The sequence below is a fragment of the Anabrus simplex genome, chromosome X (genome assembly GCF_040414725.1).
Source record: "Anabrus simplex isolate iqAnaSimp1 chromosome X, ASM4041472v1, whole genome shotgun sequence".
In the NCBI taxonomy this organism is placed as follows: Eukaryota; Metazoa; Arthropoda; class Insecta; order Orthoptera; family Tettigoniidae; genus Anabrus; species Anabrus simplex.
This window is the reverse complement of record NC_090279.1, coordinates 176,580,792-176,724,970: the sequence shown is the minus strand read 5'-3', so window position 1 is coordinate 176,724,970 and position 144,179 is coordinate 176,580,792. Positions and strand designations below refer to the sequence as shown.

General features: G+C 41.0%; 1 protein-coding gene across 1 annotated transcript; it reads right to left on the bottom strand.

Moving 5' to 3' along the window:
- Positions 1-35,546: 35,546 nt before the first annotated feature.
- Positions 35,547-98,901, bottom strand: LOC136886444 (clavesin-1). The gene is made up of 6 exons (XM_067159222.2): positions 98,755-98,901; positions 72,815-72,971; positions 69,689-69,941; positions 61,627-61,737; positions 44,906-45,011; positions 35,547-37,471 (listed from the first exon to the last, which is right to left on the bottom strand). Exons 1-6 carry the CDS (start codon positions 98,897-98,899, stop codon positions 37,320-37,322), a joined length of 924 nt encoding a protein of 307 aa, XP_067015323.2. The 5' UTR covers positions 98,900-98,901; the 3' UTR covers positions 35,547-37,319.
- Positions 98,902-144,179: the final 45,278 nt, after the last annotated feature.

The following is a 144,179-nucleotide window of genomic DNA, read 5'->3' as shown; positions in this document are numbered from 1 at the left end:
GATTACAGGGCTCTCAATCGGAAGGTGGTGTTGCAATCAGTGCCCCTTCCCGACCTTCATTCTTGCTTTTCATGGTTTCGTAAGGCCAAGTTCTTCACCATCTTGGACTTGAATCAGGCCTATAATCAAATTCCCCTTGCCGAGGAGTCTAAACATCTTACAGCGTTTGCCACGGACTGGAACTTATACGAATACAACCGCGTGCCTTTCGGGCTCCCCACCGGGGCAGCTGTGCTCACTAGGCTACTAGATAGGGTCTTCTCCGACATCAAATTTGAGTACTTATATCACTACTTGGATGATGTCGTCGTATTTTCCGAGACTTTTGAAGAACATCTAGATCATCTGCGAGAAGTTCTGAATCGCCTTCGTAAGGCTGGGTTAACTGTCAAGTTGTCCAAGGTTGCCTTTGCTAAGCCCTCTATGTCATTCCTAGGGCATATTGTGTCACCCGATGGGGTAGCTGTCGATCATTCTAGAACACAGGCCATCCGTGATTTTAAACCTCCTAAGGACATCCAAGGTATCGCTAGATTCATTGGTATGGTGAATTTCTTCAGGAAGTTTATTCCTAACTTCGCTAATAGAGCGGCGCCCTTAAACCTTCTTCGTAGGAAAGGCATCAAATTCGAGTGGGGACCTTCTCAACAAGCCGCTTTCGAAGATCTTAAATTAGCTCTCTGTAATGCCCCTGTACTTGCTATGCCTGATTTCTCGAAGAAATTCATCGTCCAAACGGACGCGTCGTCGTCAGCGGTAGCTGCAGTCCTTCTTCAAGAGACTGAACTAGGGAGGCGCCCCATCGCCTATGCATCTAGGACTTTGTCAGCTCAAGAAGCAAAGTACTCCATATATGAGCTTGAAGGTTTGGCAGTCTTATTCGCCTTAGAAAAGTTCCGTCTCTATCTGGAACACGTCAAATTCGATCTGGAGACAGATAATCAAGCCTTAAGCTGGGTCTTAGGTAGGCCGCGTCGTACAGGTCGTATAGCCCGTTGGGCCATCCGTATTTCTGCCTTCCAATTCGATGTACGGCATATCAGAGGTACTGAAAATGTTGTTGCCGATGGACTCAGCCGTATGTTTCATAACGACGTAGAGACCCACGAACCGGTCGACCGTTCATCACCTCCCGAGTCCATACTATTTGATGTTAATGCCATTTTAACTGATGCCCCCATGCTCTTTAGGGATATCGAGAAATACCAACGTGAAGATCCGACGCTGGCTCCGATAATGGAAACCCTTTCTTCTGGGGAGCATGTCGTCCCTTATGTTCTGAGGAATGGTGTTTTATGTTGCCCTTCGAGGCATGACAAGATGATGAAAGTTGTCGTTCCAGCTGTTCTCGTGCCTATGATCTTCAGATACTATCATGAGACCCCATTGGGGGGGCATCTTGGAATCTTTAAAACCCGTGAAAAGATTCGTGAAATGTTCATATGGAAAGGTATGGACGGTGCAATTCGGGAACTTGTAAAAGCTTGTAAATCTTGTTTGATCAGTAAACCCACCATGTCCACTAAAGTAGGCCTTTTGTCTTCTCATCAAGCGTCGCGCCCCATGGAACGCCTGTATATCGATTATGTGGGACCCTTCCCCCAGTCAAAGGGTAATGCCAACAAGTTCATCTTTGTGTGTGTAGATGGTTTTACAAGATTTTCCTGGTTATTTCCGACTAAGCTGGCTACCGCTCAGTCCACCATTACTTGCCTAAATTCTATTTTTGCTTCTTTTGGTCCGTGCCAATACATTGTATCTGATAATGCTAAAGCTTTTACATCAAATCTGTTTCGTAAATTCTGTTTTGACTTGTCCATCTCTCATGTAACTACATCTGCTTATTATCCTCAACCATCTCTGGCTGAACGGGTTAACCGTAATCTCTGGTCCGCTCTCATTGCTTATCATCATGAAGATCCTTCCAGGTGGGACACGTCCCTGCATTGGTTAGCTTTTGCTTTGAATTCGGCGGTTCATGAATCTCACAAGTTTACTCCAGCTTCTTTGATGTTTAAGTTTGTTCCCAACTCGCCGCTCTCTAACCTCTGGTCTCTGAGTGACATTCTGCCCGAGACAATAGATCCGGACAACATCAAAGATCTTTGGAAGAAGGCTAAAGCCAATCTTAAAGTGTCTCATGAAAAGGTTAGGGAAAGGTATGATCGTGGACGGAGACCTACCCCTTTGAAGGTAGGTGACCAGGTTATGGTCAAAAATTTTGTTCCCGCGGGCAAGCTTGCCCCCAGATTTCATGGGCCTTGTATCATTCTCGATTTTCTTACGCCGGTTACCTTATTGTTAAGTAATCCAGCCACCGAGAGGATATTTAGGGTTCACCTGTCCCAGGTGAAACCGGTGTAATTTTGTGTTAACTTGCTTCATATCATTTTGAAAGGATATGAAGGTTATATTTTTTTTTTGAGTTTCACTTTTAAGGCTTTCTGCCCCTTCTGTAATATTTTGGTTTTAGATGTAAGCCTTGTGTAAAACCTGCCCCGACCCGTTAAACTGCCATCCTGTTCTTGCCACGGCCATTACCACGCTCCCGTCTCCTGCTTCACCTTACACTGTGGCTTCATAATAGTAAATGCCATGGATACCTACACGCCGCTGGCCCCTCAACCTCTCCACAAGCCTGTACCCTCAAAGAAGATGATAGTCCAACACAATTCTGCCGCCTAGCTTTAATGTTTCAGCGCCCCCGCAGCCGCGCAGCGCCGTGCAGCGACTGGGGAGGGGGATGGGCCCCCTCCTCTCCAGCGAGGACGACATGTGCACGGCGAGCCGGAGCTCACCTCCCGGCCAAGGCTGATGTGCGGCGCACGACCTGCTACATGCCCGCAGCCTGTATCTGTTCACCGCGGGCGCGGCGTACTTCAACACCTCTGCTCCCCTCATAGTGCGGGCGAGCGGTATCTCAGGGTACTTAAGGGGTCCGAGCGGCCTCCCTTGGACGCAAGCTGCAACGGCCTGTCTGGCCATCCTTCTTAATCTACATCAGCTATATGGACAGTCACCATAAGCAATAACTATACTTGGGAATTCAACTACAATATTTGGTGGACATTGCCAAATTTTTCTTCACCTTTAAGTATTAAAAGTTTATCTTCACAAATTCAAATTCTACAAACATAAAGACTTTCATTCACCTGCAACAACAACATTTTGAAACTGAATTAAGAAATCTTGTAAATGCTTCTGCTATCTACCTTCGTATCAACATCATTTCTTGGACTTTGTTTCAAACTGATTTCATGTGTCACCCCTGGAGGAACTTTTGGGGGGGGAGGTCTGTACCGGGCGGTACACCTCTACACCGTTTATTTAAAAGTTGCGCCAGTTGAAACTCCTCTTCTGGAGGAAGGTTGAACTTTATCTATTCTATTAATTCTCTACTTTCTCAGAAGATGTCACCACATGGAAAATTTTGAGTTTTTGAACTGTGTCACTTTTGATGTGTTTTTGTTTCGCTTGAAGTAAGAAGTGTGAACTTTCTCTTCTAGAGGACACTACTGAAGATCAACAATAGTGCGACCTAGTGCGAAATCAAAGAACTATTTTGTTGGAGAAATTTTTATTTCAAGAGTTTGTTCTTTGTTAAATTTCTTTCTGTCATGGTTTAAGTTGGCTGTATACCCCTCCTTTTCCCCTTATTTTGGATCTAGCCAATCCCGAATTTCTTTAATTAATTTTCCACCAATAATGTGTTTCTTTTCCTCTATGTAGGGGTTTCTTTTCCCGAACCAATAAAAACTTTGAGGGAGGGTGTTTTATTTCCCCTAACGCCTAGAATCTTCCGCGAGAGGTTATAAACTGCTGATTTTGGGGTCTCCGGGCCACTTCTGTTCCATCTTTCAGTGTATTAAGTACATAGCAGGAGGCGGGAAGCGCCTCTTTCTTCTTCAGCCGTTCAACACCAGGTAATGGCCTATTAATTACTTCTTTTCTTGCTAGGTCGGCAGTTTAACACTCGCGGCGGGTTCGAAGCATTTCCATCATGTAACCTTTTCCTAAAATGTAATTACTCTTTTCATTTTTTTTGTAAAGCTACATATTGGGATAGAGAGTGCTAACCCTCTCGAGCTCCCACTCACATTTGTTTTGAGGTGAACTTATTTTCTCAAACTATTCTTCGTTTATGTAATGTAAAGTGTTCTTCTCTAAGTCACCTCTGTAGTATGGGATTAGCCCCTGCGTTAGTGGCCCAGAGCCAGAATAGGTTTTAAAAACAAAGTGTATTAGGAGTGCAAGTTCGCCTCCTCTCAAGTTGTATTTTAGAGGTCATGTATTAATCTTTTCTCACCTAATAGACCTCAGTAGGTTGGGTATTTTACCCCTGTGTATATGTCCTTCGAGGACAACTTGAAAGTTGAGTTTGGTGTGGCCTGGGAGAGGCTTAACTTTAAGAGCGAGTGGCTCTTTTCTAAAACTGAGAGTTGTATGCCTCGAGCAGGCTTTGCTGTGTAATTTGGAGCAAGGGCTCCAGGGTTTGATTGGGGTCTTCTGCCCCTTTTGTTGAAATTGGTATATCGTAAAGTTGAGCTAGTTGCTCAAGAATTGTGTTTTCAGGGCTCGAAGCCCAAATTCTTTAATCCCTGTAATTGTACTTTTCAAGTTGTATTTCGGCTACTAAGTACCTGTTCTATTTGTTGTTACCTAATTTTGAAAAGAAAATATAACCTTGTTAAATTTTAAAATTTATTTTCTCTTTAGTAGCTTGAGACCTATTCACCACCCAGCACCTTCTTTCATGCTTAACTACCACAAAAACCCGGTAACAATAATAATAATAATAATAATAATAATATCACCGAGAGAGTTGGCCGTGCGGTTAGAGGCGCGCAGCTGTTAGCTTGCATTTGGGAGATAGTGGATTGGAACCTCACTGGTTTTCCTCGGTTTCCCAATTCCCACATCAAGCAAATGCTTGGGCTCTGCCTTAATTAAGGCCCCAGCCCCTTCCTTCCCACTTTTAGCCCTTTTCTATCCCATCGGCGACATAAGACTTATCTGTGCCGGTGCTACGTAAAGCAAATTGAAAAAAAAGTCTCATGAATTAATCTTATGGTTTTCAGATACGTGAGGTGTCGGAATTTTGTTCCACATGAGTTCAATTACGTACCGATAAATCTACTGACATTAGGCTGCTTTATTCAAATATCACCGGACAGAACCGGAACCGAACCCGTCTACTAGATATTTAAGGACCAAAGCTCTGTTCTCGGAGTCACTCAGACCGCAAAACCGGAAACGACTGTATACTTGTATACGTGTATAAGTAAAGATGACGTTTTTAGTGTATTGGATGGCCGGGGTAGGAAGAAGGCAGCCAATAAAATTGATGATACTAAAGTTGTTGAACATATATAGCATCTTTCCCATCTTTACAAAGCCATTACACTCGAGAGAAGAATCCGGAAAGGAAATATCTCTATCCAGATTTAACGATACAGAAAATGTATGAGCTGTATGTAAAACAATGTGAAGACAAACATGAAATCCCAGTGAAAAAGAAATAGTATTATAATGTGTTTAGCACTAAATTTAATTTTCACTTTAATCCACCCTTAAGAACACCTGCCGCACATGTGACGAAATGGAACTGCAAATTAAATGTGAACAGAACTTTGAAAGGAGGGTTGCTTTACAGACTGCAAAAAATATTCATCTAGCGAAAGGGGACCTCTCAAAATGTTTTAAAGAAGATAAAGTAAATGTGTCTAATGAAACTTATGTTCTTACATTTGACTTGCAAAAAGCCCTCGCATTCCCAAAGCTAACTATCTCAATAGCTTATTATAAATGAATTTTGGAATATTTTCTGTTAATTTGGGAAAATCATTCATATGCCTGAAAATGAAGGAGGAAGGGGATCTCAAGAGCTAGCTTCATGTTTAGTGCGTCATCTTAAATCACATGCCTCTACACATAAGAAAATATCTTGTATTCAGACTCTTGTACTGGCCAAAACAGGAACATTAAAATGTAATTGTCTCTAATGTTGTGTCAAGATCCGAGCATGAATGTCTCAGCCATTGATCACAAATTCTTGGTATCAGGACATTCTTACTAACCTAATGATAATGATTTGAGTTTATTGGAGAAATCCAGTAGGAAAATCTCGCACATTTACACAGCAAATGATTGGATGGATATCGTGAGACAAGCAAGGAAAACGTCCCCTAGATTTGAGGCCATTGAAATGAAATTCTCAGACTTCTTATCCACCAGAAACTCAGAAACGAACAGAGAAAAAACTGTTGATGATTATGACATCAACTGGCTGACTATGAGATGGTTACGTTAGAAAAGAGAATCTCCTTTTACCCTGATGTTTAAACAGACTCTGAACCCCGATATGCAATTTGACGTAGTTGACGTAAGAAAGAAGTCTCGCGACTATCGCATAACACACCTTTGTACCCCACGTCGACCAGTAACAAAAGCGAAGAAAAAGGACATGGAAGATTTACTGTTATACATTCCGCCTGTGCATCATCATTTTTTTCAAGAGCCTACCATGTGAAACTGCCACAAGAGCTTAATCGGCTTTGCAGGAGCAAGCAGACGAAAGTGAATACGTATTTCTTTGAATCTGAATTGTATAACTTCCTGTTTGGAAGTATTTGTTTAAGCAGACATGGAGAAGAAAATTATAATTATATATTCAAGATAGGTATTTCCTTTAGTGTTTCCTTAATAAAACCACAATCCTACAATAAAGAGGAAGATACAAGTACAATACATTCAGAGCACAACAAAATCAAGTCCAACACTTTACTGTTCTATTGAAGTTAGGATGTAATAGCACTTACATTTACCCTTTTGTAATATGAGAATACATTATACAAAATAACTTCTATTATTGAAACATTTTAAAACGGTGTAAACGTCTTCCTGTAAGTAATTATTCAGCAAGACCTTTTATGTCTATTTTTCTAAAAATATTCTTATTTTGACTTGATTCCTTTGTGCTCTGAACGCCCCTTTGCTTACTAATGATTCATAATTTAATTGAAAATGACTTCTCCAACCGTTCTAACTTATCTTCTGGAAGCTGTGTATAACTGTAGTACCACTATCAAGGAGTGTATATGGAATTTTCATTTTCATTTAAGAAGCATGTTAATTGTATCATTACGTATTAAGTTATTTATAATATTATATATTTTCTTGTACAGTTTTAGCTGAATTTATTGATACTGTAAATGTTTTATAGCTTTTTATGCATGAATAAAACAGATGGACACATCAGTTAATCATATGAGTATGAACGTTGGTTTTTATTTAAGTCAGCAATACAGTGTTGTTCATTTGGTACCCGCTGTGGGTGGAGCACGCAGACGAAGAATACACCCACGTTATCCCTTGCCTGTCGTAAGAGGCGACTAAAAGGGGCGACCAAGGGATGATCAAAATAGAACCATGAGACTACTTGTAATTAGTACCATCACGCAGGGAACACCGTGGGTCGCGTTTACTTGCGTGTAGTACTACTATGTTAGGTACGCAATAGGTTTGTGATAAGTAGCAACAGAGTGTGAATCAGGATGTGGGTCCTACTGTGCCTGTGATTTGTACCCCTATATGAGCGACACTATGGTTCTGCCTTACCTGTGTTCAGTCCCCACTATGTGAAGAATACCATAGGATAGTTCGGATCCCTGTGGTTAGTCCACTTATGTGAGGAGCGCCATAGGTTTGCGTTGCCTATAAATAGCGCCGCAATGTGGGAAACACCATAGCTGTGTGTTACATGTGCGCATTACACTACCTGTGAATAGTACCATAATGTGTGGCATACCGCGAGTCTCTGCTACTTTTGATTAGTACCGCAACATTACAAATAGCATGGTTCTACATTCCTAGAGATAAATACCATTATGAGGGGCCGATGACCTGGATTTTGGACCCGTTTCGACTATAAACATAATATATTCAGTATCGTGCTATAGAAGCAGTCCCTTGGTCAGTAATACTATTGTTTTCTGCCAGCTTCTGTGCATGTGAGGCACTGTGGATCATCTCCACTGATCGTTTTAAATTCATATCCGTCCCTCCATCCATTCATTCTTCGTCCTCGCGCTTTGAATTCTGGTCAGTGGACGATTTTGGATTTTTAATTTGTCATTTCATTTCGTCTCATTTCGTAGAATTAGGGGCCAATGACCTCGATGTTAGGCCCCTTTAAACAACAAAAATCAATCATCAATCATGTTCATTTGGTTTTAAAATCCTGTAAGACACAGAGTTTTAAACTGATCTACAGGCAAAGTTAATAAAGAATAAAAATTCATATCCTACTTCCGTGATAAAAGCAAAGCAAAGTCACCTCCTTACAGGCCATGAAGGCCCTTGGAGGAGTGGAAGGTAAAGGCTTCCACCATTGTTAACCTCGGCACGTGATGGGGTAGAGTTGTTAGCTCTACGCCAGGCCGCCTTTGCCCCCAGGAATTAACCTGGTACTCATTTTTGGTGTAGGCTGAGTGAACCTCAGGGCCATATGCACCTCCGGAAGTGGAAAACTAATTTCTTAAATTTTTACGACTTCCTGACGGGGATTCGAACCCACGTCCTTCCGGGCGAACCGAGCGCGCCTTTACCGCCTTGGCCAGGCAGCCCCTCTACTTCCGTGATGTCTTTCTATAAGTATGAATCCTCAGAGACACATAGTTTCTGGTTTATTTACCAGTTACTTTATCTGTTTTCCCACAAGTTTACATTTCGTGACTTACGGGGTTTCAAATATAGGCTCTACAAACTCGATTAGTAAATTGATTGTAAAATTTAATTTTAAATTTATATAATTTTAAAAATTCTTAATCTTCTTAATCCTTTTACTCTCCAGGGTTGGTTTTTCCCTCGGACTCAGCGAGGGATCCCACCTCTACCACCTCAAGGGCAGTGTCCTGTAGCTTGTGACATTGGGTCGGGGATACAACTGGGGAGAATGACCAGTACCTCACCCAGGCGGCCTCACCTGCTATGCTGAGCAGGAGCCTTGGTGGGTGAGGGAAAGATTCGAAGGGATAGACAAGGAAGAGGGAAGGAAGGGGCCGTGACCTTTAAGTTAGGTACCATCCCGGTATTTGCCTGGAGGAGAAGTGGGAAACCACGGAAAACCACTTCCAGGATGGCTGAGGTGCGAATCGAACTCACCTCTAATCAGTTGACCTCCCGAGGCTGAGTAGACCCCGTTCCAGCCCTCGTACCACTTTACAAATTTTGTTGGCAGAGCCGGAATCCAACCCGGGCCTCCGGGGATGGCAGCTAACCACAATAACCACTACACCACAGACGCGGACCAGTTTTAAAATTTTTGGATCATTTTACTGGATTTTTGCTGTTATTTTTGGATAAGTTTAAAACATTTTTTTAGGTCATCAGAATCCTGGTACCGAGCTCGATAGCTGCAGTCGCTTAAGTGCGGCCAGTATCCAGTATTCGGATGATAGTGGTTATCGGCAGCCCTGAAGAAGGTTTTCCGTGGTTTCCCAATTTCTCAGCGGGCAAATTTACCTTAATTGAGGCAACGGCCGCTTCCTTCCCCACTCCTAGACCTATCCCTCTCATCGTCGCCATACGACCTATCCGTGTCGGTGCGACGTCAAGCAAATTGTAAAAAAATAAAATAAAAAAACAAAAAAATCCTGATACTGGTGATAACCATGTGAAGAGATATGTAACCTTTCTTTAAAACCTCGTCACCGGGTGAGTTTGCCGTATGGTTAGAGGCGCGCAGTTGTGAGCGTGCATCCAGGAGATAGTGGGTTCCAACCCCACTGTCGGCAGCCCTGAAGGTGGTTTTACAGGTAGTTTCCCATTTTGACACTAGGCAAATGCTAACTAACCAAATAACCCCATGGCACTACAGCCCTGAAGGGCCTTGGCCTACCAAGCGACCGCTGCTCATCCCGAAGGTCTGCAGATTACGAGTTGTCGTGTGGTCAGCACGACGAATCCCCTTGGCCATTATTCTTGGCTTTCTAGACAAGGGCCGCCATATCACCGTCATATAGCTCCTCAATTCTAACCACTTAGGTTGTGCCCTCAGATCCAGGTCCAGGCCTGGAATCGAACCCGACGCCTCCGGGTAAGAGGCATGCACACTTCCCCTACACCACGGGGCTGGTATTAGCAAATGCCGGGGCTGTGTCGGTGCGACGTAAAGCAAATAGCAAAGAAAAAACTTGAAAAAACATACGACCTTGTGGGTGTGATTACTCCAATGAAAACCAAACACCTATGTACTTACGGTGTGCCAAGCGGAGATGGAGTTGCGCCACGTGTGGCCGGCCGCAAAGGGAATGGTGAGAAATTTGCACTGTCAGCTGGTAGGGGATGTTGGGGTCTTCTCTTTGGGCCCCACGGGTAGGCCCGGGCGTGTCATCCCTGGGAGGGTGGCTCCTTTCCTCACCAGGGAGGATGACACGGCCGGACAGTAGTTGTAGGAGTGGCGCCTTGCACGCGGACTGGTTTCTCACCCGTCCAAGAAGTTAATTTTAGAATTATAGGATTAATTTAGATGTAGGGGTGCCCTAACATGTGGACTGGTCATCCGCCCATGTTAGTGGCAGCTTAGTAGATATAGTTGGTGTGTTTTAGTTCTGTTTATAATTGTTCAGTTTCGTTAGTTTTAATGGTTCTTGCTGTTTTGTGTAATCGGGCATTGTGAACATGTATCTGGGCGAAAAGCCTGTAATGTTCAATTAATTCCTATACTATCCTTATAGTGTTCCCCTTGAGGTACTACCACCCTATCAACACAAACTGAGGAAACTTATCCTCGTGGTGAAAGTTACAACCTGACCTTTCATCCCGTTCATCAGCATTGTCTAGGTCTTTTTGTAGTCTCTCACAATCCTGTAACTTATTTGACAGTCCTTGCATAGTGGGGACCATATCCGTGAGGCGCAGAATCGGAAGTAAAATACATTCAGTCATGTGAGAATTGTTCGAGAATTACATTGCGAAAGTGAAAGCAGATAAATGTACGTTCCAGTAGACTCGTCATGCATATGGCATGTATAATTTTAGGTTTTGCCGGCTTTCGATACCTGACCAGTTATTGTTCCGCATCGGAATCCACAAACGATTGTGATTACAAAAATTACAAATTTTCTTACGAGACTAATATTAAGTTATTGACAAAAGCTCTCAGCTCTTTCATTCTGTCTTAGTTGGCATTTTTAAAATGATGGTGCTTGTTGATTTAAGTTAGTTAAGACTAACGCGGAATGAGGATGATTTCTTGTTTCTCGATGAATTTCCATGTCAGGTAAAGACAAGGAAAGATCGTGAATTGTAGAGAGAACGAATGATTCTCCAGCTTCCTCGCTGACCAAGTGACATAGTATAGGAAAATAATGGGTCTTAGTGAATGGAGTACATATATCAGAAGTGCAAACTCACTATAAGTATACGTGGGCTCTAAATAAAGTAGTCGGTTAGTGGATGCAGAGTGGGTCTCGGCTCTCAGGTGCCCGCGACTGGTCCCTGTGGTCCGACAGCTCTGCACTCCGACCGGTCAACCGAGCAGAGGAGGGTTGGCCACGGCTCTACCGTGGCTCTACGCCTCTGCATTTTGGAGACGGAACAGGGCTGGACATCATGATTGGCTCCAACCGTTGGCTGTCCCGAGAATGGATTTCCGTGGTTTTCCATTCTCCTGCACTGAGGCGAATGCCGGGAGAGTTCCTAGTATAGGCCACGACCGCGAATTCCCACAACCTTCTCCGTGCATCTCCTTCACCGTAACATTTTAGTAGTATTAGTAGTAAAGTAGTCGCAACAGATCGGGCATGTGCAAATAGGATATGGGAGCGGTCAGGTGGCGCTGTTGTCGATGTGTAGTGTGCATCTGACGGGCATCCAGTTGGGAGTGTTGTTACTGTGTGGCGTTGAAGTGAAGAGTGTCTATTTCACCGCTCTAAAGCATTCAAGCCTATGGCGAGAATGCATTGCCGTATAGGACTGTATCACGATGGGTCAAGGCGTTTCATGTGGGTCGGAATGCGACTGCGGATTTGCACCGCACAGGTCGGGTGTCCATTCCTCAAGATGAGATTGACATCGTGAGTGGTCTCATTTCCACAACCATCGATGGACTGTCCGGGAATTATCCGTAGAGGTTAGTCTCAGTCATCTAATGGTGTGACACATACTGAAGAAATGTCTTAACATGAGGAAAATCGCACCCCGTTGGGTTCCACATCGGTAGTATATGCAGTGTATGTTCAGGATCATTAGTCAGCATTTTTTCTGCTCAGTCAGCACCCGAGGTCATTGACCCCATGACGTCATGACCACGTGACCGTGACGTCACATTGTTTGTGAACAAAGCCACGTGCTTGGCCACGTACTTTTCACATCTGTCATCGTGACGGACCCTAACCTCACTTCTTCGTCGTTAAGATGGCAGCAGTGGGTTAGGTCCTGTTAAGATGATAGCAGTCAGGTTATTCACATTCACTTGTTCAAAATTCCATGCCAACGTGGATAGGACGTGTCAAGATGCCCGCTGTCAAGATGGCAGCTGTCAAAAGCACATGGATTTTAAATTCCGCACCCCGACGTCGTTAAGATGGCAGCAGTGAGGTTAGGCGCTCTTAAGATAGTAGCACTGAGGTTAGCAACGTTCACTTGTTCAAAATCCACGCCCACTTGGGTAGGAGCTGTCAAGGTGGCAGCTGTCAAAAGCACGTGGATTTTAAATTCCGCGCTCAACGTAGTTAAGTTGGCAGCAGTGAGGTTAGTGTCTGTTCAGATGGTAGCAGTGAGGTTAGCGATGTTCTGTCATCTTGACAGCTATCAAAAGCACGTGGCCAAGCACGTGGCTTTGTTTACAAACAATGTGACGTCACATTCACGTGGTCATGACGTCATGGGGTCAATGACCTCGAGTGCTGACTCAGCAGAAAAATGCTGACTAATGATCGGTACATAACAGAGATAATAGGTTTACAAAAACCACCCTTCAGATTCCCCTTCATCGTACCACTAAATTTAACAAATCCTTTGTTTGCACTGCATCACGTATCTTTAACGTCTTTAATCTTCACCGTTTCGCAAGTAACACTAACTGTACCCAACTAAAGCAGTTCTTAACATCTATCTTTCTGGAGGAGTACGCAAGAGGCTGAGATCAGGCATTCTTGTGTCGAACAATCAGGAATATGTATATTTCGAAGAAAATTGTTTCTCTGCTTTAGCTTTATATTCTTTAAACCCATGTAGTCCAGAATAACAGAAGGGCTTAATGATTTACTTTCTTACTTATTATATAATGTATGTCTTAACCTTACTGGATTTGGTATCTGTATTTTCATTTTTTTTTAAGTTTTTTGTTTAGTTTAATACTTTAATATTATAAAAATGTAGTTACTGTTTTCATAAATCTGCATTGTATTATAAGAAGACGCTGCATAAAGGGGCTTTTCAGTCTCAGTGGCATGTAAATCATGATCAATAAATTCAATTCAATTCAACATACATTGCATATACTACTCACATCAACTCACCGACGTACAGAAATGGCACCGGTATGCAGTGGGAGACATCCACCTGGGCAGATACCGCAACGAGCATATGAACCTGAATTAAAGCGTCAGTCAAATGAATGGCGTCACCCAGGTTCGCTACTTTCACAGAAATTTCGACAGTAACCCAGTCGGGTGAAGCTTATGCTGATTGTAGCATACGACATCGAGGGTGTTGATCTTATGTATGCTGTACCTGAGGGACAAACCGTCAACAGTGACCACTAATTGCCTATTTCTGGAGCAACATCTGCGTCCGGCCATGCGGCGCAAACTTCCAGGTATATTACGAGATGATCGCCCTGTCATGTTGCATGGCATCCCACGTTGTCATCTCGCAATCAATGTCAAGCTCTTATTGCAATGGTGGCATTAGGAGGTCTTGGAACACCCTTCGTGCTCACCAGACGTGAGTCTTTGTGACTTCGACCTGTTTCTGAAGTCGACGAAACCCCTCCGAGAACGCCTGACATGGCATGTGTAGTCTGCACAGTAGAGCGCTTCGTCACTGGCTTCAACAGAGAACCTCTTGCCAACAGTCTCCAGCGACTTCCTGACATTTGGAAAAAGGTAATAGACTTTGCGGATGACTACATTCAAGGAAAACAATGCAGTTGTACTTGTTAGTTCATTAAATATTACGTTCTATCAATATTCCCACTACTTTATTTAGATATATATCAGAGCCTCTCAAACACCCATAATCTAACGCGTGCAAACCGAGGCGCAGAGGTTCTGTGCACCGTGCATCGGTCCGACTCGGTTCTTTTCGGACCAGCGTTTTGTCTCGGAGAGACTCAGCTTATCTCGCCTAAGCTCGGCTTACCTCTGCTCGGGTGGTGGAGCGCTACAGAGCAACTAAGAAAGGGGGAGGCAGGCGAAGCGAGCGAGCCGGGCGTGGAGAAGGAGAGAGAAAAAGCTATTTCTCAAAATCGAGGAGTTGGGGTCTGCACTCTGTTCAGTCTGGCCAGGTCGTCTTTTGCATCGTGCACCATGCACCCTGAGAGGCCCTGATATAGATTAATATGGAAAATAAATGGTATGACATTTCGTGCACCTCTGTGTGTTTAGAATAAGATGTGAAGAATTGCCAATAGAAGGAAGTAGGGCCAAGGACATGAAGAGAATAGAGATAGTAAAATACAAGCTTGATAAATTAGAAATATTATAAAGAAGGATTATAAGGAAAATATTAGCTCCTCTAAGAATTGCAGAGTTTTGGAAATTAAGAAGTAACAATGAAATTTACCAGAACATAGAAAACATATCAGAAACAATAAGAAAAAAGGAGATTGCTATTTCTTGGACGCATTTATAGAATGAATGTCAATGGACTAACTAAACGAATCTTCGAGTACCTTTGGGAAAAGAAATCAGCCACCACGTGGATTCAAGAAGTCAAGAAAGACCTGGAAAGGAGAAGGAGAATTATTGGAAAGAAATATTTTTAGGAAGCAAGTCTTACAAATGGAAGGATTCCAAGGAAGGAAAGAAAAGAAAACAGGCACAAAGTGGACTGAAGACAGGAAAAAGGAGCACAGTGAAACAATGAAAGAATACTGGAAGAAAAGGAAAGAACTACTAAGGAGGGAGAATTGAAATTGTAACGTGGTCCTTAGAAGGTTGGGACGCAAGAAGAAGAAGAAGAAGAAGGTTTGCTCCTACTGGGTTCCTTCTCGTTGCGATTGAGTGAGATGAGACGTTGAATTGCGAGATGAGCTAGCTGAATACCAATGCAACTTGCTTGCAGTTTATTATTTCTTATGCAGGGACGTATCACGTGTAGGAGTGTATCTTGTTAATATGACCTATTCCGCGCCGGTAGTTGTTTACCTTGGCTGCGAAACGTGAGGAGTCATTCTTGATTCCCGCTCTCTCTCTCTCTCTCTATGGAAGATTTTGCCTGTGTATGAATGCATCTCCCTGTAGTGTGCCTTCTCTAGCCAATGTTTGGTCAAATTTTATTTTAAAAGTTCTGTCATTGATTTTTTGATGTGGAACGTGATAGAGGAGTGACATTCGCATTGGTAACTCAACAAGGTGCTTGTTCGAACTATCTTGCCTTTCATTACTGACTGGTTATCAATAGAGCCCGGATTTTTTGCATTAATAGCTTAGAATGCAAACTTACTGAAGCGAGTAGCAAGTATAGTCTACCTTCACAACGATTATGCTATGGGGTTTGCATAAATATTAGGGGTACGGCCCATCAAAACCCCTATAATTTATGTTATTCTTGCTACATTATGGAAGAGCGGGTAGCCGACACTTCCTACTGACCAAATTAGTTTGCAATCTAACCTGTTATTGCATAAAAATCCGGGCTTTAGTTATCAATAAAAAAATAGTCGGCCTGAGTGCCGTAACATCTTAGTTTTGAGATATAAGTATCCTCATAAAGATAATTCAACTCCTTCTTCACTTATTTTCGATCTCCAGCTTAAGTTGATTTTCCGAAAATAAAAAGTCGGCCTGACCCCAACATGGCAGGTTCCATACTCGCTCCTTCCAGTGGTATTTGAATTTGCTCAGTTACGTCAGCCTCGTGTCGGGCAAAATTCTGACATGTCGGCGTCTACAAAAACCGTCAAAAGTAGTTAGTGGGACATAAAAGAGTAATATTAATTACTAAGTTTTACCCACGGCTTCACTCGCGAGGATTTTGTAAGTTGATAAAAAATAATTGTTCCTCTTACTGCACTAAGACATTATCTGAAAATCCCTAAAGTATAAAAGCTCACCGAAAAATTGCTATTTGTAAACCACGTTTGTAGCATTGCCTTTCGGGGCTAAGATGACCAGGCTACTGGCAGAGCTAAATCTGGAACATGCGACATTGATCTCTATATGTGAGAAAAAGTCCTCTATTAAGTCGAACAACAAAAAAGGGTTCCTTTATTTCTAAAGGAGGTTCCAAATACCGAATTTTACGTCTGTAACATCTCAGTTTTTGAGATATAAGTATCCTAATAAAGAGAATTCAAATCCTTCTTCACTTATTTTCGATCTCCAGCTTAAGTTCATTTTCCGAAAACAAAAAGTACGTGTTTCTTTATTTTTAAAGGGGATTACAAATACCAATTTTCACGTCTGTAATATGCTAAGTTTATGAGATATACTGTAGATATACTCATTTTAAAAACTGCCCCACTCCTTGGCTGAGTGGTCAGCGTTGAGGCCTTCGGTTCACAGGGTTTCTGGTTCGATTCCGGTCTGGGTCGGGGATTTTAATCGCGTGTGATTAATTCATCTGGCTCGGGGACAGGTTGTTTGTGTTTGTCCCAACACTCTCCTCCTCATATTCACTCAACACACCACTTTACCAACCACAACAGGAACACGCAATAGTAATTACATCCCTGCACACGGGGTTGGCGTCAGGAAGTCGTAAAACAGGGTCAAATCCACATGTGCGACACAGTTCGCACCCGCAACCCCACACTGGTGGGAAAAGCGGTAGAAGACGAAGAAGATACTCATTTTTAAAATTCACCCTTTTTTATTATGTAACCTCATTAAGTGGATTTTCCAAAAAAAGTGTGTTCATTTATTTTTAAAGGAGATTGCAAGTACCAGTTTTAACGTCTGTAACATCTTCATTTCCTGAGATATATGTATCCTCATGTAAAGAATTCAACTCCTTTCTCACTTCCTTTCAGCCTCCGTCCCCTCGCCCCTTAAGCGGATTTTCTGATTTTTTTTAAAGGGGATTATAAATACCAATTTTCATGTCTGCAACATGTCAGGTTTTTGTGATATATTGTAGATAATTTCGCTGCTGTAGATGGATTTATGGCATCAAGGAAGCCACGACTCTCAATTTAGAAAGACTTCGGAAAATAGTACACGGCAGGAAGAAATGGCGCACTTTGGTCTATGGGGTCACGGAGAGTCGAAAGCGACTAAGCGATTAACAACAACAGAATCCTGGAGCTGACGTTGCTATGGTTACGGCAGTGCATTTCTTTATCCGATTCCTAGAGCAGGGGTAGTGTGGTGCTAATATCTCAATAACGGTTGGTTTAGGGCCTTAAAACATGGTTTTCGGGTCCGAAGGGCTTACCGAGTTTTGTACTTTGCGTCATGGGGCTTAAATTGAACTTTATCTCGTCCTTGTGCAACAAATTCAATATTTCGCCTTTATTAGCCTATTATTTTTATATCTCTCCCCGTGCCCCCCTCCTGGAATTGTTTTGAAAATAAAATACACCCCATGTCCCTCAGGGACAATGAATATTTACATTAGTAAATTAATTTTTAGAATCTGTCCAGTAGTTCCTTAGATTAGCCATTACATACAAACAAACTTTACCTTTTTATATATTAGTTTATATTATTAAGAAGAAAATGAATTAAAGATAATAGATCACTAATATCAACAACGCACCTGCAGAAATCGGAACGTCCAAAAATAAAAATAATGAACAAATTCAAATATTTAGGTAATGTAATAACAGAAGGAGTGGTTGAGAAGGAGAGCATGATGCCTCCTCAAGGCTTAACTTCTCCATCCGACGGACGAACACTGCGTAGAGGTTTGGAATTTAATCCAGGCTTTGGCACGCAAGCTAGTGATTAGAAACGCTGCCGGCCAACATTCTGTTGATGAAATTTATTTCCACCAGTGGCAATCGAACTGGCTAAGCACAGTGTCAGATATTCGATAACCGAGCTCGATAGCTGCAGTCGCTTAAGTGCGGCCAGTATCCAGTAATCGGGAGATAGTGGGTTTGAGCCCCACTGTCGGCAGCCCTGAAGATGGTTTTCAGTAGTTTCCCATTTTCACACCAGGTAAATGCCGGGGCTGTACGTTACTTACGGCCACGGCTGCTTCCTTCCAATTCTTTTCCTATCCCATCGTAGCCATAAGACATATCTGTGTCGGTGCGACGTAAAACCACTAGCAAATAAAAGTTCTGCATTGATTGATTGATTGATTGATTGATTGATTGATTGATTGATTGATTGATTGATTGATTGATTGATTGATTGATTAACGTGGTAGAAACCATACGGATGTCACTTGAACACTTTCAAACGCCACCGACCTCAGCTAGGGTCGAACCTGTTATCATGGGAACAGAAGGACGGCAAGTAACGGACTGTGCTATTAAAGTCGTCGATTATATAATACAGCCGGGCTGAGTGGCTCAGACGGTTGAAGCGCTGGCCTTCTGTCCCCAACTTGGCAGGTTCGATCCTGGCTCACTCCGGTGGTATTTGAGGCTGCTGAAATACGTCATCCTCGGGTTGGTAGATTTACTGGCACGTAAAAGAACTTCTGAGGGACTAAATTCCGACACGTCGGTGTCTTCGACAACCGTTAAAAGTGGTTAATGGGACATAAAAACCAATAACACGTTTTTGATTATTATTATTATTATTATTATTATTATTATTATTATTATTATTATTATTATTGTACCGGGCGGTACACCTCCACGCCGCTAATTTAAAATGTGCGCCAGTTGAAACTCCTCTGCTGGAGGAAGTCTGAACTTTATCGACGGTATTAATTTTCAAGTTTCTCAGAAGATGTCACTACTTGGAAAGTTTGGAGTTTTTGAACTGTGCCACTTTTGATGTATTTTTGTTTTACCGGTAGTAAGAAGTGTGAACTTTCTCTTCTAGAGGACACTACTGAAGAACTACAATAGTGCACCCTAGTGCGAAGAAAAAGAACTGTTCTTTTGGAGAAAATTTAATTTCAAAAGTTTGTTCTTCGTTAAATTTCCTTCTGTCATTGTTTAAGTTGGCAATATTAACCCTTTCTTTCCCCTTGTTTTAAATCCAGCCAATCCCGAATTTCTTTAATTAATTTTCCACCAATAATATGTTTCTTCTTCGTATTGTGTAGGGGTTTTCTCGGTGAACCAATAAAATGATTGTGGGCGGGTGTTTTCCTTCCTGAAACGCCTCGAACTTTCCGCGAGAGTATATAAACTGCTGATTTTAGGGTCACTGTGCCACTTCAGTACCATCTTTCAGTGTGTAAAGTGCATAGCAGGGGGCGGGGAGCGCCTCTTTCTTTGGGGAGCAGTTCTACACCAAGGTAATGGCCTTTTAATATCTTCTTTTCTTGCTAGCTCAGCAGTTTAACTCTCGGGGCGGGTCCGAAGCGTTCCTACCATGTAACCTTTTCCTAAAATGTAACGTCTCTTAACTCTGTTCTCTTTAAAGTCACATATTGGGATAGAGAGTGCTTAGCCCTCTCGAGCTCCCACTCATATTATTTATTTTGAGGTGAACTTATTTTTCACAACCGATTTTTCCTTAATATAATGTAAATTGTTCTTTTCTGAAGTCACCTCTGTAGTATGGGATTAGCCCTTGCATTAACGGCCTAGTGCCAAGTAGGTTTTAAATAAAGTGTATTAGGAGTGCGGAGAGCTTCCTTTCAAGTTGGTATTTTAGAGGCCATATAATTAACCTTTTCTCACTTAATAGGCCTCAGTAGATTGGGTATTTTACCCCTGTGTTTATGTTCGTTGAGGACAGCTTGAAGGTGGAGTTTGGTGTGGCCTGGGAGAGGCCTAAATTTGAGAGCGGGTCGCTCTTTAGTGTAAATTGTTGTTGTTGTACGCCTCGAGGAGGCTTTACTGTGTAATTTGGAGCAAGTGCTCCGGGGCTTGATTGGGGTCTTCTGCCCCTCTGTTAAATCTTGTTTTGAGGTAAAGTTGGGCTAGTTGCCCAAGAATTGCGAGGTCGGGGCTCGAAGCCCAAATCCTGTAAATACTGTAATTGTACTTTTGTTGCCTTGCTACTCTGTACCTGCCATTCGTGTTATTTCTGAATTTTGGAAACAAAATATAACCTTGTTAAATTTTACATTAACTTTAATGTCGTAATTTGAGACCTATTCACACCCGCACCTTCTTTCACCTCTACCTACCACGGAAATCTCCGTAACAATTATTATTATTATTATTATTATTATTATTATTATTATTATTATTATTATTATTATTATTATTATTATTATTATTATTATTATTGTTATTAGCCTCCGTGGCTCAGGCGGCAGAGTGCCGCCCTCTCACTGCTGGATACCGTCCGTGGTTCAAATTCCGATCACTCCATGTGAGTTTTGTGCTGGGCAAAGCAGAGGCGGGACAGGTTTTTCTCCGGGCACTCCGGTTTTCCCTGTCATCTTTCATTCCAGTAACACTCTCCATTAACATTTCATCTGTCAGTAATTTATCATTGCCCCAGAGGAGTGCGACAGGCCTCGGCAGTCGGCACGTTTCCTATTCTCACCGCTAGATGAGGCTTCACTATAGTACTATAGTACAGACCCGATCGAATGACTGGAAACAGGCTGTGGATTTTCAATTTTTCATTATTATTATTATTATACAGTGCTTGGAGTACGGAATACGATGCAATGATCCCCTCCCTCCCCCCACTGTACTCGCAAATCTTGCATCCGGGTGAGAGTGGGTTCGAACTCCACTGTCGGCAGCCCTGAAGATGGTTTTACGTGGTTTCTCCGTTTCCACACCAGACAAATACTGAGGCTGTACTATAGTGAAGGCCACGGCCGCTCTCTTCCCATTCCTAAGCCTTTCCTATCCCATCGTTGCCATAAGACCTATCTGTGGCGGTGCGACGTAAAGCAAAAAAGAAAAAAAGTGATACTTGCACTGCAGCACTCCGTCCCTTGCTGTCCAGTTTTCAAGGCCGACGCTGTAAGCGCACAGTTGAATGACCTTCACCGCGAACTTTGACGTGACAGTGAAAGTGTTCGTTCCCTTGTAGAAAGTGAAGCCACGACATTACTCACTCTTCCGTATTCTCCACGCCACCGTGACCGCCATGATACACTCTCACCAACAGACCGTGTCATCTGGGTGAAGCGTTGGCGCGCTAGGAAGTAAATCTTTCCATTCCTTCCGTGAAGGGGTGAGGCGGGCCTCCTAGACGATGACGCCGTCTCTCAGACCAGGAGATTTGTATCGGAGAAGATGAGGGGGTTGGCGGCCGTGGCCCTATACTAGGAACTGTTCCGGCATTCGCCTTAGTGCAGGAGAGTGGAGAACCACGGAGAAACATTCCCGGGACAGCCGACAGTGCGGACCAGCCCCCCTCCGCAGGGGCGAGGTGCCCTATAAGTAGAGGCATGATTTTTTTCGCATTAACGATAAACGCGACAAAAAATATTTTGAAGCGATTCTGCGATATCTTTACGAATCATATGTTTCTGGTTAAGAAAGAAAATTAAAGCGAATTAAAACGATAAGGCCAATTTAAAGCGAAATGCAATTATTTCGCGATAAGCGCGATATTACAGCGAAATCTGTAGTGAATAACGAACTTGACATTTTATTCCAAGATTATGTATGAAAAGAAAAGGAAGAGCGAACAAGGATTCATCAACAGGAAAGAAATATATTATCAATAATGTTCTGGAATATCTTTGTAAGACATGGCATCAAAGAAAAGGGGTTGGCTCCAGGCTTCTTGCCAAACTAAATGTTTGGAATGTTGTTCTTGTGGTGGCTGGTAATCCCACCCCAGCCTGCCTCCTCACGGCATTGTGCAATCCTGGTATCCCTAATGACTTCTACAAGCAGCACAATTGACTGGTGTATTTCGGCTTCGTGGTCGGGTAAAATTAAGAAAGTGATCACAGACAGTAGCGAACATGGATCGCTCGACAAGTGTTACGGTGCACAGCACAGCTAAACAGTTTGCGAGTGAAGGTTTATACGTTTCGGAAAGCAATATTTTAATGTGTAGATTTTGTAATGTTCGTATCGAGTGGGAGAAAAGAGAGTGTCTCAAAACATTATTTTAAAAATAAGGAACATTCAGAACGTAAATTTAGCACTCCAACAGTGAAACGGCAGGCAACAATAGAACTCTCATTCGATATGCAAAAGAAAGCTAAGAGTTAAAAAATAGAATTTATTCACGAAACAACAGCGATGCTACTCGAAGCCAACATCCCGCTGGAGAAGGTAAGACGACCCTGCAGTCCAGAAATGGCTTCACAAGTATGTACCAGGTATGAACAGTGTATCAATTACACCTCCACAATCAACGATCAGTGATAGTAATGAAACTTTTAATGATTTATTTTAGAATTTCATTAAAGCGAAATTAAAGCGATACGGCAATATCTATTTCGCGAAATAACGTGAAAATTAGTATCCTTCTCGCGAATTCGTTCAAAAATTAATGCGAAAAAATCATGCTTCTACCTATAAGCCTCTAAGGCTGAGCCTACAATTACATCCCCAGATTAGTTCTCTTGCGTTCTTATCGGTATAGTATTTCGATTGATATTTCAAATATTAAAAATTTGAACTCGCGCTGCCTAACGCATGTCTCCGCTGACAACCAACAGCTAGAGCCTTGCACGGATGCACATAACCGCGAAGTTAGTGTCTTGGTGGATTCAAACTGTATGGCATTGCGGATAATTTGCTGATAATTTCTAAATAATGACTTTTATTGATTTTCACTTAGGTATACTCTTGTTTTTGCTTGTGGTCAGGCGACCCTTTACATTGGTATGGGAGAATGGTGATATATAAAGAGCCTTGAAACCATAAAGCCGTAAATCTTACCTGAGCCTAAATGGCTTCTGCCCGCAACTAATGGAAGGAGGGAACAAAGGTCAATACGTCGGTAATTTTTGCAAGAGAAAGTCCCTCATAAACCTGTGACTCTAGTGGTTCTGGTGCCAGGTGTAAAGCCTATTGCATTATGTTAACAGATCTATCTGTTTCCATTCTTTGTGTGTAATATAAAACCCCAAACCCCATGGCACTACAGCCCTTGAAGGGCCTTGGCCTACCAAGCGACCGCTGCTCAGCCCAAAGGCCCGCAGATTAAGAGACCGCGGCCGCTATCTCACCGTCACACAGCTTCTCAATTCTAATCACATAGGCTGAGTGGACCTCGAACCAGCCCTCAGGTCCAGGTAAAAATCCCTGACCTGGCCGGGAATCGAACCCGGGGCCTCCGGGTAAGAGGCGGGCACGCTACCCCTACACCACGGGGTCGGCTCGGTTGTATTATACTGTTGTTAAATATTTAAATTAGCCGCGGATAACTATTCGTTGATTCGGGTGTGGATGAAGGAAATGCAGATGCAGGGCTCTACCAATAGCTCTTACCGGGCGAGTTAGCCGTGCGGTTAGGAGGGCGCACAGCTGTGTGCTTGCATCTGGGAGATAGTGGGATCAAATCCCACTGTCGGCAGGCCTGAAGATGGTTTTCCGTGCTTTCCCATTTTCACAAATGCTGGGGCTGTACTTTAATTGAGGCCACGGCCGGTTCTTTCCCATTCCTAAGCCTTTCCTATCCCATCGTCGTCATAAGACCTCTCTGTGTCGGTGTGACGTAAAGCAAAAAAGTTGTGCATTGTACCAATAGCTGTTCAGCTCAACTCAGCCCGCTGCGCGCACAACCACAAGAAGCGGGGTGAAGAAAGTGTGCATCTCATAAACATGTGCGTTTAGGCTTGTCCAAGCAACTACTGCTTGTTGTGGTGGGAGAAGCCCACAACGCTTGTAGTCTATACCTCTAATATCTAAAAATGAATTCTGACAGTTCTGAAAGGGGCCCATACACGTGCAATATTATTGCGCAAAAATGGATTGTACAATATATCGTTAGCTGCCCACAGACGTATAATATTATTGCACAACAATCGGGTTTGTGCAATAAATAGAAACGTGTGGAGATAATATTGATTGTTGTGCAATATATTGTGCAAAGCGGTCATAGACGTACAATATGCGTGGCAATACATATTCAGTCCATGCCGGTACTTTGTTTGGTGAACACTCTTTTCTGTATCACGAAGCCACTCCACTTCCTTCTGGAAGTTTGTGCGCAGAGAACTGATTTTTTTTTTTAAACTTCTTGCTTGTCGGCGTTCGAGTATTTTTCGCGATATTTCTCAATAAGTAATTCGTTCTGTTCATCTTTTTTAACGCGACTGCTGTAATCTTTGCTCTTTACGTCCCATAGAGCCGTAAGGCGATGGTATACTTCGATAAACTCCAAAATAAACTTTTTCACCACCTGTTTGTCTGCCATCACGATACGTTCTCCCCCACTTGTTGATACCAGCTGGCGGGAGGACGGGATATTACACAATATTGCCAATACACGGCACAGTTTTTTGCGATTTGCGCAATATATTTCAAACTTAGATTTCATACAATATATTGCACAACCCTTCAATATTAGACACACACTATCAATTATATTGCACAAACCCCGATATTGGGCAATAATATTGCACGTCTATGGGCCCCTTTATAGGGAGGTCCGTTTACTACCTGCCGGGGGGGGGGATGGGATAAAGAGAGTGGGGAGTGTAGTTGCCAAGGGAACGAGGGTAGGGCGACTGCGGTTGCCATGGAGATAAATCTTCTGGCCAACTCGTCTTGCTCGGAGTTGCCAAACCTCTCACTTAGATCTTGTCGCAACCAGTTCAGTGTGAGTGACATTCTATTTCTGTTTCTGTTTTGTGGCCGTTATCAAGTATCTAACGGTATTTTAAATACTAATTACGTACAATTATTGTATTTCATTATATATTTCGAGTACGATGAATACTCCTCGAGGGAGAGAGAGGCCCAGGACTCGTCCACCTTGTGAAAAAAAATACCGCCGGCTGTGATATGGAAAGGAAATGATATGTGCAGCAAGGGAAATCTTCGAAGAGGAGGCTACGCGTTTTAGTCCCGTAGGTGCTCTTCTACGTGCCAGTAAATCTATTGACACGATCCTGAGGTATATGAGCACTTTCAGATATCACCGGACTGAGCCAGGATCGAACCTGCTAAGTTGGGATCAGAAAGCCAGCGCTCTACTGTCTGTTAAAGATAACAGAACATGAGACCAAGTGAGTCACAGTCTGGCCAGGTAGTCTACAACAGAACACAGCGGTCAGAATGAATCGGGGAGCAAGTGAGCCGGAAGCAGGGGGTAAGAGAAAGGAATGCTGGAATGTAGCAACAACGTGTAATGCTCCTCTCTCCAGCCCTAGCTGTCAGAAATCAACTTTAGATATTAGAGGTATAAGGGGCAGATTGTTAGTAACTACTACAATCTATGGGTGTTTGTGAGAACTTGAACGGTACAGTACACAATGAAACGTAAGGGATACAGAGTTGTCAATAATGTTTAATACAAGATAGTATTGTTTTCTGACATGTAAAATTAATGAACATGTGACATAAAACTGAACAAGTCCCAGACACCCGCAAAAAGTGCATTTAAGATAATAGTCTCATAGGGTGTTTACTTTAAAGTGCGCAACTTCATTTGTAGAATGAATCTACCCATTCCGCAAAATCTAGATTCTGAAAAGGACTTTTCAAGAATTGAGTACCTTTCCTTCGATATTCATTAAACATCAGGCTACCCTAGAAATAAATCACGCTTCACCACTGCCTCTCCCTCTCCCGAATACAGAGGCGTAGAGCCACGGTAGAGCTGTGATCACCCATTCTCTGCTCGGTTGGCCGGTAGGAGTGCAGAGTTGTCGGACCGACCATGGAACAGCCATGGCCAATTGTGGACCGAGACCCACTGAGCATACGCCGACCTAGGATGTAAAAATACATAGGTTCGAGTCCTGATGTCAGCAGCACTCTTCGGCAGATAATTGACAAGCTCATCAGTTTCTTTTTCTTCTTTCATTTATTATATTCCTCTACTGTTTTCTCCCACCTTTTCTTATCTTTTTTTTCAGCCTATCATCACTACTTCAAATGTACTTCTAAATCCACAGCCTGTTTTCAGTCATTCGACCGGGTCGGAATGGCATGAATGAAACCCCCATCTAGTGGCGAGGATAGAAATTGTGCCGGTTGCCTAAGCCTGTCGGATTCTTCTGGGGCAGTGATTAATTACTGGCAGATGAAATAAAATGATAATGGAGAGCGTTGCTGGAATGAAGGATGAAAGGGAAAACCGGAGAACCCGGAGAAAAATTTGCCCTGCCTCTGCTTTGTCTAGGACAAATCTTACATGAAATGACCGGGATTTGAACTACGCAACCCAGCGGTGAGAGGCTGGCGCGCTGCCGCCTGAGCCAGGGAGGCTCTCTTTCTTCTCCTACTAATTATTTTTCTTCTTAATTTTCTTTCTCTTGCTTCTCTCGTTCTTTTTACCTTTCTATTTTCTTTGTCTTCTTGTAAACGTCCACATATTTTTTCTGCTTCCTATGCTCCTTTTCTGCTTGTTCTTCCTGCGTTTTATCTCTACCTCTTTCTTTGCATTCTTCTAACTTGTGCTGTCCCTCATCTTGTTCCTTTTCTTGTCTTATTTTTTCTATCTGCTAATTCCTATTCTTCTCTTTCCTTTTTGTCGGGCAGAGTAGCTCGGGTGGAAGAGCGCTGGCCTTCTGAGCCCACCATGCCAGGTTCGATCCTGGCTCAGTCCGGTGGTATTTGAAGGTGCTTAAGTACGTCAGCCTCATGTGCTGGATTCATTGGCACGTTAAGGAACTCATGCGGGACTAAATTCTGCCCCCTCGGCGTCTCCGAAGACCGTAAAAGTATTTAATGGGATATGGAGGCAATAACATTATTATTATTATAAACATGTATTGTTACGTGCCATTCCTGTCGTACCACTTTTCGATATCCAGAAGGAACTCATGATTCAACAGGGAGCTCACATCCTCAGGGCTCGGCCGGTCTCTCCATATGTTGTTCTCTTCGGTCTGGTTCCTCCGTTCTCTTTCTGGAACGGGAAACGGGAAAATTCCCTCTCTAGCTACATCACGAATATTCTGGTACTCATGACTCGAGCTGTAGAAAGGATTCTTCCCGCGAACAGTCAGTCAATGGTGGAGTTCGGCAGTGGGATTGGGGTGGTAGTAGTGTTCGCTCTCGCCACCGTCCCGCTGCGTATTGCGGCGTACGGAGTGGACTACTGTGTGTGTACTGCCTTGGAGTACCGACTGGAGTACTGTATGTGTACCAACGTGGAGTGAGTGACTGGATCGTGATGGGATTAGTGCTGGTTGTCTCTGTGCGCCGCCGGAGTTAGAGTATCGTGGCGTGTGGAGGGGAGTACTGCATGTGAACTGCTTTCCAGTACTGTGTGTACTGCCGTGGACCGTCGTGGAGTGGGTGTATGGAGCAGTGTTAATGGTCGTTGTGGTGAAGGGTATTATCTTGCTGGTTAACACAATTGAATTGTTGCTCTGTAGTTGGCAGGGTTATGAAGTTCACTGTGTGTGACTGTGTGAATTATTGGACATTCTCTGTAGTCGAACCAAGGAACAGTCATCGTGTGTTGTGGGGGTCAACAGTCCTGGTTTGTATCCGCCCATCTAGAGCTAGTGTGTGGCGTGACTGGATTTGCGAGTGAAATGAATGTAAGGCGAGCTTGTCAGTCAAGATTAGTAATACCAACAAGCAGGGTTTTGGAAGATGTGGCTGGAGGGAAGAGCATTGCACGTGCCATTGCACGGTGTTGCCAAATTCCTGCATTTCTTTCTCCTTCCCTTTGCTTCCCGCTCACTTGTTCGTTCGTTCCGACCTCTGTGTTCTGTTGTACGTAACTCAGAAGTGAGAGGTTTGGCAACCCCAAGCAACATGAGCCGGCCAGCAGGCTTATCTCCATGGGAACCACAGTGGGATCGCCCACGTTTCCATGGCAACCATACGTCATTCTCCCTTTCCTTCACCCAAGCAGGCAGTAAACGGACCTCCCTCTAAGAACTGTCAGAACTCATCTTTCAATATTGAGACTATAGGATGTGTTCAGGTCAGTAGAGTCGTTACGAATGCCGTTTGCTTTGCAGTTTTTATGTATTTATTCTTTTTTTATGTTTTGTACAACTGGCAGGGTTTCTTGCAATTTCCTCATTGACGACCGGCACGCTTTTGAAGTACCCCTCGTGGACTGTCACTGACAAAGTAAGCATGCTATTGGTCAAGAGCCATGTGTTATTGGTCACAAGAGAGATGAGTGTAGACAGTCATACATCTGGTTACTATCAGGATTGGTACTGCTTAACGTTTGAGTCACCGGTCGTTAACGAGGTAGTAGTTGTGATTGTGCTAATGTTATGTGTTACATCAGGATCGGGTGGCCCCGCCAAACAATACCTCACAGGCAGGTATGGCATTCGCAAACAATTTGTTTCAGTTATCCGTGCTCCCTCCCAACGTTCGTCGATTCTTTCAAAAATCTAGTCAGTTTCTGGTGTGACCCATAAAGTACAAGCTGGGTATGGTCAAGTGCATTCATAGCAGCCCACGTCTTGTTTGGCACATGTTTCCAAATATATCAAACTGTAGAAATGAACTGAGACGTTGACATAGGAAAGGTCGTAAGTCATAAAATGTTAATTTTACAGGAGAAGAAAATGTTTTTTCCAACATTCTGAATCAGATGTTTCTGAAAATAAATCTTGCAAAATCAAGTATTAATCCATTAATCAGTTTAACACACAAATTTATGCTAATTATGATTCGGGCATAAATTGCACGAAAAAATACGTAGTGTAAAATCACTGTGTAGTCAGCTTGTAAGCTGAAATTTCACGATAAAACAAATTATGCTTTTCATCCAAGAAATCTATCTTATCCATTGAGTCCTTTTTTTCGGTTCGCTGATGGTTAGTCTCCTTCCAAGTGGTTGAAAGGTCTGTATGTTGCTGATCGCATGATGGGACCGTCCTCTTTTGAGGATAGTGTGCTCCTTCGAAGGTTCTAACTTATTGAATGAGTGATTGCCTTGTCTTGACTGAGGGAAGTTAATCTCTTGAAATACTTATCTACCTCACAGTGCTAATATCAAGGCGTTGACTATTTAAATATCTCTTGCTTTCCTTGGCGAAGTCACGAAAATCCCCAGGCGTCATCATGATTACATAAAATAGTCGAATATGTTTAGACTCTCTGATCATTTCCGCATCTTCCTTTGGAACCATTGTTGGCCGCACGTTGTACCTATTTTTGGAAGCAAATACTAGTATGAACATCATGTCAAGTTGCTGGCATTAACGACTTATCATTTTGAATGGAATAGATATCGGATGCATTCTGGCAACTAAAGTATCACTATGACGAACTATAATATCGTAGCTATAAACAAGGTTTACACGCAGTTGACTTTCAACAAATGGCAAAGGTTATACCTAGAACCCGGATTTTTATGCATTCTACACTTCCTACTAACCAAATTAGTTTGCGTTATAACCTGTTACTGCATAAAAATCCGGGCTTTAGTTATACCTAATTCCACCAGGGGCACGGGATGAATTGCCACCTTCACCATGCCAAACCTTGTACACTTGACACATCTTCCGTCTTGCGCCAATCGTAGAAACTAATCTACTGTATTAATGGACTTGATACCTTTTCCATGTCAATTGTTTAACACACTAGACCAAGAAGCAGAGAATTCAAATTCGTATCCCGAGGACCATGATGTTGTCAGTTCATTGGTCCTTGAATAGGCTATGTTTCTAAACAGTTATTCTGTTTACTTTATGCTAATGGCAGACACTACAATATCGTAATGTATATTGTTGGTGAACTTTAATGTGCCGGTAAATGACGTAGAGTTGTATCATTTAACCTTTAAAGTAGCATTAAACCTGTACAATACACTCTTCATCGGATTCCATCAGGCGATCTGATTCTTGTTCTCAACAACTGAGAAGAGAATGGGGGTACTGAGCCCATAGCATTCTCTTGAATTCCATAGCTGAAATATTTTACTTCTTCCCCTACTTCTCCTTCCTTCAGTTTTACTTTCGTAAATAAGCTGAAGGTGTCTATATTTATTATTTTGAATGATATGGTCAAAGTACTCAAATTTCTTATTTTTGTTATCGTTCAGGCGACGGAGTACTTGAGTGTTACGTGTTCAGTCAACCTATGATATTTTAAGCAACTTCGGTAGCACCACATCTCAAAGTTTTTGGTGGTGTTCTCTGTTAGGATCCAAGAAAAGTAAGACAGAAAACACATAACACCGAAGTAAACGAAGGTGGAGATTAATCTAAGTCCTTGTTACAAAGAAGTTTGCTCATTCTCTTGAATGCAGTCCTTGTCTGTTCTTTCCGGGACTTCATTTCCACAGCATTGTTCCAGCTGTGATCAAGTACGCTGCCGAGATACTTAAAGCATTGGACTTGTTCCAATGATGTGCCAACTACTGTCAAGCTAACAGGTTGAATGACATGTTTCTTTATGACCTTTACTTTGAAATGTTTCGTGTTGAAACGCAGACCTGCTACAACACTGTGTTCGACCACACAGTGTAGATCTTCAGCACGTGTTGCAGGCTGAGAAGTGTCATCTGCAAACCCCGTTACATAGTTGTTGTGCAGGTAGACTATATTTCAGTAAGTTTGCATTCTAACCTATCATAGGGTAGCATGAATTCGACTGCACATTGTTCATCCAGGCTTGGTTGTTCCAAAATTAATATCTCGCAAGTTATAATAATCAATAACTTGCGTTTTGTTGACGACACCACACTCATTGCCAGTAGTGAAGATGAGATTGCAGACTTACTTGCAAATGTAAAGGATGAAAGTCTCATTTACGGTTTAGATCTCTAGTTGAAGGAGGCCAAACCCATGATCATTGATCGTGGAAATCAAGTGCACCTCACAGGTCGATTAAAGGGACTGGAGTTGGTTAATGACTTTATATACCTTGGGTCGTGTATAAGTGACACAGGAAATTGCGAGAAAAATAAAAAGAGGCGTATTGTTCTGGAACGTGCAGCCATGAGTAAACTAAGATCTGGCAGTACAGGGCAATATCCAAAATCACGAAGATTCGATTGTTTGAAGCACGGGTATTTTCCATGTTCTTTTACGGCTGTAAGACATGGGCCGTCAAGGCTAAGGACAAAGACCACGTCGATACCTTTGAGATGTGGTGTTGGCGTAGAATGCTATGTGTAGCTTGCACCGAAAGGAGAACAAATGAGTCCACCATTAAAGAGCAGAAGATAGTGAAATGTAACTCTACACGTTTCAGTGAAAGAATACTTCAGTTCCTTGGACATATCTTGAGGAGTGATGGAGACAACCTGGAGAAGTCTATCATAGAAGGCAACATATCACGTAGAAGGACAGAAAGCAGGTAGCTAGTTAAGGTTACGAAGATAACTTCCCTTCCTCTTCAGAACGTCCTAAGAAAGGCTGAAGATCGTATTGGATGGTGACACGTTCTGAAGCATGTTACTCTCTCCAGACAAAACAATGGGGTCGTGACAATCAGTAATGAATAATACGGCTGATCATGATGATTAGAGCCCGGATTTTTATGCATTAATAGGTTAGAATGCAAACTTACTGAAGCGAGTAGCAAGTATAGTCTACCTTCACAACGATTATGCTATGGGGTTTGCATAAACGTGAGGGGTACGGCCTATCAGAACCCCTATAATTTATGTTACTCTTGCTACATTATGGAAAAGCGGGTGGCCGACACTTCTTATTGACCAAATTAGTTTGCAATCTAACCTGTTACTGCATAAAAATCCGGGCTTTAATGATGATGATGATGATGATAAACGATAGGATACTAATGGAATCATGTGTAGTAGGGATACTGACTGGAAAGTGATTGGGAATTTAAGAGATAATGGAGTGGGTATGTGGGCACGAGATTTCTAGCTCTTAATGAGTGGGTAGGAGATAGAGATCTGCACTCAGATGGCATTCTCTTAAACCTCAGTGGTACGTATAATTTAGGAAATTTAGAAAGGTTGTAGGAAGGCACATTCAGTGAAACGTGGTGGTCTAGGAAGGGTGATAAGGGTACAAGGAACTGGAAGTCAAGTAGGTGTGACATAAAAATGTTAGTGCTGAACTATAGAGGTATTGTAAAGAAAGGAATAGACTTAAAGTAATTTAATAGATATATACTTACCAGATATTGTAATAGGAGTTGAATCATGGCTGAGAAATGATATAATGGATGCAGAAATATTCTCACGGAACTGGAGTGTGTATCCGGAGAGATAGGATAGGAATGGTAGGAGGGGGAGTATTCATTCTGGTGAAAGAAGAATTCGTAAGCTACGAAAAAATTTAAATTGACAAACATGAAATTCTAGGTCTAGGCTCATCTCTAAAGATAAAGGGCAACCAGATGCCTTTGAAGTGTACAGACCGGAAAAGGGTAGCGCTGACGCTGATTCAGAATTATTTGGTAAGATAATCATCTGTGTGGGAAATGACATGGAAAGGGACGTGATTTTAGCGGGTGATCTCAATTTACCAAATGTCAATTGGGAAGGTAATGCGAACGACAGGAAGCATGACCAACAAATGGCAAATAATATGGGGAGGGCAGCTGATTAAGTAATGGAACTAACTAGAGGGAAGAATATTCTGAAAGTGGTGCTGGTAAAACCGGATAAGCTGTATAGAGAAACTGAAGTAATAGATGGTATTAGTGATCATGAAGCTGTTTTCTTCGTAATTACAAAAAAAATATGATACAAAGGAAGGTATTAAAATTAGGACTACTAGGCAGTACCACATGGCTGATAAAACAGGCATGAGGGAGTTTTTAAAATGGAGGAAAAACGGTAAATAGCAATGTAAACGAAATGTGAAAACAGTTTTGTACATTTAAAGGTGGTAAGGAATGGTAAAGGTAAGGGTAAGGGTGTGTTCTGCCCGAAGGCAGGTCCGAACCTCCACAGAGGTGTACCTGAGCCGAAGTTTACGTACGGTAGGGTGGCCAGTTCCTTTCCGCTCCTCCATTCCCTTACCCCCACCAACAGCGCGTGGCAACGCATCCACTTCTCGACCACGCCCAATGTTGCTTAACGTCGGAGATCTCACGGGATCCGGTGTTTCAACACGGCTACGGCCGTTGGCGAATGGTAAAGACCCACTATATTTTAACAGAAAAGTAAAGAGACTAAGTAGGAGGTGCAGGTTGGAAAGAAATAGAGTTATAAATGGCTTTGGAAGTCAGGAAAAATTGAAAGAACTTACTAAGAAATAGAATCCAGCAAGTAAGACAGCTAAGGATAACATTATGGTAAGCATAATATTGTCTGTAATACAAATTTTTGTGAGAAATGGAAGGGTGTGTATAGGTACTTTAAGTCAAAAACAGGTTCCAAGAAGGACATTCCAGGAATCATTAATGAACAAGGGGAGTGTGTATGCGAGGATCTTGAGAAGGCAGAAGTAATCTGTCAGCAGTATGTAAAGATTGTTACAAGAATAATGTCCAGATAGAGGAGATGACTAATACTAAAGAAGTATTAAAATTTACCTATGATAACGACATTTACAATAAGATACAAAAGTTGCAAACTAGAAAAAAGCAGCAGGAATTGATAAGATTTCTCGGGATATACTACATACATTTATATTTGAAGTACCGTTATTTATTTGTTTATTGTTTGTTTGAAGGAGCTATACCAAATGAATGGAGAGTTGCTATATTAGCTCCTGTTTATAAAGGAAAGGGTGACAGACATAAAGCTGGAAATTACAGGCCAGTCTGTTTGACGTGCATAGCATGTAAGCTTTGGGAAAGCATTCTTTCTTATTAAATGAGACATGTTTAAGAAATGAATAACTCTCTCGATAGAAGGATAACATGGCGGTAAGCATAATTGTCAGTAATACAAATTTTAGTGAAAAATGGAAGGGTATGTATAGGTACTTTAAGGCAGAAACAGGTTCCAAGAAGGACATTCCAGGTATCATTAATGAACAAGGGGAGTGTGTAGGGAAAAAATGAGTGCAATTGTACTAGACAAAAGAGTGACTGAAAGGGTGGCTATATTTCTAGAAAAAAGAACTCAGACACTTAGAGTAGGCGAAGCTTTATCTGACCCTGAAATAATTAAGAGAAGAATTCCTCAAGGCAGTATTTTTGGAGCTTTATGTTTCCTTATAAATATAAATGATATGAATAAAGAAATAGCATCAGAGATAAGGTTTTTTACGGATGATGTTATTCTGTATAGAGTAAAAATAAGTTAAAAGATTGTGAGCAACTGCAAAATGACCTCGATAATGTTGTGGGATGGACAGTAGGCAATGGTATTATGATAAACGAGGTTAAAAGCCAGGTTGTGAGTTTTACAAGTTGGAAAAGTCCTCTCAGTTTTAATTACGGCGTTGATGGGGGTGAAGGTTCCTTTTGGGGATCATTGTAAATACCTAGGTGTTAATATAAGGAAAGATCTTCATTGGGGTAATCACATAAATGGGATTGTAAATAAACGATACAGATCTCGGGACATGGTTATGAGGAACTTTTGGGGTTGTTGTAAGGATGTAAAGGAGAGGTCATATAAGTCTCTGGTAAGACCCCAACTAGAGCATGGTTCCAGTTTATGGAACTCTCACCAGGATTACTTGATTCCAGAATTGGAAAAAAATCCAAAGAAAAGCGGTTCGATTTGTTCTGGGTGATTTCCGACAAAAGAGTCGTGTTACAAAAATGTTGTAAAGTTTGGGCTAGGAAGACTTGGGGGAAAGGAAACGAGCTGGTATGTTCCGAGCTGTGAGTGGAGATATGGCGTGGAAAGACGTTAGTAGACGAATACGTTTGAGTGACGTCTTTAAAAGTAGGAAAGATCACAGTATGAATATAAAGTTGGAATTCAAGAGGACATATTATATTCGTTTATAGGAAGGGGAGTTAGGAATTGGGATAATTTTCCAAGGGAGATGTTCAATAAATTTCCAATTTCTTTGAAATCACTTAAGAAAAGGCTAGGAAAACAACAGATATTTAATCTGTCACCTGGGCGACTGCCCTAAATGCAGGTCAGTAGTGACTGATTGACTCAATTCATATTACGCTTAGGAACAACAATGCAACTAGAAATAAACATGGATCAGAACACTTCCTTGTTATGACTGCCTGATCTTAAGATCCTGACAATTCAAGAACAGTCATTTCGTGTTATCTTGTATCTGGAACAGCTGTTAATACCTACTTTATATTACATCAAGAGGAAGAAGCTGTATAGGATATTTTATCTTCAAGAGAATTTCCAAATTGAGGTTCACATGTATATTAAGACGCAGTGCTTTCACTTCAACAAAACATTCTTTATTCAATAATGTGAAGAGTCATTTATCGTAGTCTGTGTAGGAGAATTGTAAAGCAGAAAATATTTAGCAATACAGACTTTCAGTTTTTAAAATCGTAAATGATATATATACAGAAGTATTGTCTTTACATCTCCACGTAGTTATGTTGAATATTTGGACGCTTGTCGAACCTCGTAACCATGTTCAGTTTCACTCGTAGATATAAGCCACATTTTTCTTCAGTCAATCCATGACAGTATTCTTTTCATCCATGAGTTTTTCAAACCACATTCCACCAGGTGTCCCTTTACTTTTTGAAACAGGTGAGGATTCGATGGTCTGATCTCCAGACCTTGCGGAAGGTGCGAAAAAGTTCCCCAGTAAAATTCGCGCTGGAAGTCTCACGTCACGTCCTTTCTTTAGTATCGTGCTCTTATTTGGAAACATCAGATATGACCTGTTTCCGAAGATGAATGATCGTCTTGCTGGAAACAGATTTGAAAATGATGTGGACAAATATTGCCATGGACTGCGAAGAAGAAATACAAAACAATAGTCTTGAGGCATGACAACCGTCACCTGCAATGTCCAAAGTGAATATGATTAGGAGAATGGATAATATTTGTATATTCAATTTCATTACGATTATAATAATACGTATTTGATAGCTAAACTTTCTCTAATCTCTCTCAAAAAATTGTAGTGTATCGTCCAACCTTTAACAGTGGAACGTCATTTCCTCTGTATGGCAGCTTTTCCTGAGGTGAATATAACTTACAAGGGATCTCGTTTCCAGAATTACAAAGTCGTAGGTGCCATCTCAGAATTATGTTGTTCGTGGGAAACATATTCTCAACGTAAAGTGTTTGAATACGCCCACATTTGTCGATTTTATTACCATGATCACGCTCTGCATTAAATACAAATGTTATTCTTATTGACCTACTCAGTTTTATGGCCATGAAAACATTTAGAAATGTTACCCTTGTAGAATTATTTTGAGAATAAGGGGGAAATGTATTTCTTAACTGTCCTTTGTGGTTTATAAGAGACAGTCAATTGAAAACCGAACATCCGCCATAACACACATTCCGTGCTAAAGGTAGCACCACTGTTGTTACGTATCGATACTGCCATTGCTGTATTAGGAGAACTGCACAGTGACAACTCACAGGTGCACGGAGTTGTTGGGTAATGTGCAAATGGAGGCAAGCAATGAAGAGCAGAGTCGTGTAGTTCATTTTCTGGTGGATGAGGGAGCTGGAGTACGCGAAACTCATCGTCCCAAGTCTGCTGTGTATGGAGAAGACTGCATGTCCATGACGAGAGTGCACGAGTGACATAGGAGACTCCGAAAAGGACGGATATCACTGCCCCCATTCTTCCAATCTGGTGAAGGCTATGCTTCAGCGATTTGTTTGGAAAAACTTCAACATCCTACGTAGAGCGCGGACATTTCAGCTTATGATTTTCAGATTTTCGACGACCTGAAGAAAGACATTCGTGGTCGTCGGTTTCATTCGAACGAGAATGTGCAAGAGTGGGTGGGGTTGTGTGTCCCTCAGCGACCTACCTCTTTCTACAAAACGGGGATTGATAGTCTCCCGCTGGGATAAATGACTTTTGTAATTAATTTTGAATAAAACCATTCCGTGGTCACGTTGTAGCGGGTGTTAGGTTTTCATTTGACTCCCCCTTATGGAAGAAACTCAAGTCCCTTATCGTAGAATAAGTTCTAACACACTATGAAATCAGTCTATATCGAGCTTCTTGAACGATCCTTCCAGACCGAACACTTCTCCGGCACTCTTCGCCTTGCCTGGCCTCTTCGTCTCGTCCACCAGCAACTTGTCTTGCTCCAAGAACCAGCTCCTGTTCGCCACGAGCTTCTTCATGGTGTCAGCTGAAACAAAGTAACAGTCAAAATTAACACAAGGGACTGAAGCATGTCCGTGCATGAGAACAATGACGTTCACCTTTTCTTAAGAGGCTGTGTTGTTTGAGTCATCAGTCGATGGACTGTTGTGATGCGGCACTCCACGTTCCTCTATCGTGTTCTGACCTTTTCATTCCCCCTTAACTACTACATCCTACATCTGCTCTAATGTTGTCATATTCATACCTCGGTCTACCCCTCCCCTTTTCACCGCGTACACTTCCCTCAAAAACCAACTTAACAAGTCCTGGGTGTCTTAAGATATGTCCTGTCATTCCATATCTTATTCTAGTCAAATTTAGCCGAATACTTCTGCTCTCACCAATTCGATTCGGCCTCTCTTCATTCGTGATTCGATCTACCCATCTCACATTCAGCATTCCTCTGTAACACCACATCTGTTCCTTTCGGAGCTATTTATCCTCCATGTTTCACTTCCATACAATGGCACGCTCCTGACGAAAGTCTTCAAAAACATCTTTCTAATTCCTCTATCAATATTCGAAGTAAACAAATTTATTTTCTTAAGAAAGACTTTCCTTGCTTGTGTTAGTCCGCATTTTATGTCCTGCCTACTTCTTCCATCGTTAATTATTTAACTACTCATGTAACAATAACCATGTACTTCCTTCAAGACTTCATTTCCTAATCTATTATGTCCTGCATCACCTGACTTCGTTCCACTGCACTCCATTACATTTGTTTTGGACTTATTGAAGTTCATTTCATACTGTACTACTTCCCTAAGACTCTCTCCAAACCATTAAGCAATTTCTCCAGATCTTTTGCAGAATCAGATAAAATAACAACTTCGGCCAATCTCACAGTTCTGATTTGCTCTTCTTGGATTGTGATTTCCTTTCCAAAATCCTCTTTGATTTCCTTTACCGCCCGTTCTATACAAACAATGAAAAGGAAGGGTTATGGACTTGGATTACAAGACAAAATCATACAAACTTCCTCAGTGGACTGTAACACAGAAATTCAGTAGAGCAGCACGTAACTTACTAAACGTCTCTATGATCTTGTATTTTAGCATACACATTTGCTCAGGATTAATAACAGTGAGGCTCTTCACCAAGTCGAAACTAATTCAGTATTAAAAAATTTAGAAAATTAATTGAAAAAGGAAACATTTTTAACAGATTGTACCTGTTTTGTTTAAGACCAAACACTCAGTTACATACAGGCACTTCGATGTCCTAATGATAGAGCTTTGCTTTTATTGACTTTGATTTTTGTTGTAAATATCTTTAGTTAATTTATAAGCTCGTTTTCAATTTTTGTGGTCTTGTTTTATTTGCTTATTTATCAACATTATTAGGCTGAAGTCGTGGATGGCAGTGATTCTGAGTTATTATTGTTATATCTCCGAGGTACTTACATTTGTTTACTTTCTTAATGTTGCCGTATTTTGTGTTAAGATATTTAACCCATATATAATGTTTATCATAAATGCCGTGTTTTCAAAAGATTTTTGTAGCCCTGCTTTTTCTGTTGTCTTTCTCAAAAAGGTTGACTTGTTCAGTGTCGGTATAATTATGTAGTCTCTGACAGAACAGTAAAATCATATGCCAAAGCTATACAGTTCAGTTTGATGCAGGAGTTTTTGCATCTAATTCTGTTTTCCTGAATGTATTTTCTTTGAGTTTGATTTCCCATTTTTTGACTACATTCTCTACAACGAAGCTGAAAGTATTGGACAAAAACGTCAACTTGCCTATTATTGTTGTTATTATTATTATTTTTATTTTTATTATTATTATTTTATTTCCGAATTTGGCCGCATATGGACCGCATTGAACATAAGACCTCTCCTTCTTCTTCTTCTTCTTCTTCTTCTTCTTCTTCTTCTTCTCCTCTTCCCAGAACCACTTCATCCTTTCACTTCTAATCTTCCTTTCTTTCTCAGATATGACCAATTTGGGTCTACAATTTGGTGGTTTCTCCTGCAATGTTTCGATGCTGTCCACTCTGCTTCTAAATTATTTTCTGTTGTGAATCATATCCATTGTAAGTCTATTTTCTATCGCATTTGTTTTTACCTCTTCGACCCACTTCGTCGAATCTCTCAGTCCAGTGATGTACTTGAATATTTTCTTAGCCGTTTGTCATGAATTCTTTCTAGAAGCCCATAGAATTTTAGCCTTCGCTTTCGCATGGTGACAGTGATTTTTTCGGTGTATTTGTAGAGATCATCAGTTTTTCTATTCCTCCACTCACCATCAGCATTTTTATGTGGTCCTAAAATTTCCTTAAGATTCTCCTCTCCTTTTTTTAGATTTCTTGAAGCTCACCCTTTTTATTCATTGTCAGGCTCTCTGAAGCGTAGAAACCCTCTGGCTTTACCACTGTGCTGTAGTGTCTAAGTTTCGCCTTGTAAATATACACTCATGCTCAGAAATTAAGGATAATGCTGATACATGGTGAAACAACGCTATGTTGGGCGGTTTGCGGTTTTAAATCACTTCGGGGTATGACCATGTGGTGCATTTGACCTGCGGTCGTCGCACGGTGGCGCTGGCAGCAGTCCAAATACGCAAAGGTGTGTTGGTGCATGTCAGAGTACGGTGCAGCGAGTAAGTATGCGATGTTTTCGAACGTACTAATGATGACTTTGTGGTGAAAATGGCTCAACGAACACATATTGATGACGTTATGAGGGGTAGAATAATAGGGCGACTGGAGGCTGGTCAACACAGCAGGTCGTAGCACGGGCCCTCTGTGTTCCACAAAGTGTGATCTTAAGATTATGGCAACGATTCGAGCAGACAGAAAACGTGTCCAGGCGCTACAGTACGAGACGTCCGCAGTGTACAACACCACAAGAAGACCGATATTTCACCATCAGTGCCCGCAGACGGCCACGGAGTACTGCAGGTAGCCTTGCTCGGGACCTTGCCACAGCCACTGGAACACTTGTCTCCAGACACACAGTCTACAGAAGACTGAACAGACATGGTTTATTCGCCCGGAGACCTGCAAGGTGCATTCCACTGACCCCTGTTCACAGGAAAGCCCGTAAAGCCTGGTGTGAAGAACACAGTACAAGGTCATTGGAACAGTGGTCCCAGGTTATGTTCACGGACGAGTCCAGGTATAATCTGAACAGTGATTCTCGCCGGGTTCTCATCTGGCGTGAACCAGGAACCAGATACCAACCCCGTAATGTCCTTGAAAGGGAGGTAGTGGTTTGATGGTGTGGGGTGGGATTATGATTGGTGCACGTACACCCCTGCATGTCTTTGACAGAGGAACTGTAACAGGTCAGGTGTATCGGGACGTCATTTTGCACCAGTATGTCCGCCTTTTCAGGGGTGCAGTCGGTCCCTCCTTCCTCCTGGTGGATGATAACGCACGGCCCCACCGAGCTGCCATCGTGGAGGAGTACCGTGAAAGAGAAGATATCCTGCGAATGGAGTGGCCTGCCTGTTCTTCAGACCTAAATCTCATCGAGGACGTCTGGGATGCTCTCGGTCAACGTATCGCTGCACGTCTTCAAACCCCTAGGACACTTCAGGAGCTCCGACAGGCACTGGTGCAAGAATGGGAGGCTATACCCCAGCAGCTGCTCGACCACCAGATCCAGAGTATGCCAACCCGTTGTGCGGCCTTTGTATGTGTGCATGGTGATCATATCCCATATTGATGTCGGGGTACATGCGCAGGAAGCAGTGGCGTTTTTTAGCACATGTGTATTGGGACGGTTTTCTCAACTTATCACCAATACCGTGGACTTACAGATATGTTTCGTTTGTGTTCACCATGTGCCTATGCTATTGGCGCCAGTTTTGTGTAGTGCCACGTTGTGTGGCACCTCAATATGCAATTATCCTTAATTTATGAGCATGAGTGTATTTGGTTGTATCTGTTCTGGGTTAACCTTTAAGCTAATACTAACTTCTAATTATTTCCCTATTCGTCTCTTTATTTAATCCATTAGGTTCTGTCTATTCCCCTAGATATTTAAGTTTTTCAATTCTTTTTACAGTCCCATGCTTCACTTCTAAGTGTCTCTCCCCTTGATGTCCATATTCCATGAATTCCGTCTCCTCATATGAGACTTTGAGACCCGTTTTCTCAGCGATCTCATGTAGAGTATTCAGCATAATTTGCACATTTCTTGATTGCAAGCCAAGAGGGCAGGATCATCTGCGAAAGCCAAACACTTCATTTCTAAGTGCTGTCCTTTCCCCCCTAAATGTATTCCCCTTATTCCTTTCACTTCCAAAACTTTTCCCCAGGTTCTAATGATTTTTCTTAGAACAATGTTAAAGAGAATGGGTGGATTGGCAGTCCCCTTGTCTGACTGCCGTTTTTATTTCAAATGGTTCAGAAATTATTATTATTATTATTATTATTATTATTATTATTATTATTATTATTATTATTATTATTATTATTATTATTATTATTATTATCGATTGGAGTGGCCACATGGCTATGGAGCCAAGCTCTGTATTCGGGAGACGCGTGGGTTCGAACCCTGTGGTTGGCTGTCCTGAGAATTGTTTTCTCTGTCCCCCCAGGCAAATGCTGGGACGGTTCATGTTGATAGACCACAGCCGATTCCTTCCACCTTTTTACCCGATGTCATTCAACATCATTCTTTTCATCTTCATAAGCTCCTCAACTAAGATTGGCGTTAGGAAGGGCATCCAAGCATAAAAACATGCCACATAATTTCATTTCACCTCATCTCCGACCCTGAAATGAGACCAAGGGGTACATTTACATTATTATCGGTGGAGATGGGAGTTATAGGCACTAATAAGGTAGAATGCAAAGCATTTAACCAAGGCCCAAGTGTTTGCTACCCGCATGACGGTTCTGTAGTGAGATTTGCATAAATCTGAACTATCAGAACCCCTGAAAGTAATGCAACTCACCCGACATAACTGTAGAGCGGCTAGATTACACTTGCGCCTTGTTCAAATACGTTTGCATTCTAACCTATTCGTACCAATAATTCCCACCTCTAATTATCGGGATTAAGGGGATCATAGCTGAAATGTTGCAAACCTTGAGGAAGAAAAGAGAGAATTTTCAATTTCTTGTTGTAAATACCTTTATTATTATTATTATTATTATTATTATTATTGTTGTTGTTGTTGTTGTTTCTCCGAGGACTCACAATTGTTTACTTTCTTTAAAGCTCTAAATGCCAGATTTAAAGGGTAGCTGCACTGCGTGTATAGAGCAAGCATACTCCTCTTTCTCTCACGTTACCAGACAATATCTGTTTCAAAGTTCTTTCGGACTACAATTTGAATAATCCCGATGGAATATATTTACCTTGTAGCAGGTCTAGGTTGTGCATGGGAGGAGACAGAACTCTGAGGGAGAAACTTACAGTCCAGAGCAATTTCAATACAAAAATGTTTCTTAAAATTTTTAGTTCCATTTTTCTGACTTCAAATATTATTAGCGCATTGCTATGTATACCTGGCTTAATGGCTAAATGGTTAGCGTGCTGGCCTTTGGTGCAGAGAGTCCCGGGATCGATTCCCGGCCGGGTCGGGGATTTTAATCTTCATTGGCTTATTCCAATGGCTTGGGGGCTGGGTGCTTTTGCTGTCCCCAACATCCCTGCAATTCACACAGCACACACGACACTATCCTCCACCACAATAACACGCAGTTACCTACACATGGCGGAAGCCGCCCACCATCAAGGGCTGCACTCGGCTAGAAATAGCCACACGAAATTAAATTGCCATGTATTAAATGCTCCTTGCGACAGAGTTCTTTTCAGACTCACCTGAAATTTTTTGATGAATGGTTCAATATGTACAATATATATTTGCATGTTGCTTTACGTCGCACTGACGCAAATAGGTCTTCTGGCAACGAAGGGACAGGAAAGGGCTAGGAATGGGGAGAAAGTGGCCGTGGCCTTAATTAAGGTACTGCCCCAGCATTTACCTGGTGTGAAAATGGGAAACCACGGAAAACCATCTTCCGGGCTGCCGACAGTGGGGTTCAAACCCACTATCTCCCGAATACTGGATACTGGCCGCACTTAAGCGACTTCAGCTATCGAGCTCGGTGTACAAGAATTAAAAGTAGTTCAGCTGAAGATGTTTGTTTCTAAAAATAGCCCCAAACTAGAATTTTGCCAAATTAATGAATAATGAAAAAATGAAGAACTTATATCTACAGTAGTTTATACTTGACTGGAAAACCCTTTATTATTATTATTATTATTATTATTATTATTATTATTATTATTATTATTATTATTATTATTATTATTATTATTATTATATGAGTATTTTTGACAAGTCTGGCAAATTAAAACCCAAAAAATAATGAAATCCTTGCCGCAAGGAATATTTCTTCATGCAATACACAAAAAATTAAAAAAATTAAAAAATACCAAATAAAAAATAAAATAAGCACTATTTGTTAATAACTTTGCAACAAATCAACTAATTAATTCCAATTTTGGGTGGTGCTCTCTTGAAAAATGGAAATTCGTTTGACCAGGTCAGGAATGGAATGAATGAAGCTCCTATCTAGCGGCGAGGATATGAATTGTGCCGGTTGTGGAAGCCTGTCGCACACCTCTGGGGCAATGATTAATAAATGACAGATTAAATGAAATGATATTGACAGCGAAAACCGGAGTACCCGGAGGAAAACCTGCCCCGCCTCCGCTTTGTCCAGCACAAATGTCACTTGGAGTGGCCGGGATTTGAACCACGGGAACCAGCGGTGAGAGGCAAGCGCGCTTCCGCCTGAGCCACGGAGGTTCTCGTGCTCTATCTTATTAGTGTAATTTAAATGTGGTTATGGTAAGTGGTAAATTCCAGAAGTTGCAAATTTCAGTCATGAGTCCCCTTAAGTTGAAACAAAATGTGATCCAACTATAAGCGAGATAATCGTGAACTCTCGGATAGAATGCTTGCGCTCTGGATCCAAGTCCTTTTCATGGAAAAAATATGTTAGCTCGCGTTATGGTAGAGATAAATATCGCTGTTCAAGATGTGATGTGATAAAAAATAGTTTCGTGATAAGTAAAGCCCGGATTTTTATGCAGTGACAGGTTAGACTGCAAACTAATTTGGTTAGTAGGAAGTGTAGGCCACCCACTCTTCAGTAATGTAGCAAGAGTAACATAAATTGTAGGGGTTCTGATGGGCAGTACCATTCGTCTTTATGCAATCCCCATAGCATAATCGTTGGTAGGCCACCCACTCTTCAGTAATGTAGCAAGAGTAACATAAATTCTAGGGGTTCTGATGGACCGTACCCCTCGTCTTTATGCAAACCCCATAGCATAATCGTTGTGAAGGTAGATTATACCTGTTACTCGTTTCAGTAAGTTTGCATTCTAACCTATTAATGCATAATAATCCGAGCTCTACTGATAGCAATCAGGTGGACGCGATACTTAACTGTGCATAGCTTTCAGGAAACCCAAGGATCCTCCAAATTCCTGGGGTAAAATATCCTTTGGATACTCCTTGTAGAAATCTTCCATTTCACCAGCATGTAGATGGAGCTGAAACATTTAAAAAAGACTATTAGGTGAATTTTAATTTGATTTCCAATGTAATGTGTGTTTGTTTGTTTGTGTGTGTTTAAAAAATATTTATTAACGGAAAGTAATACTACATGACAGTACTAATTAATACCCTATATACAATTATTTACATACTACTTTTATCAATATTACTATCGGCTACCTCGTTGTAAGATGTCAACATTATTTTGTTTACAGATTTATAAAAATCCTTTAAGTGTTTGACCACGAGTTCGTATTTCTACACCGACCAGTTGCCCACTGACTTTATAACGCTTCTACAAATTTCATCTCTCTCAGAGTTGACTAATTTACGCTACCAAAGAATATGGTCAACTGTCTGATAATTTGTTTCATCGCACATACATATTGGGTCATTTTTTATTTTGAACCTAAAGAAGTATTCACCAAACTTTCCGTGGCCTGTTGCCATAACTGTCTTATTATGACTTGGGTTTAATTTAATTCTCAGTCTATTCCGTACCTCAGGAAAGTATGATTTTGTTATGCTTCCGTTTGTAGTGTTTTCCCACTCGCTCTCTCACAATAAAATGGTTTCCTCCCTCAGGTTTTGTTTCATTGTACAGAAAGGTGGCCGATTGTAAAGCACTTCTAAGTCCAGGTTGTTTGCAGCTTGTTTGGCCAGATGGTCTGAAATATCGTTTCCTTCATTGCAACATAAACCATGATCCATATAAAATATATGCTCCAGTTTTATCGCTGAAGCTCTCGTAAAATACTTCGTATTTCTTCTGCCAATGTATTGTGCTTGCGGTTATTTAGTAAAAGATCCAAGTTTATTCTACTGCCAATGTGTATTATGTAAATTATATGAGAGATGCTCAAACAATCAGGCTGACCAAGATGCGGTACTGAAGGCCCTTGAGAAGTTACAAAACATAGACAGCAGTATACATGACAAATCTCTCTCTCTCTCTCTCTCTCTCTGTGTGTGTGTGTGTGTGTGTGTGTGTGTGTAGGAGTAACTGTTACTTATCCAATTGAGAAGAATTAAACACGTATTACAATTAAATATCATTTAGTATTTGACTATTCACTAACAAACTAACAGACACTAAAGAGACTGCTAGACTGACGCGGCGGGTGGGTGAATCATACCTCAAGTGACCTTGGTAAAAATATACCCCATCGGGCGAGTTGGCCGTGCGCGTAGAGGCGCTCGACTGTGAGCTCGCATCCGGGAGATAGGGGGTTCGAATCCCACTGTCGGCAGTCCTGAAGATGGTTTTCCGTGGTTTCCCATTTTCACACCAGGCAAATGCTGGGACTGTACCTTAATTAAGGCCACGGCCACTTCCTTCCAACTCCCAGGCCTTTCCTTTCCCATCGTCGCCATAAGACCTATCTGTGTCGGTGCGACGTAAAGCCCCTAGCAAAAAAAATGTATATATATATATATATATACCCCTGCTACCCTTCTTCAAGCACATGCTACACATAACTGCGCGGTTCTCCACTTCTTGCTCTGGCATTTTACGATTCGGTTGGCCGCGACGAGGTATATTTTGTTCGTATTTCCTCCAGGCATTTTTGTTAAAGAAAGAAAAGGAAAGAATTAGCTGTGAAAATAATAGGGTTTGTACAAATGGCCTTTTTTTTTCAATAATTACTAACTACAGGCGGCTAAAATGGAATAAAATATAATTTTTCTCCACAAAGTTGAGGGGGTGATAGCCCCCCCCCCATCTTCTGATCACCGACACTGTGCAGAGCTGTCGAACCACGGACGAACGTTGGCGACTTATAGGCCGAAAGTTACTCCGCATCGCCGGCCGCGTGGTGTAGGGGTAGCGTACCTGCCTCTTACCCCGAGGTCCCGAGTTCGATTCCCAGCCAGATCAGGGATTTTTACCTGGATCTGAGGCCTGGTTCGAGGTCCACTCAGCCTTCGTGATTACAATTGAGCAGCTATCTGACGGTGAGATAGCGACACGGTCTAGAAATAAAGGTTAGGTTAGGTACTCTGCATCCGCAGACCTTACAGTAAGTTATTTATATAATACTAGCAATTACCCTCGGCTTCGCTCGCGTGGATTTCGTAATTTGATCAAAGTAATCGTTCCTCGGCATTGTACTAAGACATTATCTGAAAATTCCTAAAGTATAAATCTCACCCAAAAATTGAGTTTAATTTACCCCAGAAATTCTTTGCAAAGCATGTTTGTTATACTACCTTTTGGGGCTAAGACGACCATGCGACATAGAACTGTACATGTGAGAAAAAAGTCTCTCAAGTCGAAAAAATAAATATATGTTTCTTTCTTTTTAAAGGAGATTCCGAATACCTATTTCCACATCTGTAACATCTTCAGTGTTCGAGATACATAATATCCCCGTGAAAAGAATTCAACCCCTTGATCAGCCCTTCCCCCACTCTCACCCCCATCTAAGTGTATTTTCCGAAAACAAAAATACATGTTTCCTTATTTTTAGCATCTTCAGTTTTTAAGATATTAGTATCCTAATAAAAAATAATTCAACTACCTTTCACTTCTTTTCACCCCCTGTTAAAACCCTTCTCCGAAAACAAAAAGGAACAGGTTCCTGTATTTTTAAAGGAATATCCAAATACCAAGTTCCTTGTCTCTAACAAGTTAAGTTTTTGACCGGTACTCATTTCAAAAATTCACCCGCTTTTCCAATTTTTTCAGCCCCTTAACTGGATTTTCCGAAAAATATACGTGTTTCATTATTTTTAAAGGAGATTCCAAATACCAGTTTTCATATCTATACATCTGTAACACCTTCAGTTTTTGAGATAAATGTATACTCATAAGAATAATCAATTTTCTTCTTCACTTCTTTCCACCCCTTTCCCGCCGAAAGTGGACTTTCCGAAACCAAACAATTCGTGTTTCTTTATTTTGAAAGAAAATTCAAAATACCAACCATCACGTCTGTAACAGCTTCAGTTTTTAAGATAAAGTATCCTCATAAACATATTTCAACTCTTTATTTATTTATTTATTTTCAACCCCACACCACTTACGTCGATTTTCTGAAAAAAACAAATGCGTGTTTCTTCATTTTTAAAGGAGATTCCAAATACTAATTTTCACGTCTGAAGCATCCTCAGTTTTTGAGATATAAGTATACTCATAAAAGTAATTTAACTCCTTTTTCACCCCTTTCCCACCCGTCAAGTTGATTGGCCCCTCCCCAAAAGTGCGTGTTTCTTTATTTTTAAAGATGATTTCAAATAGCAATTTACATGTCTTTAACATCTTTAGTTTTTGAGATATAAGTATCCTCATGCAAAGAATTCAACAAATTTTTAAATTCATTCACTCCCCTTAAGTGGATTTTCCAAAGAAGAAAAGCACGTGTTCCTTTACTTTGAAAGAAGATTCCAAATACTAATGTTCATGCCTCTAACATCTTCAGTTTTTGAGATATAAGTATCCCCATAAAAAGAATTCAACTCCTTTTTCACCCCAGCCCGTTAAGTTGATTCCCCTCCCCTCCAAAAATGCGTGTTTCTTTATTTTTTAAGTTGATTCCAAATACAAATTTTCACGTGTGCAACTTTAAATTTTTGAGATATAAGTTTCTCCATAAAAAGAATTAAAATTTTCACTTCTTTTCACCCTCCCCACTTAAGTCAATTTTCCGAAAAACAAAAATATTTTTTCTTTATTTATAAAGGAGCTTCTAAATGCCAATTATCACGACTGTAACATCTTCAGTTTTGAGATATATGTATCCTCATAAAAAGGAATTAAACTCCTTTCTCACCGCCCTCACCCCCAAGTTGATTTCCCCCACAAAACGCGTGTTTCATTATTTTTAAAGAAGATTGCCAATACTAATTTTCACGTCTGTAACATATTCCGTTTTTGAGATATAAGTATCCTCATGAAAATAAATCAACGCCTTTTGCAATCCCCCCCGCCTGTTAAGTTGGTTCCCCCACCCCACCCCAAAATGCGTGTTTCTTTATTTTTAAAGGAGATTCCAAATACCAATTTCTACGTCTGTAACCTTCAGCTCCGTGATATAAGATTCTCCAGAAAAAGAATTATTTTTTTTACTTATTTTCACACTCCCCACTCAAGTGAATTTTCCAAAAAAACAAACGGTACCCGTTTCTTTAAGAGCTTCCAAATAACAATAATCACGATTGTAACATCTTCAGTTTTTGAGATATATGTATCCTCGTAAAAGGAACTCATCTTCGTTTTCATCCCCCCCCCCACTACCAAGTTGATTCCCCACCAAATGCGTGTTTATTTTTAAAGGAGATTCCAAATACCAGGTTTCACGTTTGTAATATCTTTAGATTTTTGGTATATAATTATATATAAACATTTTCATACAAATAATTCAACTCATTTTTCAATTCTTTCATCCTCTCCCCCCCCCCCCGTTTAGGGTTTCTTCCGAAAACCAAAGAATACATGTTTCCTTATTTTTTTAAGGAGATTCCAAATACCAGTTTTCACGTCTGCAACATGTTAAGTTTTCGAGATATACTTTAGATACGCTAATTTTAAAAATTCACCCACTTTTTGAGTTCGTCTTAAGTGGATCTTCCGAAAAAAATATTTATGTTTCTTTACTTTTACAGGAAATTCCAAATACCAGTTTTCAAATCTGTGATATGTTACGTGTCTGAGATAATTTGCAGATATAGTCTTTTTTTTTTATTCACCCCGTTTGTCATTCCCGTTCTCCCCCTATTCATCGGATTATCCAAAAACACAAACATACGTATTTCTTTATTTTCAAAAGAGATTCGAAATATCAATTTTCGTATCTTTAACATCTTCAGTTTTTGAGATATACAGTAAGTGTCCTCATGAAAGGTGTTCAAATCCTTTTCTCCCTTTTTCACCTCTTTAATGGGATTTTCCGAAAAACAAAAAATACATGTTTTTTTATTTTTAAAGGAAATTCCAAATACCAATTTTTACATCTGTAAACTTTTAAGTTTTTGAGATATAGATATCCTCATTTTAAAAATTCACCCCCCTTTTCACCCCCTTAGCGACGGAATATCCAAAAATCCTCTCTTAGCGAGCACCTGCATCTTAATATGAATGTATTCCCAAAATTTCATTTCTTTATGTCTAGTAGTTTTGGCGCGGCGATGTTAAATCACTCAGTCAGTCAGGACAAGTTATTTTGTATACATAGATTAAATGGCTATAGATTGCATTAAATTATCTAACTAACCCCATGGCACTACAGCCCTGAAGGGCCTTGGCCTACCAAGCGACCGCTGCTCAGCCCGAAGGTGGTCAGCACGAGGAATCCTCTCGGCCGTTATTCTGGACTTCCTGGACCGGGCCGCTAAGTCACCGTCAGATAGCTCCTGAATAGGTCCTCGAGTGGACCTCCAGCCAGCCCTCACATGCAGGTAAAAATCCCTGACCTGGCAGGGAATCGAGGCTATTGCCTCCGGGTAAGAGGCAGGCACGCTACCACTACATCACGGGGCCGGCATTAAATTATCTGCTGTAGTTACATTTATAAATAGGTTTTGTATTCTTTAAAGGGGCATAATTGTGTTTCCTGCAGGCGAGTCCATAACATATTCATTACGGCTCTGTGTCAAACGCAGTACTACATCACCTTCGCTGCGCTTCGTATGCAAACGTTCTTCCACTGATGTTAGTTTCTCTGTAAGCCGCTAGATAGCGAAAGGATGCGTAACGACAAACTTACGAGGCTGAGTCGTGCGAATGATCACTGATCACTAGAGTCAGGATTTTTAGGTACTGATAGGTTAGAATGCAAATTTACTTAAGCGAACAACACGTATAGCCCCGTACAGCAGATATGCTATGAGATTTGCATAGACATTAGGGGTACGGTTTATATAACTACTTGAATTTATGGTACAACGGGTTGCATGACACTGCCTACAAACCAAATTACTTTGCATTCTAACCTATTACCACCTAAAAATCCGAGGTCTACTGATCACTGATTACGAATGATTCATTGTTGTTTGAAGGTGTAAAGTAAAGAGATTAGTGCGCTCTGTTTACTGAACTGATGGACTCTACAAGCTTCCAATATGTAAACAACACTCATATTAACTGGTAGTGAAAGCATAAGAGATACTCGCTAGCTAAACACACATTTGCGAAAGTAATTCCGACTCTTGTTCAATGATAGGCCTATATATAAAACAGGGGTGTCAACGTTTTCATGTCCTGCGGCGCACCTGTCTCCTGGAATAATAATAATAATAATAATAATAATAATAATAATAATAATAATAATAATAATAATAATAATAATAATAATAATAATAAGCCTCCGTGGCTCAGGCGGCAACGTGCTGGCTTCTCACCGATGGGTTACGTGGTACAAATCCCGGTCACTACACGTGAGATTTGTGCTGGACAAAACGGAGGCGAGACAGCTTTTTCTCCGGATACTCCGGTTTTCCCTGTCATATTTTATTCCAGCAACATTCTCCATTATAATTTCATTTCATCTATCATTCATTAATCATTGCCCCAGAGGAGTGTGACAGGCTTGGCAGCCGGCACAATGCCTATCCTCGCCGGTAGAGGGGGGCTTCATTCATTCAGTTCCTGACCCGGTCGAATGACTAGTAACATGCTGTGGATTTTTAAAATAGCAATAATAATAATAATAATAATAATAATAATAATAATAATAATAATAATAATAATAATAATATAGATCGTAAGTAGTGTAAAATCTGGTATTCAAGTTGAAGAACAGTATTGCTCCTTCCATTCACTACACGTATTAAAACTGTGGATTCGTTCTTAACAAAATGTGCTAAATACACTGACTGACAGAGCAAATGCAACAGCAAGAAGGAGTGGTCAGAACTTTATGCCAATTGCAGGGTAGACTGACTCACTGAGGTATGCTCATGATGTGAAATGCGCCGCTGTGCTGCGCACGTAGCGAACGATAAATGGGACACGGCGTTGGCGAATGGCCCACTTCATACCGTGATTTCTCAGCCGACAGTCATTGTAGAACGTGTTGTCGTGTGCCACAGGACACGTGTATAGCTAAGAATGCCAGGCCGCCGTCAACGGAGGCATTTCCAGCAGACAGACGACTTTACGAGGGGTATGGTGATCGGGCTGAGAAGGGCAGGTTGGTCGCTTCGTCAAATCGCAGCCGATACCCATAGGGATGTGTCCACGGTGCAGCGCCTGTGGCGAACATGGTTGGCGCAGGGACATGTGGCACGTGCGAGGGGTCCAGGCGCAGCCCGAGTGACGTCAGCACGCGAAGATCGGCGCATCCTCCGCCAAGCGGTGGCAGCCCCGCACGCCACGTCAACCGCCATTCTTCAGCATGTGCAAGACGCCCTGGCTGTTCCAATATCGACCAGAACAATTTCCCGTCGATTGGTTGAAGGAGGCCTGCACTCCCAGCGTCCGCTCAGAAGACTACCATTGACTCCACAGCATAGACGTGCACGCCTGGCATGGTGCCGGGCTAGAGCGACTTGGATGAGGGAATGGCGGAACGTCGTCTTCTCCGATGAGTCACGCTTCTGTTCTGTCAGTGATAGTCACCGCAGACGAGTGTGGCGTCGGCGTGGAGAAAGGTCAAATCCGGCAGTAACTGTGGAGCGCCCTACCGCTAGACAACGCGGCATCATGGTTTGGGGCGCTATTGCGTATGATTCCACGTCACCTCTAGTGCGTATTCAAGGCACGTTAAATCCCCACCGCTACGTGCAGCATGTGCTGCGGCCGGTGGCACTCCCGTACCTTCAGCGGCTGCCCAATGCTCTGTTTCAGCAGGATAATGCCCGCCCACACACTGCTCGCATCTCCCAACAGGCTCTACGAGGTGTACAGATGCTTCCGTGGCCAGCGTACTCTCCGGATCTCTCACCAATCGAACACGTGTGGGATCTCATTGGACGCCGTTTGCAAACTCTGCCCCAGCCTCGTACGGACGACCAACTGTGCAAATGGTTGACAGAGAATGGAGAACCATCCCTCAGGACACCATCCGCACTCTTATTGACTCTGTACCTCGACGTGTTTCTGCGTGCATCGCCGCTCGCGGTGGTCCTACATCCTACTGAGTCGATGCCGTGCGCATTGTGTAACCTGCATATCGGTTTGAAATAAACATCAATTATTCGTCCGTGCCGTCTCTGTTTTTTTTTCCAACTTTCATCCCTTTCGAAACACTTCTCCTTGGTGTTGCATTTGCTCTGTCAGTCAGTGTATTACCACCAATTGCTAAAATACTCAAATTTACGTTTACAAACGGACTCAAAAACTAACGCCAAACAAGAGGCATGCAAAACAAAGGAGTACATACAATGTATATAAACTATGTAAAATATGTAAATACTATTTATATAAATATTTCAAGAAACGGGGGGGGGGGGTTGCGGTGCTAATCTCTCTTTGAGGTGCCCCCCCCCCGGGTGTCTGGCGACCTCTGCGCCAAAAGCCAAATAATATACAAACAACGTATGTACAAACCCACCTAACTATCAAATCAAAATAAATTCAGAGGAAAGACCTAAGAGCTACCAGTTTAGCCGTAAAACGGGTAGGTATGAAATAACTTCTTTTAGTTCAGTTCAACGATTTAGTCATGATTAGAATCGCTGTATAAAATAATAATGATTACATTTTGCAGTCAATATAAATAAACATGAGGCCGTGAAAATGTAATTCTTCACTGAATACAAATATAAATCTAAGTTAAATAGAGGGGCAAACAAAAGCTTCTCGTCACGATACAATCCAAATTCTACTGAGGATTTCGTGAAACTGTTCCACGACCGTGAACAAGTGATGTTTTATAAAAAAAAATGTTGGGAAGAAAGGATTTATGAAACATTCAAATTGCGATCGTGTTCTAACTGGGAAATACCAAATGTGAACCTATTCACATCAACCCCCAGCCTGGCGCTGAACAGAAAGCAAGGATTATGGTTCACGGAGTTGTAACAATAGACGGTGTACTTCAAATGCTCACAGCACATGAGAGAATATTGTGAAATATCAGAAGGTGTGGTCTGTGGAGTGAGTACAGCTAAAACTAAGACTAGGAAGAGGTGAATCAGAACTGTGGGAATGTCAGGGAAAATGGAACCGTTACTTATATGTTCAAAAATATTCTTAAACTTTTAGCTGTGGTTACTTTTGGTACAATTAAATCCCCGGTTGGAGGGTGCTAAAACGTATACTGCGGGCCCCGCATTGGACAAGCCTGATCTAAAGTATCCCTAGTGTATGTGTAGAATACTAATATAATTTCCAACCTGGTGAGTTATATAAAAATATTAATGTTTTAGCATTCAGTGTTGGTCAAAATAATGACGCCGCTCATAAAGTAACCTCTTCCACCTGTCCGTAAATTATTGGTAATGCACGAAATGCTACTAAATATTTTCATTCCTCCCCTGAAGGGGGAGGCGGGCCTCCTAGACGGAGACGCCGTCTTTCAGGTCAGGAGATTTGTGTCGGAGAAGGTGAGAGGGTTGCCGGCCGCGGCTTATACTAGGAACTATCCCGACATTCGCCTTAGTGCAGGTGATTGGAAAACGACAGAAAACCATTCTCAGGACAGGCGACGGTGGAGACCAGGCCCTCTCCGTCTCCCGAATACAGCGGCGTAGAGCCACGGTAGAGCCGTGACCACACCTCGTCTGTTCGGTTGGCTGGTCGAAGTGCAGAGCTGTCGGATCACGGAACAGCCGTGACCACTTGTGGGCCGAGACCCACTCTGCATTCCCGGACCTTCATTTTTTTTTGCTAGTTGCTTTATGTAGCGCCGACACAGATAAGTCTTATGGCGACGATGGGACAGAAAGGACTAGGCCTTGCTTGCCTGGTGTGAAAATGGGAAACCACGGAAAACCATTCTCAGAGCTACCGACAGTGGGGCTCGAACCGACTATCTCCCGAATACTGGATACTGGCCGCACTTAAGCGACTGCAACTATCGAGCTCGGTTCCGGACCTTCAGTTATTAGTGGAAGCTATACTTTTATTTGTTCTAGCACATTCGTCCCAGATTCGTCTGATAACCTTGTAGTTTACTGCGCAACGCACATACGATTGAATAGGAAGCATCTTAATTGGAGCTATGATAGTCTCGTCACTTCGCACTCGGAGGGCTAGTGCACGGTGAGCCATCTGGTGACGAAACAGAGTACCACTTGCAGTAGACTACGAGAAAGCATTCTCAAATTCAAACCTTCGCTATTGGAGTAGTCTTCCTCGTGAGCAGACGAGTTCTCTATGAAATGTAAAGTACATCACCTTGTTTTCTTAACACGGCAAAACCCCAAAAACTTATTATCCTGTCTTGAAATAATCTGGCGTATCAATAAACCTCATAAAAATATATCAAACGTGTAGGCTAATAAAATATTGGGGGGAAACGTCAAGATGAGTTTTTTTATTTCATGTGGCTATTTCTAGCCGAGTGCAGCCCTTGTAAGACAGACCCTCCAATGAGGGTGGGCGGCATCTGCCATGTGTAGGTAACTGCGTGTTATTGTGGTGGAAGATAGTGTTATGTGTGGTGTGTGAATTGCAGGGAAGTTGGAGACAGCACATATACCCAACCCCCGGGCCATTGGAATTAACCAATGAAGTTTCAAATCCCCGACCCGGCCGGGAATGGAACACGGGACCCTCTGAACTGAAGGCCAGTACGCTGACCTTTCAGCCAACGAGTTGGACATCACAGTGAGTGAAAGCAACATATTTTTGTTCTAAATTTTCCATAAAATCACTGAAATTTTATTGTCCGTCAGTGATGTCACATTAGTCGTTACCTTAGTCCTTGGTCGGCAAAGATGCTGCGGCTATGGATTTGTATAAATATTGTGTGCTGGAAGAGAAAGTGTACCGTCAGTGACGTCACATTAGTCGGCTATGGATTTGTATAAATAGAATGTGTTGGAAGAGAAAGTGTATCGTCAGTGACGTCACATTATTCGTCTATGGATTTGTATAAATATTGTGTGTTGAAAGAGAAAGTGTACCGTCAGTGACGTCACATTTATTTTTTTATTTATTTTTTTTTGCTAGGGGCTTTACGTCGCACCGACACAGATAGGTCTTATGGCGACGATGGGATAGGAACGGCCTAGGAGTTGGAAGGAAGCGGCCGTGGCCTTAATTAAGGTACAGCCCCAGCATTTGCCTGGTGTGAAAATGGGAAACCACGGAAAACCATTTTCAGGGCTGCCGATAGTGGGATTCGAACCTACTATCTCCCGGATGCAAGCTCACAGCCGCGCGCCTCTACGCGCACGGCCAACTCGCCCGGTGACGTCACATTAGTCGGCTATGGATTTGTATAAATATTGTGTGCTGGAAGAGAAAGTGTACCGTCAGTGACGTCACATTAGTCGGCTATGGATTTGTATAAATATTGTGTGTTGAAAGAGAAAGTGTACCGTCAGTGACGTCACATTAGTCGGCTATGGATTTGTATAAATATTGTGTGCTGGAAGAGAAAGTGTACCGTCAGTGACGTCACATTAGTCGGCTATGGATTTGTATAAATATTGTGTGTTGAAAGAGAAAGTGTACCGTCAGTGACGTCACATTAGTCGGCTATGGATTTGTATAAATATTGTGTGTTGAAAGAGAAAGTGTACCGTCAGTGACGTCACATTAGTCGGCTATGGATTTGTATAAATATTGTGTGCTGGAAGAGAAAGTGTACCGTCAGTGACGTCACATTAGTCGGCTATGGATTTGTATAAATATTGTGTGTTGAAAGAGAAAGTGTACCGTCAGTGACGTCACATTAGTCGGCTATGGATTTGTATAAATATTGTGTGTTGAAAGAGAAAGTGTACCGTCAGTGACGTCACATTAGTCGGCTATGGATTTATATAAATATTGTGTGCTGGAAGAGAAAGTGTACCGTCAGTGACGTCACATTAGTCGGCTATGGATTTGTATAAATATTGTGTGCTGGAAGAGAAAGTGTACCGTCAGTGACGTCACATTAGTCGGCTATGGATTTGTATAAATATTGTGTGTTGAAAGAGAAAGTGTACCGTCAGTGACGTCACATTAGTCGGCTATGGATTTGTATAAATATTGTGTGTTGAAAGAGAAAGTGTATCGTCAGTGACGTCACATTAGTCGGCTATGGATTTGTATAAATATTGTGTGTTGAAAGAGAAAGTGTACCGTCAGTGACGTCACATTAGTCGGCTATCGATTTGTATAAATATTGTGTGTTGAAAGAGAAAGTGTACCGTCAGTGACGTCACATTAGTCGGCTATGGATTTGTATAAATAGAGTGTATTGAAAGGGAAAGTGTATCGTTAGTGTCGTCATATTAGTTGTTACCTTAGGCCTTCGTGGCCAAAGATGCTGCGGCTACAAGTTAATAATAATTTAACAGAGCACACAGTTTGTGTATATAAAGCGATTAGATGTCAATTTAAGCATAAATCTATTATAGGCCCATTTCGCTTAGAGCATTCCACAACATGGTAACGAGGACAAGTCAGATCACACAGTGCACACACACAACTACCGTCAGGTTCATGAAAGATCTTAGTTGTGCAGAGTTTATAGCGGTATCCATGGATTGCTATAGAATTGAAAAAATGTTGGAGATCCTGGTTTGTGTTGGTCCAAATTCTATTCGTCATTGCTTCAGTCGAATAGAATTCAGTACAAATATCATTCCTTTTGGCTAATCTTTCATCCAAGAGTTTCTTCCAATGAGGTAGAGCGAGCTTGAATCTCAAATCTTCATTTAAGAAAGGCTCCTTTGCAAGTTCGTAAACCAGTCTTGATCTAGTAAATCTGGACACACAGAGGGTTGTCTTTAAGAATCGGGCTTTGTTTTTTTCTAGAATGTGTAGGTCATTCTTTGTTAGCTTATCCCAAATGATTTCCAGTCCATATGTTAAAATAGGAATTATTTTTTGCTTAAAATAAGACCATGGCCGTCTTAAGAGATAATATATTTAAATTCTTTATGTCAAGTATTCCTTTCATAGCTTTCTAATATGAAGCCTAAAGGAGTTTACTGTCGTTTTCATCGTCAAGCCCAAATATATAAAACTGTTTACGTTGTTTAATGTATCCGCTTTATAAGTCACTTTGTCACTTGATGGTATTCGTCCTCCCTTCTTGAAAATCAGTAGTCAGTCTTTTGAATGTTCACTTGCAATTCATTTGTATCTGTCCACTTCTCCAGTGCATCCAGTGCTTTTCGTAGCTCTTTAGCATCGTATGATCCTAGAACCATATCATCAGCATACAAATACATGGTTACTTCGTTTGACACCTCTTTTATCGTTTGAATCACATCATAGATAGCTACATTAAACAATAAAGGGCTGAGAGGGTCGCCCTAGAACACCATTTGTCTGCGTGATCTCTCTCGATGAAGTTATATTTTCTGAAACGATGACAGTATTATTTCCTAACAGGTTATGGATCAGAATAGTGAGGCTGTGTGAAATTTACCCCTTGGTAGTCGTAAGATGTTATATACATCATCCAATAGATTTCTTATTTCGTGCAGAGTACTTCTTCTTCTCCTTTTAAATACAAATTGCTCTTCAGGAAGTTTGGTTTCAATTTATTCCGTCAGACGAGTGGTTATTAGCTTGGTGAGTATCTTTAACAAATTATTCTCCAGAGCGATCCCTCTATAGGAGTTTGGATCAAGTAAGTTACCCTTTCCTTTGTATAAAACCTTCAATGTGGAGGTTTTCCACGCTTTCGGGATGTCTCCTAGTAACAAGCATAGGTTCATAAGATTCGTTATGGATGGAAGTAATATATTTGCTGAAGCTTTAAACTGTTCACTGAAAATGCCGTCAGGACCCGGTGCTTTTTCCATCTTTTAGTTTAAATATAGTGTCAGAGATTTCTTTCTTGAGAATAGAGTGATGCCTCCCCTGTCTGATTCAACGTACTTTCTTAAGTAGACTGTTAAGGATCTTTGTTGATTTTGGATGAGTGAGAAATGTTTCTCCCAGATGTTCATATCTATTTTACCAGTTGTTGGAACTTTACGTGGTTTTAATGCTAAGAATGGGTCCTTATTGGCATCGTCTGCCATCTTCATTGCTTCAAGTTCAATATATTTGTTTCTGGAAGTCTTCAGTAGTTCTTTGTATTTATTTCTGAGCAAACTGTAGTTAGTTAAATCTTCTGTATTCAGTGTTGTTTTCTCTACCTGAGGAGACTTTAGAACTCGTTTTCTTTCCAGATAGCAGGTCTGATTGAACCACTTTTTGGATTTTCGCGGAGTTATTGTGATGAAGGCAGATTTGAAGTCTTCTAAAACTGAAGCTGCAGTATCCAATACATTATTCATTATTTTGTGGTTTAAGTCAATGATTTTCTCTTTACTTTGCAGGAGAACACTCTCATTAAGTTTTCGAGCTATAGGCTTTATAACGATTGGTGCATTCCATGCGTGAGAAAGAACATCTAAATAAAAATCACGGAGACTGGACAGTGCTTCTTTAATATTGACTCTGGGGATGACTAGCATACTTTATAATCAATTAGATTAAGTCCAGCTCCTTTGAAAAGTATAACATAAATTGTACTGCTTGCATTGTGGGCAAAGTACGTCTTGTCAGATTTGCTGTTGACAAGAGTGAATCCATCTTCCTCCAACGTTTGAAGCAATTCATGACCTCGATATTCATTGCTTTCTATCCTGCAATTTAAGTCTCCAGCAATGAGTGTATTATTTTCTTGATTCACCTTCGATAGAGCAGTCATGAGAATATTTAATACGTCTTCCATTGCTGAGGAAGAATTGACGTATAATCCTGTTAGCGGTAATCTGTTAGATTCCATTATGATAATGTTCTTATCTCTATACGTACGTGACAACTTTCCAACAATGGGTTTAAGGAAGCAGGCAATACCAGCCATGGGTCTGCCTCGTTGCCCTTGTATGGCGATTACTTGCTCTGAGTAGAATCCGGGAGGTCGCGAATGTTTCAGTCATGATAATAATATCTTGTTTGTCGATGAGATTTCCCGAAGCTAAAGTCAAAGTGTGTTTAAGGCCTTCCACATTCTAAAGGTGGAAATTGAGTATTATATTTTTCTTCTTTTCTCTGATGTCGAAAAAGACGATATCTCCTCACTATGACATATTCTGACCAGTGTGTCGGATGAATAACCTTTTAAAGATCATTGAGAGGTACAAGCACTTTGTATGATTTAAGTATTCCTTTTGTTTGGAGTTGTTCACATTCTATGACCTCCTCTGCTTCAAGTGATTCTTTATCATCTCTACTGAAGTATTTTGATCCAATCGGCCTATGTAGGGCCATGCTATTCGGAGAGCCGCACGAAGTTCCAAGTTCCTTTTCTAAATCGTTCCGCTTTGTTCCAATGAAAGTTGGAGTTTTCATTGATGTTATATAAGATCTCCGTATGTTTTTGACGGCTTAGACCCATTCTGCGTTATCAGAAGACTGTTGTTCAGATCTTAGTAACGGTGTAGTATCTTTACTGCAATGACGAATTTCTTCTCTACCACCTACAGTTCGTTGGATTCTTTGGGAGGAATTATTTGTTAATTCCAAGACCCTCTTGGGCTTAAGGTTATGATCGGTCGAGCGCTTTGTTTTATGTCGCTTCACTTCTTCATATTCTTCACATGACGTCATCTCTCTTGAGTCTGTGTAAGGTAGCATATAAATATCTACCGGGTTAGCCTTATTGGGCACGTTCAGGGCTGAGCCTTTATATTTTATAACTGAGGATCTGGTAAATGTTTCAAATTCTTTTCCGATCGCATTGTGAATTTCCTTCCATATTTCATTTGTTATATTAATATGCAAATCATTTAGCAACTTTTGCAGATGTTCTGATATCTTATTCAACACACTCCTTTCAATGTCGAAAAAGTTGATCTTTGATTTACATTCTATGCATAGCCATTTTAGTTTGCAATTCTTCCGTTTCACAATATCATATTCTTCTTTAGTTAGTTGTGAACAATGAAAGTGCTGCAATTGATGGCAACTCAGTTGCTTCGACCTTACTAGTTCCTATTTTGGAGCAAATATTACATTTGTCCTCTACGGTAATAAACTCTGTGGTGAGCGGCATCTTGAGATCTCTGTGCACAATCAAATGCACAATCTGTTTCTTAGTACCACTGTTCTACTTAACCTCGCTTTAGCCTGTGAGTAATTTCAAATACACAGCACTTCTTACCTATTCTGTTGCTATGCAATTTTGTTTCACTACGCACTGAATTACCGAATAATGGACTTCAGAGGACAATTCTAGTTAATGTATGTGATCAGAGGTAGATTCACTTGTAACTTATAATACACAGTTTCACGGTCACGTCATTCACAGCCTTCTTATTCTTATTTATTTCTACGGCTACAAGTTAAGCTCATTTGACGTAGAGCTGCAGTTCAAAAAGAATGTCTGTACCCATCCCTGTAAAATGATGTAAATAAATCGTTTGTAGTCAAGATTTAACTTTAGTTGAAAGATATATTCATGATCATTAGCTTTACGCAAAGGAAAAGTTTCTTTTTATTTCCCAAGAAACATGCAGAATAAGCCTATTAGTACTAAAATCAACTTAATGATCACGCAAGGGATTACTTACCAAGCTCATGAGTTCTCCATGCAGGAAAGGTTTCACAATTCTCATTATTGTTTCCATGAGTGGCGTGCAGTGCGTCACGTGAATCCCTTTTATCCGTACTGGTGCAGCTTCCTGTAAGAGAAACGGCCCATCTTCAATGAGTTACACGTAAAATAAACCAATACAATAGATTAATGAATAAGATTACAGCTTAGGCTTTCAATCCCGTCGTTTCGATTAATATAGGTCTGTAGGTCATGCTCGAATTCTAACCAACGACTCACTAAGAACGTAGACTTTGAACATGCCCGACCCAGTTTCTGGCGAGACTTTGGGAGTTATAAACACTATATTAAACCACGACATACAAGCGTGAATAACCTTATATAATTGTTAAATAAACAAGTAAAAAAATAAAAAAATAAACCAAAACATAGAGAATGTAACAGGAACAATAAGAGCAAAGGAATTCGCAATTTTTGGACATACCTATAGCCTGCATCGTCAATCGAGAGCGAAATGCCTTCGGAGCCAGTTTGCTTCCCGCTCTCGAGGAACGAGAGCAACTTAGCGAGCAAGTAGGGGAAGTGCATGACGTAGTATGTACTGAAAGTCAGTGGCGCAAGTACAGTACGGCCACGGTATGCAACCCGCCTGACTGCTGCTCTCTTGTCACGTGACCAACGCCCGTCCCGAGCGGAGCAAGTAACACCGGCTCCCTGGAGCAACTACATGATGACGTCTCATCAACAGAAAGGATGATAACGGATTAATAAAACAGATATTCACGTACCGATGGGAGGAAAAGTCAAGAACGCGCGTGATAAGAAAGGTCAAGAAAAATTTAGAGAGAAATAATTAGAGAAGAGGAAATTATAGAAAGAAAGATTTAAAAAAAGATAGTTTTGAGAATGGAAGGATTCCAAGGAGAAATAAGTAGGATACCGGTCGAGGTCTCAGGAGAGACGAATCATGGATTCATTGAAGAAGCATAATGCAACGATGAAGGAATACTGGAAAGAACGGAAAAGGAAACAGCAAGAAAGGATGAATTGAAATTGACATGTGGTCCCTAGCAGGCGTCATCGTAAAGAAGAATGAATAAATAAATAAATAGCAAACCTGGAACATCGTCTATATTCATCAAACAAATTAAATAAATTAAAATAATGTACAAGATCCTCTCGAAGGCTCTTCAAACTAGAGTAGAGCAAAAACTCGATCCACTATTGTTTATACAGAAGAGGCGTTAAAGGAAATCAATAAGAAATTTGTAAAAGGTATCACAATCCAAAGAGAGAGAAACTTTGAGATTTACCGATGATATTGTTATTTCACTGAGTTTGCACAAGATCTGGAGGAACTGCTGAATGGTACGGGCTTGTTTATTGTCGAACGAAGTCAGGTGATGCAGGAAATATTACGTTGGGAAATAATGTCTTAAAGGTCTCAAAGCTCGTTGAAAGCTGTCTTTGTGGATCAGTGGTAGAGTGTCGGCCTACGGATCTCAAGATATCAGCTTCAAACCCGGCAGAGATAGTCGGATTTTTGAAGGGTGGAAAGAAGTCAGTTCGACACCCCATGTCTTACGATGTCGGCATCTAAAAGTTCTCGGGTAACACATTTGGTGTTTACCCGACACAATGAATTAAAATCCCAGCCATAGACGCCCAAGAAAGTTTCGGTTTACTCGGTCTGCCATCTAGTGGGCCTAGAGTAAAACGGAACATCGAAATTGATGAGCAGACTGCCAGGTGGTGTCAAATTTAAATGACTGCACACTGTAGCTTAGGCCATATTATTATTATTATTATTATTATTATTATTATTATTATTATTATTATTATTATTATTATTATTATTATTATTATTAATGGCTCATGGTGTGGGTTACTGTAGTCACGTCCTAGTTCATGAACCATGGGTAACGGCTGAGTGGCCTAGTAAGTGGTCCTGGGAGTCAGTATACCAGTTGCTATGGAATGGGAGTGAGCATCTCGGACATATTCTGAGTCGTGGCCCTCCTTGTGCTCAGGGGGCTAGGACTATACAATCCACCGGTGGTCCATAACCGGTTAGAGGAGAGATCCTCACTTGGACTATGTGCAAGTAGGGCAGCATCCTGCTTCATGAATTTACCGAGCTCAGAACATTTTAAGCAAGCCTCGGACCTATGGGAGTAACGGAGTCCCACTCCCATTTGACAAGCGAGAGTCTTCTTGGAAACAACTTGGTGAACGAAATGGAATTTATGGAGAGCTATCAATATTAATGGGGCTTATGGAAGAAAGAAAGTAGAACTGGCTGAGTCAGCAAAGAGGATGCATCTGGATGTGCTAGGTGTAAGTGATATTCGGGTAAGGGGAGATAACGAGGAAGAGATAGGAGATTATAAAGTGTACTTGACGGGTGTTAAAAGCGGAAGGGCGGATTATCGGGTAGGGCTGTTTATCAGGAATACCATTGCACGCAACATAGTTCCTGTCAGGCAAGTACATGAGCGAATTATATGGGTAGATTTGTCAGTTGGATGAATTAGGACGAGAATTGTCTCAGTGTATTCACTATATGAGGGTGCAGATGAGGATGAAGTTGATACGTTTTTTGAAGCATTGAGTGGCATCGTGGTCAGGGTCAACAGCCAGGATAGAATTATGCTAATGGGCGATTTCAATGCGAGAGTTGGAAATAGAACTGAAGGATACGAAAGGGTGATTGGTAAAGGTGGGGATGATATGGAAGCTAATGGGAATGGGAAGCGTTTGCTGAAATTCTGTGCTAGTATGGGTTTAGCAGTTATGAATACATTCTTCAAGAATAAGGCTATTCACCGCTGCACATGGGAGGCTGAGGGTTCCAGATCCATAATAGACTATATCTTAACCGACTTCGAATTCAGGAAATCTGTTAGGAATGTACGGGATTCTTCGATGATACAGACCACCATCTGATCTGTAATGAACTAAGTATATCTAGGCCTAGGGTAGAGAAGGTGAAATCTATCTGCAAATGAATAAGGGTAGAAAATCTCCACGACGAGGAAATTAGACAGAAGTACATGGATATGAATAGTGAGAAGTTTCGAACAGTAGACAGTAAGCAGGTTCAGGATATAGAAAGTGAATGGGTGGCATACAGGGATGCTGTAGTAGAAACAGCAAGAGAATGCCTAGGAATAACTGTGTGTAAAGATGGGAAAAGGCGAACATCTTGGTGGAATGATGAAGTGAGAGCAGCTTGTAAACGTAAAAAGAAGGCTTATCAGAAATGGCTCCAAACAAAGGCCGAGGCAGACAGGGATTTGTACGTAGATGAAATAAACAGAGCGAAACAAATAGCTGTTGAATCCTAAAAGAAGTCGTGGGAAGATTTTGGTAATAACTTGGAAAGGCTAGGTCAAGCATCAGGGAAACCTTTCTGGACAGTAAGAAAGAATCTTAGGAAGGGAGGGAAAAGGAAATGAACAGTGTTTTGAGTAATTCAGCTGAACTCATAATAGATCCCAGGGAATCACTGGAGAGGTGGAGGGAATATTTTGAACATCTTCTCAATGTAAAAGGAAATCATCATGGTGGTGTTGCAGACAGCCAAGCTCATGGGGAGGAGGAAAATGATGTAGGTGAAATTACGCTTGAGGAAGTGGAAAGGATGGTAAATAAACTCCATTGTCATAAGGCAGCAGGAATAGATGAAATTAGACCTGAAATGGCGAAGTATAGTGGGAAGGCAGGGATGAAATGGCTTCATAGAGTAGTAAGATCAACATGGAGTGTTGGTAACGTACCTTCAGATTGGACAAAAGCAGTAATTGCACCTATCTATAAGCAAGGGAACAGGAAGGATTGCGACAACTATTGAGGTATCTCATTGATTAGTATACCAGGCAAGGTATTCACTGGCATCTTGGAAGGGAGGGTGAGATCAGTCGTTGAGAGGAAGTTGGATGAAAACCAGTGTGGTTTCAGACCACAGAGAGGCTATTAGGATCAAATTTTTGGTATGTGCCAGGTAATTGAAAAATGCTACGAGAGGAATAGGCAGTTGTGTTTATGTTGCGTAGATCTAGAGAAGCATATGACAGGGAATCGGAGGAAAAGATGTTCGCTATACTGGAAGACTATGGAATTAAAGGTCCATTATTAAAATCAATCAAAGGCATTCCTGTTGACAATTTGACAATTGGGCTTCAGTGAGAATTGATGATAGAATGAGTTCTTGGTTCAGGGTACTTACAGGGGTTAGACAAGGCTGTAATCTTTCACCTTTGCTGTTCGTAGTTTACATGGATCATCTGCTGAAAAGTATAAAATGGCAGGGAGGGATTCAGTTAGGTGGAAATATAATAAGCAGTCTGGTCTATGCTGTCGACTTGGTCTTAATGGCAGATTGTGCCGAAAGCCTGCAGTCTAATATCTTACAACTTAAAAATAGGTGCAATGAGTATGGTTTGAATATTAGCCTTTCGAAGACTAAACTGATGTCAATAGGTAAGAAATTCAACAAAATTGAATGTCAGATTGGTGATACAAAGCTAGAACAGGTCGATAATTTCAAGTATTTAAGTTGTGTATTCTCCCAGGATGGTAATATAGTAAGTGAGATTGAATCAAGGTGTCGTAAAGCTAATGCAGTGAGCTCGCAGTTGCGATCAACAGTATTCTGTAAGAGAAGTCAGCTCCCAGACGAAACTATCTTTACATGGGTCTGTTTTCAGACCAACTTTGCTTTACGGGGACCAAAATCTGGGTGGACTCAGGATATCTTATTCATAAGTTAGAAGTAACAGACATGAAAGTAGCGAGAATGATTGGCGGTACAAACAGGTGGGAACAATGGCAGGAGGCTCTGGGAATGGGGAGAAAAGGCTAATTTAGGATATAAGGCGAATGGAGGAGAATAGGTTACCTGGGAGAATAATGGTCTCTGTTATGGAGCGATAAGAGAAGTAGAGGTAGACCAAGACGACAATGGTTAGACTCAGTTTCTAACGATTTAAGTATAAGAGGTGTAGTATTAAATGAGGCCACAGCACTAGTTGCAAATAGAGGATTGTGGCGACGTTTAGTACATTCACAGAGGCTTGCAGACTGAACGCTGAAAGGCATAATCGTCTATAATGATAATGTATGTATATTATTATTCTTCTTGCGTTCCGGCCTTCTAAGAACCACGTTACAATTTCAATTCTTCCTCCTTAGTTCTTTCCTTTTCTTCCAGTATTATTTCATTGTTTCACTGTGCTTCTTTTTCCTGTCTTCAGTTCACTTTGTGCCTGTTTTCTTTTCCTTCCTCCGTTGGAATCCTTCCAATTGTAAGACTTTCTTCCTAAAAATCTTTCTTTCCAATAATTCTTCTTCTCGTATGTTGTTCCTTTCCAGGTCTTTCTTGACTTCTTGAAACCAGGTGGTAGTTGATTTCCTTTCCCAAAGGTACTCGAAGTTTCGTTTAGTTAGTCTATTGTCATCCATTCTGTAAATGTGTCCAAGAAATAGCTATCTCCTCCTTCTTATTGTTTCTGATATGTTTACTATGTTATGGTAAATTTCATTGTTACTTCTTAATTTCCAAAACTGCAATTCTTAGAGGACCTAATATTTTCCTTGTAATTCTTCTATCTAATATTTCTAATTTATCGAGCTTGTAGTTCAGTGCTAGACATTCGCTGGCATAAAGGCTTTCTGTGTTGTAGTGCTTTATTTTGAGTTTTCTTGATAAGCACTTTTTGTTATAAGTATTCTTAGTTATACCGTACGCTCTTTCCATCTTTTGTATCCCCTCCTCTATAGCAGATTTTTCTAAACCATTTTCTTGAATTGTCTCACACAAATATTTGAATTTCTTTACCTTTTCTATTTGTCCAATATCCGTTACTAAAAACTTTGGGGCACTTTTTATATTCGTCAAAAATTATTATTATTATTATTATGATTATTATTATTATTATTATTATTATTATTAGCTCATTGAAATCTGTTGGCCGCAGGGTCTGGCCACTCCGTGTAAGTGAAAAGCAGTACAGTTAACGAATATTAATGAAGGAAATATTACAAGACTTTCAAACAGCGAACATAAGTCTATTGGCAATAGAGCTGTGAGATTTTATATTACGGAATTATAATTTCTGTTTCAAAGTCATTAAGCAAGGGACCAGGATATCAAAAGTATGCCATTTTCTTTGCTTATGGCTGAACACTGGTTGCTCCTACCAACTATGCTGATCCTATTAGAAGGTAACGTCTTCTATCCAGCCAGGGAGAGAAGACGTTGTGAATGTTAAGTCGATAGTAGTGTTGCCAAAGGTCGTTGGAGATGTAACTTCGCGTTTATCACCGAACCAATCAGCCATGAACCAGGCATTCTGTAGGTCATCAAAGGTCGGAATTTACACTCACAATTCAGTATGAAGCAAATTAAGATAATCTCACTTTCCCCTGTTGTTAATGGATTACAATAAATAATCTGCAATATGCGGATGACACTGTTCTGCTTGCAATAAGAGGTGAAACTCTGAAGACATTACGAAACTGTGTGGTAGAACATAGTGTTGTAGCAGGTCTGCGTTTAAACACGAAAAAGACCAAATTAATGGACATAAGCAAACATATCATTCAATCTGTTAACTTGACAGTAGTTTTCACGTCACTGGAGCAAGTCTAACGCTTTAAGTACTTGATCACAGCTGCTGGAACAATGCTGTTGAAATTAGGTTCCAGACTGAACAGGCAAGGACTGCATTCAAGAGAATGCTGTCTATAACAGGGACTTAAAAATCAATCTCTGTCTACGTTTACTTCGGTGTTATGTATTTTCTGTCTTACTTTATGGTGCCGAGACTTGGACCCTAACGGAGAACATCACCAAAAATGTTTCGATACTTTGAGATGTGGTGTTAGCGATGTCTACTCAGAATATCATTGGTTGACAAAATACGTAACACTGAAGTAAGACAACGCCTGAACAAAGAGCTGAACATCATTAAAATGAATAAACTTGATTACTTTGGCCATATTATTCGAAATGATAAATATAGACTCCTTCAGCTTATCTTATAAGCAGAGCCCGGATTTTTATGCATTAATAGGTTAGAATACAAATTTACTCAAACGAGTAGCAAGTATAGCCTGCCTTCACAACGATAGTGCTATGGGGCTTGCTCCATCAGAGCCCCTACGATTTATGTTACTCTTGCTACACAATCGAAGAGCGGGTGGCCGACACTCCGTGCTAACCAAGTTAGTTTGCAATCTAACGTATCACTGCATAAAAATCCAGGCCCTACTTATAAGGTCAAATTGAAGGAAGGAGAATTTCTTGGCTACGGAATCTACGGGGATGGTATGGGCTCAGTACTCCACACATTTCCGCGTTGTTGAGAACAAGAACCAAATCGCCCTGATGACATCCGACATCCACTGAGGATATGGTACAAGAAGAAGAAGGCCCCCCGTCCCCAGTGGCATAAATTTGTTCCTAAGCAGTGGTGGCTATTAAAGAGGTAAGAGGGGGTTAGTCGTCCCTCCCCCACTTTGTGGGGAATAAATGTTTAACTCCATTTTAACCGCCTGAAAGCAGGGAATGATTTTTTAAAAATAAATCTGAACACACCCTATTGTTTTTCAGATAATTTTGTCCTTTAATTTCTCTAAATATTAAGTTTATCAATCAGTCAATCACTACTGATCTGCATTTAGGGCAGTCGCCCAAGTGGCGGATACCACGGCAAGGGTTTTACCACGGTTTCGTAACGCCTCATGTTTACCGAGAATGGTGAACTCGGGCACCTCGCCTCACACTACTACTCTATTGTGGCAGCAAAGTGTTTATCTACTGTAGCCGGAGTTGCCAAATCGTCTACGGCACGGAGAATGGTAAAGACTGAAGTGAGTGCGGAAGAAAGTGGTTTGGCAACCTCTCCAAAGCAAACAAGAATCACTTAGAACTCGTTAACTCAGCAGGGTGTGGGGTGTGATTGACACCTGGCTTCTAGCTCGCTTCCAGGAACTGAGACTGTCATAATTTGTTCCAAGCACACAACCCACCACATTCCTTTTTTTTTCTTTTAAGTTGTGAGGATCGTACTAACCTGGACGAACGTGAGGTAGATCTTAATCGCTGAGACACTGGCTTTCGTGACGTGCCCCATTGAGGTCCCTGTGGTGTTGAGCAAAAAGACGTATCCTGGACACGTAGGATCGTCTCTGATCTCCTGATCTATCGTCATGATGTAAGACCTCATCAACACTTCGAAGTCCATGTCGGTCGGGTCCGGGTTAGACCAGGCGGCGGCCAGGATTTTGTATCCGTGAGAGTCCCTCTTACTTAAGGTGGAGATGGAACTGCAATAGAGAAAGTATAGATATTAGAAAAGAGGTCATAATATTTGAAAACAACAGCAACTACTGTAACTTGACCGACAAATGAGAAGCTATTCCTAACGGTACCAAATCCAAATGCAGGGCCAGCGTGTTCAGAATACAGTAGGTTTCCGCCAACAAGTGGCCACGTCCGTACCGTGTTCCGTACTTTTAGGTTAGTTAGTTATGAATTACTTACCAGTATTTTCTTATTTCATATTAGTTATTGTTTTACACTTGGCACAATCGTTTTAAATTGTTCAGCAAATAAAACTAAATATTCATATATATCTATACAACCTGTAACAGTGAAGTTCGGTGAATGAAATCAGAACGGTCGATCTAGCAACACTGGCGACACACAACGCTGCACCTGCGTAGCAGCAGGTTTTGACCACTTGCTCCCAATCCTGTTCAGTTGAGCATCGTGTGTGTGCCATGTAAGACCTGTTTGACACAGTGCGTGTTTATTGCGTTGGTTCTGAACTGTGAACAGGAACATGAACGACCAAAAGATCAATGTACAGTTTTGTTTTAAGCTTGGCAAGACACTAAAAGAAACGCATGCGATGCTGGTACGTGTTTATGAAGATCTAGTACTGTCCTTGAAGAGTGTGTACGAGTGGTTCGCCCGTTTTCGAGGAGGCCGGGAAAGTGTTCCTGACAACCTCTGTAGCGGAAGATCGGCGACCGCCGTCAGTGACGAAAACATTGAGAAGGTGAGGACATTAATCACGAACGATCGGCGACAACTGTGCGCATGATAGCGGATTAACTGCAGATTAACACTGAATCCATGCGACAAATCGTTACCCAGAAGTTAGGGAAGAGGAAAACGTGTTCTCGTCTTGTGCCATTTCAATTGTCTGACGATCAGAAGCAGGCACGTTTAGAGGCTTCACAGCATTTTGTCGAAACGACTGATGCCACACCAAATTTATTGAACTGTATTGTCACAGAGGATGAAACCTGGTGTCTCAGGTACAACCCTGAAACGAAACGGCAAAGCATGGGATGGCGTTCTCTGGGATCGGCTCGTCGGAAAAGGGTCAGAGCCGAAAAGTCACGCATCAAACTCGCTTTGAAAGAAAGAGATTTGACGATATTCCTGACATCCAATGAAAGGTGACGAGGCTTTTGAACACTATCCCAAAGGAAGCCTTCTTGCAAAGTTTCCAGGACATGTATCGCCGATCTCAGCAGTACATAGTTATGGGAGGGGACTATTTCGAAGGAAAGTAAGGTCACTGCCGTGCATTGTTCATCTATGTTGATAGTATAGGACTACTCACCGAACTTTATTGTCACAGGTTGTATATAAATGCTATTTTAATAATTTCAGATAACATGTAATTTTGATATAGGTATGTACAACCACGATCACAAGAATACCGGGTGAAAAAGGAAACACGTAACTTTTGGGCGAAGATTTTGGCCAACCCTGAGGATGAAGGAGTAGTAACCAAGGCAACGTCACATGTGTTCATAAGGGTGACGCCCTCTCTCTGGCCAAGAGATGCGGGTGGGTTGGGGAGGTTTGGTGGATGAGGGAAGTGGGTAGGAGGATGTGAAAATTAGAGAAGATACAGAGATGTAATACATAGATGGAGTGAATAGGGATTTGCACAAAGGGGCGAAGTAGGAGTTGCTGGGCGTGGAAGTGGTAAAAGGAAGAGAAGTTGCGAGGGAAGAAGTGAAATATAAGGGAGGAAGTGACGTTTTATTACCTTTCCTTTTTCCACATAGTTTTAAAATACGAACAAATTTTGCCATTCTTCCCGATGTAATCCACTCTTTAGTTCAACAATTGTATGGAATTCTCTCTCACTCTTTCTATTTTTGTTTTATATTCACTTCCCGAGTATTTAACTCTCAGTGATTCCGTTGCCCTACAATCTCTTAATAGATGCGCTTCTACCATTCTTCTCCTACTTCTTTGTTAGGAAGCCTTTCTCTCTTTATTGCTATATTTTGAATAATTTTACAAAATTCCAGCAGTGGCCTTTTAGTTCTATATTTTGCCATGATTATCTGTTTCTCAATATCGCTCACTCTAGTCGTTACTTTCTTAGGGAATTCTTTATCTTTATACTGAATCTCTTTACCCCAATAACTTCCCATTCCTTTTCTGTTGATCATCCTTTTCACATTCGTTAGCCATTAATCATTTTTTTAAAGGAACATAACTATTAAAATGTTACATCCAGATATAGTCATAACACATTTGCTGATTCAGCTCAAACTTTGGAGTAAAAATGGCAGGTTCGTTTCTTTGTATTAAATGTGGCTGGGGAAGATTCTTTGCCACCCAGAAATAATCGTTAATATACCTGATGCAATACACAATTTGGAGTGGAAATGAATAGATCTTTAGGAGGTTTAAATCAGATTGAGATAACATCAACTAATAACTTTGCTATCATACAAAAACAGTTGATATTATAATATCCCACAATTTGGAGTAAAAAGGGTATATTCCTTCCTCTACAAGAAATGCGGGCTTGAGGCCCGATGTATCTCACAGTTTTGGACAAAATACCCATTTTTTCTTTGCGAAAATATCTCCCGGTTATGGCCATCTAGTATCAACGCTGCTAATTTCAGATTGCCACCAACCTTGAGACATAGTCTGCACGGTTGCTAGGTAACATTGTCTGGCCACCCATCCATAGCTTAGTCTGCATCACAGCCTGTACCGTTGCTATGGTTACACTTCCGTCACACATTTTGTCGCGTCACGTTAAACAAGTTTTCGGAGGACCCCCACCCAGAAGACATATTTCTACGTCAAAATGCTACATATTTTTTATGGAAAAGAGCTGTTAAAATTATCCCGCAGGAGTATTTTTACTTACTTTAAAGCTAGCTGCTTCTTCACCTCTGGATCAAGTGGATCTCTGTTCTGGAACATATTTGGAGCATGCGTCCGGATTGTGAAGTAATTCTCAATAGTCCTCTTCGCTTTCTCCAAAGAGTAATAATTACTATGAAGAAATGGCACCAACTCTTCATCTGTAAACACAAACATACATTCTAACCTCAAGGAAGTCGAAAACCATAGGTTCAAAACTTCCAAGGAATATTATACAGTAAAACCTGTCAAAACAGGAATTGCTAGAGACAAGAAAAATATTTCCGTTTTAAGTAGGATTCCGTTTTACACAGTGTTAACCAAAATTTTGAGCTTTCCATGTTCCTATTTCTGTCCATGTTTCGAAAAATAGAAATTGGAGAATTTTCTTTGAAACGAACAAATCTTACAAGTACTGTACTACTGTAGAAGTTTTTTTTAACTACACGTTGGGCACCAATTTTTTTCTTGAAATTTTTCTCTATGGACCGAAACTTCATCTTACTCTCTGCAAGCGGAAATCTCAAAACAGTCGCCGGTGTCCACGGTGGCACTCAACGTGTTAAAATCTCTCTTCACCTTCTTCCTTTAAAGTGTATCGTAGACCTGTGTTTTTTCCACAATGAAATAACATTTGGAAGAGATTTCATTGACTGCTTCTGATTTTTATTTGCTTCCAATAGCTGAACTTCTTTGTAAGGGATAGAGTTTTATGTTTTTTCTGTGCCATATTCACTAACAAGCTAAAGAATAATAAGTACAACTCAGCAACACAGAGGCACAGAACAAGCATGTTTACACAGACAGAAAAGCAGGGCAACTGTGTCGAAAGTGCACTAGTATGTTGAGAGACGCGCTGAAGCCTGGGCAGGTGGTAACAAGTTCAACAAGATGAACGCGATTACATTGTTCGCTGCAACAAATCTTCTAAATAAATTACAGTAGAAGAGCAAGAACAACAACATAAACAACAGAAATCGGTTGCATCGTACAATTCCTTGCTTGCTCTTTCTATTGTACGTATTAGATGCAACACTGCAATGACAGAAGTTCCGTTTATTTAAGGGATTATTCCCTCGTGAGATTAGAAATATTATTCCCTTTCCGCTTTGGACAGGTTCTATTTTAGTCTGCATAAAGTGCCATATAGCTTCATGGGACCACAGATAAGTCTGCTTAAGGCAGGTTTCCAATTTATTCATGTTCCGTTTTATACAGGTTTTACTGTATTTTCTTTTTTAAATGTATACGATAGTATAAGATAGGTATTTGTAGACGCATGATATTTTCGCATTTGCGACAAAACACATTTTGAAGCAATTTTGAGATATCATCCATCACGAATCATATGATTCTGGTTCAAAAAACTGTGACATTATATTATCGTGAATGAAAGTGATCAGGTCAATTTCAAGCGAAATGTATTCGTTTTGTGATAAGTGCAGTGAGCTAGCTCGCAGTTGCGATCAGCAGTAAGAAGTCAGTTCCCGAACGAAACTATTTTTACACGAGTCTGTTTCGAGACCATCTTTGTTTACGGGAGTGAAAGCTAGATGGCCCCAGGATATCTTAAGTTAGAAGTAACAGACATGAAAGTAGCGAGAATGATCGGTGGTATGAACAGGTGGGTAGAACGGTACTACAAATGAGGAGATAATGGCTAAGGAATGAACTCGATTGATGAGGCTGTACGCATGTACCAGCTTCGGTGGTGGGGGTCATGTGAGGCGAATGGAGGAGGATAGGAGAACGAGAGGAAGACCAAGACGACTGGTTAGACTCATTTCCTAATGATTTAAAGATGACAGGAATAGAAGTAAACGAGACCACAGGGTTAGTAAACAATAAAGGATTGTAGTGGAGGTTAGTAATTTCACAGAGGCTTGCAGACTGAACGCTGAGAGACATTACAGTCTATAATGAAGATGCATGTATAATAATAATCTCCGCTCCTAAATATTAGCTTTGTTTGTCTACGATAATAATGGATACATCTATAAATGCGTGCAGTCTAATGGTTTAGCTGCCATGCAGAATTAAATTAGCCACGTAAGTAGATCTATATTAGGCTGTATTTACAACGGTGTTTCAATAAGTCGGTATTACTGTATCTGATCGACAGGTTATTAAAAAAAGAACGATTTCACTCAACTCAATTCTTTGCTTCACCAAACTTCGTGCGCCCTTAGGCATCAGTCAGTCACCACAGAACTGCATTTAGGACTATCGCCCAGGTGGTAGAATCCCTATAAATTGTCCACCTCGTCTAATCGTATGACCCCTATTTTCTACATACTCATTAGGATCTACAAATCTCACTTCCATTTTCCCACATACCTACTCCATAGTCTCATTTAAATGCCAAATCACCCTCCAGTCAGTATCCCGGTGAAAACGATATCTGCTTCGTTAAACTTGTTCCGTGCCGCCTTAACTAGATCCCACACATCCCCAACTACGTTAGTACCTATTCCTGTTTGCATTACGTTCTTGGTACCAACGTGCAAAATTGCCACCTTCTCCTTACCATCTTCCTACCCTTCTAATTTCCTCAATATATGCCTTAACCCAATCCCTGGATAACACTGTGCGTTGGTGCCCTTTCCTCCACACACTTTCCCCTCATGTGTAACAATTGAGGGAGAAATAATTCAACAGAGGTAAATCTGGTGTTGTTTGATTCATGATCCCTCTAGCTATCCGTGTTCACATTACCGTGAAGCGGAGTTCAACCAATTCAGAAGCAAGGAAACGCACTAAATAGATAAGTTACAGCTGTATTAGAAACAGTCACGCTGTACGGAAGCTTTTCGCACACTATACTCGTAATATATTGAACCCGAGTGACTTAGGCCCATAATCAATCATGATTTTATCGGTAAAATAATATGAGACATTTATTGAAATACAGAGGAGTGTATTTGAAAATATTTCGTTTATGTAATGTTGAAATCAGAGCGAAGGAAGGACGACAGACTGGAGCCTGACGGATTAGCTCAACCCGACAACTTTTAGCTACTTCACAGCAGGGAATATCATTAGTTGGCGTACAAGGAAATACAGAGTCCACAAATAAGTCTTGGTCAGAAAGAGGAAGGGGGAGAATCATACAAAGAAAACCCACCACATGAGTAAGACCTTGGGATATTTTTGGTAGGACGGAAATTCCATGACCTCATGGAAAATTACAGCGGCTGAGTGTACGTTCGCTAGCCTAAGTTCGAGCAGGTGGAGATTTAAATCACGTGACCGCTTGCCGGCCAATAGTAAAAATTTGATGGGAGACTCAGTGATACCATCTTAAGGAATGATGGATGAGATATTTTCGTAACTACAAAAGTATTCAGTAATAAATTAGTATGAGTACGCGGATGAATGTAATGAATTTATTAGAGGTCATGCATGGAAAAATAATCAATACTTATTGGCAAATTAATTAAATTGAAGGCTGGATTTCTTGGAAACCGGACAGCTTGAATCTCATTGGCTGAAAGAAGACCACGTTGTCAGGGACGCTTACAAAGGCGCGAAATGTGAGGAGCTAAATCCACCCATATCTCCTAAATCTGTGATCACCAGGAGTTCATATTTTATCCAGCAGATATGCTAGCGGAGTGGATTAATTTGATGTAAATTTTAACTTCCAATTCGGAGTGCAAGTACCGATGTTAAAAATCCACCCCCTCCCTAAGGGGCATGACGTCAACGAATCCGCGGGAAAAAGGCTTCATCCATATATACGGAGCTGAATTGACGGTCGCCAACACTTGTCTTGAATCGTTGGAGCTGAATTGACGGTCGCCAGCACACGTGAATTGAATATCGGGAGCTGAACTGTTGGTCGCCGGTAACTTAGAATTCTACGGACGTACAGTCATTTAATGGCGCGAGCATCCGCCAGTGTTTGTAAAGTGTGATCGCGCTCAAGCAACATGTTAAATCTGGAAATAGTTAACGTAGGATAGTGTTTTTTTATTTATGAATAATCAGTGACGTAAAGTAATTACCCTGCAAGAGAGTAGTATAAAATATATCACCATAAGTACGTACATAATAGACTGTGTGACGAACAGTACTTTAAGGAAGTAGTAGCCTGTACTTAGCTATACCGAACCGATGTAATGAACACGTCAAGAATGCCGTATAAATCGGGCGTATCGCGACGGGCGAAATAGTTGACACCACGTCGTACGTGTCCAGGTCCATTGTGCGGTAGGTGGACGAAGATTAAATAGTGTAAATATATTAAATTCTTGGGTCTAGGATAGAAATTTGTTGTGTTAACGTTGTAAATGGTGAAGGTTTGTGGCAGTCAAGATATGAGTGTAAAATGATAATGTGCCAGGAAATCTTTTGTGAAACTACGCCATCAAGGATGGAGGAGTAAAACGCAGAGAGGGGCTGGATGGAGCCTCTCGTCTGCAAAGCTGCAATGGAATACCGATAACTAAGATGAGTACTAAACTGTAAAATATATTTGGGAAATGTTATCGTGATGGGAAAAATGGGAATAATTTGATTATACTTGGTTACCTTCTGTAACAAGATGGGTCGCTTAACGACCCCATCCTAAATTTGTAGCACGGACAGTAGTAAATCATAATAATGTAAATAATCGGGTCTTTTATGTATTCAGTTTGTTGGAGATGTAAATTTGTATATATAGTGTAGTACGTTAAGTCATGCATGCATTCATATTTTCTTTGTAGTCAATAATTTTCTTTACATTTGATTTTGATTATGCTAGTTAAATAAGACCCGATATGTGCTTTTATGTTTTTGTCATTTTAACGAGCCATTTAATGACATGGAAGGAAAATCCAGCTTCGCCATACCAAGAGTGTTTTGTTGAAATTAATATGGTCATATTTTCAAAGTGAAGTTGTTAAATTTGTGAGATGCGATTAATATAATATTTCCAAGTAAATCATATCTGGAGTGATTAGTGCCAGAATAAATTGACTTTGTACAAGGGGTTATGCGTTAAACATATTACGAGTGGACTACCGTATTACAGGCGAAATTATTATTTTTTTAAATATTGATAATAATAATAAATAAATAATATAACTATTTTTTTTAAAGAAGATATTTCTTTTTTAAATATGATTTGGAGATAATAATAATTTATGTGATCAAGTGTTGAGTTTATTGGGAATCATTTAATGACGGGAGGTCGTTTTAATTTGGTATTAAAGTGCGTGATAATTTAATTTGATCGATTAATAATATTGAAATGTAGATCGGTGTTAATAATCCGTACATGTTAATGAACGTGTGGTTTAAATTACGGTCCAATATTTTTTTACGTATAAATGTCGCGTTTTGAAGTTGCGATTCATTAGCCGGAACATGTAGTGCTAATATTACGAAACCATGATTGTCAAATTTTGGTAAATATAATTTCAAGATGTTACGATTATTTGTGGAGAATGAACTAAGGCATAGATCCAAATGAGATAGGAAATGTGAAAGAATTTGCAGTCAGATAATAAAAGGTCGTACGATGTCCGAAATGAATAAATAAGTCAGTTGATAATTCTGTGAGGAATAAATAAATGAATCGAGGAATATTGAGATAGAGAGGAAAATAAATTCCGTACGAGAGACACTTAGGATATTGATATGAGTGTAAAATGTACGGGCAGTGTCACAGAGAAATACTGAGTTACGCAGCGGGTAGAATTCGAACCCGTGACAGCATGTACGAAATAAATAGACTGCACAGTTATTCGTTGAGATACAAGGGATCTAAGGATAATGAGAGTTCAGATTCCACAGAAATGGTCGTATATTGTATTCATTGTAATAACGAGTGAGGACAATCATGATGTCGTGATAATAATAATAATAAATATTGCAGATAAAGGATTGGACCGCCTTAATTAATTGAGCGTTGATAACGATGTTAAACGGGAATCTAATTGAGAATATGCAACCGATAATAATAACAATGTAAGGACGATGTTAAATCACCGCGGTCGGATTAATAATAATTGTCATAATAATAACTGTAATGATGTCGTTGGTTGATCAGTGAATTAATTTGTAATTGCGACCGATATCTTAATATATAATTTGGCGGAAGTGACCGGTTCATTAATGATAATAACCTTTTTAAGTGACGTGAATAATAATAATATCTTGAGTCACTTATTCATTAATAATAATAATAATCACGAGAGGGATATAATAATAATAACAGTAATAACCATTTGTGTTTGCATCCCGCATAATATGATGATATTAATCAAACGTGACAGTGCCAGGAACCGTTGAATAATAATAATAATAATAATAATAATAATAATAATAATAATAATAATAATAATAATAATAATAATAATAATAATAATAATTTCGAGGATGATAATATCGTGAATTAAATTATTTGGTGACAATATCCCTCTATTCGTATGTTTGAATAATGAGAATGATAATATTAGAGTCTTTTGGTATCTTTTTATTGTACGGTTTCCGTACGGGACGATGTTACAGTCATACTTGCGTGTTTGTTTACTTCGCTCGCGATGCGAGGGGGGGCCATGGCCACGGTATTTCCCACCGCTTCTCGTTATCTCATCTGTGTCAGTAGTCTACTGAGGCTAACTGGTGACAATTCAGATCACATGTAAATAGAATGTAAATGCTAATTCATTGGTATGGTACCAGCTGGATATCGTAAGATAGGAACTGTCCGTGGAATCCAGTTTTCGCATTTCACGAGAAACATTACCCAGTCCGAGTACCGGTCTCGGAAAAATGTATATAGCCGGAGTACATCATCTTAGTTAAATCGGGAAGCCGACCGTAACATGGGTTATGCTCGGGCTCCCGATAGAAGGAAGCTATATCCTTGAGTAACGGTTCGATTCAAATGGAATCGATCCGTAAATTATACCTCCAAAATGTCATTTTATTTCAGAAGCAACGCAGCAAGATATTGATACCACTTGCGGTATGGCAAGTGATTTATATATGTAACATGTGTGTAAATTCAAATATTGTTGCCACGTGTATCAAAGTTTTATACGTCAAATGGCGTAATAAACCGCTCCTTCTGGCAAATTATTTCAAAGGAAACCACTCTCATAATCTTTTTATTGTAGTTAGATAATGCCTTTTTTTTAAAGTAACAGTCACTTCCTAGTCCTATCATGGAGTCCTTAAATTCAAGTTACAATCGAGCCTTCCCCCTTTTAATTTTAAGTTGCTCCGTTCATCCCCGTGTTCTATTATGCCGTTATATTTATATTTGATGATTTAAATAATGAACCGACACCCCTGAGATAAATGCTAGTCTGGGACTCGGGAGGTGGACGGGTGCAAAATGGCTGGCCCAAAGTGGGGCTTTAAGAACGGCAAAGTGTTGCTTTAAGAACGGCAGAGAGGCCAATTTTATTGCTAATCAATTTTTATATTTTTATATTTTTTTCCAAATTTTATATTTTTAAATTTTTGATTTTTATTAATTGATGACCGCATCACGGTCAAGTGTGTGTTCACTTGTAACGTAATATCATGCTAGAGTAAGGTTAGTTTCGAACGGAGCTAGATTTGGCTAGTTATTAATATAATCCACTGCTAATCTCTTCAAGTTTGGCAATGATTCAAAATTCAATAAGCTCGAAGATTTGATGTTTCTCTTTTTCCCATATGAAATTTAATATTATTTTGGTAATTCAGGACTCCATTTAAATGTCATTGGACATGAGATGAATATTATAAACAGGTGTTTAGGAAGGCTTGAGATGGTAAAAATTTTACTGAGCACCAGTTCAAGTTGTTATTTAAAAAGAGGTTGAGATGGTATAAATTAAAATTAACGTATTTCAGGGCAGGAGATTTCCAACTTCATCGTTGTTTTTAATGTTGTTGTTGTTGTTATATTGGAGCGGTTTATTGTGAAATCTTAGGCGCAAGCCAGCATTCAAGTTGAATGACCTGCAAATGTAAACAAGTTTTATAGTCAAAATTTTTTTTTTGTTAAATGAAAGTTAGTGTAGGGGTATAATGTCATAGGATAGGGCCTAGACCCAATAGCGTATTCCTTCGTGTGCAGCAAGGCGAGAGGCCGATCGGCCCTTTTGCTTTCTCAAGAAAAGTTATAATGTCTGACGACGGTGGGGAGCGATCCCAGGACATAGTGGTAGAAGGACAGGGAGAGATGAAAACTCTCACGTTAGAGGACTTGATGCAAGCATTGGCTGCAAGTATTGGTCCAATGGAACGAAGGTTAGATCAATTACAGACTAATAGTGTTTCGGTAGAGAATAAAATAGATCAAGTACAGGCTAATAGTGTTTCATTAGAAAATAAAGTTGATCAAATGCAGGCTGATAATGTTTCAGTTAAACATGAACTTGCAGAACAAATGAAGGTTAATAATGTTTCATTAGAGGACAAATTAGACAAAGTACAGGCCGCGAGTGTTTCACTAGAGAATAAAATAGACCAGGTACAGGCTGCGTGCGAAGTTAATAAAACAGAACTCAAGGCACAAATAGATGCCGTTCAGGCCGCGAGCGTAGCGATGGGACAGGAACTTAGGGACAAATTAACTCAAGTCCAGGAAGCATGTCACTTCGCGAAGGATGAATTAAAGGTGCACATGGATGCGTACATTACCATCGTTAACGAAAAGGTTGACCGCGTTAGAGATGAGGCTCAAATGGAACGCGCAGAAATTAAGGAAAAATTGAACGCTAGTGTCAAGGAACTCGCCGCTCTGCGATTAACTGATAAAAAAGACATAGAATCACACATAGAGGAAATTCGGGATGAGTGTAGGAAGGAGAATGACATCGTCCGGGGACAAGTAGAAGAAAAATGCGCGCAGATAGCTGGCACCTTGGACAAGCATGACAAGGGCATGAACGAGTTACGTGGGGAAGCCGCACGTACACTTGTCATCGTAGCAGGACTGAAAAACAAAGTCGAAGAACTAACTATAAATTTAGAAGACCGTAGCCAGAGAATAACCAAGTGCGAAGACGCAAACTTAGCGTTATTCCAGCGGACGGAAGACTTAATTGAACAGGGCCAATCATTTGCCGACACGGAAGTTCGCCTATTAGAACAATGCAAGGCGTATAATGGGCAAAATTCCGGCACAAAAGAAATGTCAAGTGGTAATCCCGACGGAATGGATGACATGCGAAAAGACTTGGAGATGTTGAAGGCTAGGTTGGAACCATCAGCGTCTAGCCAAGATTTTAACCTCCAATATCGCGAATACGAACCCCATGATAACCAGGGGATTCATAAGAAAGGAGGCCTATCCCATGCTGATACACACGGTTTCAAGTTTGAAAACAGAGATGGGTCATCTACGTCATCAAATGCTATCCCGACATCGGTGGTACACGTCATTAAGATGTCTGATGACAAGCCACCAAAGTTCGATGCCCGTGGGCATATCACCCCGAAAGGTTTCATCCGGGAAATCGCCGGTTATATAAGTGAGAATAAAATACCAGTAGAGCGACAACTGCGAACAGTCGAGAAATTCCTAGACGGAGCACCAGCTGTATGGTTCAGGGCTTTCTTGTATACTTTTGAAGATTTTGAAGGATTTCGGCGGGCTTTTCTCCAAAAGTTCTGGAGTATTCAGGAACAGCAGGAGTTAAGGCTGGAAGTATACTCCAGACGATATTCGACATCTTCACCCACGAAATTCTCTGATTACTTTGTGGCACAATTTCACAAGCTACGGGAGCTTGATAATCCAATGAGCGAAACAGAATTGATTAGCGCCATTGGAAAACAATTGCCATTCGAGGTCCAACGAATGATGATAGCGTCAAATGTCCAGACAGCTGTCGATGCGGAGGCTTTATTACGTCAATTAGACCTCACAACGCATCATTCGAACCCAAGACAAATTAGGAGCAGGGACCAACAGGTGAATAATATCGAACGGACAATCGAACCGAAGACCACTAGTACGAAGAACCAGGGAACTAGTACGGATCCGGAACCTCGTCGAGCATATAATACGGAGTGGAAGCCGCGACAATGGACGAGACCAAGGAATTTTGCGGAAGGCAACCGGCAAACCAACCAAGGGAACTTTCGAGCTGACAGGGGATACCGTGGATTCCAGAGAAGTAATTATAGGCCGTATCCAGCTAGGAATCAAGGGAACCCGAGATATTACCAGGGAGGATCTCGTCAGGAGAAGGATGACAGATATCAAGAGTCTAGGCGGTATATAGAAGAGCTGAATAAAAGAAAATGGAAGGAGGCGATCCATGATCGGGGCCGTGATGAGGAAGCGACAGGAGCGGAGAGCTTGCAGTTCCAAAGAGCAAGGAAAGGGGGCAGCGACTTGAACCCGAATGCACCGACGTTCGATTCGGGACAAGGAAACAAAGAGATGTGACTAGAAGCAGAGGATGAACGAGAGGAAGCAGATGACGAGCGGGAAGAAGATGATGTCGAAGAAGAGGATGAAGAAGATGACGGAAGGGAAGAAGAAGTCCAAGTAATCCATACACCAATTGAAGCAAGGCCATGTCCAGAGTGTGGAGAGATAGACAGCGACGTGCAGGAATTTGTCAATACGATCCATCAAATCGAAAGACAGAACGAGGAGTTAAGGTTCAGGAACCAGATGTTGAGAGACGAAATCAACAGCCGTCGCAGAACAGAGGATCCGATGTCAAATCATGATAGTGATGATATGGACACATCATAAAAAAAAATCTCATGATGCTCACTAGATTTTTTTTTACCTGGGCAAGAGGAAGATGAACCCGAGTGACTTAGGCCCATAATCAATCATGATTTGATCGGTAAAATAATATGAGACATTTATTGAAATACAGAGGAGTGTATTTGAAAATATTTCGTTTATGTAATGTTGAAATCAGAGCGAAGGAAGGACGACAGACTGGAGCCTGACGGATTAGCTCAACCCGACAACTTTTAGCTACTTCACAGCAGGGAATATCATTAGTTGGCGTACAAGGAAATACAGAGTCCACAAATAAGTCTTGGTCAGAAAGAGGAAGGGGGAGAATCATACAAAGAAAACCCACCACATGAGTAAGACCTTGGGATATTTTTGGTAGGACGGAAATTCCATGACCTCATGGAAAATTACAGCGGCTGAGTGTACGTTCGCTAGCCTAAGTTCGAGCAGGTGGAGATTTAAATCACGTGACCGCTTGCCGGCCAATAGTAAAAATTTGATGGGAGACTCAGTGATACCATCTTAAGGAATGATGGATGAGATATTTTCGTAACTACAAAAGTATTCAGTAATAAATTAGTATGAGTACGCGGATGAATGTAATGAATTTATTAGAGGTCATGCATGGAAAAATAATCAATACTTATTGGCAAATTAATTAAATTGAAGGCTGGATTTCTTGGAAACCGGACAGCTTGAATCTCATTGGCTGAAAGAAGACCACGTTGTCAGGGACGCTTACAAAGGCGCGAAATGTGAGGAGCTAAATCCACCCATATCTCCTAAATCTGTGATCACCAGGAGTTCATATTTTATCCAGCAGATATGCTAGCGGAGTGGATTAATTTGATGTAAATTTTAACTTCCAATTCGGAGTGCAAGTACCGATGTTAAAAATCCACCCCCTCCCTAAGGGGCATGACGTCAACGAATCCGCGGGAAAAAGGCTTCATCCATATATACGGAGCTGAATTGACGGTCGCCAACACTTGTCTTGAATCGTTGGAGCTGAATTGACGGTCGCCAGCACACGTGAATTGAATATCGGGAGCTGAACTGTTGGTCGCCGGTAACTTAGAATTCTACGGACGTACAGTCATTTAATGGCGCGAGCATCCGCCAGTGTTTGTAAAGTGTGATCGCGCTCAAGCAACATGTTAAATCTGGAAATAGTTAACGTAGGATAGTGTTTTTTTATTTATGAATAATCAGTGACGTAAAGTAATTACCCTGCAAGAGAGTAGTATAAAATATATCACCATAAGTACGTACATAATAGACTGTGTGACGAACAGTACTTTAAGGAAGTAGTAGCCTGTACTTAGCTATACCGAACCGATGTAATGAACACGTCAAGAATGCCGTATAAATCGGGCGTATCGCGACGGGCGAAATAGTTGACACCACGTCGTACGTGTCCAGGTCCATTGTGCGGTAGGTGGACGAAGATTAAATAGTGTAAATATATTAAATTCTTGGGTCTAGGATAGAAATTTGTTGTGTTAACGTTGTAAATGGTGAAGGTTTGTTGCAGTCAAGATATGAGTGTAAAATGATAATGTGCCAGGAAATCTTTTGTGAAACTACGCCATCAAGGATGGAGGAGTAAAACGCAGAGAGGGGCTGGATGGAGCCTCTCGTCTGCAAAGCTGCAATGGAATACCGATAACTAAGATGAGTACTAAACTGTAAAATATATTTGGGAAATGTTATCGTGATGGGAAAAATGGGAATAATTTGATTATACTTGGTTACCTTCTGTAACAAGATGGGTCGCTTAACGACCCCATCCTAAATTTGTAGCACGGACAGTAGTAAATCATAATAATGTAAATAATCGGGTCTTTTATGTATTCAGTTTGTTGGAGATGTAAATTTGTATATATAGTGTAGTACGTTAAGTCATGCATGCATTCATATTTTCTTTGTAGTCAATAATTTTCTTTACATTTGATTTTGATTATGCTAGTTAAATAAGACCCGATATGTGCTTTTATGTTTTTGTCATTTTAACGAGCCATTTAATGACATGGAAGGAAAATCCAGCTTCGCCATACCAAGAGTGTTTTGTTGAAATTAATATGGTCATATTTTCAAAGTGAAGTTGTTAAATTTGTGAGATGCGATTAATATAATATTTCCAAGTAAATCATATCTGGAGTGATTAGTGCCAGAATAAATTGACTTTGTACAAGGGGTTATGCGTTAAACATATTACGAGTGGACTACCGTATTACAGGCGAAATTATTATTTTTTTTAAATATTGATAATAATAATAAATAAATAATATAACTATTTTTTTTAAAGAAGATATTTCTTTTTTAAATATGATTTGGAGATAATAATAATTTATGTGATCAAGTGTTGAGTTTATTGGGAATCATTTAATGACGGGAGGTCGTTTTAATTTGGTATTAAAGTGCGTGATAATTTAATTTGATCGATTAATAATATTGAAATGTAGATCGGTGTTAATAATCCGTACATGTTAATGAACGTGTGGTTTAAATTACGGTCCAATATTTTTTTACGTATAAATGTCGCGTTTTGAAGTTGCGATTCATTAGCCGGAACATGTAGTGCTAATATTACGAAACCATGATTGTCAAATTTTGGTAAATATAATTTCAAGATGTTACGATTATTTGTGGAGAATGAACTAAGGCATAGATCCAAATGAGATAGGAAATGTGAAAGAATTTGCAGTCAGATAATAAAAGGTCGTACGATGTCCGAAATGAATAAATAAGTCAGTTGATAATTCTGTGAGGAATAAATAAATGAATCGAGGAATATTGAGATAGAGAGGAAAATAAATTCCGTACGAGAGACACTTAGGATATTGATATGAGTGTAAAATGTACGGGCAGTGTCACAGAGAAATACTGAGTTACGCAGCGGGTAGAATTCGAACCCGTGACAGCATGTACGAAATAAATAGACTGCACAGTTATTCGTTGAGATACAAGGGATCTAAGGATAATGAGAGTTCAGATTCCACAGAAATGGTCGTATATTGTATTCATTGTAATAACGAGTGAGGACAATCATGATGTCGTGATAATAATAATAATAAATATTGCAGATAAAGGATTGGACCGCCTTAATTAATTGAGCGTTGATAACGATGTTAAACGGGAATCTAATTGAGAATATGCAACCGATAATAATAACAATGTAAGGACGATGTTAAATCACCGCGGTCGGATTAATAATAATTGTCATAATAATAACTGTAATGATGTCGTTGGTTGATCAGTGAATTAATTTGTAATTGCGACCGATATCTTAATATATAATTTGGCGGAAGTGACCGGTTCATTAATGATAATAACCTTTTTAAGTGACGTGAATAATAATAATATCTTGAGTCACTTATTCATTAATAATAATAATAATCACGAGAGGGATATAATAATAATAACAGTAATAACCATTTGTGTTTGCATCCCGCATAATATGATGATATTAATCAAACGTGACAGTGCCAGGAACCGTTGAATAATAATAATAATAATAATAATAATAATAATAATAATAATAATAATAATAATAATAATAATAATAATAATAATAATAATAATAATAATTTCGAGGATGATAATATCGTGAATTAAATTATTTGGTGACAATATCCCTCTATTCGTATGTTTGAATAATGAGAATGATAATATTAGAGTCTTTTGGTATCTTTTTATTGTACGGTTTCCGTACGGGACGATGTTACAGTCATACTTGCGTGTTTGTTTACTTCGCTCGCGATGCGAGGGGGGGCCATGGCCACGGTATTTCCCACCGCTTCTCGTTATCTCATCTGTGTCAGTAGTCTACTGAGGCTAACTGGTGACAATTCAGATCACATGTAAATAGAATGTAAATGCTAATTCATTGGTATGGTACCAGCTGGATATCGTAAGATAGGAACTGTCCGTGGAATCCAGTTTTCGCATTTCACGAGAAACATTACCCAGTCCGAGTACCGGTCTCGGAAAAATGTATATAGCCGGAGTACATCATCTTAGTTAAATCGGGAAGCCGACCGTAACATGGGTTATGCTCGGGCTCCCGATAGAAGGAAGCTATATCCTTGAGTAACGGTTCGATTCAAATGGAATCGATCCGTAAATTATACCTCCAAAATGTCATTTTATTTCAGAAGCAACGCAGCAAGATATTGATACCACTTGCGGTATGGCAAGTGATTTATATATGTAACATGTGTGTAAATTCAAATATTGTTGCCACGTGTATCAAAGTTTTATACGTCAAATGGCGTAATAAACCGCTCCTTCTGGCAAATTATTTCAAAGGAAACCACTCTCATAATCTTTTTATTGTAGTTAGATAATGCCTTTTTTTTAAAGTAACAGTCACTTCCTAGTCCTATCATGGAGTCCTTAAATTCAAGTTACAATCGAGCCTTCCCCCTTTTAATTTTAAGTTGCTCCGTTCATCCCCGTGTTCTATTATGCCGTTATATTTATATTTGATGATTTAAATAATGAACCGACACCCCTGAGATAAATGCTAGTCTGGGACTCGGGAGGTGGACGGGTGCAATATAAAGAAGCATTCTGACAGCTTGGGTTGGAGGGAGGAGCATTGCACGTGTCATTTCACGGTGTTGTCACATTCCTGCATTCCTTTCTCCTACCCCTCGCTTGCGGCTCACTTGTTCTTTCGTTTAGACTGCTGTATTCTATTGTAGACTACCTGGCCAGATTATGACCGACTTGGTCTCTTGTTCGGTTATCTTCAACAGGGCCCGGGCCGATAAGCTGAGACAGTAGAGCATTGCCATTGCACATAATTAGTATTTCAAATATCGTTAGATATTTACCAATGGCCACAAAACAGAAACAAAAATAGAATATAATTCATACCCAATTGTTTGCGACAAGATCTAACTCACAGGTGAGAGGTTGGGTAACTCCCAGCAACATGAGACGGCCAGCGGGCTTATCTCCATAGCAACCGCAGTTGGCCCACCCTCGTTCTCATGGCAACAATATCCCCCACTCCCTTTATCCCGTTCCGGCAGGCAGTAAACGGATCTCCCTCTAAGAACTGTCAGAACTCATCTTTCAGTATTACGACCTTAGCTCAGACCATGATATCACTGTGATATCTATATGACTCAGGTGGCTATTGCATCATCCACTCAACCAGACAAGGCACAAGGCCTTTACCCTGGTTTTCTTGGGAACAATTCATTGGACTTTTCAGTGAACCGATCTCCGTCGGCAGAGTAATCGGTGAGATAGATTCCGCGCCGTTCGAACATTCGACGCATCTGGCCAAACCAGCGCACCAGTAGTAGTATTAGTAGTATTCCTCAGAAGAATCTTGGAATCATTTGTCTCTTTAAGGAGGAAAATCATTATTTTTTAGGATACTGCAATTCCTTCCCGAGTTTGGTGGAAGAGTATCAATCTGTCTACTATTCATGCCAATTTTTTTAAACACATTCACATGGGTAATGTAATGACTTCTGAGAGTGTATATGTACATTATTACGAGTATTTTCATGTTGGTGCCAGTCTTGGCCGCACCTCACTATTCACGTCAATAATATTTCACCCCACCATTTGAGGCTTAAGTGTAATAATACAGACATTTGTGCTTAATTTTATTAGGTTAAATGAAATACCTATCTATGTGTTTACCTACCAGTCAGCCTTTTTAACGAAACGTTGAAATGTAGTTTTACAGAGGAATACTGAGGGTGAGATGGAGAGATCGAATCACGAATGAAGAAATATGAATCGAACTGAGAACGATTTGACTAGAAGAAGAGATAGAATGATAGGACTATCTTAAGACACCCAGAACTTGTTCAGTTACAGTAATTCTTGAGGGAGGTGTAGGTGGTAATAATGGTAGGGTGGACCGAGGCATGAATATGAGAAGCAGATTAGAGTAGATGTAGTAGTTACGCAGAAATTAAAAGTTTAGCACGGGATAGGGTGGCATGGAGAGCTGCGGCAAACTAGGCTGTGGACCGGTGACCCAAATAACAAGAACAATAACACCACATATTTTTTCCCATGGCACTACAGCCCTCGAAAGGTCTTGGCCTACCAAGCGACCGCTGCTCAGCCCGAAGGCCTGCTGATTTCGAGGAGTCGTGTGGTCAGCACGACGAAACCTCTCGGCCTTTTATTCTTGGCTTTCTAGACCGTCAGATAGATCCTCAATTCTAATCACGCAGGCTGTTTGGACCGCGAACCAGCCCTCAGGTTCAGGTAAAAATCCCTGACCTGGCCGGGAATCCAACCCGGGATCTCCGGGTAAGAGGCAGGCACGCTTCCTCTACACCACGGAGCCGGCAATCACATAATATATTGCCCGAAAATACCTACTGGCTGTGAAAGCCTTAGGCAGGAAGTTATGTAACTCATTCGTTTCAAGAACGAACGTAATTAACCAATGTTTTCAACCAGCAGCAAGGTTTAACCATCAAGGTTACCTCCGATAATACCCATGGATTTTCGATTCCCCACTCTTGCATTTCTAGAGTTGGCATTGAGAACATTTCCACGCCTATTAACGAAAATTACACTTCTTAACAGCTTTACAAGTATGACGCATTTGATGCACAAGGCTATGAAATTCGATATCATCATGATACTCTAAAGGTAGGACTTTGATAGCAACTTACCTTTCACCTACTTATTATTATTATTATTATTATTATTATTATTATTATTATTATTATTATTATTATTATTATTATTATTATTATTACGGATTCGTTATGCCCAACTAAGGAAAGTTTGAACTTATTACCATTAACTTATTCTTCTTCTCTTCCCCAATATCTTTTCATCCTCTCGCTGTGTTCCTTTTTATGTTGTTCTGTCCATCCTTTATTTAGTCGAGTGAGCTTTGCAGAAAACTTGTGTTTTTGAATTAAGCTTCTGAATTTTAATCTATCTTGAATGGTTTCTTCATCCATGCCAATTTCATTTAGGTCGTCACTGATATTTCTTTTAGGCAATTATTGTGAGCTTTCATTAATAAGGCTAAGTTTAAATTTTTTTTGTGAGTCTCTTATTATCCACTCTACATAAGTGACCATAAAATTATTGTAATCGCCGTTTCCTGATTGTACCTGTAATTTTTTTCTGTAACTTGATAGATTTCATGTGATTTCTTTTCCGTCCAAACTCCATTTTCACACTTTGGTCCTAACATTTTCCTCAGGATTATTCTTTCTTGTTTTTCAATCATCTTTTATTCCAGATTTTCCTCCTTCTTCTTTACCTGTTTACCCTCCAGTGTCGGTTTTTCCCTCGGATTCAGCGAGGGATCCCACCTTTACCGCCTCAAGGTCAGTGTCCTGAAGCTTCAGACTCTAGATAGGGGGATACAACTGGGGAGGATGACCAGTACCTGGCCCAGGAGGCCTCACCTGCTATGCTGAACAGGGGCCTTGCGGGGGGGGGGATGAGAATATTGAAGGGATAGACAGGCAAGAGGAAAGGAAGCGGCCGTGGTCTTAAGTTAGGTACCACGGAGTACCACTTCCAGGATGGCTGAGGTGGGAATCGAACCCACCCCTACTCAGTTGATCTCCCGAGGCTGAGTGGACTACTTTCCAGCCCTCGTACCACTTCTTAAATTTCGTGGCAGAGCCGGGAATCGAACCAGGGCCTCCACGGGTGGCAGCTTACTTCACAAACTACTACACCACAGAGGTGGATATCAGACCTTCCACCAATTATAATGGTCTCAGATGCATAAAGTGCTTCTGTTTTAACAACTGTGTTATAATGTCGTGATTTTGCCTCTTTGATATAGTTCCTTTACTGTATCTGTTCCGAATAATTTTGTACGCTCTTCAAAGTTTTGCAATTCTTTGTTAATTTGCTGATTTAACCCTGTTAATTATTATTATTATTATTATTATTATTATTATTATTATTATTATTATTATTATTATTATTATTATTATTATTACAGCCCGGATTTTTATGCATTAATAGGTTAGAATGCAAACTTCCTGAAGCGAGTAGCAAGTATACTCTACCTTCGCAACGATTATGCTGTGAGGTTTGCATAAACATTAGGGGTACGGCCCATGAGAACCCCAATAATTTATGTTACTCTTGCTACATTATGGAAGAGCGGGTGGCTGACACTTGCTACTAACCAAATTAGTTTGTAGCCTAATCTGTTAGTTTTGTACAGGCCCCGCGGCCTTGAGGTAGCGAGCTTGCCTCCTTCCGGGAGGTCCCGTGCTCGATTCCTGCCGAGGTCAGTGATATATTTTTTTACCCTTATCCGAGGATTGGTTCGAACACCACTCAGCCTGACGGTGAGATAGCGGTCGCGGTCCAGAAAGCCGAGACCACGCTTCAACTCGTAATCTGATGATTTTCGGTTTGAAGAGTGGTCGCTTCGCAGCCCAAGGCCCATCATCAGGGCTGTAGCAACATTAGTTCATTATTATTATTATTATTATTAGAAGATGAAGACAACCCGCTTCACTTGTTTTTTGTACATCTGTACGGTTTCTCTATATAATACAGAAGATGTGCATTAAGAGTCAACACTTTTTCTATTTCTTCTTTTATTTTATTTTTATTCTTTTTTCTAGGATAAATCAAAATCTTACATTCTATTCATTTCATAAAAATACATTCCTATACGCTGCATTTGATGTCTTGTTACCTGGCTGAGGCAAAAACAGATTTTCTGCTTGTCCGACACGGGAGAAGGCAACGTTGAGCTGAGGACGTCTAGAACAATCCCATTTTCACACCAGGCAAATGCTGGGGCTGTACCTTAATTAAGGCCACGGCCGCTTCCTTCCAACTCCTAGGCCTTTCCCATCCCATCGTCGCCAAAAGACCTATCTGTGTCGGTGCGATGTAAAGCCCCTAGCAAAAAAAAATGCTTTATACGCGTATTCAAGAATTACAGAAAATACTCTGAGATGTACTCAATCAGAAAACTGTTATGATTCTGAGATCGCCATACTCCTGCGAGATGAATCAAAGATGATAGATAAAACCAAGGTATGCACAGCACTCCGATCCTTCCAGTACATTCTCATTCATTTTAATACATTCAGTGACGAAGTCAGCCATTTTCAAGCCCCACATCTTCCACACCACCACAACTAAAGACACGTAACCACCATAGTGCACGATAGGAAGACTCGACGTTATTACCACATAGAAGCATCAGTGGGTACTTGTGGGTGCATTGTGAAATATACGCAATCGCCATAGTGCTACCACCACACACAGTCACTAGTGATCTCAATCGGGTAGTTGTGGCTAAAAGGTGAAATATACCCACGCACACATCTAATTTTATAGCCTATTTAGTCGACCAATTTCAAGTCCAATATCTCCCAAACCACAACGGCTACACACACACAGCCACTATAGTGCACCACCCCAACTGCCACTTTTCTTCTTTTCCGACATTTTTTTTTTACTTTTTCCTTCTACCACATGTCCTTAATATTCTAAATTTATAAACGCGCAAAACGTCTACCGAAAATCCAAACTTATTTGCGATTACAGACCATTTGTCGTTTTTCCTTTTTTTAATGTCGTTCTCTGTACTTGTCGGATGATATGTCGTAACAGTTCAGTATGTAACTTGGTAGTATTGGCAAAGTCGATTAATTTCTCTTTACTCCAAGACATTTTTACTTGAAAACCAGGGGCGATGCGTGGTATTGTTGCAATGTTGTACAACTTCCAATAATATGTTTGTCGTCCTTTCTTCTAAATCTTTGGTTTAATTAACCTAGCATACATTCTAAAATATGCGAAAATCAACCATCTTTGATCGTTCGATGTGCTAATGCTTCGTAACTGACCAATAAACGCTGCATTAAACTCATGGGGTTTGCTTTCCTACGGCAACTCCCAAGCGGTAAGCCTATGCATGTACGTAACATCAGGTACCACGCTCGCCAGTATCGGTCCTTGGGTGTTGCACGAGACCAGCAAACATCTTATCGAGAAACAACTCCAAGTGTCCTCGTCAGATTGCACCACTCTGTGTCTGCTTTCTTTCCTCTCAATGGTAACTTTATTTCCACGCCACTGTGGTACGCCATACCAGTCCACCCACAATATTACCAACATTTTGCATCAATGAAAAATAGGAGGGCAAATTTTCTATTGACGTGGGGCAAGAATAACAAATTGTACAGTATAATTAGCCTCTTATTTCTTGTGTTTTAATTGCCGGGTATATTTCAGTTTTAATAGGAATGCTGTTCGTTACTTAAAGGTAATAGGATTTATTTTTATTTCTATAAGTTTCTCATATAACAATGTGACATTAAACATTTTGATGCAACACTCAGCTTCTGATACAACCAGCCCCTACTGTCGAAAACGACAAAACGGAATATCACACTCACGTATATAGTGTCTGCAGTCTCACAGTAATCTGGCATTATTGCCGTATTTCCCACCTCCGTTGGAACGCTCGGCAACCCTCGGCAATTCTCAAGGCAACACGGTGATTGCCGGAAACAGTGTCTGCAGTATACATCTACACTCGAAACATATTGCTCAATATTGTCCTACATTTCTTGGCCACGCGCGGCAAGTATATTGCAACAATATTGCCCGTCTAAATGTGCCTTAAAGAATGACTTGCTGTGTTCTCATTCTCAAGCTTGCAACTCGCTGGCAATGGTGTTCGGAACTAGATGGGGGTGAATGTTGTCATCATCATACCCACACCCATTACATAGATGAGTCTCAACTTTAGTATCTGTGGAAGAAATATTTTCTAAGCGGTATCTGGAGACTCGTTTTACATTATTCATGGTACATTCTAAAGGCCATGACAGCTGATGAGTCCTCACGAAGAAGAAGGCGTTAATGTTGTAACCAAATCCATTATCATCGGTAATACGATATGGATACGTGTAAATTGCTACCGCCGACAGCTAGTCTCTTTCTAACTTCATGCACAAGGAACACAGTTTTAAACAAACATGACTGTATATAATTCCAATCGGATTTAAATATCCTGGAAAAATGGAGCAAAATTTACAACTTCCCTTCAATATCAATAAATGCAGGAAGATCACTTGTTTATCGAGAAAATAATTTTCACGTACTTAATCAATGTTGCCCAAGTGGAACAAGTAAATGAAATGAATGATTTAGGAATAATATCAATTAGTGATTAAACTGTTGAGAAGGTACTAGTATTAGGGCCGAGGAAAAAGGAACATACCCAGTGTGAGGTGAACCGAGGTTAGAGAGTTTTCCATCCGCAAACTCATCTGTCCTTTATTCTAAGGTAGTAAAATATTCAAAAAAATCATGACTGAAGTACCTTACATCAAGAAACTAGTAAACATCTATTGGCCTCGTACATTCATTACAAGAGAAAAGAACGTCTGTTACCAAAAGAAATGTTCGGATCCATGGCTAAATGGTTAGCGTGCTGGCCTTTGGTCACAGGGGTCCCGGATTCGATTCCTGGCAGGGTCGGGAATTTTAACCATCATTGGTTAATTTCGCTGGCACGGGGGTGGGTGTATGTGTCGTCTTCATCATCATTTCATCCTCATCATGACGCGCAGGTCTCCCACGGGTGTCAAATCAATAGACCTGCACCTGGCGAGCCGAACTTGTCCCCGGACACTCCCGGCACTAAGAGCCATATGCCATTCCATTTACCAAAAGTAATATAAAAGTATTACAAATGATGTAAAAGGAACGGCCTTCAACTGGGCCCTAGGCTACGAGCCCGGCACATGCACACAGCACAGAACGCACAGAAGCGTAACCCTTACCCAATTACACGCCCATTCGCTGCCACAAACATTAACCTTTCACTCAACATACACATGCAATATACACTCACAACTTACACCCCGATGTTCGCAACCCAGCAGCCTCGGGTTCGAAAGGAACCCAAAAGTAGATGCTCAGATCGAGCGACAAATAACAATGATACTCAACCGCTGGACCCAACCAGCCACCAAGACTACACTTAGAAGGGAAGGGGAAGGAACAGGAGGGGGATCAACCAATGTTGAAACAGAAAATCACATACCAAAAAGATACACTCAAATCGTAGCGCAGGCGCACTTCAAGTGTCTGTAAGGGGCTTTTGCGTCTAAGAGAATAATTCGTTCTTTTTATACAATTTTTTAACCTTTTCAGACCGAGTACGCACAATTGTGCGGGTTCGTATTTTAGTTATCCCTGACCGTATTTGATGCTTTTCGGCGCTACACCGGACTGCAGTCATTGTGCAGGACACGTGGCATGTATTTCAATTGATTTTAGTATGCGCTTGACCGCCAGGGCGAAGGAAGAAGAGTTTAAAAAGCACAATTGATCGGCGAGATGGCAGGAAGCAGTAGTGCCGAAAGTAAGTATTTATTTACTGCGTTTATATTAATCTAGAAGCTTTACTGAATACCGGAATGTATTCAATGAAGTGTGTACATTGGTTAGTGAACGTAAATTTTGAAGGTACACCATCGTACGTGATACAACGAGGTTTTGAATTTTGATACGCACAATTGTGTGTGTCCTGTTTTTAGGATGTTAGTTTTTATTTTGTAAAATAAACTATTAATATGTGTATTGAGCAGCATTTTAGTCAGTTCTTGACGTACAAAAAAAAAATTCACACCTCCAGTTTTCTTTCAGGTCTGAAAGGGTTAAATTAACAAATGAAAAACATCTGTGACACGTTCACTTCTCACTGTGATTAAAGCATGTGGAAACCTTGTGTTTTAATTAGAAATTCGTATGGCCTAAGTCTTTATTTCATTTGAATTTTGCATTAGTTAGGATGCATGGGAAGATCAGGTGGAACAATATGGAATGCAATTTCATGCAATAAAAGAGCAATACAGTGGTCAAGAGTAGAAAAAAAAGGAGAGACCTACGAGAGGGTGAATGCCTGGATGGGAACAGCATAGGAAGGTAGAGAGTTTCAAGTACCTGGGAAGAATCATAGAGGAAAGTGGAAGAAATGATAAGGAAATTACCGAACGTGGAAGACAACCCGGAGCGTTCCTGAAAAGTGTCAGAAGCCTGGTTTGGAGCAAGGTTGTCCCTCAGAGAAGCAAAAGAGTGATATACCTACAGGATGTAGTATGTACCTATTCTGACGTATGCAGCTGAAACTTGGGTAATGAGGCAGAGAGCCGTGACTAGGATACAGGCAAGTGAAATGAAATTTCTGAGAAGCAGGAGAGGAGTGACAAGAATGGATAAGATGAGGAAGGAAAAGGTTAGAGATATACTAAAAGAAGAGCAACCACAGAAGAGGATAGAGGCATCTACAATTAGATGATGTGGACAGAGAAGAAGAGAGGAGATCGAGAAGCTTATGTACCAAGCAGACCTGGCCAACAGCTGGAAACTGCATATGATGATGATTAGTTAGATCAAATTTAGAATACGCCTCTATTATTTTGAATCCAGCAAGAAAATAATATAGAGATTTGATTGAAAGGATCCAAAAAATGTTTTTGAAACACATATATTTCAGAAAAAAACCGAAGAATATCCAAAATAGTTTTTATCTTATTACAAAATGTTTGAAAAAAATCCTATTGAAAGAAGAAAATGGCATATGATGAAGTTTCTCCATAAGCTTGTTAATAATGACACTGATGATATGGAACTAACTTGTCAACTTCTACTATACGCACCTAGAAAACCGGTATATAAACTTAAGAATTTTCTTTTTGCCAAGAGTTGATACAAACAAACATTTAAATTCACTCTCTACATAGAATTTCATATATAAATGCATAAATAAATGAATAAATAGATAATAAGTCCCTGAATCTCGTAAAGGCTACATTGACAAACACCAAGTCAAACGTAAAATGTCAGAATTGACCACAAGAGACTGATCTCAAGAATCTTCAGCACCATTTCTAGAGGGAAAGGGATAATAATGTTAAGTGGACGGAACTGGTTCGAAAAGACCTAATTTTTTTTTAAATTGATCCCAAAGAATATATTCAACAGGAATAAATTTAGAATGCTGATCAGAACATCCGATACTCTCCAGCCAAAACATTGTGTCCTGGAGTGAGAGTGAAGTGGATTCGGGAGAGGAAGGCAAATATGAAGGAATACTGGGCTAAGAGAAAACTCACGTGGTCCAAGGAGCCTCAAAAAAACTCGAAGAAAGAAAGAAATATTTTATTGTTACTAGAGCAATTTCTTTTAGAAATAAAGGACCTTTCTGGTACATTTTTTAACATTAAATCCTTTTAAGATGGGAGGTATGCCTTTATATACACAAAACTTAATTTTCCAATCCATTACTTTAATTTATTAAGGATATTCATATTGGATTTTTTCACACCTTCTCACCCCCCCCCCCCCTTTCCCATGATGGCTGAACGTGGACTCAGAAGTCATCCGGAGTGTCACTATAACATCTCAGCGGCTCCGAGAACTATGCATTCAGCGCTAATAGAGGTCGTTTTCGATTATTTTTACATGTGACTCCCTCTCAAATCCGCCTCTAGGGGTATTTCTCTACATATAATATTTAAGTCAAGTGTGTACCAAGTTTGATTGAATTGTGGGTTTGCCTGTAGTCGCCGTCATTTTTAACCGTTAAGCTTCGCCGATATCTTTTATGAAAAAATATTACTCCTTTACTGTATGCAACCCGCCATGTACAGAATGTATTGCGGGCTAGGGTAAGCCTTCGCCTGCAATTATTGGAGTGATAATTTAATGATTTGATTTTAGGATTACTCAAAGTTGATTCAACTTAGAAACCTATCAATGCCTGATGATTCACAGGCAGGTAATTTCGGAGAGAATAAAACAGAATTGAAGCAAACGAACGGACGAATTGGACAAAACTGGTTTTAATTAACTAGATGCTTCGCGCTTGCTCTATTCTGATTTATTTTCTGCCTTCTCACTGCTCATTCAGGTACCATCCAAGATATTTGTAATGAGAGTTAAGTTCCTTAAATTGTGCGGCCAGTATCCAGTAATCGGGAGATAGTGGGTTCGAGTCCCACTGTCGGCAGCCTTGAAGATGGTTTTCCATGGTTTCCCATTTTCACACCAGGCAAATGCCGGGGCTGTACCATAATTAAGGCCACGGCCGCTTCCTTCCAACTCCTAGGCATTTCCTATCCCATCGTCGCCATAAGACCTATCTGTGTCAGTGCGACGTAAAGCAAATAGCAAAAAAAAAAAAAAAAAAAAAAAATCCTTAAATTAAGAAAAGAAAAACAATCGCCAGCACTTACCTGTTAGTTTTGGTAAATGAGGTTGTTTACTCATCCAGTCCTGTAGATATTCCAGATCTGTTCTTGACAGCTCAGGATTCCTTCGAATTAGCTCCTCTAAGGTTGGCGGTGTTGTTATCATTCCCGAGTCTGGATTAGGTGCCATGTTTTGTTTACTGAAAGAATGAAAATGCAAATAATAAAATGGCTGTCTTGAACATTGGATGTGTTAGTTTTTGTTTGCAAGTATAACATACTTAAGATAAATTTCATACGTTCGAAAGTATTCTTCTCTATGTTCTTACCATAGGAAATAAGAACACGAAATTTAATAGCTGCATGATGTGTTAATGGGCCGTTAATACGGACAAGACAAGAATACAAAGGGCACTAGGAAAGTTTCGCAATGTGAGTGAACGCTTTAGACCTTTTCAGAATAATTTCCAACACACTCAGTACACTACTCCATACGTCGAAACCAGTCACTGAACCTACTCTGCCACATTTCTTCGATTACATTTTCACACTCTTGATCCCATTCTACCAGAACGCAGCCCTTTCAGCTTCATCTTCACTTCCCGGAGGAATGCGAAGTCACATGGGGCACGATCAGGACTGTATGGAGGGTGATCAAGCACGGTCAACCCTGATCTGGCAAAAAGTCCATTGTTACATTGGCACGATGTGCTGGAGCATTGTCGTGATGCAAGAGCCAAGTGTTGAGCCGTGACCTTGGATGGAGCTGTCTTTAGTATATCCGCAGAAATCTTATGAATTTCAGCCGCTTTTCTAGTTTTCAACTTTTGTTTCTTATTGTGAATGTCATTGGTATCATATGTAAATTTTAATACTTCTTTAGCATTAGTCACCTCCTCTATCTGGACAGTATCCTTGTAACTAACAATCTTTACATACTGCTGACTGAATACTTCTGCCTTTTGAATAACCTCACATACACAGTCCCCTTGTTGATTAATGATTTCTGGAATGTCCTTCTTGGAACCTGATTCTTTCTTGAAGCACCTGTACATACCCTTCCATTTTGCATTCAAATCTGTATGACTGCCACTTATGCTTGCCATCATATTATCCTTAGCTGACTTCTTTGCTACATTCAGTTACCTAGTAAGTTCCTTCAAAACACTAAAAGCGTCTTAAAATGTTTTTCATGCATGCGTCGTCGAGGGACGTAAGTCTACGTTAAAAAATAAACCACTTTTCCTTTTGCGAAAATCAAATCACAATAAATATATCTCATGATCATGGCCATCCATCAACGGCTGCTCAATTCTTTTTTTGCTTTCTGGACAGTAATAAGGAATCATAGAAAGGGAGGGAAAAAGGAAATGAACAGTGTTTTGAGTAATTCAGGTGAACTCATAATAGATCCCAGGGAATCACTGGAGAGGTGGAGGGAATATTTTGAACATCTTCTCAACTTAAAAGGAAATCATCCTGGTGGTGTTGCGAGCAGCCAAGCTCATGGGGAGGAGGAAAATGATGTTGGTGAAATTACGATTGAGGAAGTGGAAAGGATTGTAAATAAACTCCATTGTCATAAAGCAGCAGGAATAGGTGAAATTAGACCTGAAATGGTGAAGTATAGTGGAAAGGCAGGGATGAAATGGCTTCATAGAGTGGTAAAATTAGCATGGAGTGTTGGTAAGGTACCTTCAGATTGGTCAAAAGCAGTAATTGCACCTATCTATAAGCAAGGGAACAGGAAGGATTGCAACAACTATCGAGGTATCTCATTGATTAGTATACCAGGCGAAGTATTCACTGGCATCTTGGAAGGGAGGGTGCGATCAGTCGTTGAGAGGAAGTTGGATGAAAACCAGTGTGGTTTCAGACCACAGAGGGGCTGACAGGATCAGATTTTCAGTATGCGCCAGGTAATTGAAAAATGCTACGAGAGGAATAGGCAGTTGTGTTTATGTTTCGTAGATCTAGAGAAAGCATATGACAGGGTACCAAGTAAAAAGATGTTCGCCATACTGGGGGACTATGGAATTAAAGGTAGATTATTAAAATCAATCAAAGGCATTTATGTTGACAATTGGGCTTCAGTGGGAATTGATGGTAGAATGAGTTCTTGGTTCAGGGTACTTACAGGGATATAATCCAAGGCTATAATCTTTCACCTTTGCTGTTCGTAGCTTACATGGATCATCTGCTGAAAAGCTGCCTCTGTGGATCCGTGGTAGAGTGTCGGCCTCCGGATCCCAAGATAGCGGGTTCAAACCCGGCAGAGGTAGTCGGATTTTTGAAGGGCGGAAAAAGGTCCATTCGATACTCCATATCGTACGATGTCGCCATGTAAAAGATCTCTGGTGATACATTTGGTATTTACCCGACAAAATTCATTAAATCTCAGCCATAGACGTCCAAGAGAGATCCGGTTTACTCTGCCATCTAGTGGGCCTAGAGTAAAACGGAACGTCGAAATTGACGAGCAGACAGCCAGATGGCGTCAAATCGAAATGTCTGCACACGGTGATACAAAGCTAGAACAGGTCGATAATTTCAAGTATTTAGGTTGTGTGTTCTCCCAGGATGCTAGTATACTAAGTGAGATTGAATCAAGGTCTAGTAAAGCTAATGCAGTGAGCTCGCAGTTGCGAGAAGGAAGTCAGCTCCCAGACGATTATCTTTACATCGGTCTGTTTTCAGACCAACTTTGCGTTACGGGCGGAAAGATGGGTAGACTCAGGATATCTTTTTCATAAATTACAAGTAACAGACATGAAAGTAGCAAGAATGATTGCTGGTACAAACAGGTGGGAACAGTGGCAGGAGGGTACTCGGAATGAGGAGATAAAGGCTAAGTTAGGAATGAACTCGATTGATAAAGCTGTACGTAAAAACCGGCTACGGTGGTGGGATCATGTGAGGCGAGTGGAGAAGGATAGGTTATCTAGGGTAATAATGTACTCCGTTATGGAAGGTAAGTAGATGGCGACCAGGACAATGATGGTTAGATCAGTTTCTAACGATTTAAATATAAGAGGTATAGAACTAAATGTGGCCATAGCACTAGTTGCAAATAGAAGAATGTGGCGACGTTTAGTAAATTCACAGAGGCTTGCAGACTGAACGCTGAAAGGCATAACAGCCTTTAATGATAATGTATGTATGTATGTATGTATGTATGTATGTAGTTGCTTTACGTCGCACCGACACAAATGTCTTATGGCGACGATGGGTCAGGAGAGGGCTAGAAGTGGGAAGGAAGCGGCCGTGGCCTTAATTAAGGTACAGACACGACATTTGCCTGGTGTGAAAATGGAAAACCGCAGAAAACGTTTCTCAGGGCTGCCGACAGTGGGGTTCGAACCCACTATCTCCCGAATACTGGATACTGGCCGCACTTAAGCGACTGCAGCTATCGAGCTCGGTGCTGCTCATTTCAAACGATCGCCAGCCATACGACATATTTATGTCAAAAATACATTAACAATGGATCATACAGTAGTGAAATATTAACTTCAATTAGAAGTCCATGAATCGATACGTCAGCGCAGCGTTATGCAACTTATGCTCAGAGGGCCATGGCCATTTAGAGGCAATGTAGTTGCGTATAACCTTTTTAAAAAGGCCGTGAACCTTTTCGTCAGTTCTGTGGCATGCCACTTTAAACAGAAGGCCGTGGACCAACGTGGAAATCAGTACACCGCTATATAATTCAACTCAGAAGGCCATGCATGTGGACGTCAGCATTATAACATATGACTTTACACGCCAGTGCTTGGAGGTCTGAACACCTTCATATAGAGTGGCGGAAAAGCTCCCAGCGCCGTCAACAATTTTAGTACATTTTATTTCATTATAATAAATAGTGTCAAGTTTCCCTTTGAGAAAATCATACGATCATAAATATGTCTTTCAGTAAATGAAAATCAAGTTAACCGAGCTCGATAGCTGCGTCGCTTAAGTGCGGCCAGTATCCAGTATTCGGGAGATAGTAGTTTCGAACCCCACTGTCGGCAGCCCTGAAATTGGTTTTCCGTGGTTTCTCATTTTCACACCAGACAAATGCTGGGGCTGTACCTTAATTAAGGCCACGACCGCTTCCTTCCCACTCCTAGCCCTTCCCTGTCCCATCGTCGCCATAAGACCTATCTGTGTCGGTGCGACGTAAAACAACTAGCAAAAAGAAATCAAGTTGATAACAATTAATTTATTTGTATCTAACAAATCGTTTTCGAGAGACATCTATATGGAATGGGGAATGGACAAGTGTAGCATTCAGTGCATGGAAACGAAGAAACTGACTCAGGTCCTGTGAAACTACCACGAATGAACTAACCAGTTCTCTAGACTATGATGAGATAAGGCCTCTTTGGTAAAAGAGCCTCCTATATGTCTCTCATTCATGGCCATCCATCGATACTCCACATCACATCCGGCGAGATCACACCGACCTTCTGTACTCTAACGCTCCTCTCTGATAATATGTCTCTCATTTATGGTCATCCATTAATACTTCACATCACAACCTGCAAGATCACATCGACCATCTGTACTCTAACGCCCCTCTTTGATAATATGTCTCTCAGTCATGGTCATCCATCAATACTTCACATAAAAGCCTGCAAGATCACATCGACCATCTGTACACTAATACCCCTCTCTGATAATATGTCTCTCAGTCATGGTCATCCATTAATACTTCACATAAAAGCCTGCAAGATCACATCGACCATCTGTACACTAATACCCCTCTCTGATAATATGTCTCTCAGTCATGGTCATCCATTAATACTTCACATTACAGCCTGCACGGTTGCTACGCAACATCGCTTTACACATTTTGTATCGCTAATTTCAGATTAACCCCAGCCATAAGACGAAGGCTATTTATGTCAAAAATGTATTTTTTTCCTCTTGATGGTTTTCTTTCCTAGTGGTTTAACGTCGCACCAGCACATCGAAGGATTCTGGTGGCACAAGATTGGGAAGGTAACGGACGTGGCCTTAATTGAGTTAAAGCCCTGGCATTTGCCTGGTGTGAAAGCAGGAAACCACAGAAAGCGAAATTGAAATCCTTTGGGTTGTAGGAGAAAATGAAGCCAGGTATGAAAGTTGATTGTGAGGAGCTAATTAGAATGAATGCCGTCTTCAGTTGGGATCCTGTGATCACCACTCCACGCTCACAAGTTCTGTCTCCAGTGGAGGCACACAGTCAGTATATTAATGAGAGTGTACGTGACCTAACTCCACGTTTTAGATGCACGGCTTGCTCGTTCCATTCCTTTGTCTCATTCTTATTCTGTAGTTCTTGGAGAAGACACGAATATCAACAAAGAGATTTCCATTAGTGAAGGTCATACATTTCAGTTTACCTTCGATTGTTAGCGGCCGTCAACTTGTTACTAATATGTAGAGCCCGGATCTTGATGCATTAAGAGTTAGAATGCAAACTTTCTGAAGGGAGTAGCACGCATAGTCCACCTCCACAACGATCATGCTATGGGGTTTGCATAAACATTAGGGGTACGACCAATCAGAAACCCTGTAGTTTATGTTATTCTTGCTATATTATGGAAGAGCGGGTGGCTGACACTTCCCACTAACCAAATTAGTTTGCAATCGAACCTTCCCCTAAATTACCATTTCTATCAGCGCGAATAAAATTATTTATGGCCTAGGTTGTAGCGACCTATTCGTCGACTTTGAATACCAATTTTCATTGAATTATCTGTAGCCGTTTTCTGGTGATGCGTGTACATACATACATACAGACAGACAGAAATTACGTAAAAATAACAAGTGCATTTCCTTGTTATTGTGGATACGACCGATACAGAAATAGCATCCTTTTTAAATTCTGAGCAATCTACAGACAAAACTTTTATTTTATATATATAGATCGTCTACCTAATTATGGATACTACCTACAGTCGAACCTCAATATCTCGAACCTCCGTTGTTCGAATTTTCGGTATATGAAGTAAATTAAATTTCCCGGCCCTTTGTCCTATTCTTCACGTGTATTAATTTCTCTATCACTCGAAATTCGGTTACACGAATATCTCGATTTCTCGAAGCAAACATTCCCTTCCTTGAAGCAAAACAAACCGGGCGAGTTGGCCCTGCGGTTAGGGGCGCGCGGCCTAGAGCTTGCATCCGGGAGATAGTGGGTTCGAATCCCACTGTCGGCAGCCCTCAAGATGGTTTTCCGTGTTTTCCCATTTTCGCACGAGGCAAATGCTTGGACTGTACCTTAAATAAGGCCACGGCCGCTTCTTTACAACTCCTAGGCCTTTCCTATCCAATCGTTGCCATAAGACTTATCTGTGTCGGTGCGACGTAAAGCCAGTAACAAAAAAATGAAAGCAAAACATACTCTGTAAGTCGAATTTTGTGCAACATTAACTGTGCAATACTGTTTGTGAGGAACAGTTAGCAAGTAAAGACCGGGCGAGTTGGCCGTGCGTGTAGAGGCGCGCGGCTGTGAGCTTGTATCCGGGAGATAGTAGGTTCGAATCCCACTATCTGCAGCCCTGAAATAGGTTTTCCGTGGTTTCCCATTTTCACACCAGGCAAATGCTGGGGCTGTACCTTAATTAAGGCCACGGCCACTTCCTTCCAACTCCTAGGCCTTTCCTATCCCATCGTCGCCATAAGACCTATCTGTGTCGGTGCGACGTAAAGCTCCTAGCAAAAAAAAACAAGTAAAGAAAGGGTTACAATGATACTGGGAGCTAATATGACGGTAAACCGGAAAACTGAAACTTCTAGTGATCGGAAAATCAGCGAAGCCTCGCTGTATCGCGGGTCTGAATTCATTACGGGTCACATACGAAAGCAACCCCCGAAGTCGCCGAGGACAAGCTCCAGTTCCGTATCTCGGCTGCGTGCTACTGACGAGAAGTTTCAACGTGAAGAGAGGAAAGGTTAACAGTAACAAACAGAAGAGACTAACGGATTATTTTCCAAAGGTGTTAACCGAGGTATGTTTATTGTTACACTACTGTATCCTGTCTTCTAAAAAGTTACTATAATAAGGGTTATAATTAAAGTGATGCCGTAAAGTAGAGTTTGTAGGCCTATCTTTTTTAAGTAGGCTACTCTTGAAAATAATGTGTTCAGTATAAGCCCGTAGATACATATAATTCAATTATGTGCTTTACATGCTCAAAAACGATATTCTCTATATCTCGACATTTCTATAACTCCAAATTAAAATTTAGCTCCCGAGGTGATCCGAGATATGGAGGTTGCACTGTAATTCATTGAGACTGTTATTCTGATGACTTTTGAAGTGTGTCAAGACCTCAAGATACCAATCTCAGAATTCTCATGGTACTTTTCCAAATGTAAATATTATTGTTTGTCTCATTAGTAAGCAATTTAGGTGACATGATAAGATATACAACTATGTCTCAACTATCTCCCGACGCCTAATGTCATATTTCCGCTGTCTTGTCTGTTAAGTGGAGATTTGGAAGAAAAATATTGGCTAGTCCATCATCGATCAGGTTATCATGCTACTGCCATTATTATTATTATTATTATTATTATTATTATTATTATTATTATTATTATTAATTCTTCTAATGTTTTCGAGAAACACAGCATGGAGTGGCTATTTGCTTTACGTCGCACCGACACAGATAGGTCTTATGGCGACGATGGGACAGGAATGGCCTAGGAGTTGGAAGGAAGCGGCCGTGGTCTTAATTAAGGTACAGCCCCGGCATTTGCCTGTCACCGTCTATAAATATCTTTGAACGTAATATAGCACTATTGTCGCGGCCCCCAAATTAGGTGGGTCACAGAAATCACGTTGTTGCCAAGATTATGTAGCTACTGGCTAACAAATTTCTAATACTGTATGCATCATTTCAGAGCGCAAAGCTGTTTGTTCTCTCCCAAGCTCCTGATGTAACCTCCTACAAGGTTACAAAACAAATTATACTATTAGTAGCAAATGTACCCGTGTTTCGTTATGGTATTCTACACTGTATACGGATTTCTCGGTAAATTACTATAAAGGCCCTAAGTAAGATTATATATTACTAGTGGACCCGTGCGCTGCTCCACTCATCTTTATTTGCCTGTCGCACTCATATTGTTTCTCCTGCCCATTTCAATAATTTTAAGAACTTTTAATACCGATAATATAGTTTATGGATTTTCCAAAAATTAAAAAAATGTGTTTATTTTTAAAGAAGATTCCAAATACCAATTTTAACGTCTGTAACATCTTCAGTTGTACGATCCCGCCCGTACGTGTGTCTTACCCTACAGTTTTCTTTCCCAAACAGTAAGTCATAATACAGTATGTTTACCATACCGATTCGGTACGAACTTTGACTTAAACGGCATTCAGAGTGTCACAGTTCATCTCAGCTACCCCCAAAGACTATGAATTCGTCACTAATATCGTCATTTTCGGATTTTTACGTTTCACCCCCTTCCTTTAGCGGTGCTAGGGATTTCTTGCCCCTACAGTATTTTTTCCAGATAAAAGCAGAAATAAGTTTTAAGGAACAAATCATAATATTCACATACTGTTGGGTAGGCAACCCGCTGATCGGACTTGTCTTGCGGTTTGCTTATCTTCCCCTATTTTATTTTTCACCCCTTAGTGCCGAACTACCAATCAGATTTCGTTCAAACCATTTCATAATCCCTCTCAGATGTAATAAGACCAAACTGTGAAACTTTCAGCGAAATCGGTCCAGTAGTTTTTGAGTCTATTAGCTTCAAACATACTAACATCCAATTTTATGGGTATGTCTCCTAGAGCTGTTTGAAAAACAAAACATGGAGGACGCCATACGTTGTTTCCGATGTAGGCATTGGGGAAGTTTTTCTGATAATGGCAGGCCACATTTCCTACTGCCAATCACAATCGAGTACCGGCGTTTCCACTATAACGGCAAGCCCACTTGGCAACTGCCATTCACAGTAGAGATGGAGAGTTTTCATTATAAAGACAGGCCCCTCCTCCTAATGCCAGTCACAATCGAGCTGGAGAGATTTTATTATAATTGAGAAATGCAGCTTATCTAACGTATCAACAATCGACATATGACAATAAGTCATGGGACAAAAGTTGCAGATCTCTCCAAATTGAACGGCGATTGTGCTATCTGTTTTGAAATACGACTTACCGTTTAGCCACCAACTACCCCCAAACGAAAGTCTGCACCATTATTAACATAGCATCCATATTTCGATATTTTCCGGGGCCAAAAGTTATACATTTTAACAGGTTGGAATGTTTCCTCAAAGGAAAGAATGTCTAGGTTTCCGTATTAGCACTCGCATACATACGGAGTAATTACGGAAGAAAGTAATACAGTTAAGAAAGTTGAAATTAATAGAAAAGAGGATTATAACTGAGCACAGCACAGCACACACACCAAGTGGATGCATCGTAAAATAAAATGTTCTTCAATAAATTATGATAGTAAGAGTTACGAATATAAGAAGGCGGTAACAGAGGAGAAATTTAGGCGCAGGGATTCTTAGGTAAGAAGATAAGGTAACCTGTGGTGTTATTATTTAAGCCTAAAGAGGCAAGGCAGAAGCAAGAAATTAAAGCGGAAAACAGAAGTAGAATGTACATACAGTAAAAAAAATAGCAAATGCCAGAAAACACCTTATGGCGTGAAATAATGGGCTAAGCTCCGCGGTATTCAAATATTAAGAGCGCCCCTTAGTGTTATTTGAGGACGATTGCAACTTCCAGCGCTATTCAGCCAATATCCCGCGGAATGGCCGATTGACGTCTCTCTTGCTTTCTACCCAAGTAACTACCACGAGTTTACAGGAATGATGACGAAAATGGCAATACGTTACTTCCATCCTGGCAAGCAGTCAGAGACGTTGCCATGGTAACCTGTAGGTTCGATGTCGGTATATCGGTCACTCAATGCAGAGCATGAGACCCGCAAGAAAAGTAATTTTCTTTGTCATTTTAAGAATAAGCGAAATTATGTATATAACAATATTTGTTTATAATGAAGGGACGTTTCGCATGCAGTCCACGGGGTTTACAGAAAATCAGTAGTATAAGAGAAAATGGAAGAAAACTTTTCTGGTTTTCCTATAAACACACACACTATTCATAGAGTTTTAAGCCATATACATATCAGAACCTTCTCAGGGATGAGTGTACTCTAAATATGAAGTTTGGTCGAGATCTATCAAGCTGTTTCGTTGTGATGGTGGAACAAACAGACACGAAAAATAAAAACCATTGATACGGCCTTGAGTTGAACTAAAACGGATAAATATATTATATTATATTATATGATATTATATGATATTATATGATATTATATTATATTATATTATATTATATTATATTATATTATATTATATTATATTATATTATATTATATTACATTATATTATATTATATTATATTATATTATATTATATTACACTAGAGTCCCGTTAGTCCGAAAGTCTGGTTAATCCGAACTGATATATTCAATTTTTTAAAAATCCTTATTGAAATGAAAGAACATATTATAGAATGAAGATTTTCTTGCATTTTATAAGTCATATTTTACTAGAATAACTTAATGTAAACATAATTACACATCATAAACCATCAGTGTATCTTTACAAAGTCTGTTAGTTTCTTTTGCCGTAGTGATTGGAACCTACTCGAAGATGAGTGTTAAACCAGCGTCTCATAAACATCACATCAGTGGGCGTAGCAGTGGAGTGTTGCGCGGCGTAGCGTACGGCAAGTTCTAAGACGGCCGCGGCATCTGAATGTGACACTACTTGTTCATTGTGGTCTTCTTCATCTTCACTCTGTTCCTCATCAACTACAGATTCTTTCTCCACCATAGCTACAATTTCTTGGTCTGTTTGTAATTGATGACAGTCGGCTTCCATCCACTCGCTAATGTCACTTTCATTGTCGTTTTCTCCTCTAAGGGTTCTTAATTACCCTACTGTAATTTTAAACAGTATTTTATTAATGTAACTGCTAAAAAAGGACCTTTCAAATTACAGTATGCACTGTACTGTATTGTAGAAAGTATTTTCCTCAGACGGTTGAGGCGCTGGCCTTTTGACCCCAACTTGGCAGGTTCGATCCTGGCTCAGCCCGGTGGTATTTGAAGGTGCTCAAATACGTCAGCCTCGTGTAAGTAGATTTACTGCCATGTAAAACAACTCCTGCGGGAGAAAATTCCGACACCTAGGCGTCTCCGGAAACCGTAAAAGTAGTTAGCGGGGCGTAAAAACAATAACATTATTATTAGAAAATATTTTCCGGTTAATCCGAACAGACTCCGGTCCCAATTAGTTCGGATTAACGAGACTCTACTGTATATTATGTTATATTACTATTGTTTTTCCGTTCCACTAACTAATTCCAACAGTTTTCTGATACGCCGAGGTGCCGGGATTATGTCCCACACGATTTCTTTTACGTGCCAGTAAATCTACCGACACGAGGCTGACTTATTTAAGCACCTTCAAATACCACTGGACTGGGCCAGAATCGAACCTGACAAGTTGGGGTCAAAAGGCCAGCGCCTCAACCGTCTGAGGCACTCAGCACGGCAATTGAGATTGACATATGGTCTGTAGCAGGCCTCATCGAAATAAGAAAGAAGAGAACTGGTGCAGGTCTTCTGATCTGACACCGTACAGGCCCTACCTATGATAAATTCTGATGATGAAGACGGCGTACAAACCCCACCCCGTCGCCCTAAGACATGTCTGCGTCGGTGACACGTAAAGCAAATTATTTAAAAAAATAATCCATCCAACCCTTCAAGTCATTGGAATTAACCATTGCAGGTTAAAATCTCCTGCCCAGCCGATAATCGAACTCTGGGAACCCCTGGACCAAAGGCCAGCAAGCCAGTCATTTAGCCATGGAGCCGGACAATGAACTCGTGTCCTCATTCCGAGATGGCGCAACTCTTTTCAGGCACACCTTCAATGGAGTTTAGCTGCACGTACCATTTAAAACACACACCAGAGCTCCTGCCATTCGTAAATATCTGGCAGTACCGGCAATCAAACCCGCGCCATCGAGGAAGACAGCTAATAGTGCATACAATATTTTGGCGGACAGTTTTCGAGTTATTTTAGATGTACGATTCAGCCGACTCATCCTGTGTATGTTCACTTTGAATTCAACACCTCACTGAAACCGGTTTATTAACAACTCATTATGAATAGCAAGCTCTAGTTGTTTGTAGTAGAAGAAATTTAATCTTGCTTGAATGTTGGCAAGTGCATCCAGTTATGTTAAATAACTACGTCATAGCCTACTGCACGTCAGTGACTAACTTAGGTGTTGCAATGAACAATCTGTTTACGTCGCACCGACACAGATAGGTCTTATGGCGACAATGGAATAGAAGAGGGCTAGGAGTGAGAAGGACGCACCCATGGCCTTAAGAAAGGTAGAGCCCCAGCATCTGCTTGGTCTGAAAGTGGGAAACCACAGAAATCCATCTTCAGGGCTGTCGACAGAGGGATTCGCACCCACTATCTCCCAAACGACACAGTCACTTGCTCGGTAATAAGATGTTAATATTGGACTGAAACACGTAACAAGTAAAAGCCATCTCCGTGAAGGCTTTTGAATGGGTGGGAGATAAAGTTTTACAATATGCGTAATCTCAGCAGTAATTGGAATCGAGTGATTAACTCTCTACCTAGCTGCCTTTGCTCGGATATTCCTTTTCAGTACAGGCTGATGGAGTTCTCGAATTGGTTCTGAAGTCCAACTTGCGAAGCATGAGTTGGTTCCTCTTAATTATGAGTCTTCGTTTTAACATTACTCGACTTGCTTCCCATACGTTTTAGGTCTTGAATTAGACCAAATAGCTTAATATGAGAGGTGGAAACTCCTGTCATAAACTGGGGCCACTGATTGGGCGTGCCATCTAGCAGTTCGAGGAGATAACTACACTTGCTACTGCAGTCAGATATATATGTTAAAAGTGACGTTTGTAATTCAGATAGTTTTGTGCTTGTTATGCATCACTATTTTGGAAATGGAAGGAAGCGGAGTTATTTGTGCTATGTACAGGTGTCCTATTTACGAAAGATAAACTGATCGCAAGCCATTTGACGGATTATAAAAACAAAGTGCTGTGGGAATACCTGTTAATGTTTGTGTGTCTGTATTTTTTTCTATTTACGTGAATTGTTTTGATTTAAACCTATGCATTTAATCGATTTTGAAGGTGTACCAGTGGGGCAGATTTAGATGAAATTTTTAGGAACAAAGGACCAAAACATTTAAATAAATAAATAAATAAATAAATAAATAAATAAATAAATAAATAAATAAATAAATAAATAAATAAATAAATAAATAAATAAATAAATAAATAAATAAGTAAATAAATAAATAAATAACTACTGATCTGCATTTAGGACAGTCGCCCAGGTGACAGATACCCTATCTGTTCTTTTCCTAGCATATTCTTAAATGATTTCAAAGAAACTGGATATTTATTGAACATCTCCCTTGGTTAGTTATTCCAATCACTAACTCCCCTTCCTATAAACGAATATTTGCCCCAATTTGTCCTCTTGAATTTAAACTTTATCTTCATATTGTGATCTTTCCTACTTTTAAAGACAGCACTCAAACTTATTTGTCTACTAGTGTCATTCCACGCCATCTCTGCACTGACAGCTCGGAACATACCACTTAGTCGAGCAGCTAGTCTCCTTTCTCCCAAGTCTTCCCAGCCGAAAAGCAACATTATTGTAACGCTACTCTTTTGTCGGAAATCACCCAAAACAAATCGAGCTGCTTTTATTTGGATTTTTTCCAGTTCTTGAATCAAGTAATCCTGGTGAGGGAACCAGACACTGGAACCATACTCTAGTTGGGGTCTTATCAGAGACACAATGATGATGCTTTTCATTATTTGTTAACGAGGAGGTTCACATATGGCCGCACTGATTATTTTTTTAATCATTAGAGCAAAAGGAGGTAACCATGTAACCGCAGATGCAACAAAATTTCGCAGTTCCATGAGAGGTGTAACGGTAGATCAATTCATCTGTGCTTCTGATGACAGTAATTGTGAATCTGATGTTGCAAACTTTCTTTTCACTCATAATGATGTGATGAAGTGCAATTTTGAAGCTAATGTCACTAAGCAGCGTGAGTTAAGTGATCGGTAAATGCTTATTACTATGATGTAATACAGGAAAATACAGACCATTATGTCATGAGCTGGGCATGTAACAAATTTCCCCATGCTGAGTGTAGGAATATGTTGCCATCTTATGATCATGATTATAACATGGGAAATTTGCAGATAGAAATGAAGAAGTACGATCATTCTAAAATGATGTTTCCAAATATCTGCCAATATATGAGGAACATTTGAAAATAGTTTTTGTTCGAAAGCACACATGGGATTAGAAGCAAGTTGACAGACAGTTTTTAAAATCAAAGAATGAATGTAGTGAAGGTATATATAACAGCTGTATAAAATTACTGACTGACAAGTATTTCAAAGTCCTTATTAAGGCGCATGTGAATAGAACCAATGATTCAACAGAGAAAAATCTTGCCAGTAAAAATGTCAAGCTGAAAAATATATTGAATATGTGATTTGCTCTTGGAGATGTTATCAGACTGTACTCATAAAATAACGATGGAATATTTTAATTTAGGTAATACATTTGTTTAATTTCGTATCACAGATCAATATCTACATTCCTTCCGCGCGTAGCGTTACAAGAACGACGCAAACTACTTAAAATCTGTATTTCGGTGGGATTTCGAAGTCGAAATATATACCGTTAATAGCTTGATGCGTTAGTGTTCTCCTCGAGCCGATAGATGGCAGCACTACGCGCTGTTGCCGCTATTCTGCGGGATAATTGAGGAGAGTTTCCACTATTATCGTATGAAGGTATTTGATTAGACTTATATTGAGAACTATGTTTATTATTCATAGATCTAGAGAAGACCCCTATAGTTAGCCATACTGAGGGATTATGGGATTAAAGGCAGGTTATTAAAAGCAAGCCAAGGCATTTATATTGACCATTGGGCTTCAATGAGAATTGTTGGCAGTACTTAAGGGGTTAGACAAGCCTGTAATCTTTCACTTTTGTTTTTCATAGTTTACAGGGATGCTCTACTGAAAGGTATAAAGTGGCAGGTGGAAATGTAGTGAGCAGTTTGGCCATTACCGACGAGATGATCTTAATGGCAGACAGTGCAGAAAGCTTGCAAACTAACATCTTGGAACATCAAAATAAGTGCAATGACTACGAAATGGAAATTTGTATTTCCGAGACTAAGGTGGATGTCAGTAGGAAAGTAACCTAAGAGAATTGAATATTAGGTTGAGAATACAAAACTGGTCCCATTAGATAACCAGATCGCAAAATTTTTTGTTCATTTTGAATGTTCATTGTGAATGAACCCTTACAATCGGTCCAATAGAATTCTAGAAATATCTGTTAAATTATTGAGCCTTAGCAATTTTATATTGATTATTCTCTCGACCTTGAGTGCAAGAACGTTTTAAAAGACACATTAACTGGAAATGGCGAATAAATTTAAGTACCTGGGCTCAGTTATTTCTTTTTATGCTATTTGTTCGGGGCGTCGACCTATAGAGATCTTATGCCACTACTTGCACCGTATGGTATGAACCTGCGTGTAATTGGAACTGCGGAAGTGTAGAGTGTTGAATGTGAGGAAAGGAACGTTAAGGACGTCATAAACACCCAATCCCCAGGCCAGGGATTTAATCATTTACAATTTAAAAAAACCTGACCCAGCCGGGAATGGAACCCGGAGCCGAACGGGCTCAGTTATTAACGCCGGACTGAGTGGCTCAGACGGTTGAGGCGCTGGCCTTCTGACCCCAACTTGGCAGGTTCGATCCTGGCTCAGTCCGGTGGTAACTGAAGGTGCTCAAATACGTCAGCCTCGTGTCGCTAGATTTACTGGCACGTAAAGGAACTCCTGCGGGACTAAATTCTGGTACCTCGACGTCTCCAAAAACCGTAAAAGTAGTTATTGGGACTTAAGGCAAATAACATTATTTATTATCAGGTATTACCACCGTTACGACGGTTGATGATGATGTGAAGCAACGCATTAACATTGGATGGACCAAATGGCGGTTGCTGACAGGTGCCTTTTGTGACAGGAGGATGCCTACACAGCTCAAAGGCAAGATATACAAGACTGTTGTTATACCTGCCCTCAGTTACGGCTCCGAGTGTTGGACAAGGCAAAAGAGGCATGGTCAGAAAATGCATGTAACGGGAATGCGGACGCTGCTATGGTCAGCGTGTGTCACCCTCTTGGACCGAGTGCGCAATGAGCATGTACAAGGATCATTTAGTACGGCCCCCATCAGTGAGAAATCAGAAGAGTGGCAGTTGCGCTGGTACAGACACGTACTACGTCGAGACGAAGATCATCCCGTTAAGAGAGCTCTTGCAATCGAGGATCCAAGGAGGGACACGGACGTTCGAGAGCAACAAAGTGGCATACAGCCGGAAAGGCCTTGAATAGAAACGGTATTCCAATGGCCGACACATCCATCCACAGGGAGGACTCTCTAAGGATCAGAAGAGCCGACCCTGAGTGATTCTTGGGAGTGTCCATTGTGGGGACACATACGCCAGGAATGAAGAAGGAGCCTGGAGCGAGAGACATTGGGTCGGGGGATACAACTGGCGAAAATGACCAGTACCTCGCCCAGGTGGCCTCACCTGCTATGTTGAACAGAAGCCTTGTGCGGGGATGGGAAGATTCGAATTGATAGACAAGGAAGAGGGAAGGAAGCAGCCCTGGCCTAATACAAGCGTCCTGGTCTATATAAGCAATTGAATGAATAACTATAAGAGATGTATACACAGGAGACTTATACACGGTTCATTAGTAACGAATTTCACATAAACGGTGTATAAACCTTGTATAAAAGTTACACGCCGTTTATTAGTAAGACGGTTAGTGTATACGCTTACACGGCAGGGAAAAAAATGAAATGAAATGGCGTATGGCTTTTAGTGCCGGGAGTGTCCTAGGACATGTTCGGCTCACCAGGTGCAGGTCTTTTGATCTGACGCCCGGATGAAATGATGATGAAGACGACACATACACCCAGCCTCCGTGCCAGCGAAATTAACCAATGATCGAACCCGGGAGCCCTGTGGCCAAAGACACAGCAGGGAGTGTACATAGGGCGGAATTCACAGACAGCACTTATACATAAGTGCCCCTTATAAGCCAGGTTTCATTTCATATTACCTAATTAAGTGTCCCACTTATTTCTATAAGTGGACTTCCCACACACACTTAACTGACTCACTTATGTTGCAGCAAGATGGAGGATGGTTTTGCTGAATATGTTGCATTTCATTCACTGAATACTTTCCGTGCACACAGTAGAGATGGAAAGTCCTGTCGAAATGTAATGTGAGCAACAATTTAAAGAAGGTTTCGGTTTAGTAAAGTGAGAGTTATGAATATTCTTGTTCCTTTGATTGAGAGAGTGAACATAACCTCTGGAGGACTTACTACCTCACCATTAACGAAGATATTGTTTTGAGATTTTATGCCACCTCTTAATATCAGGTTATTATTATTATTATTATTATTATTATTATTATTATTATTATTATTATTATTATTATTATTATTATTATTATTATTATGGGCTGCCTGGCCGAGGCGGTAAAGGCGTGCTCGGTTCGCCCGGAAGGACGTGGGTTCGAATCCCCGTTGGGAAGTCGTAAAATTTAAGAAACGAGATTTCCACTTCCGGAGGTGCATATGGCCCTGAGGTTCACTCAGCCTACACCAAAAATGAGTACCAGGTTAATTCCTGGGGGCAAAGGCGGCTGGGCGTAGAGCTAACCACTCTACCCCATCACGTGCCGAGGTTAAAAATGGTGGAAGCCTTTACCTTCCACTCCTCCAAGGGCTTTCGTGGCCTGAACGGAGGTGACTTTGGTTTGCATTATTATTATTATTATTATTATTATTATTATTATTATTATTATTATCATTACCGGTATTTCGCTTAATTAACTGGAAATGTGTTACAAGTTGATAAGTTACCAAGACTGTAGGCCTATGGAAGAGTCAAGAACTATACTGAGTTATAAGAAAAATGAACGTGTTGAACTATTACCATTTATTTTAAGGTTGATTTGTATTAATTATATCAGATTAGTCAACCAATCGTTTGCCGGTATATATAAGAAGTTTCTGAAATTATGGCATCGCACATCAAAACATACTAATTCCATTTCATTGGGGAAGTAATTAGGCCTATTACAACGTAACGGCTATATTTGTCAAATCATTAAAAGCGTTGTAGGGATAGATATTCTACATTTGGATGAATATTTATATAGGTTCGAGTGCCTGGATAACTATAAACATATTATATTAAGAAGAAAATTAGACTCTGGGCATTTTCGTAGTTTGCATTGTCCACAACAAGTTTTTCCAACGTCAATCATATTCTGATGAGAAACTGCGTCGGTCTACTTGTTCTATATTATGTACATGTACTGTACTGTACTTCGACACAAGTTCTTGCAGGTGCCGTCTCAGCTCGCTGTTTTGTTATCCATTCTGATAATCAAATCTAATATAGAAGATCTTTTCTCTCTCTTTCTTAGCATTAATCCCGACTTGCAGGGTCTGCTGCTTTGCTACATCTGTCGTTGACATCTTCTGGTGTTAAGCCAACACTGTGCATGTCTGCCCTGATGTTGTCAGTCCATCTCTTTGCCGGTCTTCCTCGTGGTCTTGTTCCCCCTGGGTTGTTGTGGAGCGCTGTTTTGGCAACTGAGTCGTCCTGTTTTCTCATGACGTGGCCGTACCAGCGGAGACGGGCTTCCCTCACTTTGTCTATGATGGGCGCGACATCAAACCTTTGCCGGACGTCCGTGTTCCTTATGTGGTCACATCGGGTCAGCCCCATGGACCATCGAAGCATCTTCATCTCCATGGTTGTCAACATTTGCTCCTGTTGTTTCGTCATGGGGCGACATTCAGTCCCATAGATCGCTGCTGGCCGTACCACACTCTTATAAACTTTTGCCTTTAGATATTGAGGCATCTTTTTATCACAGAGGACTCCAGTGACCTGTCTCCACTTGAGCCAAGCTGCATTTACCCTCATCCGAGTATCAGGAGTGGTGTCACAGTTTGAGGTGACGACGGATCCCAAGTACTTAAATTGCATGGTCTTCTGCAGGTCTTCTTCACTGATACATATGGTACCTCTGGTTTGAGGGCCACATTCCATGTATTCTCAAAAATTTCGCGCGCGTACGCGCGATGTCCTTCGATAAACAAAACACAATAGATCATCCCATTATTCGGTAGCCAGAACTACACGATCCAGGAAGCATGGGCATAATATACAGCATTGCCACATCTCGAGTGATACTTACTGTATCAATGAGTGTGCTCTATAAGTGCTGTCTATGAAATGTAAACTCATATAAGTGAATACTTATTGTAAGTGATCCCTTATTACTAGAGTCCGGATTATTAGGTACTGATAGGTTAGAATGCAAACTTACTTAAGCCAGTAACAAGTATACCCTACACTGTACAACGGTTATGCTATGATATTTGCATATATATTAGGGGTACAGACTATAGAATTCCTTGAATTTATGCTACTCTTCCTACATTGTGGTACAACGGGTTGCATGACACTTCCTACAAACCAAATTACTTTGCATTCTAACCTATTACCACCTACAAATCCGAGGTATACTTATTACTTAAGGGTTCCACTTATATATAAGTGATGACTACGAATTCGGCCCGTAGTCTCCGTGAAATTAATTGTTCTGCACAGGTCTCTTTCCAAACCTTTCGTAATGGTCGTTCTGTTTTCTAATTAGTGTACATTCCGAGAATTGTAGTTGGTGAGGAGTATTGCCAATGCCTGTTTACTCACACGTAACAAAGGAATTTTCCAGCTCACCGTGCATCATTCTATTCATAACTCAGATTGTCGCCGATAACGTGGAGATCCGGTAGTTCAATTAAACTTGACAAGACTCTCACTTGCACTAATTGCTGAGACAGAAATACCGTAGCATTCAGTCGCCTAGCAAACGTTAGTAACGAGGTAAAAGCGTGTTTAGATCTCGAAAAAAGAAGAAATGCAATATTACAGAAAGTGAAAAAAGGATTTTCAGTGAGAATGCTCGCTGAAATGTACGTGGTAAAACTGAGATAAACACTACTGTGAAGAACAAAATTGGAATGTTCGGATAGGGTAGTCCGCCTCTGTGGTGTAGTGGTTAGTGTGAATAGCTGCCACCCCCGGAGGCCCGGGTTCGATTCCCGGCTCTGCCACGAAATTTGAAAAGTGGTACGAGGGCTGGAACAGGGTTCACTCAGCCTCGGGAGGTCAACTGAGTAGAGGTGGGTTCGATTCCCACCTCAGCCATCCTGGAAGTGGTTTTCCGTGGTTTCCCACTTCTCCTCCAGGCAACTGCCGGGATGGTACCTAACTGAAGGCCACGGCCGCTTCCTTCCCTCTTCCTTGTCTATCCCTTCCTATTTTCCCATCCCCCACCAAAGCCCCTGTTCAGCATAGCAGGTGAGGCAGCCTGAGCGAGGTACTGGTCATACTCCCCAGCTGTATCCTCCGACCCAGAGTCTGAAGCTTCAGGATACTGCCCTTGAGGCGGTAGAGGTGTGATCCCTCGCTGAGTCCGAGGGAAAAACCAACTCTGGAGGGGAAACAGATTAAGAAGAAGAAGAAGAAGAAGAAGAAGAAGAAGAAGGATAGCGTAGGGAGGCGGAGGGTTTAATAGGAATCGAGTTTGTGAAACAAAAGCGCTAGTCAGTTTTTGCAGAAGTGAACGTTGTGGTATAGTATACTAGTGAAGTAATACTAATACTAATAATAATAATAATAATTTCGTGTGGCTATTTCTAGCCAAGTGCTGCCCTTGTAAGGCAGACCCTCCGATGAGGGATGGCGGCATCTGCCATGTATAGGTAACTGCGTATTAATTACCCCATGAGAATACGTATCACATTATTTTACAAGGCCCTGGGTATCATTTACGAATATGAAAACAGAATATCGATCTTTAATGGTTTGGGCGTTATGTCAGTGTAACATCTTAGGTGAATAACCCTGCCTACACTTCCTACTAACCAAATTAGTTTGCAGTGTAACCTGTTACTGCATAAAAATCCGGGCTTTACTAATAACCTTCTATCAAAGCTTTGAAAACGGTGTCGTTGCGATTGCAAACAGTCTTGATTGCGGATACAAAATATTCGGGAAGAGTGCCAGCTCGGTCCAGTGTTTTCCCCTTTCAGGTGCGTCTTTATTGTGGACAGTCTCTATGATTGAGGACACATCATTAGTAGTCTCGATGTGCCTATTTCCTACCGATAACCCTTCGTGAAATAAAGTATCTATATTGTACTTTTATTACTAGTGCAAGTGCGTAAAGGTTCATTGTTTGTTAACGCTAACCGGGATTGCGTGCTTTTTTTTTTAGACCGCCTCGCTTATTTTCGAGGTAGGCCTGCCGTGTAGCTCCGCACATGAAGTTAACGGCAGGGGTTCGGAAGACCCTCGGACGCCATGAATCCGCACGGTTAACCATACTCGGCCTTTAAAATAATGATGACCTAGTCCCATAATTTACTGCTTCTTGTTTTGCTTTGACAGGATAACTGTTTGCACTTTTTAAGAAGTTTGCAGTTTTTACTACTAATTATTTACGTATTGATGTAGGATTATTTCTCATCTGTAAGATAGTCATAATTTTACACACCTACTGTTAATAATACACTCTTATTTACAACATACTTTTTCTGAACGAACGACACTCACGCTTACTCCATTTTGAGGACAAATGACATCACGTCCATAAACCGTTTCAAGTTGCCATCCTCATTGTACTTTGTCGTGCTTCGAGCAATTCTTCCGTCCAGTTTACGGTACTTTCTTTTTCTTTTAGTTCCTTCCAAATTTAAGTACATCCACATAACTGATTGATCTGAAGCTCTGCTTCCAGTTTTAGACAGGTGACGAATTTTGTTATTCTTGGGTGAGGCCTTCCAATTTTATTGCTGTAATTCCACCCTTCAATTGTATTGTTTGTTTTGTGTCTAGCGTTAAGACAGTTCCACATCTTCCTCGGGATAGATTCATTCAGCAGCCATTGCTCAACAAAATAGTCGAATAATTCTGTTAATTTCACATCCGGGGGAGATTGACTGTGAATTAGAATCCATCCACTCTCTATATCTTCAGGCTTCAGGAAAGCAAGTGCAGCACATTTCCTTACATTTCGTCTGATGTCTTCGTTTTCGTTGGAAAGAGGTGTCATTCCTATTTCCTGAACCTTCCTCCACAGACACTGCGTGAAATGGAAAAAAAACCGTGAATCTCAGATTGAGGAAATGTTTCTCTTAGAGCCAAATAGCACCAGTCTACTGTGAATTTCTCTGGTTCCCATTCTGGAACAACTTGTACAATGTTTTCGAGCATCCGAATATAGGTTCCCTTTTTCTTGTCAAGAAGAAGTGCAGATACAGTAGGAGTTATGTTTCACTTTCACTACATCCCAGATCCACATGTATCGTGTTCATTTGGGCGAACTGGCTGCTTACACTCTGTAATGTACCGTCAACGAAAAACGTTTTTTCTTTTTCTCGCAATATTTCCTTAGTTAAAGAACTGGTGAAAATTAACTTTCTGTCATCTGTGCCGTCATTTAAAGGAGAAAGTTCTTTCCGTCAAACATTTTCAACAATGCTTCATTAAGGATGATTTCTGACGCTAACTTCGCTTCTTTCTGCACTCCATGATCCTTATTCCTTCCATAGTACATTGAATGTGTAATATTTGTAAAATGAGGAATGTGTGTTATAAGTTAATATCCTTTATTATGCAAATTTTGAAGTTCTCCAGAATAAATCTGAGGTGTATAAGAACTGGGCTCCTCTCTAGCCCGTTTCTTTGCGCGAAATATCGCTTGTTTTACATCCAGTTGAGCCTCATCAGGTATACAGTCATGATTTACAATTCTCACGACTTCATTACCTAAAATAAGTAAGCAAATAAATAATAATTAGTAATAAAATATTAATAATCAAAATAAGAATGACAAATATTTAATAATAAAAACAATTATTTTGGTTGCTAATAAATACAACCAAATTAAGTTAAAACCTTTATACGCGCTTCATAACACGTGCAGAGACACTTTAAGTTTGTCAATCTGGAAAAAGTTAAGTTGGATCCCAAATAGTAAATATAATGTACTTTAATATATTTGAAACTAAAGTTTAAGTGAATCACAGTTGAAACTCGATAGAGAGGTATACATATTAAAAGTATTAAAATCTTATAAGATTAAGTTCTGTTACATATCTTTTTTTTTTCCTTTGCACTTCTTCGTCCTCTCCTTCAAACAAATCCATGTGGTAACACCATATTTACTAATTCTAAACTGTCTGTAACTATAACCATGCAATGTCCGACTCGTTGGCTGAATGGTCAGCGTACTGGCCTTCGGTTCAGAGGGTCCTGGGTTCGATTCCCGGCCGGGTCGGGGATTTTAACCTCCATTGGTTAATTCCAATGGCCCGGGGGCTGGGTGTTTGTGCTGTCCCCAACATCCCTGCAACTCACACACCACACATAACACTATCCTCCACCACAATAACACGCAGTTACCAATACATGGCAGATGCCGCCCACCCTCATCGGAGGGTCTGCCTTACAAGGGCTGCACTCGGCTAGAAATAGAAATAGCCACACGAAATTATACCATGCAATAAGGCACATGGCTCACCTTCCTCCGTCTCAATAAATTCCATAATAGCACAACGATTAATGAGCAGAAACAAGCAAACGAACTAAAAACTCAACACAGTGGTATAGCTAATGTTCAGTATGACACTAGAGCAAAACTGGATTGGTAAGACGGATGGAAAACCCTGGAACGAGATGGCACTCTTCCCAACTATTTTGCGTCCTCAATCGAGACTGTTAATGAGGGGTCCGCAATCAACTCTGCACCTTGAAAACATATGACATTGTCAAGGTCTCGGATTCACTCACGGAAAATCAATAACCTAGAGCATGCGCTCTGTTCAGTAAACTCAACTGTCAAGCGACATCTCGACAGAAATTTATGAATATTTAAAAAAATAGAGTTGTAATTATCATCGAGCATAAACATTCGCATACAACTCGCCTATAATGGTGATTAAGACACGAGTATGGAAATTATAAAACTCGCTTTGCTCGTTTTATGAACATACTCGTGTCTTAATTATTGCCGTCATAAGCTTGTTGCATAATGCACAATTGTGCTATTATAGTATTTATCGAGGCGGAGGAAGGTAAGCCATGTGTCTTATTGCATGGTTATAGTGACAGACAATTTAGAACTACTTAATGCTGGCACTGAAGCCAGCAGCGCAATGGGCTTGAAGCTTAATATAAAAAAGACCAAGTGGATGGTTATAAGTAGGAAAGAAGATGGCATTCGAGGTAATCTCACAACAGCGAAGGAACAGATCGCGAGAGTGGCAACATTTAAATACCTGGGATGTCACATCAATGATGACTGGGACCTTACTCACAAGATCCGATGCAGAATTGAGCAGGCCAGAACTTCTTTTCAGAGACTTGGGAAACTTTTGACAAGCCGCGACCTTTCCATTTCACTACGGACACGACTACTCCGGTGCTACGTTTTCAGCATTCTGTTATACGGCGTTGAGGCATGGACACTAACTGAGACCATGTGCAAGAGATTGCAAGCATTTGAAATGTGGACGTACCGACGGATGCTGAAGATACCTTGGACAGCCAAAATGACCAATATAGACGTTTTGCACCGTATGAACAAAGAACCAGAAATTCTCACTACCATCAAGAGAAGGAAACTAGAATACTTTGGTCATATGATGCGGAACTCTAAATACCACCTTCTGCAAGTAATACTCCAAGGGAAAATTAATGGAAAACGTGGTCCGGAGAGACGTAGGACATCATGGCTCGGCAACTTGAGTCAGTGGTTTGGGGTGACAAAGCTTACTCTGTTCAGAACAGCTATGAACAAACAACAGATCATGCTACTGATCGCCAACGTTCTGCGAGGACATGGCACATGAAGAAGAAGAAGAATTTAGAATGAGTAAAAACGATGTTACCACGTGCATTTGTCTGAAGGAGAAAACGAAGAAGTGTAAAGTAATATATATTTACTAAAGAAAGAAAGGGCACGCAGTCTGGTTGGTGCTAACAAGGAACCTTTACGCACTTGTACTACTCGTAGTATTAAAAGTACAATATACCTAGGTAAGGAAAGGGTGTATTCTGCCCGAAGTCAGGTCCGAACCTCCGCAGAGGTGTGCCTGAGTCGGAGTTTACGTACGGTAGGGTGGTCAGTTCCTTTCCGCTCCTCCATTCCCTTACCCCCAACCAACAGCGCGTGACAACCCATCCAAATCGTGACCACGCCCAATGTTGCTTAACTTCGGAGATCTCACGGGATCCGGTGTTTCAACACGGCTACGGCCGTTGGCATTAGTAGGTAGATGCTGTTTTTTTTTTCACGAAAGGTTATCTGTTAGAAATAGTGTCTGCAATCGAGACGCACCCAATGAGCATGCGCTGTTTTATCGTGAGCACATTTTGTGTTGCATTCAGCTGGTCACTAAACACGTCTGCTCCTCTCACTCACTCACACGTAATGACACAGTGACGTACTCGGGAGATGCGCACGCGTAGACATGCCAGCAACGCTTTGGTGCATCGAAATCACGGTTTTCAGCATTTACTGCATTGGGAAGTTCTTCTGTTCCAAGGGTCAATTCCGCGTCAGTCTTATACAAATTTTCCGGCCCAGTTTTATTTTTCTTACCCTGCATGTTTTCCAGATAAGTAATATTAAAAGTCTTAGGTACCGAGCGAGTTGGCTGTGCGGTTTAGGGCGCGCAACTGTGAGCTTGCATCCGCGAGATAGTAGGTTTTAATCCCACTGTCGGAAGCCTTGAAGATAGTTTTCCCTGGTTTCTCATTTTCACACTAGGCAAATAACGGGACCGTGCCTTAATTAAGGCCACAGCCGCTTGCTTCCCACACCTATACCTCTAATAACTAAAGATAAATTCTGACAGCTAGGGCTGGAGGGGGGAGCACTGCACGTGCCATTTCACGATGTTGCCACATTCCAGCATTCCCTTCTCTTACCCCTCGCTTCCGGCTCACTTGTTCCCTCGTTCATTCTGACCGCTGTGTTCTGTTGTAGACTACCTGGCCAGACTGTGACTCACTTGGTCTCATGTTCCGTTATCATTAACAGGGATCGGGCTGATAAGCTCAGACAGCAGAGAGCTGGCCTTCTGATCCTAACTTAGCAGGTCAATCCTGCCTCAGTCCCGTGGTATTTGAAAGTGCTACAGGACGTAAAATCAATAACTATTATTCTTTAACAGGGGTGGTAACTATAGGCTTTAACATGCCCTTTGTCCTACACTTTGTACACCTTATTGGCATAAATGTAGGACGTAAAACAATTTCTCTTCCTTGGTGATGAATTGTCACACCACGGCGGGCGGTATTTTTTTCACGAGGTGGACGAGTCCTGGGCCTCCCTCTCCCTCGAGGAGTATTCATCGTACTCGAAATAAACTGTATATTGAAATACAATGATTGCACGGAATTACTGTAGTATTTAAAATACCGTTAGATACTTACAAACGGCCACAAAACAGAAATAGAATGCCACTCACACTGAAGTGCTTGCGACAAGTCACAAGTGAGAGGTTTGGCAACTCCAAGCAAGACGGGGTGGTCAGAAGATTTATCCCCATGGCAACCGCAGTCGCCCCACCCTCGTTTCCATGGCAACCATGCCCCCACTCCCTTTATACCCCCCCCCCCCCCCGGCAGGCAGTAAACGTACCTCCCTCTAAGAAATGTCAAAACTCAGCTTTAGATATTCCTATCCCATCGTCGCCATAAGACCTATCTGTGTCGGTGAGACGTAAAACAAATTGTAAAAAAAAAAGTTTTTTCCCCCCACGTTTACTGAGCATTGCACTATCACATAACTACTCATCTCGAAGGCTGGCAGTCGCTAAGTGCATTTGAGGTAAATAATCAATCATGGAACACCGGAAACAACATGAACAACCTGCCTCTGGTGGAAGGAGCTACGTGCTTGTTTACATTCCTACAAAGGAGCCATCCGCCTCCTGGGCAACAGACTGATACCTTTCACTTGTCTTCCGTGTTGAGTAACACAAACTACTGCAAAGTTCAAGTTAGGTGTTGCTGTATGTATTATTAAATCCCAAACATTAGGCCAGCATAGCCAGGCTCGAGTTCAGGACGAGACATGATTTGTTCGCATTAATTTATTTACGATTTCGCGAAATAGAAACATTTTTTAGCATTATTTCGCAAAAAGAGAACAATTTTTCGCATTATTTCGCGTAACATGGTTTGCCTCATCACTTGAATTGCTGTTTAAATATTTTCTAAAATTAGTCCTGAAAAGTTTCATTCATTTAATTTGTGAATGATTTATGTGAAAGGTGGATATATACATAAATAGCAACAATATTGATAAATAATTAATTGTTCCCTTATTACAGTCTAAACCAATATTACATAATAAATTACCCTTGCAACCTGTATGGCCGTAACATTAAGAGATTTCGTAGAATATTAATACAGGTACTTCTGTCGAATTGACAACTCCTTATTCTGTCTTCCTTTTCTCTTCACACACGTAATATTGGAATACGAGTTCGTTATTTTCCATGAATTTTGCTACAGCTTTGCACTTATCGCAAAGTAAATACATTTCGCTTTAAACTGGTCTTATCACTTTAACAACTAACGTCATGGCACTACAGCCCTGAAAGGCCTTGGCCTACGAAGATACTGCTGCTCAGCCCTAAGGCCTGCAGATTACGAGCTGCCATGTGGTCAGCGCGACGAATCCTCTCGGCCGTTATTTTTGGCTTTCTAGACCGGGACCGCTATCACACCGTCAGATAGCTTCTTAATTCTAACCACGTAGGCTCAGTGGACCTTGAAACAGCCCTCAGATCCGGGTCAAAATCCCTGACCTGGCCGGGAATCGTACCCGGTGTCTCAGGGAAAGAGGCATGCACGCTACCCCTACACCAGCTTTAATTCGCTGCAATTCGCAAAAAGAAAAGTAAAAACATAATTTTCTTAATCACAATGATATGATTCGTCGAGATATCTCAAAATCACTTCAATTTCTTTTTTGTCGCGTTTATCGCTTATTCAAAGAAATAATCCCCTACGTATTCCCAATAAATTTGCAGCCCTGTTTCGCCATTCTAACGGGAAAGAACAGCGCAAAATATTTTTGTGAATTTAAAAATAAGTAGGCACCTTTTTTCGTTTATCATGACTCATATTAGCGATATCTCTACTTGGATTCTTGCTCATTCTAGCATTGAAGTCTCCATAATTTGTGTAGCAGGGGCTTAGATACTTCAGCCTTATCATGATGATATTCTTCCTCCTGTAATTATCCTTCATAAACACAATCATCTTAAATTAAACTTTGCTATCCGTAGGCTATTTAGAACCATACAGTCATTAATTAAACATTATGAAATATTGACGATGTAATTCATTGTTTTCCATTACCAGTCTTACATAATTGAAACATAAGTGGGAGTACAGAAGTTACTTAAGCGCATATGAGTACCTAGAGATAACCCTCCATATATCACAGAAAGCCTTCAATCAATCAATCAATCAATCAATCAATCAATCAATCAATCAATCAATCAATCAATCAATCAATCAATCAATCAATCAATCAATCAATCAATCAATCAATCAATCAATCAAACAAACAAGCAATCAATCAATCAATCAATCAATCAATCAATCAATCAATCAATCAATCAATCAATCAATCAATCATGAATGAATGATCTGCATTTAGGGCTGTCGCCCAAGTGGCAGATTACCTATCAATTGTTTACTTCATATTTGCACTAATTGACAATTGTTTTCCCAGGTTTTTCTTAAATATTTTCAACGAACTTGGACATTTATCGAACATTTCCCTTGATATATTTATTCCAGTCTCTCACTCCTCGTCCTATAAATGAATACTTGCCCCAATCCGTCCTCCTGAGTTCCAACTTTATCTTCATAGTATGTCTTTTCTACTTTTAAAATATACACTCAAGCTTATAATCCTTCTTATTTAATTCCACGCCAACTCACCACTGACAGCTCGAAAAATATCACATAGTCAAGCATCTCGCCTCCTTACTCCCAAATTTTCCCAACCCAAAGTTTACAACATTTCAGTAACATTACTCCTTTGTCGGAAATCACCCAGAACAAGTCGTGCCACTTTCGATTGATTGTTTCCCGTTTCCACTTCTCGTATACAGTAGTCCTGGTGAGGATCCCATACACTGGAGCCATACTCTAACTGCGGTATTACCAGAGACTTATATGGCTTGTCCTTTACATCCTTACTACAACCACTAAATACTCTCATAATCACATGAAGAGATCTGTAACCTTTCTTAACTACTTCGTTAACATGATTACCCCAATGAAGATCATTCCTTATATTAACACCTAGGTACTCACGTTGCTCCGGATGAAATACTATCTACCGGGCGAGTTGGCCGTGCGCGTAGAGGCGCGCGGCTGTGAGCTTGCATCCGGGAGATAGTAGGTTCGAATCCCACTATCGGCAGCCCTGAAGATGGTTTTCCGTGGTTTCCCATTTTCACACCAGGCAAATGCTGGGGCTGTACCTTAATTAAGGCCACGGCCGCTTCCTTTCAACTCCTAGGCCTTTCCTATCCCATCGTCGCCATAAGACCTATCTGTGTCGGTGCGACGTAAAGCCCCTAGCAAAAAAAAAAAATATTATCACTCCATCAACACAATAATTAAAACTGAGAGGACTTTTCCTTCCGGTGAAACTTACAACTTGACTTCTCGTCCCATTTACATTCAAACCATTGTCTGTTGCTCATCTCACAACATTGCTTAAGTCTCCCTGCATTCGCTCACAATCCTGCCTTTGTTAAACACATTTAAGAAAGATGCACAATAGCAATTGAAGGCATCTTCGATATAAAGAAGCTGGAGAGGATATTAATTCTTCCGGCACTATTGTTTTTCCAAATCAATATTTTCCTCCATACCTTCTGGTTCTGTGAAAAATGGGTTCAGTGAATATTCCGCTCAAATGGAATACTGCCTGCGGTCTTTCCCATATTCTGTTCCTTCAGCGCACCTGCATATGACTTACCGTTTTGGGAGCAAATTCCAAACTCACCACTTCGTCATCAACTATTTGTTTCATTTGATTTTTGTAGTGAATTTGATCTAACAATGTGTACTTTTTACTTGTGTGGTAAACTGAAAGAAAAAGTGTATCGAACAAATCCTCTCACATTGGAGGAATCGAAAGGAAAACATTAGGAATGAAATCAGAAACATTACAGTGGCAGAACTCCCTCGCATCAATTAGAATGTGGTTACCAGATACAATGTCTGTATAACCCAGGAAGGACGACACTTCCAACATCTTTTATAAGGTAAGATTTCATATTAGAATGTATACACGCTTAAATCAGGCAGCTGCTGTGGCGCAGATTACAAACACCGTCTTAGTTTATATCAAAGACCCTGTACTTGACCAGTGTGGACTTCCAATACACCAACCTTTTGTATGACAATGCTGTCACCTGACATTTTGTTCATCCTCTAGAATAATAAAAAAATCAGTTGAACAGAAACTTAAAGAGTATCAAATTTCAGATATGTAATAAGAAACTGCACGTGGTTGATCATTTGAAATACCGGAATTAGGATGTGTATTTTTCAGGATGGTGGAATAGAAAGTGGAACTGAATCATGGTGTATCAAAGATTAGGCAGCTGCGATCAACGTTATTCTGTAAGAATGAAGTGAAAGCCGGTACGGAATTCTCTTTATATCGATCTGTCTTCATATCGACTTTGGTGAATGGGAGGGGAAGCTGGATGGACTTAGAATAAGCTCACCGGACGAAAAATGTAGTCGCCTTAGTGCGCACGCACAGATGGTGCAGTGAACGAGTCCCGTGCTCAACTGCACGCGCACTGCCACTACGTGAACATAAGGCAGTAACGATCAGTGAGCCATTGATGTTTTAAGCGGAGAGTTTACGTCAACATGGGTTGATGTAAAGTAGTAACAGAGTGGCAAAAAGGGGTGACGTGTTTGGCCACGCCCATGGTGCGTGAAATTGCTGGATTTGTTGGTGTTTCGCAGCGGACTGTTTAACCTGTCTATAAGCAGTGTTGTACTACACGTGGCCACGAAACATGACGTCAAAATTGTGATCGGAAAAAGATCCCGGCTGAGGGGGAACAGAAGACGCGTTTCAAGGCTTGTGAATCAAAATCGCTTCAAACCCGGCAGGAATTGCTGCATTCAGTGAATGAAGGTCCGTCCCAACCTATTAGCTAGAGAACATTGCGACGGCAACTGCATGCAATAAACAATTGGAGTCGGTCACCTCGCAAGAGGCCATTGCTCACACAGGGACAGAAATCTGCGCGTCTTCAATGGGCTAGAAATAATCAAACGTGGACAGTAGCTGACTGGCGAAACGTAATGTGGTCAGATGAATCACGTTTTTTGCCTGTGTTCCAATGACGCACGTCGTCGAGTGTACCGAAGGCCAAATGAAGCATTTCATCCTGAATGTGGGCAAGGTCAGGCTGAAGCCGGAGGTGTGTCTTTGGTATTTTGGGGGTGATTTTCGTATAATGGATTGGACCCACTCACTGAGTTGGCCATTAACATGAACCAGCACGTTTATTTAATCATTCTGGATGATCAGGTGTTGCCTTTCATCTGCGTGATGAGTATGCTATTGATACCCCGATTTTTCAAGATGTCATCAGCAAAGTTCATTGGGCTGGACGCATATGTGACTGGTTTTATGAACACTCCCTCACCCTAGTACACCTAGATTGGGCTGAAAAATCATATAATTTGTACGCCATTGAAAATCTGTGGGACACGTCGGAACAGCGAGTAAAACGCCGACATCTGCATGCCCGCAATTTGGTGAAGTTGAACGTTCAAATCCTCAGTGATTGGCTTAACCTGGATACGAATCAAGGTGGTTATCAAGTCCAGAGGCGGAGTTGCATGATGCTTGTAATGATTTCTCCCGGGCTGACTAATTGTTTGGCCGGTGAGCTTACAGTATGTCTGTCTGTTAGATCAGCCCAGAGGCTGGTTGGATCCTCAAATAGCACCACCAAAGGTTATGCGGTTATAAGGAAACCCCAAAAACCAATGGCAGCACCAAAATGAGGCGTACTAGACAAGATGAGGAGTGAGGTAGTTTGCCATTGCTTTCCTCACTGGGTCAGAAAGTACAATTGCAGCACGACTGACCCTATGAGCAGCACCTTTCATAACACTCAGAGGCACTAGTCATGTTCTGAATGTCATTACTCAGCACTACCTATACCCCAGCAACTTCCATATTGTCACAGCCATGGATGTTGACTGGGACTTCGGTGGAAGCTACACTTTACTCTGGCCTGTGCCAAGAGATGGATGCAAAAGTACTGTATCCATCAAGAAATGACAGCAGGCAGTGCTTACAGTATATTAGTCATAAATTGCAAATTACAGACCTGAAAGTTGCGAAAATAATTGCTGGTGCAAACAGGTATAAACAATGACAGGAGGTTACTGGAATGAAAAGTTGAACCGACTTCGGGTTTAGGATAATGTAATGTCGTATGGCTTTTAGTGCCGGGATATCCCAGGACTGGTTCGGCTCGCCAGGTGCAGGTCTTTTGATTTGACCCCCGTAGGCGACCTGCGCGTCGTGATGAGGATGAAATAATGATGAAGACAACACATACACCCAGCCCCCGTGCCAATGGAATTAAACAATTAAGGTTAAAATCCCCGACCCGGCCGGGGATCGAACCCGGGACACTCTGAACCAAAGGCAAGTACGCTGACCGTTCAGCCAACGAGTCGGACGGGTTTGGGATAATGTGAGGCGAATGGAGGAGGAGAGGTTACCCTGGAGAATAAGAGACTCAGCCATGGATACCAAGAGGACCAGAGGTTGAAAAAGACGACGATGATTAGAGGTAGTGTTTAATTGTTTGAAAGGAAGCAGCGTAGTATTTGAAAGGACCAAATTGTTTAATGAATATTGAATTTTCACGACCGCATTGTAATCGAAACCGACTGTCAACCTATTAGGTCGTGTTACGTATATTTCGTACGTGTTGAAGAGATGTTAAGGACAGAATAAAAATGGCGAACCGGCGCCAAATCGTGAGGTTGTGGGTTCGGATCCCACTGGTGTCTGGTTGGCCATTTTTGTTTTCTACTTAACATCTCTTCAACACGAGCTAAATGTACGTAACACGACCTAATAGGTTGAAAGTCGGTTTCGACCAATTTATTTATTTATTTATTTATTTATTTATTTATTTATTTATTTATTTATTTATTTATTTATTTATTTATTTATTTATTTATTTATTTATTTATTTATAGTTTGCTTTGCTTTACGTCGAACCTACATAGATATATCTTGTGTCGGCGATGGGATAGGAAGGGGCTCGGGGTGGGAAGGAAGGACCGTGGCTTTTCCCTGATGTGAAAATGGGAAACAATGGAAAACAATATTCAGGTCTGCCGACAGTAGGACTCGAACCCACTATCTACCGAATGCAAGCTCACAGCGACAGGACCACGGTGATAGTTGCAAATAGAGGATTGTGGAACAGCGTAGTTAATTCATAGGTGCCTGCAGACTGAACGCTGAAGTCTATAATGAAAAATGTATGTGTTTATGTATGAAAAGTCTTTGTGTTACATTATCAGTCTCGAATGAGAGTTGACAGTAGAATGGAGTTTGCTTAGTAGTGGTTAATCAACCCCATGGTGTAGGGGAAGCGTGCGTGAACCTTATCCGTTGGCCTTGCGTTCAATTCTCGGCCAGGTCAGGGATTTTTACCTGGACATGAGGGCTGGTTCGAGGTCCACTCAGCCTACGTGATTACAATTGAGGAGTTATTTGACGGTGAGATAGCGGCGCCAGAGTAGAAAGCGAAGAAAATGGCTGACCACAGTATATGCCGTAATCCGCAGGCCTTCGGGCTGGGCAGGGTTCACTTGGTAGCATAAAGCCTTGAGAACTATTGCACCATGGAGTTTTGTTTATTTTTATTAGTGATTACTGGAAACATAAATGCATGTGTGCTCTTGCACAATCTTAATAATAGCCTATACTCGGTACATATACAAGGAAAACGCAAATTGGCATGCTGTCTCAATAATTTAGCTGCATGTTTTGAACAGATTGGCCTCTGGTAATGACTGGATTGTGCTTACTGACAATGGCGAGGTCACCGGAAAAGCTCAGCATTTCCAAAACTACAAGGTGTTATCGAAAAGTATGCTTGTAATAAGCCCAGTCTAGAAAGCCAAGAATAACGGCCGAGAGGATTCGTCGTGCTGACCATACAACATCTCGTAATCTGCAGGCCTTCGGGCTGAGCAGCGGTCGCTTGGTAGACCAAGGCCCTTCAAGGTCTGTAGTGCCATGGGTGCGGGGTGGTTATGCCTATAATAAGATGGAATGCCTAAATAGAAACAGTAATTCTTTATGAGTCAGTTTACCGTGCAGGGTTAGTTTTTCCCCGGGACTCAGCGAGGGATCCCACCTCTACCGCCTTAAGGCAATGTCCTGGAGCTTAGTACATTTGGTCGGGGATAAAACTTAGGAGGAGGACCAGTACCTTGCCCAGGTGGTCTCACCTGCTATGCTGCACAGCGGCCTTGTGGGGGGAATCGGAAGATTTGAAGGGATGGACAAGGAAGAGGGAAGGAAGCGGCCGTGGCCTTAAGTTAGGTACCATCCCGGCATTTGCCTGGAAGAAAAGTGGGAAACTGCGGAAAACCACTTCGAGGATGGCTGAGGAGGGAATCGAACCTCCCTCTACTCAGTTGACCTCCCGAGGCTGAGTGGACCCCGTTCCATTTCTCGTACCACTTTTCAAATTTCGTGGTAGAACCGGGAATCGAACACGGGCGTCGCAGCTAATTACTTTAAATGTTAACATTTATTTTTTGTTAAAGTTTCACTGATTGCCTCAAACGATGTCAATTCACATGCCAGGCTAAAGAAAAGGCTTTACGCTGCACCCACACAGATATAACTTACCTTTTCTTTTTTAATTCAGTCCATTCATTCATCCACTTAATCACCTATTTATTCGTTCACGTATTCATTCATTTAGTCAGTCAGTTATACTGATTGGAATATTCTCTCCCTAACGGCCGGGTTTCGCAGCGATAGGCTGGGAGCATGCATTCAATTCATTTCATTCATTAATGAATGTTCTCTCCCCAGTTGTTGGCTATCCGTAACTGGGTGAGGAGAATATTTACTTTGTCATTCATTCATTCATTCATTCATTCATTCATTCATTCATTCATTCAAATGTATGTTGTAATCGTAGGATTCCGATAAAGAATGCGTAACAAGGCATGCAATAAATTCTATTCTATTCTATACAGATAGGTTTTATGGCGACGATGGGCTAGGAAAGCCGTAGTAGTGTGAAGGAAGCGGCCGTGTCTTTAATTAAGGTATAACCCCAGCATTTCTCGGGTGTGAAAATGGGAAACCACAGGAAACCATCTTCAGGGCTGCTGACTATCTCCCGAATGCAAGCTCGGTGTGTTAAACGTTTGGTGATGTGTTCAAATAACAAAACAAAATTGTTTATTTCCTTCAATACTGCTAATAATAATAATAATAATAATAATAATAATAATAATAATAATAATAATAATAATGTTATTTGCTTTACGTCCCACTAACTAACTTTTTACAGTTTTCTAAGACGCAGAGATGCCGGGTTTTTTTCCCGTTGGAGTTCTTTTACGTGCCAGTAAATTACCAAGAAGCTGACGTATTTGAGCACCTTCAAATACCACTGGGCTGAGCCACGATCGAACCTGCCGAGTAGGGATCAGAAGGCCAGCACCTCAACTGTCGTCTGAGACACTCAGGCCGGCTGAGTAGATATATGTCTGTTAGGCTTCGCAGTTTCACAATAATTTTGTATGTTACTTAGGTATTTTCTTGGATTCAAACTGAAAAACTTAAAAAATATCTATCACTTGATATTTTAACACCCAAGACTCTCTTCGAAAATAGCACATCCATCGTAAAACGTTGCAAAATGATCGTAGTTATAATGCTAGAAAATCTTAAACTTCTTTTCTCTTCCTTAATCTGTTTTGCCCTCCAGGGTCGGTTTTTCTCTCGGACTCAGCGAGGGATCCCACCTCTACCGCCTCAAGGGTAGTGTCCTGAAGCTTCAGACTCTGGGTCGGGGGATACAACTGGGGAGGATGACCAGTGCCTCGCCCAGGCGGCCTCACCTGCTATGCTGAGCAGGAGTCTCGGTGGGGATGAGAAGATTGGAAGGGATAGACAAGGAAGAGGGAAGGAAGCGGCCGTGGCCTTAAGTTACGTACCATCCCGGCATTTGCCTGGAGGAGAAGTGGGAAACCACGGAAAACGACTTCCAGAATGGCTGAGGTGGGAATCGAACCCACCTCTACTCAGTTTACCTTCGAGGCTGAGTGAACCCCGTTCCAGCCCTCGTACCACTGTTCAGATTTCGTGGCAGAGCCGGGAATCGAACCCGGGCCTCTGGGGGTGGCAGCTAATCACACTAACCACTACACCACGGAGGCGGACAAATCTTAAACTTTATTTTTAAATTTCAATTTTTTTAATTTTAATTTGTAAATGCTAAATTCTTACTTTAAGGGAAATCATGGCTAAACTGTTGCGATTTTACACAAAAAAATCGAATTTTCAATTTAACTTTTAAAAATGCGATAATTCTTCCTTTTGCAAACCCGGTTATCAGTTTTTCCATAACGCCATTTCAGAGCTCTAAATTCCGGTTTAAAATAAAAGGGGCGCGGCGTATAACTTATACAAAAACCTCACGCCTCTTCCTCTCACGCTGGCTGGGCGTAAGAGAAAAATTAAGTCTGAGTGAATAATTTACAGTCTAGTGCAGTTTTAAAATAAGTAGGTTAACTAAAACTTTCAGTTGCATTTTTCTAGTTTAAAATATTTTCAGTTCATTCATTGCTATGTATAAAATGCTCTGCGTGACAGAGTTCTTATCAGATTCACCTGAAATTTTTAGATAATGTTTCAATGAAAATGAAAATCCACAGCCTGTTTCCAATCATTCGACCGGGTCAGGAATGGAGTGAATGAAGCCCCCGTCTAGCGGCGAGGATATGTATTGTGCCGGCTGCCGAAGCCTGATTAATGAAATGAAATGGTAATGGAGAGTGTTGCCAGAATGAAATATGATAGGGAAAACCGGAGCACTCGGAGAAAAACTTCTCCCACCTCCACTTTGTCCAGCACAAATCTCACATGGAGTGACCGGGATTTGAACCACGGAACCCAGCGGTGAGAGCTACGGAGTTCTGCATTTTATTATCAGCTGAAGATTACCTTCATATTTTTGGTCCGAAAATAGCACCAAACTAGATTTTTGTCTATTCATTGTTTAATGAAACTTTGAAAACCTTATTGCTCCATTAGTTTACACCTGACTGCAAAACCCAGATTAGTTATTTATTAATTGTATGGAGTCTTGGGTAAGGAGTACAGTACAAGATGAAAATAAAAAGTCCAAAACAAAAATGATGGAGTGCAATCTAACGAACTCAGGTAATGCAGGTAATATTAGATTAGGAAATTAAGTCTTAAAAGGAAGGAGATAGATATTGCTAGTAGGGTAGTAAAATAACTAACGATGGCAGAAGTCAGGACATAAAATGGAGACTAGCACAAGCAAAGAAGGCCTTTCTTAAGAAAATAATTTGCTTACTTCGAACACTGATATGGGAATTAGCAAGATGTTCCTAAAGACTTTCATCTGGAGCATGGCACAGAACGGAAGTGAAACATGGAGGATAACTAGTTCAGAAATAAAGAGAATAGAAGCTTTTGAAATGTGGTGTTACAGAAGAATGCTGAAGATGAGATGGATAGATCGAATCACTAATGAAGAGATACTGAATCGAATTGGTGAGAAGAGAGAATAGAATGATAGGGCAGATCCTAAGACACTCAGGACTTGTTCAGTTGGTTTTTGAGGAAAGTTTAGGTGGTAACAACTGTTGAGGTAGACCAAAGTATCAATATGATGAGCAGATTAGAGCAGATGTAGGATGGAATAGTTACCGTACGTAGAAATGAAAAGCGCAGGATAGGGTGGCATGGAGTGCAGCATCAAACAAGTCTATGGGCTGATTATTTAAACAATAACATTACCTTCATATTTTTTTTCTCCTAGTACAGCATGAAACTAGATTTTTGCGTATTGTATGAACAATGAAAATTGAAAACCTTTTATCTCCGATAGTTTGTAACTGACTGCAAAACCCAGAGTTGTTATTAAGTATATGATTATTTTTGACAAGTCTTTCAAATTATAGCAAAAAAATATTAAAGCTGTGCTGGAAGCAGGATTTTCAATGCAATATATAAACAATAAACATTATTTGTTAACAACTTTGCAAAAACATAACTAATCAACAAATTAACTAGTCAACTCCAAATTTGTGTGGTGTTATTAATATGTGGTTGTGTTTTAAATTGTGTTGTGATAAGTTACAAATTTTAGTCATGACTCCACTTAAACTATCTTTACATGATGTTTATAATGATGGTGATGTGGTCACTTACGTGGATTGGCACACACGGCTATACCTGAAGCACTGATCACTGCGAACTGACACACGAGGGCTCTCCAGGTGAGTGATCCGCTAGATAGTAGCCGTCTCTATGAGGTACAAGGTCGTGGAGTATTGTGAGTGAGTAAGGAGGGAGACATTTCTCCTCTGTTGTAATCAAGGTTGTCCGCTGGATTCTCTGCTAACACAGGTAAACACGTACACAATCACCGAGAAAATTTAAACAAATATTTCTTCTGAATTTTCAAATGTTTTCTGGCTGATTTGTCCACAGTAAAATTTGTTCTATTAACCAGGGTGCATCCCAGCTATTGCAGAGGGTAAAACGATTTTGTTTAATTCCTGATAAGTGTCTCCGTTACACGGAGAATACATAGAATCATGGACATACTTTTGGCCTTTGCAGACGAAAGCGACTACAGATTCTTTGGCTGTTCCCCTTTTAGTAGTCTCTTATGACATGCAAGGGATTTGACTCCATCCACAGGAAAGATAAAGAGTTCCGATAAATCGAAAGGAATGGTAACGCTCATGAATTATGAGAAAATGAAAAAGACATTCTAGACCTCGTAAATATGTTATTATTATTATTATTATTATTATTATTATTATTATTATTATTATTATTATTATTATTATTATTATGTCAGACTCGTTGGCTGAACGGTCAGCGTCCTGGCCTTCGGTTCAGAGTGTCTCGGGTTCGATTCCCGGCCGCGTCGGGGATTTTAACCAATTTTAATTCCAATGGCAAGGGGGCTGAGTGTATGTGTTGTCTTCATCATCATTTCATCCTCATCAAGAAGCGCAGGTCGCCTGTGGGAGTCAAACAGAAATACCTGCACTTGGCGAGCCGAAACCGTTCTGGGATATCCCGGCACTAAAAGCCATACGACATTTCATTATTATTAGTCCGATTGTGTGGTGTAATGATTAGTGTTATTAGCTGCCACCCCCGGAGGCCCGGATTTGATTCCCGGCTCTGCCACGAAATTTGAAAAGTTTTAGGATGATTGGAACCGGGTCCACTCAGCCTCGGGAGGTCAATCGACTAGATGGGGGTTCGATTTCCACCTCATCCATTCTCGAAGTAGTTTTTCGTCGTTTCTCACTTCTCCTCCAGGCAAATGCCGGGATGGTACCTAACTTAAGGCCATGGCCGCTTCCTTCCCTGTTCGTTGTCTATCCCTTCCGACCTCCAACCTACCTTCACAAGTCCTCTGTTCAGCGTAGTAGGTAAGGCCGCCTGGGTGAGGTACTGTTCGTCTACCCCAGTTGTATCCCCCATCCAATGTCTCACGCTCCAGGACACTGTCTTTGAGACGGTAGAGGTGGGATCCCTCGCTGAGTCCGAGGGAAAAACCAACCCTGCAGAGTAAACAGATTCTTCTTCTTCTGCTTGTTTCATTATCCCCATTCATACAGCGCGTTGGAAATTGTTCATTGGCTTGATGACTTTCGCATTCCTATTCTTCCAAAATCTCTTCATGAACTCACTGTGTTGCCTCTTCCGTTCTTCTGACCACCTTGTACCAGTCCAGCTGCTGGTTTTCACCATAAATGTGTGTTCATCTACTCAGGTCCTAAAGACTTTGCAATTTTTCATTATGTCTTCTCCGATGTTCAATTCATTCAGGTCCCCTCTTGTTTCCTCGAGCCAATGTATTCTCCTGTTTTGGGAATTTATTACATTGAATAACCTTCTTGTGAGTCTATTATTATCCTTCCTGTCCGGCTCCATGGCTAAATGGTTAGCGCACTGGACTTTGGCCACAGGGAATCCGGGTTCGATTCCCGGCAGGGTCGGGAATTTTAAACATAATTGATTAATTTCGCTGGCACGGGGGCTGGGTGTATGTGTCGTCTTCAAAACATTTCATCCTCATCACGACGCGCAGGTCGCCTACGGGAGTCAAATCAAAAGACCTACATCTGGCGAGCCGAACTTGTCCTCAGACACTCCCGGCACTAAAAAAAGCCATACGCCATTTCATATTTTACTATCCATTCTAAAAATGTGTCCAAAAAATGTCAAACGTCTCCTTCGTACAGTATGGATGGAACTATGTGTGTAACTATAGAGGTCTGTAGTTCACATTTTGATCCAAATTCCATTTTCTTGTATGGGGCCGAAAATTTTTCTAAGAATGTTACCTTCTTATTTTTCAATTTCTGCAATTTTAGAACAATCTCTTAAAGTTAAGGTTTCTGATGCATATAGGGCTTCTCGTAGAATAACTGTATTGTAATGTTTCAATTTACCAATGCGTGACATTAATCGTTTATTGAAGTGACCCCATATCAGTCTAAATGCCCTCTGAAGTTTTTATTATTTATTTAGTCAATTTACTGTGCAAGGTCGGTTTGTTCCCCGGACTCAGGGATATATACCACATCTACCGGCTCAAGGGCAATGTCCTGGAGCGTAAGACATTCGGTGGGGGGATGAAATTGGGGAAGAGGATCAGTACCTCACCCAGGCGGCCTCACCTGCTATGCTGAACAGAGTTCTTGTGAGGGATGTTGCAAGGGATAAGAAAGGAAGCGGCTGTGAATTTAAGTTAGGTACAATCCCAGCCTTTTCCTGGATAAGGAGTGGGGAAAGTACGGAAGACCACTCTGAGGATGGCTGAGGTGGGAATCGAACCCCCCTCTACTCAGCAGGCCTCCCGAGGCTGAGTGGATCCGGTTCTAGCCCTCGTACCACTTTTCAAATTCGTGGCAGTATCGGGAATCGAACCCGGCCTCTGAGGATGGCAGCTAATCACACTAACCACAACACCAAAGAGCGGACGTATTATTATTATTATTATTATTATTATTATTATTATTATTATTATTATTATTATTATTATGGATTAGCCACCCCTGTTGTGTAGAGACAGCGTGCCTGTCTCTTATTCCAAGGCTCCGGGTTCTGTTTTCCGGCATTCAGGAGTTAAATTGTGGATTGAGGAATAGAACGGGTTCAATAGATACAAGAAGCTGTCAAGCACTTAGTTACAGGAAGAAAGCTCACTGTGAGAAGGTGGCACAACTGACCGAGTGTACGTAGAGGTACAGTTGTTGCCATGGTAACAATAGTGTCGGGAAATTTTTGACGCTGATTCCAGAAAGACCAGGGCGAAACCAGTAGTGGAAATTAAGGGGGGCGAGGGGGCACTTTCTGGAGAAAATATTACATTTTTTTCATTTTAGCCGTCTGAAACTAGGAGTTATTAAAGAAAGCAATGTGTACAAGCCATGTTATTTTATCCGCTAATTCTTTCCTTTATTTTCTTTTATTATTAACAACATTATTAGCGTAAATACTCACAAAATACCGTTCGTCCCGGCTAACCGATTTCTATAGCACACAGCAAGTAGTGGAGACTTTGCATGTGCTTAGAGAAAGGGTAACAGGTTTCTTTTTTTTTTTTTTTTTTGCCAAGATCATGGACACTGAGGTATAATTCACCCGCTTGCCGCGCGCATTCGTCAGTCTGGCAGTCTCTTTAATGTCTGTTAGTTTTTTTAGCGTGTAGTCAAATAATACACGATTTTAATTGTATTAAAAGTGCAATATTGTTCTTTGCTGAAAGTTTCATTGGTCATTGTATAGGGCTGAAACAAAATATCAAAAAACTATTATTACCGCACTTAAATTGGTAAACTGTCAACCTGTCGAATTTGGCTCAGAGAGCATCCAAAAGCTTTTTCAGTTTTGATTTATAGAAACCCCCTTTCCTCCGCCATATCTCACAAACCCGGGTACTGTTTGTTGTCTGTATATTATTTTTGCCCCCGCACTTTTAACTCCCTATCGGCGCTACTGGGCGCAACAGCCCCGAAGGGCCTTGGCCTACCAAGTGACCGCTACTCAGCTTGAAGGCCTGCAGATTACGAGGTGTCGTGTGGTTAGCACGACGAATCCTCTCTGCCGTTATTCTTGGCTTTCAAGCCCGGGGCCGCTATCTCACCATCATAGAGCTCGTCAATTGTAATCACGTAGGCTGAGTGGACCTCGAACCAGCCCTCAGATGCAGGAAAAATTCCGTGAGTTGGACGGGAATCGAATCCGAGGCCTCCGGTTAAGAGGCAGGCATGCTACCGCTACACCGCGGGGGCCGGCCTCCAGAAAGACCGCCAGCCCCAAAACTTGTCCATGACATGGGGCATCATAAATAACAAAAACTTCCTTCAGCTTATCAGCAGGTATTTCTGGGGTCGCTGGAACCGCCCAGGTTTTTGGCTGGGGGTTTAAGACCGGATGCCCTTCCTGACGCGACGTAATTCTTGAAATGAAAATCTCGGCCTGGGATCGACCAACATTAGAAACCTCCTACTTACGGGTGGGAAGCCAGCAGCTAAGTCACTGAGCTAATCATGCCCCCCACCCCCATGGGGCATCCTAAATATACACCAGAAAAATCCGGGGAAAACTCCAGAAGGGTCATGATATACAAAGCGACCACTGCTCAGCCCGAAGGCCTGCAGATTATGAGGTGTCTTGTGGTCAGCACGACGAATCCTTTGGGCAGTTATTCCTGGATGAGTGGTTCAAACGATTGAGGCGCTGCGCTTCTCACCCCAACTTGGCAGGTTCGATCCTGGCTCAGTCCGGTGGTATTTGAAGATGCTCAGATACGTCAGCCCCATGACGGTAATTTACTGGCACGTAAAAAAAACTGCTGTGGGAAAAATTCCGGCATTTCAGCGTCTCCGAAAACCGTCAAAGATTTTTAGTGGCATGTAAATAAAACTTGATTATTCATTTCCTCTACGAAAAGACCGACGAGTATTATCAAGAAAAGCAAAGCAAAGCAAAGTCATCTCCGTACAGGCCATGAAGGCCCTTGGAGGAGTGGAAGGAAAAGGCTTCCACTATTCGTAACCTCGGCACTTGATTGGGTAGAGTGTTTAGTTCTACGCCCAGCCGCCTTTGCCCCCAGGAATTAACCTGGTACTCATTGTTGGTGTAGGCTGAGTGAACCTCAGGGCCATATGCTTCGCCTGACTAACTTCGACTGCACCGCATTATTTTTGTTCTGGAGTTAATTCTGCAATCTCTTTTCCAACCACTCTGTCCTTTTTCTGCTTCTCATAAAAAAAATGCTAGCCCTATCAGATCGTCCATTGCGTGCTTTAAGTTTCCCGTAGAGTCCTGTTCGATTATCTCCCGCTAGATGTGCTCAAATACGTCAGCCTCATGTCGGTAGATTTACTGGCACGTAAAATAACCCCTACGGGACTAAATTCCGGCACCTCGGCGTCTCCAAAAACCGAAAAGTAGTTAGTGGGACGTAAAGCAAATAACATTATTACTTGTCTATTATTACTCTTCAAATCTAGACAAATTTTTTCTCTGTTTGCTTTACGTCGCACCGACACAGATAGGTCTTATGGCGACGACGGGAGAGGAAAGGGCTAGGACTGGGAAGGAAGAAAAATCGATCTCCTCTCACTAATTCGATTCAGTATCTCTTCATTTGTGATTCGATCTACTAATTTCTCCTTCAGCTTTCTTTTCTAACACCACATTTCAAGACCTTCTATTATCTTTCTTTCTCAGCTAGTTATCGTCCATGTTTCACTTCCATACAATGCCACGCTACAGACGAAAGTCTTTAAGAACATATTTCTAATTCCTATATTAATGTTCGAAAGCAAATTTCTTTTCATAAGAAAGGCATTCCGTGCTTGTGCTAGTCTGCATTTTATATCCTCTTTACTTCTGCAATCGTTAGTTACTTTACTACCCAAGTCTACTTGACTTCACTTCTCAGTCTTATATTTCCTGCTTCGCCTGACTGACTTCAACTGCACCGCATTATTTTTGTTCTGGACTTAATTCTTCAATCTCTTTTCCAACCACTCTCTCCTTTTTCTGCTTCTCATAAAAAAAATGCTAGCGCTATCAGATCGTCCATTGCGTGCTTTAAGTTTCCCGTAGAGTCCCGTTCGATTATCCTCCGCTAGATATGAGCGATCGAGAGGAAATTTCGGCTCTTCGGGTCGATTCGATGTCACTAGGTGGGAGCGAGCCTTATTACGGTCGTGTACGGGACTCATGCTGGGGAATACTAATGACCCTGGTGGCATGCAACACTCTCCGCCAAGAATGGAATCGGCGGTGAAACTATTTATGGCGGTACTGTGTGCCAAACTCCACTGACCATGGTACAGCCTTTCTGTGTGCCCAATTCTTGTTTAGCTAGCGAGTGCATAGCTCAGCTGACACATGCTGATATCTAAGATCAGGATTTGTTTTGTTGTTTGAGTCATCAGTCCATAGACCGGTTTGATGCAGCTCTCCATGCCACCCTATCCTGTGCTAACCTTTGGCATTAAAAACCATTAAAACAGGCACTATTGTGTAAAATAGGCAACCAAACAGACAAGAAAAATGCAACCAAACCAGTTATAACGGGCCCGAATCAACGGTCGTTATAGGCGATAGTCGCACTAACCAGTTTTGTTGTTGTTGCTTCAGAGGCGGTACTTTTTCGCATAAACGATTAACGCACAATAGATAACACTGGGCAACAAAATTTAATTCTTGTTTGTTAAATGGAAGTGAAAGGGTGTTTCTTGTACACTTTTTTCTGCTGATTTTAAATCTGTTTTTAGAATTTT

Excerpts from the sequence above, each read along its gene's own strand:
- LOC136886444 (XM_067159222.2), bottom strand. The coding sequence starts at position 98,899 with ATGGCACCTAATCCAGACTCGGGAATGATAACAACACCGCCAACCTTA. Across the intron at positions 45,012-61,626 it reads ATGGAGAACTCATGAGCTTG|CTCCATCTACATGCTGGTGA; the intron begins GTAAGTAATCCC and ends TAAATGTTTCAG. Across the intron at positions 37,472-44,905 it reads TTTCCTGAAAGCTATGCACA|CTGACACCATGAAGAAGCTC; the intron begins GTTAAGTATCGC and ends ACTTTGTTTCAG.